At 46.4% G+C, this 121,495-nt stretch overlaps 1 protein-coding gene across 1 annotated transcript; it reads left to right on the forward strand.

The window, feature by feature from the left end:
* The first annotated feature begins 18,426 nt into the window (after nucleotides 1-18,426).
* EXOC3L4 (exocyst complex component 3 like 4) lies at nucleotides 18,427-76,723 on the forward strand. The gene is made up of 11 exons (XM_048484641.1): nucleotides 18,427-18,601; nucleotides 21,298-21,955; nucleotides 27,160-27,277; nucleotides 29,556-29,678; nucleotides 30,673-30,773; nucleotides 35,758-35,853; nucleotides 53,535-53,649; nucleotides 65,568-65,702; nucleotides 66,924-67,079; nucleotides 73,066-73,187; nucleotides 74,612-76,723. The coding sequence occupies exons 1-11, from the start codon at nucleotides 18,427-18,429 to the stop codon at nucleotides 74,781-74,783; spliced, it is 1,971 nt and encodes a 656-aa protein (XP_048340598.1). The 3' UTR covers nucleotides 74,784-76,723.
* The last annotated feature ends 44,772 nt before the right edge of the window (nucleotides 76,724-121,495 follow it).

Genomic DNA, 121,495 nt, shown 5'->3' on the forward strand with positions numbered 1-121,495 from the left:
AAGGTTCCTGTTATGGGGAGAGGAAGGGAAGGAGTTACAAGCTGCTTTGAGACTCCTTGTGGTAGAGAAAAGTAGGGTACAAATCCAACTTTTCTTCTCCGTGGGCTGTCCCAGGCAGAGGGAATTGCAGTACTCTAACCTAGATATTGTCAGGATGTGCACTACAGTGGCAAGATCGTGTTTAAATCAAAAAAACAAAAATACCAGAAACATACAGCAAGTATTCTCTCATCTCTGGTTGTTTATTGATTTTGTTTTTGAAAAAAAAATCCCTTGCGCTTATGGAATAATTTTATGTGCAGAGAATGTTTCTTGCCTTCTCAAAGGCTTTGTAAATCATTAAGCCCTGATAGACCTTTGTCCCTCTCCTCCAGCGCTCAGTTTTATTTTGCATTAGAAGAAAGCGAAAGTGAAATCAGCTCACACCTAGATCTCCTCATAACTCAAAAGGATCTTATTTTGGGCATTCGGGACACAGTGCCTTTCTTCGCAAAGGAAAGCCGAAGAAGATGACATCCCATCCGGCCTCTCTGGAGAAAACCTCTTGATGCCCATTTGTGGAAGGAGAGTGAGAGGGACAGCAGAATCCGTCCCGGTGAGTGCCTTTAAGAGTGACCGCTGCTGGGCCTTTCCCAGTCTTCGATGAGTTCCAACAAGACAAATTCAGGAAGTAGTGGGATCATCTGTTTCAGGCAAATTATCGTGTCTTTTGCGATACCTGAGTAGAGGAATAGAACCAAACAAGGGGAAATAAGCCTACAACCAAAACACTGAATCATAAATCAAGGGAAACTAGGATACAGTTGCCAGCCTCCAGGTGAGGCAACGAGATCTTCCCTAATTACAGCTGATTTCCAGATTACGGGGATCAGTTTTTCATGGCATTATATGCTACAGAGGTCCCTCCCCTCTCCAAACCTTCCCCTAACCTAGCTCCATGCCCAAAATCTCCAGGAATTTCCCAACTTGAAGTTGGTTACCCTGTGTTGAGGAAGCAGCAGTGGCGTAGTGGTTAAGAGCAGGGGCACTCTAATCTGGAGAACTGGGTTTGATTCCCTGCTCTGCCGCTTGCGCTGTGGAGGCTTATCTGGGGAACTAGATTAGCTTGTGCACTCCAACCCATGCCAGCTGGGTGACCTTGGGCTAGTCACAGTTCTTTGGAGTTCTCTCAGCCCCACCCACCTCACAGGGTGTTTGTTGTGGGGAGCGGAAGGTAAAGGAGCTTGTAAGTCACCCTAAGTCTCTTTACAGGAGAGAAAGGTGGGGTATAAATCCAAACTCTTCTCTCTTCTTCATATAAAATCTATAACAAAAATATATCTAATTTTTGTAAAAGAAACACAAGATGCGTGTGTGTAAACAGTAGTCTTTCAATAAATATATGATAGATATGTCAGAAATCATTCATTTTTTAAAAAAAGCATATGTGTTTATATGACGTATTATCTTAATGCTTCTTTATTTTAATGCTTTCTTACACACACATTCACATACATTTTATGGGGGATTTTTTAAAACAGAAATTAGATATGTTTTTGTAACAGATTTCATTTGTTCTGTAACCTTTCTTCTGGCTTGTTGCATCTTAGCAATGAACTATTTATGGTGGCTTTTATGTGACCTTTTGTTTACGTTTAATTGTCATTGGTGAGTATTACAGAGAGATTGGCTGATCCCCAGAATCAGGTGTCTCACAAAAGAACATGACCCCATCAACACAGCAAATAATCCATTCAGTTATTTATTTACTTTAAAAAAAACAGTAAACCATCTTTCTTCTGACAGATTAGGAACCAAAAGTAAAGGTAAAGTTTCCCCTTCAGTCGTGTTCAACCCTGGGGTACCACTGCAAGCAGTGATTTCATAGGCAAGCTGTTTTTGTGGGGTAGTTTGCCATTGCTTTCCCCAGCTATTCTTTACCCCCTAGCTATGTGCTAGGTACTCATTTACCAAACAAGGAATGGATGGATGGCTGAGTTGATCATGAGCCAGCTGCCAGGATATCTGACCCACAGGGGGCTCAAACTCCCGACCGTGTGAGTGGCAATGCAAGCACTTAACCACTACACCACACAGCTCCTAGGAACCAAAGTGGGTAACAACTAAATAACAGTAAAAATTAAATATATTTAAACCATATTCAAGTAACTAATATAAGGACAGCCTATTCATACTTCCCCCCCCCCTCAGACTCAAATTGCCCCCAAAGCTCTACAAAATAACTCAGCTTAGCAAGTTTGCCCCCCTTTCCACAAAAGTCTTGGAAGTAGCCACAAAGGTTTCGAAACTAGGGTGGTAAGAATTCTCCTGACTGTAAAAAAGAACAATTTCTTTTTGTAGGAATTTTGTTACAAAGCCGGTGTGGTATATTGGCTAAGAGCAGTGGACTCTAATCTAGAGAACTAGATTTGATTCTCCACTCCACATGAAGAAGAAGAAGAGTTTGGATTTATATCCCCCCCCCCCTTTGTCTCCTGTAGGAGACTCAAAAGGGCTTACAATCTCCTTGCCCTTCCCCCCTCACAACAAACACCCTGTGAGGTGGGTGGGGCTGAGAGAGCTCCGAAAAGCTGTGACTAGCCCAAGGTCACCCAGCTGGCATGTGAGGGAGTACGCAAGCTAATCTGGTTCACCAGATACGCCTCCACAACTCAAGCGGCAGAGCTGGGAATCAAACCCAGTTCCTCCAGATCAGAGTGCACCTGCTCTTAGCCACTATGCCACTACTGAGTGGTGGACTCTTATCTGGTGAAATGGTTCTTTTCCAGGGGTCTATCAAACAGATTGGCACCTCAATTGTATATAGTAAGCACAGACAACAGGGTGATGGAAACACCTTTGACTGTAGTTAGCAATAAACAGAACTGCACTGGTGACTGTGTGTCTTTCAGTTCTTGTTTGCATTGCATCCTGCAAGGTGGTCTACTCGCGAGTAAGCCGCTGCTTCAACAGATTTACAAATTATGCTTCCCTGGCAGAGATAGATAACAGGGCTGGGGAGTTTTACCTGTTTAAAATCTGCCTGTCAGACAGCTGTTAAGTGGAAGAAATGTGACAGAAAAGCCAAGTCGGGAAGCCAATTGTAACACACGGGGGGTTGGGAGGTGGGGCATAGGGACTGAAAAAGAATAAAGAACAGGGCTCCTGCAATGGAAATTTCTGTAGGTTCTTCTGTATTTCTCACCAATGAGTGAATTAAGAAAACTGCGTCTACTATACAATTATTAAGGATCTGGGAGGCCCGTTTCCTGCTGCATCTGGGCCAGTCTTGTAAGTGGTGTTTTTTATGGAGAACTTGTGGCAATGTAGTACATTTAGTATCTTCAGAATGGTTACCATGGCAATCCGAGCATTTTCTGATTTTCAGCAATTTCAGCAATTGAGCGACCCCGGTGGACCTCCTGTAGCCAAGGCAGCGCATACAAACAATGGGTTCACGTTGTGGGTCAGGCATCAGGAGCGACCCATTCTGGATATTAGGACAAAAAAAGCAGCGCAGAAAAAAAGAAATTAAGCCAGTACTCGCCTCGACCCTCTTGACACCCTTGAAGATGTTATCTTTTATAAACTTCACTCAACTCTGAGAAGGAGTTACCAGCCGCATCTCATAGTTCCAGGAGCGAATTTCTTCATTTTTTTTGTGGGTCGAAGAGATGCTTGGATATTGCAATGAATATATTTAACCCAGACTTGCCTCTATCCCATTGGAGCAGTGCTGAACAGGTCAGAAACACCATGAATTAACAGCAGGAGGGGGGAATTTCTTTATTCTCAGTGCCTCTCCATTCAAGGGCGGGGAGACCGAACAAATCGATGCATCAACTCTGAAACAGCACCAGCGAGTAGGAACTTGACAAATGTGTAGTTTTTATGCTCCCATGATATAATCTGGCTGTGTGGTACAATGGTTAGAGCAGCCATTCTCAACCAGGGTACCGTGGTACCCTGGGATGCCGTGAGCATGTCCCAGGGTACCGTGGCAACACTGCCGCCGCCCCCCCCCCCGATTTTTGTGGTGTTTCCCACCGGTGCCAGCAAGGACATGGATCTGGCCCATGGGGCAGAGCCTGCCACAAGGTCAGCTGCCACCACCACCCCCAGTGCTTCCCTTCACCCTGGGAGGGGAAGGTGGGGTGTGTGGCAAGCAGGGGCAATGGGAGGGGAAGGTGGAGGGTGGCGGCAGGGGTACCGTGAGATATGAAGAGTGAGGTCAAGGGTACCCTGACCTTGAAAAGGTTGGGAAACACTGGGTTAGAGCATCAGATCAGGATTTGGGAAACTCAAGGATCAGATACCCACTCTGGCATGGATCAATCAGTCACTCTCACACCTTGGGCCAATCAGTCACTCTCAGCCTAACTGACCAACGTCACAGGTCTGTTATGAGGATAAAATTGTAGCAAGTCATGCTGTAAGGTACTTGGGTCCCCATTGCTTACTATGCAGTTGGCATAATTGGTTAATTTCACAGGCCAAGTAGGAGCAAGCTTGTTTTCTGCTGCTCCAGAGAAGAGGACACCGAGTAGTGGATTCAAGGTGCAGGAAAAGAGATTCCACCTAAACATTAGGTAGAACTTTCTGACTGTGAGGGCTGTTCGGCTGCCTCGGAGAGTGGTGGAGTCTTCTTCTGTGGAGGTTTTTAAACACAGGCTGATGAACATACGTCAGGAGTGCTTTGTGTGTTCCTGCAAGACAGAGGGTTGGACTTGAAGCCCTTGTGGTCTCATCCAACTCTATGATTCCTGGATATCTGGGAGTAGAATACGGCAAGCATACCTACAGTGCCCTCACCTGGATGACCCAGGATAGCCTAATCACGTCAGATCTTGGAAGTTAAACAAGGTCAGCCCTGGTTAGTCACTTGAAAGGAGACAACCAAGGAAGTCTAGGGTTGTTTTGCAGACTTCCCTCTGTGATACACCTCTGAAGATGCCAGCCACAGATGCAGGAGAAACGTTAGGAACAAGATCCACCAGACCACGGCCACACAGCCCGGAAAACCCGCCACAACCAGTCTGCCACTGTAGTTAATAAACCAAATTCAAACCATGTTTTCAGGTCCAGTTTTCCAAAACCTTAATTCAGTTACCATCTCCAGGCTGGGAATTTATGTCCACAAAAGTTGCACGTCTCACATCTGAGGTGTTGATGCGAGACACACGGCTTTTGTGGACGTAAATTCTCACAGAGATCATGCAATTATGGCACGAAACTGGAGAAGACTCAGGTAAAGAGCCACAATGCGGAAGGCTTGTTAAGATTTAACAGAACACCCACAGGTGGATGGCGTGTCTTTCATGCGTCTTTAGACCTTCAGCAATATTTGCATCTTTCCATTGCATAACAGCTTCCCTCATGATCCTTTGCTCCTTCTAAATTGTCCGCACCAAGTTAATGCATAACCGCATTTTTTCCCAAGTCTTTCAAGAGTTTCTGCATTCTGCATTGTTCAGCACATTTAACAGATGAATGAGCAATGAAGGGAGAAAGGAAGTTTACTCTCCTTTTAACCACTCAATAAGAAAGGACATGTAAGATGGTGAGTTCGTTGGCACATTTGGAGATAACTTGGACAATCCCAACTAGAGTAGTGCCACTTTAATAGCACCTTGAATTTGTATGCTTGTTGACTTATTGGTTACTACGAGTATTTTCAATGTGGTTTGTACAAGGTTTTTGCATTAGAATGTTTGGTTGAGTGTTTATGCACATATCACTTTAAGATAAATGTTCACTCTTTGATATATTGCCTGGAGGTATTTTATTCATGTTTTCTGAGTTTATATTTTGTACTGTACCTCTCCCTGGTTTTTAGTTTCTAATTAATATATAATTATACAATTACCAACTGAATGAATCTCAACATGGATAGGAAAGAATAAAAATTATAGCCAATACAAGCAATTAAACACGTTTCAGTATCGCATTTCTTACTGAATCTCTTGATTTAATTTTGTTCCAGTGTGTAATGAAGGGAAGCCACAGCTGCGTGAACTGACTTCGACAGGAACTAGTTCCTTCCTAAAATCCTTTATATGCGGCTAGTTTCCCTATGAGCATTGTAAACCAAACTTTCTTAAGCCATTCTTCCATATCCAGTACTTTCTCTTGCTTTCATACCTGCGCAAAAATCTGTTCCTGTTGACAAATTTCCAATTTAGAAGAACTTTTTTCCCCTTAACACCATGTAGCACAGTGGTTCTCAACCTTCCTAATGCCGTGACCCTTTAGTACAGTTCCTCATGTTGTGGTGACCCCCAACACTAACATTTATCCATTTTACAGATGGAGAACACTGATGCAGAGAGTCTTAGGTGACCCCTGTGAAAGGGTCGTTCGACCCCCAAAAGGGTCACGACCCCCAGGTTGAGAACTGCTGAAGGCTAACTTATGGTCAGGTGGTAAACCTACTTGAAGAATCTTCTTTTCTGATATGGATGACCCAAACTGGCCTGATTTTGTCAGTTTTCTGTAGCTCTAAGCAGGGTCAGCCTGGGTTTGTAATTGGATGGGAGGCCACCAAGGAATGCCAGGATATTTGTGCAAAGGAAGGCAACAGCGAACCACCTCTCGAAGACGAAGAAGAAGAAGAAGAAGAAGAAGAAGAAGAAGAAGAAGAAGAAGAAGAAGAAGAAGAAGAAGAAGAAGAAGAAGAAGAAGAAGAAGAAGAAGAGGAGGAGGAGGAGGAGGAGGAGGAGGAGGAGGAGGAGGAGGAGTTTGGATTTATATCCCCCCTTTCTCTCCTGCAGGAGACTCAAAGGGGCTTACAATCTCCTTGCCCTTCTCCCCTCGCAACAAACACCCTGTGAGGTGGATGGGGCTGAGAGAGCTCCAAAAAGTTGTGACTAGCCCAAGGTCACCCAGCTGGCGTGTGTTGGAGTGCACAGGCTAATCTTCATTCCCCAGATAAGCCTCCACAACTCAAGCGGCAGAGCGGGGAATCAAACCCGGTTCCTCCAGATCAGAGTGCACCTGCTCTAGCCACTGCGCCACTGCTTAGAACCTTGTCTTGAAAACCCATGAGGTAGCTTGCCATAAGCTGGCTGCAACTTGACAACATTGTACACACACACCCACATTTTAAACATTAAAGCAGTGCTTAAAATCTATCGAGAGAGATTGAAGCAATTAAATAAACCATAGAACACATAAACACATATAAACATTTATAATAGTATCAGAAGCCCCCTTTATGATATACTATGTTAAGTGAGGTTGAGATGATGCCTCATCTGGTTGTGGCGGGTTTTCCGGGCTGTGTGGCTGTGGTCTGGTAGATCTTGTTCCCAACGTTTCACCTGCATCTGTGGCTGGCATCTTCAGAGGCGTATCACAGAGAGATGTGTGTTTCACACTGTGTCCAGTGAGAAGGGAATGTTTATATTCCCGAAGAACTGTGACTAGCCCAAGGTCACCCAGCAGGAATGTAGAAGTGTGGAGACACATTTGGTTTACCAGATAAGCCTCTGCCACTCAGGTGGAGGAGTGGGGAATCAAACCCGGTTCTCCAGATTAGAATCCACCTGCTCTTAACCATGACACCACGAGTTCCAGAGTTTCAATGCGATGACCAAGAAGGTTTTTTCTCAGTTTATTCCTCCAACCCCCCCGCCCCCAATCCCCCCGTCACTGTCTCGTCTCAGTTGGGCGAGGCTAATTTAGTTTTTATTTATTGGCAATCCTAACTGTGATTTTTGATATTTTAGGGTTTTAAAAACAATTCTAATGTATAGTTGTTGTTTTATTTACATTGTAAGCTGCCTTGAGTTCCACAATGTAAAAGGTGACTTAAAATGTTTTAAATATATAACTGTGGGAGCAGGCAAGCCTGCTTGGGTTAAGTTGCTGTCTCTCATTCCAACTCGTCGCTTATGTTTTCCAGTAATCAGTCACCACCTCAAACTTTCTCAGAGTCACTTTCTACAAAGCTGTCATGGATGACAGTAAAACAGGAATGCAGGAAACTGATACGGAAGTGGAGTCGCCATCAGAATCCGGGTCTCCAGAGAAATCCACGGAGAACGAAGAAAGCTGTGGCGTGGCCCAGTTAAATTCTCCCCCTTTGAATAATGAAGGGGAAAAGGAGACTAAAAGTCCCAAGAAGTCTCTTGGTAGAATGTTGAGCTTCCCCAGAAGGATCTCAAAATCTTTCAGAGAGGCATCAACAAAAGATCCTGGAATCCTCCGGTCCAGAGCACAGTCAGCAATGAGCCACTCTAAACAGACAGAAGATGGTGTGCAAGCTGGGAAAGGAAACAGCAGCGCTCCAGAGGAAAGCGGAGAGTCTGAAGATGGTAATATTAAAAAAGAACCAGCCTCTGGTAAGAATTTAAGATGCCACGACTGGGTCGCTGGCTGCTGATCTTCTAGGCTTTGCAAATCTGGGTACCTGGGTCTGGAAATGGGTAGGCAAATCATTCCATTTGTGGCCAGCTCACAGCAGGGTTAGGGTTGCCAGCTCCAGTCTGCAGTGGCGTACTGCCCATGGGGCAAAGTGGGCAGAACTTTTTCATCATGTGGCGGCGCCTGATTCCTCAGCCCCACCCACTCTGTGCAGTGGCCCACAAGCCACCAGAGGCAGAACAGGAGGATGGAGAGCTCCGCCTCTGGTGAACTTGGGCTGCTGGGGCCGTCCGGGAAGGGTGAGTGCTGCTCCGCCCATGGGGGGGGGCATCAAACTCAGGTTTTGCCCAGGGCGCCAGTTTGCCTAGGTACGCCACTGCCAGTCTGGGAAGTTCCCAGAGATTTGTGGAGCCTGGGGATGAGATCTCAACAAGGTAATCCTGCAAAGCAGCCATTTTCTAGAGGAAAACTGATCTCCGTAGTCTGGAGAGCTCTTGTAATTCTAGAGTTTGGCAACCATACTTTCTGCCCGGTATCAAGCTGCTCTACTTCAGCTCCTGAGTTTAAAACAATCACACTTGTGGGGGGGGGAGCATACCACATTCATGCCACATCCATCTCATGTTTTCAAGAGGCCAATTTGCTCATGTTTTGAAATCTTGTGTTATCTCCTAACAACAGCCCCATGCAGGGAGCTCACGATTAGCAACTATACAGTTATGCCTTGTCATAATCTGCAATTAGACGTTCTGCTTCACAACCGAAGTGTCCCGTTTTCGTTTGCGTTCAATTTTGTGTCACTCTCACTTTATCTGCCTGTTTCGGCTGTGTTTTGAAAAAAAGAATTGGGAGGTTAATTGAGGCCATCAAGTTTAGGGAGAAATTTAATATCTCCCCTTTTCCCCCTGAGAGAAAAAGCCAGAAAGATACAAAAAGGAGAACCACAAGCATACACAGCTGTCTCACGACGGGAAAGATGGGGTATAAATATTTTAACAAACCAACCAATTTGTGAACAGATGAGCCGTAGTGGAAATGCACTCAATGTGTACAGTTCAAACCAACAGTTCTTCCACAGTGAATGTGTGTAGTCGACCCACGTGGTCAGCGTAAGAACGAGACGAGACGCGGAGATAACATCTGGTGGAGATCGCCAGCAGCGGGAGCCCGGAGGTCCGTGTTCCTAGCGAGTCTCCCGCGTGCTGGTTCCTGGCACCTTTTATTGTTATTCTCTATCGGGGGCGTGTAGGAGGGAGGACCGGGGGGAGTTCCGGGAGAGCGGGAGGCGGGAGGTCGGGAGATCATCATGTGATGCATGGCCATCCTCACCTTGGCTACGTGCATGGAGAGGGAGCTGAAGCCGCCTGAGCCTAACTCTCTCACCTGGGGCAAGCACCCATTGTCCCATGCGCCCGTGACTAAGCCAGAGAGTTCATGACCCGTGACTCATAGGGGATGAGGGAGGGGGGCGCGGTGGCGACTCAGAAGGTCGTGAGGGTCCGCTAAGGCCCTAATCGTTTCTACTCACGGGTGCTGTTGGGTCAGCAGTGCATTACTACATCTCCTCCTTGCTACAATTTTTTAAAAAAGGGGACCAAAATGCTAAGGGTGATTTAAAGGGACGCTTTGTCTCCTCCGCTGTCTGGTCAAGCTTTGGACCGAGCTGCTTGTGTAACATTAGAACTTGGTTGCGGGGTAAGGGAAATTCGAGGGGCTTCTTACACACGCTACAAGGCAATATTAGACACACATTGAACGCAAAACAAGATCCGGATAATCCAGGCAACAATAATCAAACCAATGCAGAGCTGCAACAATAGCACTTCCAACCATCCTCCCGCAGCCAGCTCCAGAGTGGCTGACCACCAATGGGGCAAAAAACATCATATTTCAGATTAGATACAACTTCTTGCAGCTCACGCATGACTTCATATGAATCCAATTGGGAATTATCAGAAAGATTAAAAAACAACACATATTATGTACATTCTCACAACCTTTGGTGTGATGCCGTAATAACAATAAGTAATCAATAGCTGCACGCATTGTCTAGGGTCGCTTGATCGGAAAGTTCCTGCTGCTCGGAGGCACAGGAGCTGCTCCAGGAGCAAATGGAGGTAGAATTGATGGACTTCAAGCAGAGCGAAGGCACAGGCCAGCCGGCCAATAGTCTTAGTGACATTGTAAGAAGCTGAACCGGGGACTCCCACTAGGGAAGTTGCGAGGGAGACCGAACTCCGCTGGAGAGGGCTTAATTGCACCGCTGGCCGCTCCGACAGGAGGGGCTCGAAAAGGCAGAGCTGAGCCGCGGCGGCGGGCGGGCGCTCGGCTCCCGGGGTGGAGCCTGGGGTAGGACGACATTGGTGAGGCCACTCGAGGCAACAAAGAGTTCCAGCAGGGAGTCGGGCGGGAATGTATAATTAAACGCTCTCTCCCCGCGAGGTCCAGAACCAGCCCCTGGGGAGCAGGATGTTTCCCGAACACGGGGAATGTCCTCCATGTGTGTGTGCAGTTCCACCATTGGCCGAAAATGCCGATGAATGGGCCCGGTCGGTTCCCTTCAGCTTTACGGCTGCGCTTTCCGGTGATGCGGGCGCAGGTGTTAGGATTCTCGGTGGTTGGGGCCGCAAGCAGTCTTGGGTGACAAGGGAGAGAGCGCCAGCCGGGAGGGTTTGGACGACGTGGGTCCCCAGTCGGCCATAGAGTACCTGATGGATGAGGCATTCATGAAGGGCTTAGCCCAGACCTCGCTTAGGGAAGTCTCCTCGGCGCTTTGCAGACGGGGAGCAGGCAGGGAGCTTAGCAGGCTCCCCGACTCCTAGGTATCACCCTGGCCCAGGCAGAAAGATGAGATCGCTGGCAGCGGCAGCAAACTGCTCCCAGATGTTGGTCTGGTGGAAAGCTCGCCAGGGGGTGGCCGATCACGCTTTATCGGCAGTGAAAAGGCGCAGAGCAGGCAAAGGATGGTGGCCGCCGAAGTTGGCGGTGATGATCGCCAAAAGAGAGCTGCACAGAGGTTCTCGGGTGTCTGGGTGGTTCTTTGCATAGCGCAGCAGCTCTAGGGCTTGGCTGGTGGTCGCTTCTTGGATCGCCTCCCCAGGTCATTCGGTCTTTGGGCGCTACGACGGGCGTGCTCCTGTTGAGGACCGGGCTAAGGGATCCTTTAGAGAGATGTGTTCCATCTCCGGGATGGGGTTGTTGGTTTTCCTCCCATGGCGCCATCTCCATGGGTTGGCCTGTCATGGCTTAATTGGAGTCCACAGGGGACCTGTAGGAAGAGTGGACTGAAACACACCCCCTTTCCCCAGGTTATATGTGGGTCCCGCTTCAGGCTCAGTTCTAGAGCCCGGGATGGCGGAGATCGTGGACTCGGTTTCTTTGTTTGGAGCTGGGGTTTAGAGAGTTTAGAGTTTAATAAGTAAGAAGGCTTGTTTTGGCAGCCTGTGAAGGTTGCTTTTAATGCAATCCTCCTGGGGGCCGCCTACTCCTCTTCTTTAATTCGTTTGACAGGGAGGGCAGGAGGTGGTAGGCTTAATCCCTGGTGGGAGTTGGCTTCAGAGCCGCCATCAGGGTGCTGGCCAAGGCGAGGGTCCGAGCCTCGAGGGGGGAGGGAACAGGCTGGGTCCTGGGGATTGTGGGTATGCATGCTTAATCAGCAACACAAAAGCGGGGCTTTGGAAGCTGCCTTTGGGGGATGGGTGCATCCGAGAATGATGCAATCAGGGCCGCATTAGAGGCAGGATTCCTCGCACACAAACAAAAAAAGGGGGGGGGGTTTCTTGCAAGGGAGTTGCACTTACCGTGACCTTGGTGGCTGGGCTGAACGCGAGGAAGCTGGATGGTGCTAAAATTTTGTGATCGGAATCTGATCTTGGGAATTGCCGCCAAGGTCGGTGACCGTCAGCCTCCTATAAGGGGCGACAGTTTCTGCTAGGCGCCTGGCCTTTAACGTGGTATTGATAAAGTTGCTTGTAGGCGCTTTGGCAGCCATAACCCAAACGGGTTTGGGTATTAGGGGCATAATGGTGGCAGCCCTTTAAACTGGGGCCTGTCCTGACAGTGCTGGCGGTATCACAGGATCGGCCCAGATTTTTTAATCCAGGGAGGGCCAGTCAGCCAATTGGCCCTCCCGCCTCTACTGGTCGAAAAAACAGAAGGAGAGGAGGAGGGGAGAGGGAAACAGTTTTCACGGTAAATTGTAGAAAGTAATTTTCGGAAGGCACGTATTGGGATCAAATGGATTCTGTGACGGCTTTTATCCATCCCAGACCAAAGTTGTTTTGGACTCTTGACTCATGAGGTCCCTTCCCCAGAGATTGACATGGATAGTCTAAGACGACATGCGGGGCAAGGACCTGTGAGCCGTCCGCTACGGAAGTCCTGGGCTGTTGACCGTGAGCCGGGCTGGATGCTTCGCTCCTCGCCTGGGTTTGCCCCTCCCCCCCACACCCCCAGATGCGTGCTGCAGCCTCGGTCAACACTGGCTTCCGGGCCACTCGGCTGCTCTGATGACGGTAACATCAGCGCCGTGTCCACCTTCACTGGTGGCCCTTGAACATACATCCTTCTATGGCATGAAGCGCCCCAGGTATGGGCTGGAGCTCCCCGGATAGGCATGCCTCCACCGGGCTGGGCGACGGGTGGTGTAGGTGGCTGGGCGCCATGTTGGCTGCTGGGGCTTGTAGCCCTTTATTGGGTCGGGCAGCGGGCAGCTTATGGGGGGCAAGAGAATCAACTGAGCGCAGCTGGTCTCCGCAGGCAACTCCTGTGGGATGTTTGTCCAGACTTGGAGATGGATGGGTCCTTGCGTGCAAAGTGGGAGTCGATCACTCGGGACGGCATGAACAGTCCCTGTTCAGCGGCAGGAGGCTCTTTGGCAAACACCTAGCCCAATAGTCCCGGTAGGGATGGGCCTCGGCCATACTGGGTTGGGGCTTTTACAAGAACCTCGGTGGGGGAACTTAAAGCGAGATGGGCTGGGTGCATGCGAGCCGGCAGATGCCAACGAGGAGGGGGGTGGCTTTTGGCAGGGCCTTGGCGTTTGGGTCTGCTCCGGTAGTATTCTCCCCTCCTTGGTCCTGGGCTGGGGAGACACCCGGCGGGAGTTTCCCGACGGGCAGTTCGCTTTCTCCAGTGGAAGCCTTTCTGGCATCGTGGGCACCGGGTTTTAGGTGGCCTTCTCCTCCTGGGGAGTGACCCTCCTCCATCGGGTTGTAGGCCCCCCCCACCGGGCTGCCTACACTCTTCCAGAAGTGTCCGGATCTGCCGCAGTTAAAGCAGTCATCCTGGAGGGCTGCCTCCCCGGCCGGTGGAGAGTGCTGCGGGCGAGGGAGGCTAGCTTGGTGGGCTGGAGGGATCCGGCGTCCCGGCAAGCCTTTAAGCATGTCGTAAGCCAGTTCAGGATTTCTTTTTTGCCCAGTCTATAGGCCCGCGGATTGCCCTGCGGGTAACTCGCGCAGGGAGGCTGCTTCTCTTTTGCGTAGGCGCATGAGGAGCTCGCTGCTTAAATGGGCCTCTTCGCCATCTACCTGCCTCTCTTGAGCGCTCTCCTGAGCCTGTCTGGCACAACCTCGCATAGGGGCTCCTTTGGGGGGTTTTGGCCGGATGGTGGAGAAACTCTGGGTTGGCCGGGCCGGCATTGGGGACTTCTGGATAAATGCCTTAGTAGCGCGCACTCCAGAGGCTTAATCGTAAGGGGTGGCCTCTAGGCAGGACAATCTGATCGCTGGGGCTTGGCTGTAAAGCATCGAAACCAGTAAAGTTGAGCGTGGGTTGTGTAGGCGCCGCCGAGGCGGGTCTCCTGCTGGATGGCATTGCGTGGCGGAACTCGCTTTCCCAGATCACAAATTGCAGGGCCTCCAGGAGCATGCTAAAGGTGGTTTTCCAGTCAGTCCGGAACCATTAGGGTGATTCCTCATGATTGCCTCCAGCATGCCTCCTCACCAATGAAGGCTAGTGATTCCACCGCCTCCTGCGATCGCTTGCTATGGAGCCTCAGTGAGGATGTTATAGTTTAAAGGGCGGTGGACTCGACAACTCCGGCAATCGACGCCAATTCCTCCCTCGGTATCTGTGAAATGGACGGGGCATAACGCAAGAATATATCGGTATCGCTCTTCCGTCAGGGTTTCTTTCTTCTGGCAGATCGTGGCTAATACACGCCTTTGCATGAGTTTTTTTCTGAAACCCAAGGCCATTACGTTGGCTGCTGGACGGAGGTGCAGTGGCTTCGGAAAAAATGAAGGCGGAGCAGAGGGGGCGGCTGGAGCCGCGGGAGAGTTTGAAATGGGCTGGCGAGCAAGGGGGGCAGAAGGAGTGGACAGGGCGCCCAATTTAGTGGGATAGAGAAAATTCCGGGGCTGAAATTGAAGGTGAAAGATCGAAGGGAGGGCGGCTCTATAGCATAGGGTTTGCCATAGGTCTGCAGGCTGTGGATGGCTACATAACATTGGCGTTCCATCGCCAGTAGCAGTGACATCGGGCGCCGCGAGGCTTCCTGTGCGAAGAGTGCGCCCGATGTTTTCCCCAGTCCTTAAGATTCAACGTCCCCCTCTGGGTACCATGGACACTCGAACTTCAATCTCCTCAACCACACCTTTGGCGCAGCTCCCTTCTCTTTACGGGGACCCTGCCAAGCGATTTCGCTAATCCGCCAGTTCGCCAACGCGGCTTTGTCATAAGCCCTGCTTTTGCAAGCTCCCATAACTCACCGTGTCTGGCACCGGATTTGCGAGAGCGTCCTAGGGACGCTGCAGTCTCTGGATGCGCCGATCCAGGAGGGACAGGGCGCGATATACCGGGAACGGGTGGTCCCTGGATGCGCCGGGATCCAGCTGGACTTCCCGGTATCGCAAGGCCCTTCCCAGGCGTACGGTGAGCAGGGTGGAGGTTCGAGGATTCTCTCGGTTTCGCACCAGCTTGTAGTCCACCCACGTGGTCAGCGTAAGAACGCAGACGAGACGCCTGGAGATAACATCTGGTGCGGAGATCGCCAGCAGCTGGAGCCCGGAGGTCCGTGTTCCTGGGTAGCTTGAAGTCTCCCCGCCAAGCTGGTTCCCTGGCACCTTCATTGTTATCTCTATCGTGGGCGCAGTGGTGGAGGAGAGGACCGGGGAGTTCTGGAGAGCTGGGAGGCGGGAGGTCGGGAGATCATCATGTGATGCATGATCTCACCTGGCTGGGCTGCGGGCGGAGAGGAGCGTGAAGCCTGCTCTGAGCCTAATCCCTCACCTTGGGGCAAGACCATTGTCCCTGGCGCCCGGTGACTGAGCCAGACAGTTCATGACCTGCGTGACTCATAGGGGGATGAGGGGAGGGGGGGTGCGGTGCTGCACTTCAGAAGGGGTCAGAGGGTCCTCAAGCATGGCGCCCCAACGCTCTACTCACTTCACGGGTGCTGCTGGGTCAGCAGTGCATTACTACAAATGTGGAACTAACTCTGCAAAGTACGGAGTCTTTCTCCTGCTTCAAGAAATATCCTCCAAATTAAGTGGCTCACTTTCTGACAGAAGAGCTCCTCTAAGTTGGAAGTGAGGCTTTTTAGGTTGGAGGAAAACTTTAGAATTTTCTGAACAGAGTGATATGGCACAATACTAGAACCAGGGGGCATCCATTGAAAATGCTGGGGGGAAGAATTAGGACTAATAAAAGGAAACACTTCTTCACGCAACGTGTGATTGGTGTTTGGAATATGCTGCCACAGGAGGTGGTGATGGCCACTAACCTGGATAGTTTTAAAAAGGGCTTGGACAGATTTATGGAGGAGAAGTCGATTTATGGCTACCAATCTTGATCCTCCTTGATCTGAGATTGCAAATGCCTTAACAGTCCAGGTGCTCAGGAGCAGCAGCAGCAGCAGAAGGCCATTGCTTTCACATCCTGCAGGTGAGCTCCCAAAGGCACCTGGTGGGCCACTGCGAGTAGCAGAGAGCTGGACTAGATGGACTCTGGTCTGATTCAGCTGGCTTGTTCTTATGTTCTTATGTTCTTGTGGCAGTCCATCATCCCTAGCATCTGCTATTCAGTGAGACATTGGCACAGGCCAAATATAACGGGTACAGGGGTGTGAAAAAGGCTTTATGGGGGAGAAGTTCCCACAGAACTCACTTCCCAAATGCTTCTAACCCGTTATAGTTGGTTGAACCTAGGTTAAATGAAGGTCACTAAATTAGTGACTTTTCCCTTTTAACCTGTGTTTCAGACACATCCTGCTTACCTGTGTGAACTACGGCAAGCAGGAAGCGTTCTATTTTCTGCCCCTTCTCCAGGTGGCCGCCATTAGAGTGGATTCTCTAGGCCAGTGATAGCGAACCTTTTCGAGAGCGAGTGCCCAAACTGCAACCCAAAACCCACTTATTTATCGCAAAGGGCCAACACGGCAATTTAACCTGAATACTGAGGTTTTAGTTTAGAAAAAACGGTTGGCTCCGAGGCGTGCATTACTCGGGAGTAAGCTTGGTGGTAGTCGGTGGCTTTGCTTTGCTTTGAAGCAATCGCGCTTACCTACACTGCTTCACCAAAACGAGGTCTTAGGTTTAATGCTAATAATTGAGCCCAGTGGCCCAGGCCAGCCTAGATGTGTGGGGGGTGGGGGGCGATTCTGTTTGCGCATGCCCACAGAGAGGGTTCTGAGTGCCACCTCTGGCACCCATGCCATAGGTTTGCCACTGCTTTAGGCTATCAACATTTTCTGCTGGTAAGTAAGGATGGGTGATTCTTGAGTGAGGGGATTCTTTGGTGGGGGATTCTCGGATGTGAGGTTCTCATGAAAACACAGCATTTCCTGTGCCCCCCCCCCCTTAATTTCATTTTTCTGACCAGAAGTGCTCTGGTAAAGCTAATTTTTGTCCCTAGGGCAAACACACTGATCCCTCATTGCCCTGTTCCACATTCTTGAACTGAATGGGAGTCCCATACAGCTACTGTTTCCATCAAATACATTTAGGGAGTGCTATGCATGAACCTCTTGAGATGGCCCCAGCCTTGTGATGACACCACATTCAGTATCAGAGATAGGATTGCCAACATGGCTGGAGATCTCCCACTATTACAGCCGATCTCCAGGCTACAGAGATCAGTTCACCTGGAGAAAACAGTGGCTATGAAAGGTGGGCTCCATGGCTTTCTTTCCCATTGAAGCCCCTCCCTTTCCCAAGCCCCGCCCTCCTCAAGCTCCACCCCCCAAAATCTCCAGTTATTTCCCAACCTGGAGCTGTCAACCCTGATCAGAGAATTTCATAAGTGAATTGTGTATCTGAATTAATACGAACTTCTGTTCATTCCATATCTACCACCAGCAGATTATATTTCCCTGGGTGACCCGTTTGTTTGTTTGTTTGGCTGTCAAGTTTGTTTGTTTGTTTGGCTGTCAAGTCACAGCTGAGGTATGGTGACTCCATAGGGTTTTTAAAGCAAGAGACATTCAAAGGTGGCTTGCCATTGTATGCCTCTGCTTCATGCCCCTAGTATTCCTTGGAGGCCTCCCATCCAAAAACTTGCCAAGGTCAAGGCTGAGAGCGTGTGACTGGCCCAAGGTCACCTAGCAAGTTGCCATGGCAGAGTGGGGATTAGAACCTTTGTTTCCTGGATCCTGTTCTTAACCATTACACGATACTGGCTGTCCTTTTATTAGGAAGGGGAAAGATCTGTATCCATGGTCATTTCCCCACTTACCATCGACCACCCTTGCTGCGCTCTACTCTCAGCGCGTGTCATTTCTGGTGCGCTCCCGGGCTTCCCCACGACGCGGGGTCATCAAAAGGCACCGTTTTGAGGAGCGCCAGGAATGACGCGCGCTGAGGGGGTGCGAGAGCGGCAGCGTCGGGGTGGCTGCGTTGTCGCCACACCTGTAGTGGGGAGTGCCGCGGGACCCCATGCTACTTGGCAAGAGTAGCGCGCAGCAGATGGTAAGTGTGGAATCGACCCATATCTCTCATATAAACATTTGTGTCATAAGGCCCTTCCGGATCTCCAGAGAAATCCACAGAGAGCGAAGACAGCAATTGCACAGCCCAGCTAAATCCTCCACCTTCAAATGATGAAGGGGAAAAGGAGACTACAAGCCCCAGCAAACCTCTCGCTACGATGCTGAGCTTCAGAAGAAAGATCTCACAATCCTTTAAAGAGCCTGGGATCCTCAGATCCAGCAAACGGTTTGCAACCAAATGGATAGAAGGTCGTATCCAGGCACACAGAGAAAGCAAAAATCTTTCAGAGGAAAGTGAAACGCTTGAAGATGATAAAAAAGAACCACTATCTGGTAAGAAATGGAAGTTCTGTTTACACCTTTGCCGAGCTGCTGCTGATTTTATTGGCTGTGCAAAGCTGGGTCTCTGGGCCTGGGAATTGTTATGCAGTTCCTTCTGTGTGTGGCCAGCTCTCGACTAGGGTTGTCAGGCAAGGCCAGGCCACTGGTGGGAGAACTGGGGGCAGGGATTTGGGAGGACCACGATGCTGGCTGCTGCAACGCCTCGCTTCCAGTAAAAAATGGCAAGTGATACAGGCTAAGAATTGCCAGAAATGCTATGGCTTTACGAGCAATTTACCAGTGATTATATATTGTTTCCACCAATTCCTAGAGCTACCCTATGTCACTTGCATTTCTTTTTTTACCGGAAGTGATGTCCCACACAAACAGTGCTGCAAGGTTATTGTTGCTTTTAAATTCCCTGCTGCCATGCAGAGCAGTGGTGGTCAATGGAGTGGGCGGGGGGGGGGGCAGGGACCCCTGACCCCTATCTGGGGGTGGGGGTGGGACCATTAGTCCCAACACAGGCTATGTTTAACTAAGCCCCATCAAAGTTGTGAAACTGGGTGAAGGAATGATGGCTTAATTATAAAGTGAGCCAATAACAAATGTCTGCTTATTTCTAGAATGTTCCAAGAGGTCTAAATAGTCTTGGTAACAACCATGCCTGCCAGACAAATTATTTATTTGAGTTACTTCTAGGATTGCCAGCTCCAGGTTGGGAAATTTTGGGGGATTTAGGGGTACAGCCTGGGGAATCTGGGGGCCTTTCCCCACTTACCGTTAGCCCCGCGCTACTCTCCTCATGTAGCGTGAGGTCCTGGGGCACTCCCCACGACAGGGGCGGCAACGGCGCAGCCGCCCCAAAGCTGCTGCTGTTGCGCCCCCTCAGCGCGCGGCATCCCTGGGGCTGGAGAAAACGGCGCCTTTTGATGGGGACGCCCGTGGGGACGTTTGTGGGGACGCCCGGGCACGTGCTGAGAGCAGCGCGCGGCATAGGGGGGATCAGGGTGAGTGGGGAAACGCCCCCAGTGGGATATAATGCCATATGCAGTTATCCCTTCCACATCGTGATCTTCCCCATTGCGGTTTTGATATATCGTGGATTGTCATAAGAAATTAAATGGGAATTTGGGGCGAGTTTTGTGGAAGGGATACTTCCACTCTGTTTGCAATCAGGGCTGCATTACTCTCCCTTTACCTGTTTGTTTTAATTGCGTTTTGAAACAAAGGTAGGACAATTAATTGAGGGCACCCACTTTAGGGAAGAAATTGACTATTGTCCAACCTTTTAAGTGATGCAGAAACCAGTAGAATCACTGGCTTCTAAAGCTACACAGCCATTATTTGATGATGGGAAAGGTGGGGTATCAATAATCAAAGGTTATTGTTGTTGTTATTATTGTTATTAACATAAATTTATTATTTTATAGAAAATATTATCACTACCACTGTTGTTGCTGGCACTCCCATTAATAATAAATATAATAAACATGCTGAAGATTGGGGCCCCTCAGAAATATCATGGGAGTTGAACCCATAGTAGACATGGGAAACTTATGAGCATTACTTCCCTAACTGGGCGGGATGGTTGATATCCCTTTCCCCTTTCAGAAGGGGACGTTTGGATCCAACCACACAGTCTAATCTTCCACAAACTGTGCAGCTTGTAAGGTTCTGTTTTGATAGGAAAAACTTACAGTGTAGGTAGGCAACAAATTAAAAATAGTAGGTGAGGGAACCCTCACAGATTCTTTGATAGGAGGAAAACCTGAGGTGAAACTTGGAAGGTTCTGAGGTAAACTGAGATTTTAGACAATATTATGTCCTATGTCCAATGTGGAGCTTCAGCTTTTGAATGGTTCTCATAGAAGAATGTGGGGGGGAAATGTCAAAGTGAGAAATTTGAAACTTTTCATTCTTCTAGTGTAATGTTTGCTGCCTGTGCACCTCCAAAGAACTATTCCAAACCACCCCGTAGAGCAGGGGTCCCCAAACTTTTTAAACAGGGGGCCAGTTCACTGTCCCTCAGACTGTTGGAGGGCCGGACTAAAAAAAACTATGAACAAATTCCTATGCACAAATGATTGCAAAATGTTTGATTTCACCTTTCAGCCTTTCTGTTATGGTCTATTTTTAGAACAGTGACCAAAGTATGTCAAGTACAGGGTGGGCTCCAAATATTGTTGGGGAGGCTGTGGAATAGCTTCCCCTGTAAAAAAAAGCAGAACTTTCCCAATGAAGCATTCCATCTAACCCAGGATCAGGTATCTTCCTGGGTTCTTTCCTCCCTAGCAGCCAGCGAGTGATTCACCAGCCTAGCTTGATGCCAATGTGGGAGTGAGAGGCGGAACAGAAAGCCTGAGAGCAAACACACATGGAGTATCCCAGAGGGAAGGGCTGGAGCAGGGCGCTAAGCACGCTAATGTAAGGTTTCCAACTCTGGGTCAGAAAATGCATGGAGATTTGGGGGTACCATCATGTAACTGCAATCAACAGCCGTTGGGGCCGGTTCCTCCTCTCCCTCGAGCCCCCACTGCACATGAATGGAGCCATCGCCACCATGCCTGGCGGGCCGGATAAATGCCTTCAGGGGGCCACATTTGGCCCCCGGGCCGTAGTTTGGGGACCCCTGCCGTAGAGAGAGCGGAAACTTGTTACGAGCCTTTTTCATGCTCCATGTTTCTCTTCCACCTTCCCCCCTTCAGTGATGGAAATAAATACACTTATTCAGAGAAGGCAATTGTTGGAGGCCTTCGAAAACATAAAGGATTTGGAAATGGACCTTCTGGTTGAGAGAGATTCCAAGAAATATGAAGATAACCCCAAGGAATACACCGTGAAGGCTAAGGACATTGAGCTGTTGTATGATCACATTTCTAAGGTCATACGGCAAATTGTGCAAGAAATGCTGGATCTTTCCAGTCTGGATGAAAAGGCATTGACTTCTCTGGCGATTTTAATTGAAACAGAAGAGGAAATTCACTCTGAGACCTCAAAGGTCACCTCCTCCGATGGACCGGCAGCCCTGGGCTCAGCCAGAAACTGGAGAGACCTCTGGAAGGAAGCTGTCAATCAGAGCGTAAAGGGAAGGGTTTCCAATGTGCCAGTACCCTCAAAGGAAGATACTGAGTATTGGCTCTCTGTGCACTTAGAGTCTCTCAGAACTGCCATAAGAGACGATCTGTTAAAAGTCAAGTCTCACATACAAGAATACTACCCACAGGATTACAATGTATGTGATACGTACATGGAAGCTTTCCACAAAGCCCTCTCTGTGCATTTGCAAGGCATCCTGGAAGATAACACCCTGACGCTGAGTGAATTCTACGCATTACTCAATTGGATTCATAACGTGTATCTCAGGTAAGTTTCTTGTCATCAGAAAGGTGTATGTTTGCTAGACCTCCTGGTGGAAGGCCTTCTTCTGGCCTCTTTGCCCACTGCGATTCACAATGGCTATAGGAGAATTTTTTTTTAAAAAAAAAAAAGTGATGTCACCAATGTCACTAGGTAAACCCCCAAAGTGGTATAGGTTAGCTGTAGGAATCACCCAGGGGCGTAGCTAGAGAAAATGGAGCCTGGGGCAGACTCCGAGTTTTCCGCTCCCCCGCCCTATGGGCCCCCCGCGCCGCCCGCCCCTGCGCCCCACTTACCTTAGCTGGGGGCGTGGCCTGGTGGGGTAGTGCTGGGGAGGGGCCTCCACCAGGCCTGGCCAGACAAGCCTATCCCGTCAGCGGCCTCTGCCAGGCCTGGAGGGGCAGCGTGAGGGGGAAGGAGGAGGGGTGTGGGGGTGATTTTCCATCCCCCATGTGACCCCAATGGCGTCCACCTGGGGTGCCTGTCCTCACCCCACCCCGTGGTAGCTATGCCACTGGAATCAGCAGCAGGTATACGATTTGCCACAGAGTTTCTGGCAATTCCTAGAGCTATGATTTCTCACCACTGGGTTGTACTTAGAAGTGATATAGTGATGTCACAGATGTCCAACGAACCCCCTATGTTTCTGCCCCCAGCCCTCCCACCAAATGCCAAGCTTGGCCTGCCATCCCTAGTAAACAGCGGCCCAAAACACATCCGGCTGGGCTCTACTAGGTCCAGGGCTTTTACGGCCCTGGTCCCTTTCTGATGGAATAGGCTCCCTAGGGAGAACAAGACCCTGTGGGACCTGCAGAGCTTCCACAGGGCCTGTAAAATAGACCTGTTCCACCAGGCATTTGGCCAGCCGGGTTGACTGAGACCCCAGACCATCTAGGCCTCTGGTGGGCTCTGTTCAGAGGTGGGGGGGGGGGCTTTTATCGCTACCTGCTGTTATATAAAGTTCCTTTTAGTATTATTGTTGATAGTTTTTAAATGGAATTAAAGTTGTATAGATTTTATTGTTATAATTTTATTCTGTACACCAACCTGAGCCCTTTGGCGGAGGACAGTCTGAAAATCCAATAAATAAATAAATAAACAGGCAGGCAGGCAGGCAGGCAGGCAGAGAGAGAGAGAGAGAGAGAGAGAGAGAGAGAGAGAGAGAGAATGTTATTCTGTACAGCAATACTGGAGAATGTAGCACTAGTCACAAAATATAGCTTTCTGAGAAACCGTTCTTTTATTTTTTTTTCCCCACAAAAAAGCAAGTTTCTAACCCCTAAGATAGTACAGATATGCTTGGAAAAACATGCATATGAAATTCAGAAGTCAAGTCTTCATATTGCTCTATCTGGGTTGGTAACCCATCCTTACTGTGAAGGGCATCCAGAAAATAGTAAAACATTCCGAGGAAATTAGAGGAAGTGTCTAAAATCTGAGTTGCCCTGACGAAGGTTTAGTTGGGCTTATCCTTTCAAAGAACGGAATCATTTTCAAAGCATTATTTGTTATGGGTGAGCCCTTTGGTTTTGTTAGGATTTGACAAGTGCCTGCTTCATTCAGGTGGGAGTTCAAGTGACGGGCCAAAACAGCTTCCAGGGACAGTAAAATGTAACTCCTCGGGTGTTACAGTTCACACGGGTTGTCCGCGCCTCCAAAATGAGGCAGCTCCATGCTTCCCCCCCCCCCTCACACCGGGGCAGAAACACTGGCCCCTTCCGCACACGCAAAATAATGCGTTTGCAAACCACTTTCACAACTGTTTGCAAGTGGATTTTGCCATTCCGCACAGCTTCAAAGAGTACTGAAAGCAGTTTGAAAGTGCATTATTCTGCATGTGCGGAATGAGCCACTGTTTCCCACAGCGTTTCCCTGCCGGCGCTGTGGGAATGGCACAGTGGTGGGATCCAAAAATTTTAGTAACAGGTTCCCATGGTGGTGGGATTCAAACTGTGACGTAGCGCCAATGGGGCCGGGCGGGGCACGACGGGGCGTGGCTGGGCATTCCGGGGGCGGGGCATTCCGGGCGGGTATCCTCCAAGCGGGCTGTGGGCAAGGACACAGTCAAGCAAAGCCGGTCCTGGGCGGGAAACGTAATGCATCGCGAGGGCGCATAGGGCTGGCTGCTATGCACGCCGGGTGCACCTCCTGCTAGGCATTCCGGGGCTTCCAGTTCCAAGGGCGTGCTACTGCTGGAGGAGGTGAGGGGCGCATTACCTGTAGGGCAAAAACCACGTGGCAAAATCACCAATTAGTAACCCCCTCTCGGCACACACAAATAATTAGTAACCTACTCTTGGGAACCTGTGAGAACCCGCTGGATCCCACCTCTGGAATGGCACCAGGTTGGAGGTGCCGCTTTTCAGCACCTCCATTTTTGTTCCCCACACTTACCTTCTCTCCCTGCGGAGCTCCACAGGGGGAGAAGGTAAGTGTGGGGACCGAAAATGGAGGCACCTCCATGGGCTGCAGCCGCTTTGGGGCCACTAGCACCTCAGCATGTGAACCGCCCCAGGGCTCCACCAGCATCACATATACCAGTGGGAGCCGCTGATGGGCAGAGGCGTAGCAAGGGGGGAAAGCTCCCAGTGTACTGGTGCATCCTCCGCCCCCATCCTGCCCCACCCCAGAACGCCCCTGCCACGCCCTCACCATGCCCCCACAGAGGCGCGTGCCCGGTGCGTTGCGCACCACCCTGTCCCCTTGGAGCTGCGCCTCTGTGGAATCTGCCTCAGTCAAGCAAGAAGTCACATGCCTAGAATCACATGATTTCTGAAGTCACATGCCCAGAATCACATGAGCTTCTGGATAGATCTCTCTTTTCTTTTTCCAGCAAAAGAGGAGAAACAGACACACAGACACATGTAGACCGCACAGACACCAAGGCAGTGCACTTGCATATGTAGAGTTTGCTGTTCCTCAATTAAGTGTAACTTAATTTTGTTATTTAGTAAAGTTCCCCAGAAACAACACCCTACATCCCTCTATATTATTTACTCTGCTAATTCATGTGAAAACAGGCAAGCGATATTCTCCCTTTGCCAACAGGATGCATTCTTTTCAAAAAGGGCACGAGAAAGGGAACCCCTGCAGTTAAGAACGCCATTGATGGCACCACATGATTTGACTGCCAAGTCAATTCTCAGTTTTTCTCTTTTTAAAATCCCGTGCTGACATGCTGTTGAATACTTCACTGCCAACCAAGCTTTATTTCTTCCTTCCCTTCACACACACACACGCGCGCGCACACACACACACACACACACACACACCACAGACATTTTGCAAAGCATTGCATCTGCCAGGAGATATTGGCAGGCCAGATTAGAAGCAGGTGACGAAGCTGAATGTTTCACTCCAGTTTTATTAAGTTGCCGTCCCAGGCAGGTATCACTGAAGCAGTGTGGACTGGCAGTGAGCGAGAAACAGACATACTTGGAGAAACATTTCACACATTTTTGATGCATTTTATAAAGAAACAGCAGAGGACACATTTTCTTAAATAAACGAAACTTGTAGGCTTGGTTCACACACACACAAGGGACATCTCTGGACCATCCTGGTTCATGCTGTTGGCAGAGGTGGGATCCAGCAGGTTCTCACAGGTTCCCGAGAGTAGGTTACTAATTATTTGTGTGTGCCAAGAGGGGGTTACTAATTGGTGATTTTGCCACGTGATTTTTGCCTTAGTTACGCCCCTCCTCTCAGCAGTAGCGCGGAGAACTTGAAGCAGTCTAGCAGGAGGTGCACCGGCGTGCGTGGCTGCCTGCGCCTGCGTGCATTCGTTTCCCGCCCAAGGACCGGTGCAGCGGCTGCGTTCTTGCCACAGCCCCACCCAGGAACGCCCCGCCCCCAGAATGCCCGGCCATGCCCCCGTCATGCCCCACCCAGCCCCATTGGCGCTACGCCACAGTTTGAATCCCACCACCATGGGAACCTGTTACTAAAATTTTTGGATCCCACCACTGGCTGTTGGGAAGGGTAAACGAGAACATCGGCTGAAATGCTTCTCCATCTTGCACTTTGAAAGGAACCATTGTCTACATGAGGGGGCGGGGTTCAGGGAAACCTTATGACACCATACTTTTCTGTATGACTAATTCATACTCTGGCTCAGTTCAGACATCCCGTGAAACTTTGATTTAATTCAACTGTGTGATTAACTGGATGGAGGCCTCTCCACTAACAGTGGTTACTTAAACCGGGTCCTGAAGTTAAGTTCTGAAGTCCGTGTCTTAACCACAGGGAACCTTGACTATGATTTTGTGTAATGTATGGACATTAGGGTTGCCCCCTCCCCTCTAGGTAACAACTGGAGAGCTCCTGGAATTACACAGATCAATTCCCCTGGAAACAATAAATGCTTGAAAGTTTAGAGGGTGGACTGTATATGTCAGTGGAATATATCCTGGACCTAAGACATAATACGCTAAGGTTTAGAACATGGAGACAACTCATTTCCAGCCAACCGCCACGCAGGACTCAGTTCCAACCAAGCCATGTGTGGAAGTGAGTCCTGCGCGGCAATTGGCTCCACCGTGTTCCTCACAGCCCGGCCAATTCCTCGTTCACCCTTCCTCCCAAGAAGCAAGCGGGGGCGGGGAGAGCCTGATCCTGGGTCCTGCGCATGCAGGTTCATTTCTTCCACCTCCCTTTCCAAGACATGCAAGCCTAGGGAAGAGAGATGGTGGGAAAGGACAGAACGATCCTGGGTACTGGATGGAGTCTGCTAAGTCCAGCCCACAGGATCGTTCCCCCCAACCTCCCTTCCCAAGAGCTGTGGGCATTGGGAAGAGGGTGGGGGAAAGAAAGCCTGATCCTGGGTGCTGGACTGTGCGTGCTCAGATTCTCCTATCAAGCATGGGTTCTCGTATCGAGTCTAGTTCTCACCAGTAGTGAGAGGTTCATTCTGCCCACCCCCAACCCCCAACCCACTGGGAAAGAATGCAGCCACCATTTTATGAGAATGATGAAGGAAGAGATGTATTTTTCTCCAGTTGGGTCATGAAGTGAATGCGAAGGGAAGAAGAAAAAGAGAAAACTGGTATTAAACTGGGTGGAGAGCTATACCCCTTCTTCCACTGCTGTTACTGCTATGACCTGTTAAGGTGGCAGAGACACCTGGCTGGGTTCACCAGGTAGCTCAAGGGTTGCCAGTGGATGAATCCTAATGTGCGTACATCAGACATAACGTATTGATTTGTTTTCAGTGAAGAGTTCTTAGGACATCCGGATCTCAAACCAGACTTAAAAATTGAAGACCTGCCCAGCTTGTTAACTCCAGAAGCTATGGCTCAATTGAAAGATGATTATATTAATTCTGTAAAGGTAATGCTTCAGTTTTCAAATTTTCGGCCATATATCAAGAGTACCAGCATTCCAAATTCCAATATTTACCTCTACTGGTTTCTATTCCACAGCCTAATGATATGAGCTCAGGGGATGCCCTTAAATAAATCCCTTTAAAATTTAATTTTCCTACAGGAAATGCATTTAGAGTAGGGGATAGAATCTCTATGGGTTTCTCCAGATAGGAATCCACAATTCCCATCAGTTTGTGTCAGCATGGCCAATTGGCCATGCTGGTAGGGGCTGATGGGAATTGTAGTTCCTGAACATCTGGGGAGCCGCAGGTTCCCTACCCCTGGTATAGGATGAGATGTTCTCTACCTTGCACTTCTGTGGATCACCGATCCCTGATCTATTTCTAGACTGTACATCTCAACAAGGGCTCCAAAAGGAATTCTGAGTGAAGACCAGCGGCCTTCATACAAATGAGTTCAACCCCCCTGTTCTACATCTTGGTCATGATTCATCTGAATGTTTTGAGCTACATACATTCAGGGATAATTTTTGTCTTGTCAACAAAGCATGCCTAAATGTTTGCCATGGAATCTCTGCAGGATTCTGTAGAGAATTCTGGGTATTGTTGTAGAACAGTATTGTTTTGTATTGTATTGTTGTAGAACAGTGTCACAACCTTTTTCAGCTGGTGGACACCTTTGGAATTCTGTCACAGCATACCATGCATGAGCTAATAGCCACAAATGGCTTTTCCTCAGACCTCACTTTCAGTCACACAGTGAAAAGGTTGTCGGTTCTTGGTTGGGATACAACTGGAGATTTGGGGGAAGGCAGGATCTGGGGGTGGAGGAACCTCAGCAGAATATAATGGCATATAGTACACTGTCCAAAGCAGCTATTTTCTCTAGGGAGGTTGATCTCTGTCATCTAGAGACCAGTTGTGATTCCAGATCTCCAACTACCACCTGGCAGTTGACAATATTACACAGTGAAGGTCCTTATGCTGTGGTGGCAGTTTTAGAAACCTGCACAGTCAACTGTATCTCCAATGGCAAATCTAAATCTTGCTGAGCAAATTCCCCACATGACCCCACCTGGTGGACTCTGCAAAAGGTGTCGGTGTAGCCTCTATCTGTGGGTTCTGTGGGGCAGAACTTGGAATGAGTTTGCAACAACAAATTTTTAAAAACAAAATGGTTTACTTTCTTAACATATAACATCAACATTTAACATCACACTTCAAGGTCCTGTTCAGGTTGCATTTTCAAGTCCTTATATTTACAGTCTACTGATACTGCCAAGTCCATTTCTTCTTTGCAACTGAGTTGGCTCCTGAAGACTCCAAGGGCTTGATGAACAGGATTCAACATGATGAAGGTTTCCAGGAGAACTCTCACCCTATTCACAAACTACAGAAAGGCAAGCCCTGAAACAATAAACTCCAACATTTACAACATAGCAAAAAACAAAACAACTACTCCTTCCCACTCAGTTCCCAACAACATTGCAGTTGCCCTTAACAAGGTGTTAAGGGCTTATACAAATCAAGGTCCGAGTCTGGTAGCCTTGTCTCCTCCAAACTACATGAGCTCTGCAGCCTTCTGCTGCTTTGAGTCTCCACCCTTTTCTGGTCAACCCATTCTAAGCATGGGGGTTACATCGGCACATGCCAATGTGCCTGTGGAGACCCCTGTTCTAGGGGTGCATAATCTGTTGATGCATATGAATTAAGCTCGTTGGATCTCATTAGATCTGATTGTACATGATCTCCAGAATATGCCCAATAATCTCCTGGATTTCAGGGGAAGATTGATAGTGGTGGCCAAGATGCCTGCTGGTACTGACCACATTGAGAAAGCCTTGATAAAACTTTGTGTGGGTGGGAGAGAGGAAACGGAGGGTTCACTGGAACACAATTTTGAAAACTATTCTACTGGAACCAGAGGTGTATCTCGGAAAAATGTGGCCCGGTGCCAAATCTGAGTTTTCCAGGGGCCGCCAGTATGGAGGGGGATGGCCCTCGCTCACCACAACCAAACAACTTATTTTTGCATCAGGTCATCTCAAAGTCACCATCACATTATAGAACATGCCCCAACTCACAAATCTGAACACAGCAATGGGGGGGAAGGAGGAGGGGTGTGGAAGTGATTTTCCGCCCCCCTGTATGACTAAATGGACATTCGACCCCATATGTCCCCCTTGGTGGTATGCCCCTGACTAGAACACAATCAAGATGCGGAACAAGGAACTGGCTGATCTGCAGACAATGATGTTGAGTGGCTTCTTTGTCTATCTACAGGAGAAAACAAAGGTATACTTGGACAATATTCTGGTGCTGACTGAGAGAAAGTGGGATTCGAAAGAACGGCCGGAAGCTCCGCAAAGCCAATACTGCTCATCGCTCTCCCTTGATATTCAAATGGTATTTGCTTAGATTATGCCTAGTACATGCCTTTTCTTTGATTCCAAGGAAACTGGAACGTTACCTTCTGGTATGTAGGTGTTGCCTACTGTGCTAATTTATGTTAGTTATGTCCTCATTGAACATAGTAGCAAATGGAGCTTATTACAACTTTTAACACTGCTACCATAGCTGCGAATTAAACCTGCCGTCAGTTGTGTCACAGACATAATAGGCAACTGATTTTCAGAGTTCTTTTGAAATGGGGGAGGGGGAAAGAGCAGGTTTATTAGAAAAGCCACTTAATGGGGTAGGGTGGGGATTTGCTTACAGGCCTATGGCAAATCCAGAGAGAGAGAGAGGGAGGGAGGGAGGGAGGGAGGGAGAGGGGGAGGGAGGGAGGGAGGGAGAGAGAGGGGGGAGGGAGAGAGAGGGGGAGGGAGGGAGAGAGAGGGGGGAGAGGGAGAGGGAGGGAGAGAGGGAGGGAGGGAGGGAGGGAGAGAGAGGGGGGAGAGGGAGGGAGAGAGGGAGAGAGAGGGAGGGAGAGTGGGAGAGAGAGAGGGAGAGGGAGAGAGAGAGGCTTTGCAGCCAGAATGACGCCCACCCACCTTTAAACAGTAAGAAAGGCGGGGAGTTCTCACTAGTGTCAGGGAATGCAAAATAATGAAACCAGGTGAGTTTCATTCTCCCAGTTTTTTCTGGGCTGAGTCGTTTCAATTAGATAATACCTCAAAAGAAACTGGGGAGGGCGAGAAAAAAATAACATAGGATGTGTGGGTTTATTTGGCCCTCTCTCATGAGTAATCCCCTCCTGTAAGATTATTGTATATTTTCAACAACCAGGAAGTCAAATAGCAGATGCTGGAACAGCAGATGTGGTCATTCTGTAACAGCCACATCTAGGAAAGTAAGGTTTAACTTGCCCACAGTACTCAAGTCAATCAGTGTTATAGCAGCATGTTTAACAAAACTGTTGTTTCTGTTTTTTGATGAACTCCCTTCCTCTTTCATCTAGATGGTTGGACAACATGTGAAGACATCTGGCAACATCTGTGAAAGCTTGAAAGGGGCAACGCTCGAAATCAGTGTAAAAGAAGTGTTAGCATTCGTCCCCCGGTAACTTCTGCTTCTTTTCATGGGTCAGAACCGAGGCATGGAGTTCAGAGCCGTGTGGCTTCTGCACGAGCCAATTAACCCAGGGTAACAATAGGATAAAACCTGTTTTGGGGGGAACTTCGCATGGTTCCCACCCCTAACGCATTTTCCCCCCAACGGGTTATTCAAGAATCGCACTATCTGTGATTCTTTGGTTTTAATGTGGGTTGCAGCCGCTCATGAGCAAACGGCTGCCTCGGGAAGCGTGTTACTTGGCCGCACTTTCCTTTTTTCCCCACTCACCTTCCTCTGCTGCATAGCCATGCAGGGGCACAGCATGACTGTGGAGAGCCCGCATAACTACGCATCAGAGGAAGGTGAGTGGGAAAAAAATGTGTGAAGGTATGACAGCAACGCAGGTTGCTTCCGTTCAGCTGGAGAAAATGGCTGCTTTGGAAGGTGGATCCTATGGTACTTTGCCCCATTAAGGTCCCCGTGCTCCCCATACCCTGTCCTCTTCAGGTTCCACTCCCCAAATCTCTAGAAGCTGGTTACCCTAACCTGCACATGCAGGGGATTCCAATTCTAAACATTGGCTCCTTCCACACCTGCAGAATAATGCACATTCAATCCACTTTCACCATTGTTTGAAAGAGGATTTTGCTATTCCGCACAGTAAAATCCAGCTTCAAAGTGCATTGGAAGTGGATTGAAAGTGCGTTATTCTGCAGGTGCGGAAGGTGCCTTTGAAAGGCGTGGATGCAGTTTCACACTTCTACTAAGCCCAGACCAAAGAAGAACTGCAAGATTTCCAACCAGACCAATGGGAAGAGTCTTGAGCATTAATAGGTCAGAGCAAATCATGTGACAAGTTCTGATCTCTGTGAAAGCTTCCGGATCAAACGTGCTGTTTGCTACCCAGGCAAGCAGAGGGCTGCTCATCTGGGCTAACGACTTGCTCTTCTTCTTTACCTTCTCTGGTCCCGCCCATCTTCAACTTGGTCCTGTACGAATCAAGTCTCAACAAAACAACATTCATTCATTTCTTGCCTCTTCTCAAGGATATAGGGCGAAATTATTAAATTGGAATGTTAAAACAAGAATGCAAGAGTGCACGTTTAGAAATCTACAATGCTAACGGTGCAGTTTGGTGGGAGTGTAGCTGCATCGTGGACAGGGACGGCACAGCCGTGGTGCAGCCAATACACCTCCTAAGAGGCTTGCTGTGCGACAGCCATCAGCCCAACAGCAAAGCTCCATGAAAATGCTGCTCCCCAGCAGTGGGGTGTGTGCCCCTTACGCTGGTGCAAGCAGGACAGAGAGTATCACTTGTCCATGCTATCAGAAAGCCGTGATCTTCTCAGGATTAGCATCTCCCCCAAACAATGCACCTGTTTCAAGGGTTGTCATGAATTTCTTACTGGACATGTTCAGTGGTGAGGATCAGACCGACTGAAATTTCGTGCACATGCACGGCCTGTGGGAGTGTTGCTTCCTCCTGTTATTCAGAGTTGAAGCGACTTGATGAACAGTCTATCGGAATGTTGGCTCCCTTTTAATGACTGGCAAAGAAAAAGTGAGCTGAACAGTGATCTGAATGATTGTGGTATGGCCTGGAGGAAGAAGTGAGAATAGGTCAGGGGCGTACCGGTCTATGGACATAGGGACACCCATGTCCCTGGGTGCACACCTTTCCAGACGCCCCCATGTGACGAAACTGCCCCCCTCCTGATCTCCCTTAAGGCCAGCTTCTGCCTTCCCCAGAGCCTGGGGAGAGCAGCTGCCAGCCTCCAGGGACATGCTTTTAAAAACACGGGGGGCGGGGTCAGGGCCCTGGAGCATGTCCCTGGAGGCCAGCTCCTGCTCTTCCCCAGGCTCTGGGGAGAGCAGACGGCGGGATGCAGGGAGCCCAGAGAGGGTGAGGCTCGGGAGCAAGGCCACACCCCTGAGCCCCACCCCCGGCGTGTGGGGGGCACCGGAGGGGTGCCCAGAGAAGGAGTTGTCTCTGGGCACAATTTTCCCCCATATACCTCTGAAATTGATCACTAGGCAGCCAACACATAATCTTCTCTTAACTCTCCCCTTCCTGAATAGCAATATGAGAACGAGGCTGAGGGCGCAGAGAACGTGAGAAAAAAATGGCTGAAATTCTGATCCTCCTATTTGAGCTCTGAAGGCAGCATAGATCCTCCTCGGCAGAGGCCATCAGTAAGATTCCCATGGGCCTACCTGGTCATAGTTGGGAAGCAGAGAGCATCCCCTTATGCCATGGTGGATATTTACTTCTAACTCCACATTGTGGTGCTTTTCGAAATGGAACTAAGACTCACGCGCCGGTGCTCCCGGAAAGCTTAAAAGCAAAAAAAAGGATCTTTCCGTCTGAACCAGCTCCAAATGAGAAGACTAAAAATAATTTCACATTAACCTTTGAAATTTCACGCTGCAAGGAGCTGAGCCGAGTGGGTTGTTTTGCTATTAAATGCTCCAAGCAATCAAATATGGCAGAATGGGAAGAAAATGACTTGCTCTTGATTGTGAACTCGCAGCACGTATGAAACGTTACTGGAAGTGCAAGGGTGTAATTAACTTAACGGGTCAAATTGAGTTTATAGGTCTTGAATTTACTTTTCGTTTGGATTGTAGATCTGATTAAACCCCGTAATGCATTAAGTAATTGTAGATCTGATTAAACCCCGTAATGCATTAAGACTCAGAGAATCCACATTACTAGCCATATGTAGACGTATAATAAAAGATTGGGTTCTTGTGCAAAATATTTCATTCTGTAGTTTTGGAGTTGTATAATTTTTTATGCTCTGCAGTCAGATCCAATATCAGCGGTGAGAGGTTCACTTAAAAAAAAGAGAAAGCTGACAGTTCAGAGAACCTGATTCACAGTTTGCCATTGCTTAATTTTATTCAATTGGCAATTAAAAACAAACAAACAAAAAATCCCTGCGGCATGGAAGGCTACAAGTCATTGTTTGTGGAAATGCTGTTTAGGTATATTCACAAGGCTGGCAGGGAGAGATCCCATTGTTAGCATGGCCTTCATCCCCTGCCTTATGAAATATTGGATTTTCATATTATTCCTTACACTGTGTGCTATAAAATGCCAGTTTCCATGTTTGTATGTGTAGGTAGCAGAGTGTCCATCTAAAAACAGGCCAAAGGCAAAAGGTCTGTTTGCAAAACTAAATCAATGCATGAGTTACTCCAGGCAATAGAATCTGGAAGCCTCATTGACCATGGGCATATCTTGATTACCACACCCCGCTAAGCTGTTCTGATATAATGAATCCTGGAAAACTCCCTGATACTGGACGTTACCTTTGAAAAACCATTTCCTCAAACAATTGCTTCTTCCATGCATTTCCTCAACCTCTAGATATGATTCCCCTAACAACAAGATCCCTTCCTGATTCACTCAAGCCTCAACCAAATTTGAATACTCAAGGCAGAGACTTTAGGAAGCACCTCTGCATAAACCATTCAAGGTTTCACTGATATAATCTAGGACCAATTGGCCCTATTGTCCTGGGAAGTAGAGATAATGGATAGAGCTGTTAATTAGCTCAACCCCGCAAGCCCAGCAAGGAAACCCCAAGCAGTTGCAAAGAAACGAAACCTAAATTTGAATTTCCCGCCTTACCTGCGCAAAGGGGTATAAAAATACTGCACACCAGAGCCTCAGTGCTCAATACTAGCTTGAACCTCTCTTTGTCACGGTGGTTTAAGACACGATATATCGCCCTTCGCTTGGGTCCCTATGCTGGCTTAGAGATCCTTGCCTTCTTCTGGAACTTCTCTGCAGATTTTAGGTAACGTATAAGTCCCCTGCTTCCCCAACTCCCATTCTATCATCCAAAACTATCCTCTTCCTCCCTATCTATATATCTAGGAACTGTGTGTATGAGCCTTAACATCTAACTGTGTGATTGTTTGCAACCAAAACTTATATAAAAATATTTAAACTGCAATTTGGTCTCTTTTGCATTCTCTGTGGATACGTTTCAAGCTGTTTCTGGTATAGTTGTCCAAAAAGATCCCCTCCCAGCCTACCGCTCGCATTGCCAAGCCAAGTAATTCCCCATTTCTATATAAAAATAAATTCGTATACTGTTAAGCTGGGTAACACCATCTTTCAGTCACCCACCCCACTGATTCATAGCGGAGCCCCATTATATCCTCCCCTGCTTCCTTCTTACAACACCACTGCCAGTGTGGTTTAATGGTTAAGAGCAGGTGGATTCTAATCTGGAGAACTGGATGTGTTTCCGCACTCCTACATTCCTGCTGGGTGACCTTGGGCTACTCACAGTTCTCTCAGAACTCTCTCGGCCACACCTACCTCACAAGGTGTCTGCTGTGGGGAGAGGAAGGGCAAGGAGCTTGTAAGCCACCTGGAGTCTCCTTATGGGAGAGAAAGGGGGGATATAAATCCAAACTACTACTACTACTACTACTACTACTACTACTACTACTACTACTACTACTACTACTACTACTACTACTACTCTTCAACTGTTTGGCTTACATGTTGGCAGCAGCTTCCACTGCTCTCCCATCCTCCAACCTCCCTTAAAATAGTGGCTGAGGTCTTGTGACACAGCATCCCAAGATCACATTCCTCCCTTCCTGGAAACTTTTTTTTTTGGGGGGTGGGGGTATTTTCTCATTGTAGAAGAATGCAAATGTCCCTATTCTGTGGGTCAGAATGCCAATTTAGCAGCAATGCCAATGATAGATCTGTTCAGCGTTATTTGTCAAGTCCTTTTGTACACTGTAAAATAATCTTTTTAATAAGCTAACAATACACATCTATTCTGACCCTATAACTAATTGATGGCATCTTCCTTGTCCTTTGGCTCTTGGAATGGGTCACTGTATTTCCAAAGCAATGGACAATGATGCCTGAATTTTTTTGTGAACTTCCAATGTTGTTTATCCCTGGTTACCAGCTATTTTTTTTAAAAAAATGAAGTAATACATTATTATCTTACAGCTTTGAGAAAGCATTCCTGGCATGGGACAGGGAAAACAACCAACCCCAGTTTGTGGAACTTATGGTGACCAACATTAATGACCTCCATGACTTGATGTAAGTTTGTCTCCTTGTTTTAAGTATATCTGTAGTTGTTTCATGAACTGAACAATATTTTAGTTCCCTGTATAGATCAATAGTGCAGCCTCATTTGGAATACCATGTACAGTTCTGGTCACCATATCTGAAAATGGACATTTTAAAGCTGGGGAAAGAGCAGAAGAAATCAACTGAGATGGTTAGGGGTTACAGCACTGTCGCTATGTGGAAAGGCTGGAAAGTATGGGACTTTTCAGTTTAGAAAAGAGAAGACCACCTAAACATCAGGAAAAACTTCCTGACAGTCAGGGCTGTTTGACAGTGGACTGCACTACCTCAGAGTGTGGTGGAGTCTCCTTCTTTGGAGGTTTTTAAGAGAGGCTGGATGGCCATCTGCCAGGAGTGCTTTGATTGTGTGTTCCTGTGTTGCAGGGGGTTGGACTTGATGGCCCTTGTGGTCTCTTCCAACTCTATCATTCTATGCTTCTAAGCCTAAGGTCCCTTTCAATCCATTTTCACAATTGTTTGCAAATGGATTTTGCCATTTCACGCGGTAAAATCCAGCTGCAAAGTGCATTGAAAGTGCATTATTCTGCATGTGCGGAAGAGGCCCAAGAGGGACAAGATAGAGGTTTATACATTTCAGTCAGCTGTAACAGGGATTAGACAGATTCATGGAAGATAGGCCTATCAGTGGCTATTAGCCATGGTGACTAAAAAGGAATCTCCACACTCAGGCAGTCGGATTCTGAATCCCAGTGCCAGGAGGCAGTGTCAGAGGAAGGCTGCTGATGCAACAGAGCTCATCACATGTTCTTGATGGATATACTGAGACTGCAAGATATGAATATTCCAAATTAACTTTGCTTATTAAACCCTGTTCTTAAAGAGGAGATATGGGATAAATCTCAGAGTCTAGGTCAGGGGTCTGCAACCTGTGGCTCTCCAGATGTTCATGGACTACAAATCCCATCAGCCCCTGCCAGCATGGCCAATTTCTGGCAGGGGCTGATGGGAATTGTAGTCCATGAACATCTGGAGAGTCACAGGTTGCAGACCCCTGCTCTAGCCCAGTAACATGTTGGAAACCAACAAGAGTTCCAGGGTACCCGCTTTTAAGAGTCAAACATGCCTTTAGCCCCTTCTGCACATGCAGAATAATGCACTTTCAGTCTACTTTCACAATTGTTTGCAAGTGGATTTGGCTATTCTGCACAGCTGCAAAGTGCATTGAAAGTGGATTGAAAGTGCATTATTCGGCATGTGCGGAAGGGGCCTTTGTCAGACACAGTAGGAATGGAGATCTCTGAGATGTTTTATCTCAGAAGACAGGAGGGATGATGTAAATAATGCTTGTAAAGGATGCAAAAGAACAATGTATATTATAATCAATTTAATTAGAGCAGAGGGGAAATGTCTGGGGGATGAAAAATAGCACCCGTAGTCAGATAAGAACCCTGTTCACTCCTGGGGGGTCCATTTTTTCAAATTTATGAATTGTTTCAAGTTCAGCCTCTGGCATTGTAATTTCTCCTTGGATTGTTTTTTTGAGGATTGCCACTTAAAGGGCAGCAACAGAATTACCTTGAAGATTAAAATGTTCTCCCACAGGCTTTTGAATATTGTGGTTTTAATGTCAGATTTGTTTGTTTGTTTGTTTTGCCTTGTGGCAATTATTTTTTTGCCTTTTTGACCAATATAGGGAGTAGAGGGGCATTGCTGACATTTGATTGCATATGTGAGGTTGGTTGAGGAGCAAGTGAATGAATCCGAGATGGTGTGGCTGGTGTTGCTACCCTGTTTCCCCACATATAAGACATCCCCTGAAAATAAGACGTAGTAGAGGTGCAAAATATAAGGCATCCCCCAAAAGTAAGACGTAGCAAAGTTTTTGTTTGGAAGCATGCCCGACGAACAGAACACAGTAAAATAAGACATCCCCTGAAAATAAGACATAGCGCATCTTTGGGAGCAAAAATTAATATAAGACACTGTCTTATTTTCGGGGAAACACGGTAGTTCCAGCAACAAGTGGGCAGAGCTTGGGGTTTTTTCCTTGTTGTTTTCTTTTTAATCCAATAACCATCCCGGTACCTAAGAGGCTCTTATTGTTCAAGCAAACCACAGTCCAAAATTTCCCACCTATACTTGACGCTATATATAACATGAGTCAGGTTGGGGGTCAGTATTCATGTAGCTCCACAGTGCGGACAACGTCTTGGGAAGAAAGGCTGAAACAATTCCTTCAGCCCCACTTTGTACTTGTGAGCCAAATCCAGCCTGCAGTACTTGGGAACGTTAGTTCCCTGATGTCACATGTGATCTCCATTATGTCATGTCATCTAGTTGAGCCCACAGTATTTTTAGCATACCTGCCGAGCACACTTGTGCCATGGGCCCTGTTGGAGTTAATTCTCTTCTCTTAATAGCTCCAATCTCAAAAAGGATATTGAAGAGATAGAAAAAGTGCAGAGAAGGGCAACGAGGATGATTGAGGGATTGGAGCACCTTCCTTATGAGGAGAGGCTGCAGCGTTTGGGACTCTTTTAGTTTGGAGAGGAGACATCTGAGGGGGGATATGATTGAAGTCTATAAAATTATGCATGGGGTAGAAAATGTTGACGGAGAGAAATTTTTCTCTCTTTCTCACAATACTAGAACCAGGGGGCATTCATTGAAAATGCTGGGGGGAAGAATTAGGACTAATAAAAGGAAACACTTCTTCATACAACGTGTGATTGGTGTTTGGAATCTGCTGCCACAGGGGGTGGTGATGGCCACTAACCTGGATAGCTTTAAAAAGGGCTTGGACAGATTTATGGAGGAGAAGTCGATTTATGGCTACCAATCTTGATCCTCCTTGATCTCAGATTGCAAATGTCTTAGCAGACCAGGTGCTCAGGAGCAGCAGCAGCAGCAGGCCATTGCTTTCACATCCTGCACGTGAGCTCCCAAAGGCACCTGGTGGGCCACTGCGAGTAGCAGAGTGCTGGACTAGATGGACTCTGGTCTGATCCAGCAGGCTCGTTCTTATGTTCTTATGTTCTTATGTAGCTGTGCTTTTCTGCAGTGTTTTTTAGGATCCTGACTAACACTAACATCATACCGCCCCTAGATGGCATAATACCTCTAGTAAAGAGCAAGATGGTAAAACCAGGGAAATCCAGCTCCCTTGCTAGCACATTAATCCCAAGAAGTAAGGCCAAGAAGTCAACTCTTTTAGTATTGCTAATTATTTTGCAGTTATCTTTAAATATCTTTGGCCATTGGCAGTCATTTGTAAGGCAGGCTTCTATGATCTATGTTATGGCTGTAGCAAATGTTTTCCTAATTTGATTTTCACTTTGAAAATAATCCTTTGGGGTTATTTCCACATGGTCAAAATATCCTGGGTTGAGCAAGAAAAATATCCCTGTGCAGCCAAGAATTCCGCATGATTTCTGGTCCTAAAACGGGTTTGCCCCACGATATTTCTCTCATCACGATATTCAAAAACAGCCAAATTGGAGGTTCCTTTTAAAAAAAAACTGGGGTGAGCCTGCTGGAGCCTGCTACCATGCGAAAACCAACTGGGAGCAGGACTGGTTTATTTTTCCCGCCTAGCCACCTAATCTCCCCACCTGACATTCATTCAGGCTGCCACTCAAAAACAATAGCCAATTAGAACTCAGGACACCAGACATGTTCAGATATACTTCCAAAATAAATACAGAAGTCCCAGGCTCATGCAAAACAAGCTGGAGTATTTCCTCACGGTCTTCACTGGATTCCTTCAAAAAACGGCCACCACTGCAAACAGACACCCCGGGATAAAATAGACTCAGATTTTTAAAAAACGGTGGTACACAGGTATAATTTTGCCATGCGGAAATGAGCTGGGATGGCAGGAAACTTATTTTTGGAAAGGGTACAATACCGACATAACTGCAATAATAGCAATATTGATATAACAGTAATTTAAAGACTTTTACAAAACCAGCGATCTTGAGACTATTGGGTATGATGAGATCTGTCCCTTTAAGAGTGAGTTGACGGGCAGACTTAAGAGAACCAGGAAAAGCAGACCCAGGAGACGTCAGCAGACAAGCTGCACAGCAAGGAGTGAGTGCCTCCTCTTGTGTAAACAGAGAAACATGAGGAGACCCCATGGCACAGTGAAGAGCCCCGAGGTAAACATTCCATGCAAAATGGTCCTCAGAAGGTATGCATCCTCGTGCAGGATTCTTGCAGTTCTGCTGGGCCTTGTTTGAATCAATTGTTTGACCAAGAACACATCCTAAAGCCCTCTGCATCTTCATATTACAGAGAAGATGTTCAGCAGTCAGAAAGGTACATTTGGGGGAAGTTGGTTCTTCATTACTTACTGTCACGCTGAGGAACACTGATGGGCTTTCAGCAGTTTTTCAGAAAATTGTTTAGATGAGGAATTGGACAATGGCCTCTAACTGCGGTCCATTATGCACGGAATGCATTGGGTTTCAGAATGACTATTTCACACTGATGCTATTGTGAAATAACGGGAAGCTTAGCTAGAACTTCTTTAATCTGAGATTTGGATGGTTGACCTCAGGAGAAATTCTACCTCTGTTTCCTCAAACTTGTTCCCTTTTCTCTTCCTTAAGTGAGAAATGTAGATCAAATCCCCCCCAAGTTTACCATTTAGACAAGATTCACACCATAAATCACATTCTCCATTATATTTCCGTGTTGTGGTCAAATTGGTTCTTTACTTCTCTTGATTGCTTTATAGCTTTGTTTAAAATCATGGGGTTTTCAAGACCATTAGAACATAACTAGCAAGGCAAAGCATTGCAAATCTAATTTTATTTAAAAATCAGGTTGTATTAGTCTTACAAAACTAGGAAATGCTAACTATAGCCAAACAATGACTCATTCCGCACATGCAGAATAATGCACTTTCAAACTGCTTTCAGTGCCCTTTGAAGCTGTGGCAAAATCCACTTGCAAACAGTTGTGAAAGTGGTTTGAAAACGCATTATTTTGTGTGTGCGGAAGGGGCCAATGTGAGGCAGCAGGCACAGAAAATTGTATCTAGGTAAAATACCTACACACACACACACACACACACACACACACACTCACACACACACACACACACACACAATTAAAACAATCCCCCCTTGAAATATATGAACGAGTGGGAAGTAAGTTGAAATCCCAGAACTTAGCCAATTGAAGGGCATTGCAGATGGTTCTGATAAAAATGTATGCAATACATAATGAATTTATGGAATTCAGCACTACACAATGTAGCGATAGCCATTAGGTTACAGAATATTTAGAAATGTTATTCTCAGGCAATGGATCTGCCAGCAGATATTAGCCATGGTACCTAAGGATCAAATTAGATTGAAACGTTGTGGGTTTTCTGGGTTGTATGGCCGTGTTCCAGTAGTATTTTCTCCTGGCGTTTTGCCTATATCTGTGGCTGGCATCTTCAGAGGATCCTGCTGCTGAGCCCCACCCCCTGCCTCCCTGCGGGGGGGACAGGGCTCGGTTGGCGTGTGGGGGGGTGCCTAGTGCTCCCCAGCATGCACCCAGGGGCATGGGTGACCCCATGTCCCTATGGGCCATTTGCCTCAGCATCGGAGCCCCAGCTGTGCTGGCAAATACTTCTCTCCTCAGAAACAGCTAGTGAAGAGTTGGGGATCGCACATTGCCTCTTCCTGCACATCGGCTGGTGCCTGAGTCCAAACAGAGCAGCGCCTGTGTGTGGCATGTTGTACTTGGGTCAGCCCTGGCCAGTGGTGCTTTGGGCCTAACCTGATGCCTCATCTTGGGGTACTGGCAGCCAAGTTGAAGACATCTGTGAGGTCATTAGGGCTAAAGGGCCTCATAACGTGGCTTACACCTTGGCTGGTTCAATTCCCCTATCTGTCCCAGCATAGCGTGTGACATTACATCATCATGATGCGTATTGTCCTGCCCTCCGACGCACACCATTGGCTGTTAGTGACAAGGCACAACACAGTAACTCCATGTTCGATATAGTGCCAAACTACCCATTAGACAGGAAAAGGAGGAAGAGAGAGCCGGAAACCATTGTTTCTCAAACCAGACAGTCCTACCATTAGCTTCAGTCAAGAATGAAAAGGAGGGGCCAAATTAAGTAGAAAATGTTGACAGAGATAAATTTTTCTCTCTTTCTCACAATACTAGAACCAGGGGCCATACACTGAAAATGCTGGGGGGAAGAATTAGGACTAATAAAAGGAAACACTTCTTCACGCAACGTGTGACTGGTGTTTGGAATATGCTGCCACAGGAGGTGGTGATGGCCACTAACCTGGATAGCTTTAAAAAGGGCTTGGACAGATTTATGGAGGAGAAGTCGATCTATGGCTCCCAATCTTGATCCTCCTTGATCTGAGATTGCAAATGCCTTAGCAGACCAGGTGCTCGGGAGCAGCAGCAGCAGAAGGCCATTGCTTTCACATCCTGCACGTGAGCTCCCAAAGGCACCTGGTGGGCCACTGCGAGTAGCAGAGTGCTGGACTAGATGGACTCTGGTCTGATCCAGCAGTCTAGTTCTTATGTTCTTGTGTTAAGTGATTTTCTCCCCTTCCAATGTGTTACATAAGAACATAAGAACAAGCCAGCTGGATCAGACCAAAGTCCATCTAGTCCAGCTTTGGGAGCTCACATGTAGGATGTGAACGCTTGTGGCTCTCTGGCATTTGTTGCTCCCGTCACCTGGTCTGTTAAGGCATTTGCAATCAAAGAGGATCAAGATTGATAAATCGACTTCTCCTCCATAAATCTGTCCAAGCCTTTTTTAAAGCTCCAGGTTATAGTGGCCATCACCACCTCCTGTGGCAGCATATTCCAAACAATCTGCGTTATGAAGAAGTGTTCAGTCCTAATTCTTCCCCAGCATTTTCAATGAATGCCCCTGGTTCTAGTATTATGAGAAAGAGAGAAAAATTCTATCAACATTTTCTACCCCATGCATAATTTTATAGACTTCAATCATATCCCCTTAGCGCCTCCTCTCCAAACTAAAGAGTCCCAAACGCTGCAGCCTCTCCTCATAGGGAAGGTGCTCCAGTCGCCAATCATCCTCGTTGCCCTTCTCTGCACTTTTTTCCTATCTCCTCAATATCCTTTTGAGATGCGACCAGAACTGGACACGAGTACTCAAGTCTTGGCTCCACCACTGCTTTATATAAGGGTATGACAATCTTTGCAGTTTTATTATCAATTCCTTTCCTAATGATCCCCAGCATAGAGTTTGCCTTTTTCACAGCTGCCATGCATTGAGTTGACATTCCCATGGAACTATCAACTAAGACGCCTAAATCCCTTTCCTCGTCTGTGACTGATAGCACTGACCCCTGTAGCGTGTATGTGAAGTTTGGATTTTTTGCCCCTATGTGCATCACTTTACATTTTGCTACATTGAACTGCATTTGCCATTTCTGAGCCCACTCACCTAATTTATCAAGGTCCGCTTGGAGCTCTTACATAATCCTTTGTGGTTCTAAGCACCCTAAATAATTTAGTATCATCTGCAAACTTGGCCACCACGCTACCCACCCCTACTTCCAGGTCATTTTATGAATAGGTTAAAGAGCACTGGTCCCAAAACGGATCCTTGGGGACACTCACCTCCGACATCTCTCCATTGTGAGAACTTCCCATTTACACCCACTCTTGTTTCCTGTTTCTCCAACCAGTTTTTAATCATAGAGGACTTCCCTCTTATTCCTTCATTGCTGAGTTTTCTCAACAGTCTCTGGTGAGGAACTTTGTCAAAAGCCTTTGAAAATCAAGAAGACAATGTCCACTGGTTCACCCCTGTCCACATGCCTGTTTACACCCTCAAAGAACTCTAGTAAGTTTGTAAGACAGGATTTGCCTCTGCAAAAGCCATGCTGACTCTTTCTCAGCAGGTCTTGCTTTTCTACATGTTTTATAATTTTATCTTTAATGATAGATTCTACTAATTTACCAGGAACAGATGTCAAACTGACTGGCTCTGTAATTTCCGGGTCCCCTAGATCCTTTCTTAAAGATTGGTGTGACATTGGCCATCTTCCAGTCTTACAGGGATGGAGCCTGATTCCAGGGATAAGTTGCATATTAAAGTGAGAAGATCAGCAATTTCATGCTTGAGCTCTTTAAGAACTCTTGGGTGAATGCAATCTGGGCCAGGGGATTTGGTAACATTTAGTTTATCAATGGCTGCCAGAACTTCTTCCTTGTCTACTACTATCTTCGCTAGTTCTCGGTTCGGCCTCCTAAGAAGCTTGGTTCAGGTGCAGGAATGTTCCTCACCTCCTCTTGGGTGAAGACAGATGCAAAGAATTCATTCAGCTTCTCTGCAATCTCCCTGCCATCTTTTAGCACACCCTTTGTTCCTTTGTCATCTAACGGGCCTACCGCTTCCCTTGCTGGTGTAAAGGATTCAATGGTGTTGATGGTGAAGTAACCTTGAGTGCATTCCACAGCCCGAGGCTGATGGTGATTCATGTGGAGGCACTTTATCTTCTTGTGAGATGAAGACTCCGTTCCCATGGGAAGCAGGAAGGGGGGATGGGGTGAATGGTGTTATAACCTGTGCTTCTGGCGGGAAGTGCCATTCCTGCCACTACGTGTATGTGAGCTTTCTAAGATGTCTTAATAAACGGACTTTTACACCCAAAAAGCCTTTTATTTCTGCTTCTATGGAATTCCTTACATTGTGGCAGGAATCCTAATTCATCTATATTCCTGTGCAGTGGACCTCTGTTATCTTGCGATGGAGAGGTTGAATGTTACTGCGGAAGGTGCGGTAGCCCCCAAAGAGGGCTCCAACCTTTCCCTTCTGGATCTGGAGGAACGGCAGGAGAAAAGCGGGCCTCGCTGGTGGCTCTTTCCGATCCCTCGTATCAACCACGCAGTCTTCCTTCTCGTTGGAGCGAGGGGCGTGGCAGCGACCATGGGGACTTCCATGAGTCGCTTGGGGCTGGTAATCTATGGATCGGCTGTGGATCGGATCTCTACCCGTTTTCGTGTGGATTACGGAAGCCTCAGATGCAACCTGTCATGGAGGAGACGGGCTTGACCACCTTTCATCTCGGCAACCCAGGAATCCATTGAGCGCATTCCTGGACTGCGTGTACAGTGATGCTCCCAAAAGAACCACCGTGGCTGTACTGGGGCCCGTCGAGAAGGATACTGGGACTAAACCTGGATTGGGAGGGTATCCGTGCAGAATCTTCAATCGGACCCCTGATCCCAGACCCAGCGACGCACCTGAGGTGCCCCGGGAGCCACTGGTGGCTACGGTGTCTCCGATGTCTCGCTTCCAGGCGAAGGTCGAAGAAAGCCTGCACTCCCAGCCGGATCTGTTCCTCTCCCATCAAGGAGACCTGGGATGAGGGAAGTGGGGCGACTCGCGAGATGCCCAAGAAGCATGGACCCGTGAGAACGTCAGCTATGGGAGGAGGAACGAACACAGTTGCAGCAAGAGCTGTAACCTGCAGAGGGACCGGGAGCGGCAACGCAGAAGTCCAGCTCGAAAGTTGGACCCGTGCCAAAGAGGCGGCTCCAGCGACAATATGCCCAGAATCTGTCAGTCCATGATGATAAAGTCCTGGAACACTCCAGACTGGATTTACAAAGGCAGCGAAAGCGTTCAGGCCCTCTTGCGCCAAAGTGAGCTCACTGAAGCTCTTAAAGCGGAATGACGAACTGGCCAAATTGGAGCGAGAAAAGCTGCTCTGCATGCGCACCAGGGATGCATTGACCGCCCAAGGAGAGGGAGCTGGCTCGTTGGAGAGGGAGCTAAGGGAGGCAGCAGACCAGGAAGCTAGGTTGGAGTCTATGCTGTTACTGATCACTTGAACCAGGGGGGCCCGCGTACTGGGTCCTGCCACCCAGCGCCAGCCAGTACCGCCAGCCCGATTCACGGCTACATTACCGCCGGTCGTATACCCAACCTGCTCAACCCGGCAACCACGCCCCAGCAGGCGCCAAAAGAGCCGTGGAACGGGGAATACTATCGACCCCGATACCAGCCCGTTTTGATGGGACCGGCTTCCAAACTTCCCTACTTCATTTTGCAACTCAATGCCCGCGGGAAGACTATGATGATTTATATCGGTCTGGTAGCGAAAAATACGAGGACATCGGCTCAGTCCTGGATGGGGCAGCAACCCGACTGGTTCATTGACTCTTTGGATTTGTAGATGAAGGCTTCTGCAGTGCCATAGCATTCCTCCAAGCCTTAAAATGGCGGCACCAAGATCCAGGCCGAGAATGAAGCTATCCGCACCATCAAAATATCCAGCAAGGCAACGCCCGTTTGCAGAATTTGCCCGTGAATTTATTGCGGCTGCTGGGGCACTTCCTCCTGAGTGGCTCTGAACGCATGAAATGCTAAGATACCGGATGCTGTGGACGGCAAGCTCGCGTGAAACGGTGTTTTAATTAGGGTTCCTCGTGCTATTGCAGATTGGATCCAGTTACCGGGGTCCCCAGGTAGGCGTCGTTGGAATCGCTCATGCGGAGCATGCGCCGAAACCCACCACTGTGCCCACCAAGCCAAGCCCAGCCGCCCTACGGAAACCACCTCTGAACGCCGTGCTTAGGCTGGGATTGATAATGCTTTACTGCGGGAGGGCCAGGTCATCTAGCGCCAACTGTCCCAGAAACAAAACCAACCACTCCAGCTACGGCGACTCCATCTGCCAAGCCACCTGCGCAGATCGGGCGCCTCCGGCGGGCTTTCGTCTAAGCGGTCATCGAAGGCGACCCAGAGGGGGAAGCAGCTGTTTGCCTTTCTTCAGCCCCCCATGGACATGGGCTGACTCTAATAGCGGTGAGTGAAGGCAGCGCTCCATTACTGTCCAAAGTTTCACAGCCAACCGCTAAACACACTCGCATTATAGCCTGCGGCCCTTGTGGATTCTGGCTGCTCCACTGCTTATCACGGCCCCAGGTGGCAGAAGGAGCTGGAGTCTGGACCAAATTCCCCTGGCTAAGCCCATACCATTCACCCAAATGGACGGCAGCCCCTGGGAGCGAAGGACCCGGCCAGTTCAAAACACAGCCGGGTCTCCTCCGTTCGCCAGAGCCATTGGGAGAAAATTAGTTTATTTTGGCCAGTGGCCAAACACTCCATAGTTTTGGGCATGCCATGGTTATTGTTACATGAACCAAAGTTCATTTGGAAAGAACGGGATCTTAGAATTCACTGACCCTCCCTGCGGTGAACACATGAATTGGGGGGAAAACCCAACTTCTCCTGACACACCCCCCCCCCCCTGGCTTCTTCAGCGATTGCTCCCGATTCTATTGGCATCCCACCTGCATTATCATGATCTAGCCAAGAGTTTTTTCAAAGAGCAAGAATGCGATCAGTTGCCACCCCACAGAGACACTGACTGCAAAATCGTTATACAACCAGGGGCATGGCCCAAAGGTAGAATCTACCGCATGAGTCCCAATGAGGAGAAGGAACTTCGTGCCTTCTTGGACAAGAACCTGCATTTCGGCCAAGGGTTCATCACGGCCGAGCTTCCACCAAACACCACACGCTGCTCCCGTTTTGTTTTGTAAAAAGAAAGATGGGTCTTCACGGCTTTGCACAGATTATCGAGGTCTCAATCGTCTCCCTGTCCAATAAATATCCTTTGCCTTTGATCAAGGACCTTTTAGATGCACTCGGCAAGGCGCATTTTTACTAAATTGGACTTGAGAGAAGCTTACCTACAGGGTCAAGAATTGCTGAAGGCTATGAACACTTGACTGCGTTTAACACAAAGTTTGGACAGTTTGAATACTTGATAATGCCATTGGGTTAAGTCAGGGCCCGGGCTTTATGGCTCTTATCAATGAAGTTCTCCATGATTTATTGTACAAAGGGAGTTGTGGTATACTTAGATGGCGTTTTGGTTACTCACAAACCATAGAAGAGCATGAAACATTGGTTGAGGTATTGAAGCGGCTTTTCGACAATTCTCTCTTTGCCAAACTCTCCAAATGCTGTTTTTCGCAGACCTCCATTGACTATTTGGGTTACGGATCTAAGCCGAGGGCTTAAAATGGATCCTGCTAAGATTGGCCTTGATCCTCCAATGGCCTGCCCCACCAACCCATAAGAGCTCCAATCTTTTCTTGGTTTTGCTAATTTCTATCGTGACTTTATACCCCAATTCGCTAAACTGGCTCTCCTCTCACAGACCTCTTACGCACTAAGGGTAAAGATCCACTGTCCGCCAAGCCAGGGGCCCCCTTTCCTGGTCTGAGGAGTGTCAAACAGCCTTTCAACTCTTAAAGTCTGCGTTTACCACGAACCCTCCTAAAGCACTTTGACCCAGATCTCCCGTTTGTGGTTCACGTGGATGCCTCGGACAAAGCACTTGGGGCAGCCCTGTTGCAGAAAAATAAAGATGGTAGGCTGGTTCGTGTGCTTATTTGTCTAAGAAATTCTCTGGTGCTGAACTCAACTGGACTGTAGGGGATAAAGAGACTGCGGCCATCAAAGTAGCACTCTCCCTTGGCCACTGGCTAGAGGTGGCTAAGCACCCCTTTCCGGTTTGGTCGGATCACCAAAACCTGGCAGCTCTTTTCCACCCCTCAAGATGTCCGGCAAAACAACTTCGTTGGGCGATTTCTTTTCTCGTTTCTCTTTACAGTCCATTTTTTCCCGGGAAAACCAATAAACTGGCTGGCTCTGGCGCCCTACCGGGGAGGGGGGTGGAGCTGCCTTCTGAGACATTCCGCGCTGCTATTTCTCTCCTCCCAGTTGGGGCTGGCTGTCACCCGATCTCAAGCGTCCACTCCTCCCTCCAGCCCCCCCCATTCCTAGTCTCGTCTCTCCTTTCCTGCGAGACTTCGAGGCCCGGCGGGCTGCACGAGCCCTCAGCGGAAGAAAGTGACTCCCCAATTCGCGTTTGGAGAGAATGGAGTTTGGCGGAGGGGGAATGTTGGCACGTGCCCCCCCCCCTCCGCCAAGCAGGTTCTTGAAGCTTGCCCACGATGCCCTTTCGGCTGGACATTTTGGCTTTCTGAAAACTCTGCATTTGGCCGCCCGGCAGTTCTGGTGGTAGCGCAATGCGCATAAGGACATTGAGGCATATATTAGGGCTGCTGCGGTTTGTGCAGAAGCCAAAACCATCCGGGAAAGCCCCATGGACTATTGAAACCTCTCCGGTGGCCTCCAGCCCTTGGGAAGTCATCTCCATGGATTTTTATTACAGATTTGCCCGAAAGTCATGGCAACACGGTTTTGTATGGGTGAGTGGTAGACTTATTTTCCAAACAAGCCCATTTTATTCCATGTGCTTCTCCCATCCCTCCGGCTCATTCTAAGTTGGCACGGCTGTTTACATTCAACATGTTTACGTCTCCATTCACTACAGCCCCGTTAGGTGGTCTCGACCCTTTGCCCCCAATTCATCCTTCAAAGTTCTGGAAGGCGCTTTTTTGGGGTTGTTTGGGGGCACTTGACCGTCGCTTCGCTACCACGCGTTCAAAGTGGCCGGAGAGCCGGAGAGAACAGACAAGAACCCTAGGAGCAGTATTTACACAAGCATTATATCGCCAACTACCACCAAGACAATTGAGTGCGAGCTTATTCCATTTATGCGGAGTAATGCTCTATAACAATGTCGGTCCATAGCAGTACAAAGAAAAACTCCCTTTGAAATTCAGTGTCTGGTCGCTCCTTCCCCAAATACTCCTTGCCACAACTACCCAGCGACAGCTTTTTGGGACCCTCCAGAGTTTCAACAATGGGATTTCTATCCCTAGCCGAGGGATGGAGAGAGCGGTCAGGACCGCCTTTACAAACAAGCTTAAGGACTCCCAAAACTGCAAGCTGGATAAACACCGCTCGGATTTTCCCTCTCTCATGTGGGCTCTTGGAATTGTATTTATCTCCACAAAAAAAATCTCTCTAGAGACGCAAGTGCATAAATTTTCCAAACTTGGCCAAAAGATTTGGCTGGGACCTTTTCTTAGATTACTAAAGTGGGGATTAATGATGTCACTGCCCGCTTTAGATTTGGCCTAACTCTCTTTTAGTAGTAACATTCATCCTGTCTCTCTTCCATCTCCAGCTTGCTCCAAAGAGGCTCCCGCTTCCGATGCCTGTACGGCATTCCACGCCAATGGAGAGGCCCCTACCGGACTATTATTGATGGTCACAAACACTACTGAGAGTGACGCTTATCCTGGACTCTGGCTTAATGTCATACGCTTAGCACGTATTTAGTCTCTTGGGTGGGATATTCCTCTGGGTATAATCAATGGGTTTATTCGAAAATATTGAAGCTCCCACCCTTATTTTTTTCTGCTTTCCAATCACGGCCTCTTCCGCTGGAAACCTGGGGGGGGAGGGTCTTCTTTAAGGGAGAGGCAGAGTGTAAAGGGGATCTCAATGGTGTTGATGGTGAAGTAACCTTGGAGTAGCATTCCCACAGCCCGGGCTGATGGAGAAGGCCCAGATTCATCGTGAGGAGACTTTATCTTTCGCTGGAGATGAAGACTCCGTTCCTCATGGGAAGCAGGAAGGGGGGATGGGGTGAATGGTGTTATAACCTGTGCTTCTGGCGGGAAGTGCCATTCCTGCCACTACGTGTATGTGAGCTTTCTAAGATGTCTTAATAAACGGATCTCTTTACACCCAAAAAAGCCTTTTATTTCAAGGCTTCTATGGAATTCCTTTACAGCTGGCTTCCCTTGCTTCTTTGATGTAACTTTGAAGAACTGTTTGTTGTTGGTCTTGATGTTCGCAGCCGTCGCGCTTCCTCATAATCCTTTTTGCCTTCCTTACAGCTAACTTGCTTCTCTTTTGCACACCATTTGTGTTCCCTCTCATGTATTCTTCATCAGCCAAACTGGACTTCCATTTTCTAAAAAAGACATTTTCTTTTTTCTGATACATTTCTCTCAACCTCTCTTGTTAACCATGGTGGCTTTCTTTTGGACTGGGTGCTGCCTTTTCTAACCTGTAGGAACACATTCCAGCTGAGCTTTTCTTATTACTGTGTTTTAAATGAACGCCTCCAAGCATCCTGGACAGTTTTTGACTTCCTCTTTGATTTTCCCTTTTTTAGCTTCCTGCGCACTCATCCCCCCCCCCCTCATCTTTGAGAAATTTCCCTTTCTGAAGGCGAAGATGTAACTACATTAGTAGTTGCCACTCTGTTAGCATGCTGAGATACTGAATCTGACAGGCATTGTGGTGGCTGTCTCCCTGTCGGCTCAACAACAACACTGACTTCCTCCGCTTTTCCAAGTCCTGGGTCCCACATAGAATTAGATCTAGGGATCACTCCTCTCCCCTGGTTGGTTCCCACAACCATCTGCTCTAAGTTTTTCCACAGTCATTTTAGCATATAATCCAGGGAATGCTTTCTCTCATACTATGACCTGAACATGCATTTCTATCCAGTTTATATGGGGATAGTTAAAATCACCCATTACCACTACATTTTTGTTTCTTTTCTTGTTAGCCTCTCTAATTTTCTTTTTCCATCTCAAGAATCCTCTCGCCAGTACTTTGGTCAGGGGGGATCTATAATATATTCCTAATATTAAAACTGTCCTTCACACCTGGTATTGATATCCAATAGTGATTCTGTAGGGGAACTCAGCTCCCCTTGCATTGTCTTATTCTTACATGTGATAACTTCATGCTCTCTTTGATGTAAAGGGCAACTCCACCCTCCCAATGGCTTCCTATCCTCTATCCCTTTCCTATAGAGCCTGTAGCCTGGTATAACAGCATCCCACTGGTTCTCCTCATTCCACCATGTCTCTGTAATGCCCACTATATCAAAGTCCTCCTTCAAAACTCTGTACTCTAGTTCCCCCATTTTAGGTCGAATGCTTCTACTATTACTTTTGATTATGAAATTATAAGTCCCTCCACGATCTTAAAACATTTTCTCCTAAATTGACATTTGGGGAATGTGTAGATTTGTTCATAATAAATTAATCGGTTGATCAAATTGCAAACCAGATGATTAATGAAGCAGAAACGTCTGTGATTACTGTGCTGTTAATGTACCTCCTGTTCCCTCACTGAAAGGTCAAAAACATATTTGCGTCCTTTACATGGGGCTAGTTGTTAACTGACATGCAGTAATCAGTCCGATAGGCTTCCAGAGACCCCGAGAGTGCAACTTAACTTAAAGTTTTTAATTGTACTCGGGCTTCTGTTTCTAACAACTACTCATCAGGGCTGCTAACTAGAAGGAGGTGGCCGGATCCGTTCAGATGTTTGGGGGATGCCGCACATTTAGAAGGTCTCGCTAAAACTGGGGAGCATCAGGCCAGAAGAAAGTACAATAACTAGTGAAAACATGACTTGCAGGCACCTAGCCTATAAGAAAACCTAAATGTGTTCTTTACATTGGCCGATTACCCACTGCACCCGGTTCCCCTCTCTTGTCATGCGCTTCCAGTCCCGCCGCGCACCGCAGCACTGGTGGATAATCAGACATTGTGAGTTTTTATTATAGATCAGGAAGTAGCAGAGGTGGGATCCAGCAGGTTCTCACAGGTTCCCGAGAGTAGGTTACTAATTATTTGTGTGTGCCGCAGAGGGGGGTTACCCCTGTCATTGATTTTGCTAATGCACTGTGATTTTTGCTCTTGAATTACGCCTCCCTCTCAGCAGTAGCGCCAAGTGGGACTTGGAAGCAGTCTAGAAGCAGGGAGGTGCACCGGCGCAAGCGTGGGCATCCCAAGCGCCTGCGTGCATTTGTTTCCCGCCCAAGGACTGGCGCAGTGGCTGCGTCCTTGCTAGCCAGTCTCCGGCCCAGGAGGCCATGCCCCACCCTCCGGAATGCCTGGTCAAGTCACGACCCGTGGCCAAAAGTGCCCGTCAGCCTCCTAACCAGCTCCACTATGCCACGCCATTGAAGTTTGAGTCCCACTCCCATGGGAACCTGTTACTAAAATTTTCGGATCCCACCACTGGGAAGTAGAATGTTTTTTAAAAAAAAAATACCAAAGGAGCAACTCGGTGCTAGTCACTCTCAACCAGAGCGTGAAGGGCAGTGTGAAGCTGCTTGGAGTCTCACTGGAGAGAGAAATGGGGTATAAATATCAAAGTAATAAAAATTATTCCATTGGCTTCCTAGACCAAGGCCCCTTCTGTACATGCAAAACAATGTACTTTCAATCCACTTTCAATGCACTTTGCAGCTGGATTTCACTGTGCAGAATAGCCAAATCCGCTTGCAAACCATTGTGAAAGTGCATTGAAAGTGCATTATTCTGCATGTGCGGAAGGGGCCTAAGTGATGACTTCAGTATTAAATAACAATCCTTTATAATGGATAAAAGCTCGGGAAATGGGTGGGTTTTTTTTAATGTAGGGTTGTATCCAGAGGTTGGATTCAGCAGGTTCACACCACTTTGGTAGAACCAGTTGTTAAAATGGTGCTTGTAAACAACCAGTTGTTAAATTATTTGAATCCCACCACCGGAACCGGTTGTTAAATTATTTGAATCCCACCACTGGTTGTATCCTACTACTCTACTCAGCATTTATCAGACTTCCCTCCAACACAAGATGACTTCCCCCAATTTAGACGAAGTTACATCACTCCCAAGAAATGTACCACTACGAGCCGGACAGAATAGCAGAATAAAGCCCAGAAGATTCCATGGAGATGTTTGTTCTCTGAATGTATTCATTACCATTTCAATTGAATCAGTATTCTTCTTCACTGCAGGACAGGCTTAAGGGAAAATTTTAGTGACACCCGCCAAGAACTGGAAAAAACCCTGAATGATGTGATGCTGAGTTACCAGAAACACTTTTTACACAAGCTGAGACCGAAGACCCAGGTAAGAGGAGCATTTGCAAGTTTGGAGCTGAAGTCAGTGGCCAAGATTCAACAGCAGCGGTTTATACTTTTATGTTCTCAGTCATGCTAGTATCATTATGAGAGGGTGGGAGAGTCTTTCTCTGTTGACCTGTGTTTACACTGTGCCGTTTCTGTTGTTTTGCCCCTGCACAAACTCACCAAACAACCACAAGTACAAACAAGCTCAGGATGACTGAGGGAATCCAGTACATTTCTACACTAGATCTGCAGCAGATGTGAGTCCATATAGTAACTTGAAACTCTGGATCAGTTCCTTCTTGTAGCCAATTACCTGAGGCTTCCAACCAAACAGGTTAAAAATTGGAGTACAGTGAAAATTGGAATTAGAACAATTGGAGGCGTGCAAAACTTGTGGAGGAGGGAGGGAGGAGGAGGGAGGCCGTCACGTTTCGGTGGTCTATGCTTGGGGACTCGGTGCCACGCAAAGCCCAATCAATCCTCACGGGGAGGGAATCCCTGGGCTGGGCCGGCTGGGCTGTGGCAGGGACAACTGCCACCATAGACAGCTGGACCTGACCATCCCTAGAGAGTCTCAAGGCATCCATCATGGTGACAGCACAGCAGCCTAGACACCAGGCCTAGATCCCTGCAGTAGTGGCAGCCATCTCTGGAGTGACTTGACGCATCTGTGAAAGCAGTGGTGCAACTGTAACCTCTATCTGTGGGTTCTGTGGGGCAGAACTTGGAATGAGTTTGCAACAACAAATTTTTAAAAAACAAAATGGTTTACTTTCTTAACATATAACATCAACATTTAACATCACACTTCAAGGTCCTGTTCAGGTTGCATTTTCAAGTCCTTATATCTACTGATACTGCCAAGTCCAATTCTTCTTTGCAAGTGGGTTGGCTCCTGAAGACTCCAAGGGCTTGATGAACAGGATTCAACATGATGAAGGTTTCCGGGAGAACTCTCACCCATTACAAACATAAAAAAACCCTGAAACAATAAACTCCAACATTTACTACATAGCAAAAAGAAACAACTTCCTTCCCATGAGTTCCAACAACATTGTAGCAGTTACCTTAACAAGGTGGGAGCTTATACCAGGGGTAGGGACCTGCGGCTCTCAGATAAATTCAGGAACTACAATTCCCATCAGCCCCTACCAGCATGGCCAATTGGCCATGCTGACAGAGGCTGATGGGAATTGTAGTTCCTGAACATCTGGAGAGCCGCAGGTTCCCTACCCCTGGCTTATACAAATCAAGGTCCGAGTCTGGTAGCCTTGTCTCCTCCAAACTCCATGAGCTCTGCAGCCTCCTGCTGCTTTGAGTCTCCACCCCTTTCTGGGTCAACCCATTCTGAGCATGGGGGTTACACAACCTGGGAGCCACACCCAGGGTCTTCCATGACCTGACCTGGCAGCCGATGCCTAATCTCTTTTTTAAAAAAAATGGGATGATTTAAACCCCCGTTTGTTTGTTTTTTTTAATTTCAGATTTTTCTGCAGGACTAGGAGGGTCCCTTAATTCTGCAGAAAAACCTGTTGGGGTGAGTGTGTCCTCTATCTGTGGATTGAAATATCCGCAAGCAGGGGGGCACGCTTTGGACTTAGATTTATTTTACAGACTTAACAGTTGGTTCTCACTTATATTAAGGCGAAAATCCTATCTGTCAGTATCCGGCTAACAAAAAAAATCAAAGAAAGGGGATAATGGGTTTGAACAAGTAAATGGTCTTGAAAAATTTTAAATAGTCTGAACCTTAATTAACAATTCTATGGTTAAAATATCACATTTAGTGTTGCACTTTCAATTAGCAAATAACAGTTAACTTACAGGACATATCTAACAGAATGAAAAGATTGTCAAAGCCGTCTCTGGAATGGACCAGAATTATCCTTAGTTTCCAGGTTACAGATGTTTGAGTTTATCCCAAAGTTACCAGTTGTGTCAGGGTGAGGGGTAGGAGGAGAAAAAGCGGTGTAGTGGTTAGTGTGTTCGGAGACTCACGCCCCTTCCGCACATGCAGAATAATGCACATTCAATCCACTTTCACAATTGTTTGGAAATGGAATTTGCTGTTCCGCACAGTAAAATGCAGCTTCAAAGTGCATTGAAAGTGAATTGAAAGTGCATTATTCTGCATGTGTGGAACGGGCCTTAGTCTCAAACCCCCATAAAGCTACGTTTAAACTAGTGTGACCAGACATCCCGCTTTCGGCGGGACAGTCCCGCTTTTAAGTAATTTGTCCCGCGTCCTGCAGGGTTTTAAAAATCTCCCGATTTTTGGAAGGCTGCCGCACTGCCTTCTGGGGCGCTCCCCTTTTCCCGCCCTGTCACAGGGCGGGAAACAGGGGAGCGCTCCAGAATGCAGTGTGGCAGCTTCCCGCGCACGCGGCCACAGGAGCGCGCTGCCTTTTGGGGCGCTCCGCAGTTTCCTGCCTGGTCACAGGTGAAAAAGGTGAAAATCTGGTCACCTTAGTTTAAACTTATTGTCTGCCTTTGGGCTTGTACCTTTCTCTCATCCTAAGCTACCTCTCAGGGTTGTTGTGAGGATAACATCAGAGCAGAAGAAGAGCCCTGAGGAATCAGGCCAGTGGTCCATCTAGTCCAGCATCCTTGTTTCACACAGTGACCAACCCATTTCCTCTGCAGATCCAACAACAGGGCTAGAGGCTGATCTCCCCTTCACCATGTCTAGTAGTTCCCATGGCTAGTAGCCACTGATAGACCTGACATCCTCCATGAATCTGTCTAGCCCCTTTTTAATCCATCTCTGACTGTAGCCATCAGTTCATCCTCTGGCAGCAAATTCCACATTGTAATCACTTATTGAGAAAAGAAGCATTTCCTTTGGATCATCTTGAATCTACTGCCCATCATTGGTTGCTTTTGAGATTGGGTTGTTGGGAGAGAAGAGTTTGGATTTATATCCCCCCTTTCTCTCCTGCAGGAGACTCAAAGGGGCTTACAATCTCCTTGCCCTTCCCCCCTCACAACAAACACCCTGTGAGGTTGGCGGGGCTGAGAGAGCTCCGAGAAGCTGTGACTAGCCCAAGGTCACCCAACTGGCGTGTGTGGGAGTGTACAGGCTAATCTGAATTCCCCAGATAAGCCTCCACAGCTCAGGCGGCAGAGCGGGGAATCAAACCCGGTTCCTCCAGATTAGATACACGAGCTCTTAACCTCCTACGCCACTGCTGCTCTTCTGTGGAGGAGAAGAAACCATGTAGGTTTCTTTGAGCTGTTCAGAGGAAGAGTGGAATAAAATGTGATTGATGGATACTTCAAAAGAAAATCCCAATCATCGTTTTATAGGCCAATTTAAGTGCTCGGAATTCACATGGTGACGCTGACTCTTGACTGTGCAAACTAAGCACAATTACTAGGGTGTTGTGGGTTTTCCAGGTTGTATGGCCGTGTTCCAGTAGCATTTTCTCCTGACGTTTCGCCTGCATCTGAGGCGGACATCTTCAGGGGATCATGCATACTCAGATCTTCAGATCCTCTGAAGATGCCTGTCACAGATGCAGACGAAACGTCAGGAGAAAATGCTATTGGAACACAGCCATACAGCCTGGGAAACCCACAACACCCTAGTGATTCCGGCCGTGAAACCTTCAACAATAAATAAGCACAATTCCTTTGGACTGTGAAACTATAGCTGCATCAACAGGTTTAAACTCCAGAAAGTAATGGGTTTTTACATCAGCCAGGCCACTCAAAATCTTCCTCCATTCATGCCTGTGTTTTTTTGCTCATGAGTTTGCGACTAGGCCCTTCTGTGAACGGATACGAACTCTTACTTTCAACCACAGTTCGACCCACTTGTTTGCGGAAGCTGCCGCGAGAGCTTGGGTGGAGGAATAACAGTCAAACCCACAAGGTCTTCTTGTGACATGTTGACTTACAAGCGCTGCCTTAGCATTCATTTCTGAGTCTGCGTGACCTCATTTCTGGCTCTGATTTTCAGCAAAGACAAGATGAGAATAGTGAAACTTTACTGTTGTAAAGACTATTAAAGTATGAAAATGCCTCCTGTAGACAACATGACATCGTCCACAAGACGCAGCTGCTAAAGGGGACATCATGCTTAATACCAGAGGTGAGATCCAGCAGGTTCTCACAGGTTCCCGAGAGTAGGTTACTAATTATTTGTGTGTGCCAAGAGGGGGTTACTAATCGGTGATTTTGCCACGTGATTTTTGCCTTAGTTACGCCCCTCCTCTCAGCAGTAGCGCGCAGAACTTGAAGCAGTCTAGCAGGAGGTGCACCGGCGTGTGTGTGGCAGCCCGCGCCTGCGTACATTTGTTTCCCGCCCAAGGACCGGCGCAGCAGCTGTGTCCTTGCCACAACCCCGCCCAGGAATGCCCCGCCCCCAGAATGCCCGGCCACGCCCCCATCGTGCCCCACCCAGCCCCATTGGCGCTACGCCACAGTTTGAATCCCACCACCCTGGGAACCTGTTACTAAAATTTTTGGATCCCACCACTGAATACAGCACATGATGCCCTGCAGCAGCTGCCCAAGCTGAGGACAGCAACAGACCAGACTCATCCATTTCAGGGAAGGCCAGGATGGCAGAGGCTAAGAGGCGGTTCTAAATAGCCAGGGGAAGGAGCAGGCAAGGAGAAGAATAAGAGTTTGGATTTATACCCTACTTTTCTCTCCTGTAAAGAGTCTCAAGGCAAGTTACAAACTCCTTTCCCTTCCTTCGCCCACAGCAGACACCATGGGAGGCAGGACTTCCTGCTCCCCAAGCCCCACCCCCGGCCTCAGTGCTTATAAAAGAAGGACTCCGAGGCTGGGACTGCAGTCTCTTCTGGCCTACCGGGAGGGGAGGTCAAAAGAAACTACAGGCTGCTAGCTGGAAGCCCAGTCGGCAGGGGGAGTCCGGGGGGTGGGGAGGTGGGCACCCTAGACCTTGCCCATGTCCATAGTGACATGGGTGGAGTCAAGGGCAGTGGGGGGCAGAGCCTGGGGGGCGTCCTGGAGACAATTTGTCTCCAGGCGCCATTTATCCCTGGTACGCCTCTGTCTCCCACCCTTACATTTTCACATCCGCGAAGGTGGGAAAGCAGGGCACTTGAACAAGATCTCTATGAAATGTGTCGTTACCAGAAGAGGCAATCTGGAAACCTAACAAGTTTCAGATCAGGAGATAAATGACTAAAATTGCAGGTCCTTACTTCTACAGTGTGGTTTCTCCAGATAGAGATGTTTACCGCCCAGCCTGTTATCGGTGTGTTGAGCTTAACCGAGGCCTGCAAAGGAGGGAAATGATGAGGCTCGCATAAGCCGTGACCCCACACACACCTCCTTTTTTTTACTGGAAATATAAACAGTGGTATACCGCTTTGAAGCAAAGACAGATCCTGTCACGCCAGGATCTTCTAATCTACCATGGGAGGATGGCTCATCATCGAGATTGTACTTCTTCAGTAAGAAAGCATTCGCACTGTACAGTGTTGTACAAACATTCCTTCCAGTTCTCCATAAAATTTGCATATTTTTTTTGCCATGTGCGTCGTTTGGGTTAGCCGCACCTCTGTGACATACTTTTCCACACGAGTTTCCGAACTATAGATCTAACGATGCACAATCAGAGTCAATTACCATCTCCGCATCGCTCCCATGTGCACTTCTGCTAATGTGCAGAACGTGATCTTGGACCAAGCATCGAGAATGCTTGGCGTCTCCACAGGATTGGCCGCGGTTCATCGACCTGCTCTCCTATTCCACTTGGTTCTCTCCCCCCCCCCCCAATTTACATTTTAATTGGTTTCTTCCTCCTTAATGCCTTTGCCAGATACTGCCAGGGGTTTATATTTATCTAGGGAAACACGGTTCAGGGATTAGAGGAAGCCAGAATACTGGAAGACAACCTGCCCGTGCATAAGCCCTTCATTAAGTGAAGCATATGCTGGAAATCTGTGCACGTCACCATTGACAATTAACAGAGATATTTGCGGCACTCCCCTTTGAAGCCTTTCTCCTCCAGCACCCCAGATCTGTATCCATGGTTGTGCATTCCTTGTATGACTTCCACAAATAACACAAACCTGCAAGCTTATTTCACAACAGAAACTCAATTTTAAAGAAACACTACTTCAGAAGATGATAATTTGGAGTGGGAAAGGGATGGGGATAAAGGGATGGTTGACCATTTCCCAACTGACCTTTTGTCCGCTCTCAATAGTGCAGAACTATGCCCTTCCAACTCTAGTCTGGAGTCAGCGTGGTGTAGTGGTTAAGAGCAGGTGGATTCTAATCTGGAGAACCGGGTTTGATCCCCCACTCCTCCATCTGAGTGGTGGAGGCTTATCTGGTGAACTGGATTTGTTTCCGCACTCCTACATTCCTGCTGGGTGACCTTGGGCTAGTCACAGTTCTTTGGAACTCTCTCAGCCCCACCTACCTCACAAAGTGTCTGTTGTGAGGAGAGGAAAGGAAAGGAGTTTGTAAGCCCCGTTGAGTCTCCTTACAGGAGAGAAAGGTGGGGTATAAATTCAAAACACTAACTCGCTAACTCTAGTCAGTAGGCTTAGAAAGCTGTGGCTCTACCTTGAACTGCACTGTAAAGCTCACCGCCCAAATAAACCCACTTCTATTTCCTGCAGAGTTCTGAACCAGAGGCTTTCTACGCTTAAACCCAGAGTGGAAGGTGCCCTGATTTGGAATGGAAGACTACATGTAACTTCAGGACCTCAGTGCTGGATGTAGCATTGTCTAATGTGCAAAGCAACTAAGAAAAATACTCAGCAGGGGGCAGGCAAGTGGTCAGCTAGAGAGGGATGTAAAGTTAGGGACCCCTCCATTCTGTTGTGTCACCTCTCCTCAGACCGATATTCTCAGGTCTAATATCCTCCTCCTTCTCAGAAGTTAAAGAAAAGGCCCCTTCCACACACGCAAAATAATGCGTTTTCAAACCACTTTCACAATTGTTTGCAAGTGGATTTTGCCATTTTGCACAGCTTCAAAGAGCACTGAAAGCAGTTTGAAAGTGCATTATTCTGCATGTGCGGAATGAGCCAAAGAGACGCTTCCTAGCTAGCAAGATAGCAGCATGCTATTTCTCCCTCTTTCCTTTCCTAAATGACCTTCCTAATAAACATTTACCTTTTGCCCTTTTAACGAGTTAGCCGCTTCACTGTGCTTTAAACTCCAAACACACCAAAAACTCCAGCATGGTGCAGTGGTTAAGAGCACGTGGATTCTAATCCGGAGAACCGGGTTTGACTCCCCACTCCTCCACCTGAGTGGCAGAGCCTTATCTGGTGAACCAGATGTGTTTCCGCACTCCTACATTCCTGCTGGGTGACCTTGGGCCAGTCACAGTTCTTCGGAACTCTCTCAGCCCCACCTACCTCACCAAGTGTCTGTTGTGGGGAGAGGAAGGGAAAGGAGCTTGTTAGCCACCTTGAGTCTCCTTACAGGAGAGAAAGGTGGGATATAAATCCATAATGTTCTTCTTCTGTTCTGCAATATATGGTTTTTTCAAATCATAAGATCATTTGTAGGTTCTCAGTGGGGCTGTCAAGCAAAAAAAATAAAAAAACCTTCACTAGTGTGGCAAGCATGATGACAAGACATCACTTCAGCGAAAAATCTGGAAGTCATGGCAGCAGCTCCAAATTTCCCACTGATTCTTAGCACTAGCACCATCATTCTAGATTCTTCCAGAAGTGACACCATCACACTCACAATGGGGGCCCCTGCCATGTCCCCGCCCCCAATCTATCCTGCCAGCTACCATACTTGGCTTGGCACCCCTAGCTATGAACTGGATTGATGTTTCTTAAATGACGTGCTTAAGCTTGTGTTGCAAAATTGACCCCCTTTGTGGGTTGTATGCCATTTGAAGCACTGCATATTAATGTGCATATTAAAGTGCATATTAATGATGCCCCTCATTTGGAAGATTGAGAACAGGGCACATCTGGTGAACAAGATGTGTTTCCGCACTCCTACATTCCTGCTGGGTGATCTTGGGCCAGTCACAGTTCTTCGGAACTCTCTCAGCCCCACCTACCTCACCAGGTGTCTTGGGGGGAGTGGAAGGGAGAGGAGTTTGTAAGCCACCTTGAGTCCAGGGGAGTTTGTAAGCCACCTTGAGTCCGGGGGAAGGCGGTATACAAGTATAATAAATAATAGTAACAACAACAACAACAACAACAACAACAACAACAACAACAACAACAAGGTCCTCTAAAAATATAGCATTTGAAAACAAAACAAAATGAGTCCGCATCCCAGAAAATGGATGTTTCCATCTGTGGTCTTCTTTTGGCAGACCTGATCGCCTGATTTTTTTAAAAAAAACTCTAAACACCACTGCAGTGCCAGACCTGTGCGTTCTGCAGTCGGGACTTCCCATGCCTACTGTTCCTGTTTAAATTTTCTGTCTTCCCTCCCCCTCTCTCCACTTGATTCACCATTATCCCTTCCCCTACTTGGTTCTCTTGGCATTCTTGCTTGTAAATGATCAGCTGGTGTTCCTCCGCAGAAGGCACGGAAGCGTACATATTGTCTTACAGTTCATCAAAACCACTTCTCGTTTTCTCACTGAACCTCGGGCCGGTCACAATTCTCTCAGAACCCTTTCAGCCTACACAGAGGTAGACAATGGAAACCACCTCTGAACAGACTCTTGCCTTGAAAACCCCATGGGGTCACCATCAGTCTGTCCTGACTTGCTGGCCCTTTCCATCACCACTAGCGTGGAGTCGTGGTTAAGATTGGTGGACTCCGATCTGGCTTTGATTCCCCACTCCTCCACATGAGCAGCTGATTCTGGTCTGGTGAACTGAATTTGTTTCCCTGCTCCTACCCATGAAGCCTGTTGGGTGTCCTTGGGCTAGTCACAGTTCTCTCCGAACTCTCTCAGTCCCACCTGTTTCACAAGGCATGGAGAGAGGAAGAGAAGGAGTTTGTAAGCCACTTGCAGGAGAGAAAGGTGGGATATAAATCCAAACTCTTCTGCTTCTTCTCTTCTATTACATTCACGAGCAATGAAAACAATCTGCGCAGTGACATTCATTAGATTTAGAAGAAGAAGAAGAAGAAGAAGAAGAAGAAGAAGAAGAAGAAGAAGAAGAAGAAGAAGAAGAAGAAGAAGAAGAAGGAGTTTGGATTTCTATCCCCCCTTTCTCTCCTGTTGGAGGCTCAAAGGGGCTTACAATCTCCTTGCCCTTCCCCCCTCACAACAAACACCCTGTGAGGTAGGTGGGGCTGAGAGAGCTCCGAGAAGCTGTGACTAGCCCAAGGTCACCCAGCTGGCGTGTGTGGGAGCGTACAGGCTAATCTGAATTCCCCAGATAAGCCTCCACAGCTCAGATGGCAGAGTGGGGAATCAAACCCGGTTCCTCCAGATTAGATACACGAGCTCTTAACCTCCTACGCCACTGCCGCTTTAAAGGAGAAACCACACTACATTTAATTCCCAACGCTTCTTTAGAAGAACAAACCGATGATTTATATTTGGTTTATGAATTCCTAGAGCAAAGCCACCGTCCCAGCAAACAGGAAATAATTAATTAGCTTTCAAACAAAAGGAAAGTCCTGTTTTAATTCCTGTTGTTGAGCGCCACAAAAAAGGTTGCAGCATAGAATTCTCAATCCAAGATCACTTTGGTCTTCCGCTTGAAACTGCATCCTCAGCAGTTGCTTCATTTTTGTTTGTTTGTTTTAATAAGGAAAACTAATCCCACCCACCCAGAGGTACTGACAAAACTATGACAGAAGTGGCAGTTTTGCAAACAAAATTAATCTGTCATTAGATGGCAAGCCAGTGGTGGGTATAGTGCAGTGGTGGCGAACCTATGGCACGGGTGCCAGAGGTGGCACAGAGCCCTCTCTGTGGGCACGCATGCACAGAGTTCGTCATGTGGGGGGGGGCGATAGGTAACCCTATTAAGTGCTGTTAAACCCCACTGTCTGCAACTGCTCCTCCACTATCAGCCTGGGGCTGACTCCGTCCTCCTCTTCCTCATCTGAGGGTGTGTCAGCAGACATGGAAGTGGCATAGTGGATGCTCCATAATTTATTAAAACTCTATGGTAAAACCAGATTTTTTTTGTAAATCCCCAAGCCTCTAACGATGTCACTTCCAATGAAAACTGATGTTATTGCACTGACACAATGCACTGGGGGTTTCTTCTGAGGATTTCTCCTTAGGATTGCCAGCTGGAGCCTATCAGCCAGTGGTGGGATTCAGCCTGTTCGCACCAGTTCTGTAGAACCGGTAGCTAATTTTTTGTCTAGTTCGGAGAACTGATAGTAATCCTCCACTGAGTCCTTTCGGAACCGGTTGTTAAATTATTTGAATCCTACCACTGCTATCAGCCCTATGAACTCAAATACCTCTTGCTTACTCAGTCTAACTTATGTCACAGGATGGTGAGGAGAAAATGGGATGGGACCATATACAACGTCCTGAGCAAATTGTGGGAGAGGGACTCAAACCCTTATCTGCAGAACTTCCTGGAGTACTCTTTAGCTCCTCGTCACACCACCAAGCTTCTTCCAGTGGACAGTGCTATAATCTCTATGTTCTCTCCCTTGGTGTGTTTTGTGCATGACTTCAGCATGTGCCAGTTGCTTGTTTACATCTCTCTGTCATGGGGAGGGTAGTGGCTACAGCATACCACTTCATGACTGGTGAACTGCAGCATAGTTGCTATTGGTCCAGGTGCAATTGCTGTGCTCTCTGCACTATGGCTACCAATCTTGATCCTCCTTGATCTGAGTATTGCAAATGCCTTAGCAGACCAGGTGCTCAGGAGCAGCAGCAGAAGCAGAAGGCCACTGCTTTCACATCCTGCACATGAGCTCCCAAAGGCACCTGGTGGGGCCACTGCGAGTAGCAGAGTGCTGGACTAGATGGACTCTGGTCTGATCCACCAAGGCTAGTTCTTATGTTCTTATGTGCTTCTGTCATGTGTTGCCCATCTGCAGAGCGGGCACAAGGGACTAGTTGATTGCATCACGCCATTGTTGGTAATGAGCTGGAGTCATACTGTGGCGTTCCCCCTGCCCCGCCTGCAGCCCGGGCTGGCAAACCGTCCCTCCGTCCCTAACCGAGGTGATGGGCCCCTCGTCAGTGGCCCCGGTCTTTGGGGTCTTCACTGCCAGCTGCCGAAACCACAGGGTGGCTGCCAAGGGAGGAGGAAGAAGGGTCCTCCTCCCGCTCTCCTGCGCCCCGCCTACACCCGGTTGGGGCCGGCTGCCCTGCGAGTGCAGAGCCCACTCTCCCCTGGAGCAGCCTCCCTTCCCTCCTTCACTCCCTTTCGCGCCTCTCTCCCTCCTCCGCTCTCACTCTCCCTTCTCTCCCTGACGTCTCTGTTCCCTCGCCTCCTTTCCACCTCTCCCTCTCTCTGTCTCTGTCCCACGTCTGTCTCCCCTTCTCCCAGCCTCCGCAACTCCCTCCCTCGACCCGTTGCGATCAGCCGCGCCCTTCCCACTCCTCCTCTCTTAAATAGGTTCCCCCTCTGATTGGGGCTGTTCCCGGCCTCGTCTTCGGCCCGTCCGTCGTCTCCCGTCCGCCTCTCCAGCCACAGCTGCGCTGCGGTCTCGCCGGTCGTTGCCGGCTCAACCAGCCGCAGCTGCGGCGTGCTGCCTCCCGTCCGGCTGGCCTCCTGGCCCGCGCTCTCCTCGGCGGGCCGGCCGCTGCCGGGTCCCGCTGCCGGCCTCCCGCTGGCCCCGCCTCCCGGCCGGGCGAGTCCGGGGCGAGCCGACGCGGCAGTCGCGGCGACCCCCGGACACATACTTTTACACTGGGCTACAAATCTGTTAAATTGCGGATTATTATCAAAATTAGTAATGCAATTGTGTATTTGTTTCTGTGGTTTTTTCAGCCAATGTTTCTGTGGTTTTTTCAGCCAATGTATCTGTGGTTTTTTCAGTCAGTGTTTCTGTGATTTTTTTTTTCAGCCAATGTTTAAGAAAATCCTAAGCAGAGAGTGGATTTTACATAGTCGATCTGAGGACTCGTTCATCCAAAAAGCCTTGTCAGTCACTGAAGAATTTTCTAAACCCCTCATTCATCTGAAGGAGTCCAGTCACAAGGTAACATTAATTATAATAATAGATAAACAGTAACAGTAATATATTAGCCTGAATAGCCCCAAAGAGTCTGATCTTGCCAGAGCTTGAAAGCTAAGCAGGGTTGGCCACGGTTAGTATTTGGATGGGAGTTCGCCAAGGAAGATGGGTTGCTATGCAGAGGAAGACAATGGCAAACCACCTCTGCTTATCTCTTGCATTGAAAACCCTGTGCATAGAGTCTTCACGAGTTGGCTACAACTTGGTAGCCTGCAATGATGACTATTTAACAATAATACTATTGGTCTATCACAGTCACTACTCTCTACTATGTTCGGTAGCAGCTCTCCAGGGCATTCACATCTCCTACTGCCTGGTCCTTTTAACAGCAGAGGAGCAGCAGTGGCGTAGTGGTTAAGAGCAGGTGTACTCTAATCTGGAGGAACCAGGTTTGATTCCCTGTTCTGCCGCTTGAGCTGTGGAGGCTTATCTGAGGAATGCAGATTAGCCTGGGGGGTGACCTTGGGCTAGTCACAGTTCTTCTGAGCTCTCTCAGCCCCACCACCTCACAGGGTGTTTGTTGTGAGTGGGGAAAGGAAAGGAGTTTGTAAGCCCCTTTGAGTCTCCTATAGGAGAGAAAGGGGGGAATATAAATCCAAACTCTTCTTCTTCTTCTGGTCCTTGTAACTGGCGATGCCAGAAATTGAACATGGAACCTTCTGCATGTAAAACTGTGCTGTATCACTGGTGGTGGAAAGTGTGGTCAAGTTTCAGGCAACTTACAGCGATCCCTTCGGTTTTTCAAGGTTTTTCAAGATGAACAGAGATGGTTTGCCTGAGTTCCTTCATGGCAGGGGGTTGGACTTGATGGCCCTTGTGGTCTCTTCCAACTCTATGATTCTATATGTAGAAATCATCAACATGAAGTTTTTCCAGATACTAGTCAACTTTATCAACGGCTGAAAGCCACATTGCCCCAGCCATTGCCTGCCTCTGCAAAGCAGCCCTGGCCTTCCTTGGTGGTCTCCCATTCAAGTCCTACCCAGGGCCAATCCTACTTAGATTCCAAGATCTGACAAGATCAGGCCAACCTAGGCTATCCAGGTCAGGGTATTCTAAGCCGCCCCACAAATGCAAGATGTCCAAGTATTTTTTTCCAGCACCTCCAAATTCTCCAGGAGCTCTTTCAACCTTCTGCATCTCGAGTGGCAATTAACACGCTATTCTGCCCTTGTGTCTTTTTAGGAGAATTTTCTCCAGGAAATTCACAAGGACGTGGTTAAAGAATATGTCACACAAACCCTGAAGTCAAAGCGCAAAATGAAAAGAAGAAAATGGGAAGAGGTCAGGAAGCTGATGAAACAAGATGCCACAACGATAGACGATTGCATGAAACATCTGGTGGGTAAATGTTGTTTATATAAGATGTAAACTGATATGAAACTGTCCAAACCTTTTTCAGTATAAGAGAAAACATTTCCAGGATTTCTTCCCATTAAGCTTGTTCACCTCTCACATAGTGAGCCCCGTGAGGCAGAGTGGTAAGCCACAGTACTGCAGTCAAAGCTCTGCTCGGGATCTGAGTTCGATCCTAACAGAAGTCAGTTTCTGATAGCTGGTTTAAGGTTGAGTCACCCTTCCATCCTTCCAACGTTGGTAAAAAGAGTATCCAGCTTGCTGGGGTTAAAGCGGAGACAACTGGGGACATTTTTGCATGGCAAATTGCACCAGTGTGAGCATGGGAAATATACCTGTGTAGTTGAGAATTCTGCATGGCTCCCGGAGCTGCAGCGGGTCTGCCCCAGTGTGGCCCCAGAATCGCCCAGCGATATTGCCTTTGCTCCACGAATTTCAAAAATCGCTTGCAAGGAGGTACTTTTGAAATACCCTTGTGTGACCCCACTGCCATGCAAAAACCTCAGGAGCAGAACTGGGGCAGAAACATTGTATTTTTCCTGCCTCACCGTTCTGGCCCACCCAACGCTTTCTGCGCCGATAGTGTGAGCCGGAAATGCCAAAGATGGGTGTGTGTGTGTGTGCTTTCATCACATTAAGCAAAAGCTGGTGTCCAGCCCAAAGAGGAGGGAGGGGGCGAGGAACAGTAGCAGCCACTACTACCACAGGAAGGAAGAAAACTCTGAGGTTTGAGAAGTGAACGAGAATATTCAGCCTCCATGTTGGTACTGCAGGAACGTGGCGAGGGGGAATCTGCAGGACTTTGTTGCTCTTCGTTCCCCCTTTTGTCCCCCCCTTTTTTCTTTCTAAATCCACGTTTTGTCCCTCTGTGAAAGTCAGTGGAGTAATGGGGGAGAATGACGCCATTTGTGTGACACAACCAGCAGCCAATCAGCATGCGGGAAACGGAAGTTGTCCGCGCATGCGCAGAATAGGTCGCAGGGCAAATAAAAAAGCCCTGTGCCCATGCAGAAACAGCTGGAGTATTGCAGAGGCAGAACCGGGGATCCATGCTGATGTACAAATTAGGGCAAAATTGACCAGGTACGTAAGGTCCCGGGTCCCCCCAGGTGCAATTTTGCTCTACAGAAACGGCCTGGGAAAGGCAATAGCAAACCACCCCCTAAACAAAGTCTGCCTAGTGAACAGTGTGATGCGACGTCATCCCGGGCTTGCACAGGGACTGCTTTTACCTCTTATGTTCTCATTTTTAAAAAGTCCTGCCTCTCCCTCAAGGAATTAAGGGAGGCCTACTTTGTTCTCCTCTCCTCCTCTGTATCCTCCGTGAGATAAGTGAGGCTAAAAGAATTAGAGTGGCTGCTCCAAAGTGAAATTTAATGGTGGCCCAATTATGGTTTCTGGCAAAAGGGAGCTTTGACGCTTGAAAGTTCAAACCCCAAGAATCTTGTTGGTCTCTCAGGTGCTGCGGGACTCTAATCTACCAGGTCTCCCAACTTATCCTTCACAAACATACCGCTTTGTGGGATTCCCTGGGGCCCGTTCTGAAACGTCCTTTGAAGTTTGTACTAGAGCCATGGTGGCGAACCTTTGGCACTCCAGATGTTATGGACTACAATTCCCATCAGTCCCTGCCAACATGGCCAATTGTAGGAGCTGATGGGAATTGTAGTCCATAACATCTGGAGTGCCAAAGGTTCGCCACCACTGTACTAGAGGGGCTTGTACCTATGATAGGGTGACCATTGGTCGATATTTTCGCTGAGGACACTTCCAAGCATTAAGGTGAGTGTCCAGCGTCTCCGCTGAGCTTATGCCATTGTCCCGGATTACGGACAATGGCCCGCAGTAACAACACACTGCCTTTTCGGGCGTGGCTCCCCCAGTCCAGGGAAACAAGCGCCCCAGAAGGCACTGCGGCTACCGCGAGTGTCTTCTGGGCGCTTCCCTCTGTTTCTGACCGGTGCCATGGGGCAAAACTGCCTTTTAGCGCAGCGCTTCCCAGTCAGAAACGGGAAGCCCAGGCTACTGTGGCGGCCACAGTGCCTTCTGAAGCGCTTCCCTGACCGAGGGGCGCCAGCATAAACTTTACCTCTTAACTCCTCCGGCCTTTTGCTCCCTGCGGCGGCGTGAGCTTCAGAACTTGCAGTTTGCCGCTTACTCGTGACAGGGAAGCGACAAGCGGTAAGCCTCCTAAGTCTGGGTGGCGATAATCGCGACTCTTGGCACAAGCATACCCCGTCTTGTGACAGCGTCTTAGCGGCCGCTTCGATCCCGGTCGGAAGGTGACCATCTGGTCACCTTAACCTATGAGTCAATGCAAAGGTCACTTATTTCCTCACTTAGGAAATAAGCAAACATTTACCTCCCAGATCAAGCTTGGTAGTAAACTGCCATAACCACTTCAGTAGGGGTTCTGTTCCTGGAAAGCTTTAAATTCCTTCTGACCTTCTGGCTTCAAAAGCAGAGTTGAGATAAATAAATTACCTACTTTTGTCTGCCTTGAATTTATTGTTGCTCAGCTTCACTGGGAGTCCCAAGTTTATACACTATCAATAGACCTTCTCCACATCGTGACTGATTCTATAAACCTCTGTGGTGTTCCCACTTAACCATCTTTTTTTTCAACACTGAAAAGAACTAAACTCTTTGGGCCTTCCTCATATAGAAGATCTTTCCAGCAGCGTGGTCATTTTAGTTGGCCATTTCCCATGCTCTTTTTTCTAGCTCTACAGTTTTTCCCTGGATGAAAAAGCCCTGTTTGTTGCATGCCAGCTTTTCAACCAGGAATGCTGTTTCCATAAATTATACCTCCAGGGTGAAGGCTTGCAAACTGGGTGGAACAGCCAGTTCCCATGTCTTTCTGGGCCATTTTTCTCTCTAGCAATAAGTATTGTATTGCACTTTTGGCCGGCAAGTCCCCGATCCCAATAAATTTCAGCAAATAAATTAACTTTCCACCTTGGCGATCGGAATTACGAGAGTTTTCATTTGACCAGATTGTGGAGGCTGATAAGAAAGGCGGCGATGTTGGGATGTCACCAGGGCTGGAAATATTTTTGAGAAAGAGGCTGTGAATTCGCAAGGCCAGAATTGTGAAGATTTAATAGCTCAGTTCAAATCTGATGCAAACGCAGGGCTTAATTCAATTAAACAGAAGCCCACTGACACTTTAGGACTACCAAAATTTATTCCATGTGTCCTTTCAAAGCTTGCTTCATCAACTGCACCTATAGCCGACTTATTTTGGACTTTAAAGATGCAAGCAACAGTAAGGCAGGAATGTGCCTCTATTCCTAGTATCTCCCCACTCCTTTTTTGTTGCTTGTCTCTTTAAAGCATAAATATACCACTGTAACTATATGTATCATGCAGTTGATGAAATGAGTGTTGGAATGTATTGTCGAAGGCTTTCATGGCCAGATTCAACTGGTTCTGGTGGGTTTTCCGGGCTGCGTGGCCGTGGTCCGGTGGATCTTGTTCCTAATGTTTTGCCTGCATCTGTGGCTGGCATCTTCAGAGGTGTTATCCCAGAGGGAAGTCAGCCATCTGGCATCTTCCAGAAGAGGAAGCAGAGGAATTCATAAATTACTGTTCTGGAAGATGCCGGATGGCTGGCTCTCTAATGATAACACCTCCTCGAAGATGGCAACCACAGATGCTGGCTCTGCATTGTCGAATGAGATCCACCGACCACGGGTCACGCGACTCCGGAAAACCCACCAGAACAAGCTGAGTGTTGGAAGTTTGTGTCAGAAGAAATCTTGGTGGTATTTAATGGACTTAAGTTGCTCCAATAGATTTGAAGTTGTTCCGTTAACCAGTTAATCTTAACGATGGTTCCATGCAATGTGTGATTGTAGAAATCAGGGCTTGATCCTAGCAAAGGTAATGAGTGGCATTTATGGATGCAAAGCCGGATTTGAGCGGTCATTTGCTCATTGAGCTCTAGTTTTGCAAACTGTATATATATATAATAATAATTATTATTATTATTTATTTGACTTGTATATCGCCCATAGTTTCACATTACAGTAACAGCTTTGTTATCTGGCACTCATGAGTGGCCGTTTAATCAAATCTGCCAGATGTTCAAGCTTATTGCTCTGCCCTGCTCCCTACCTGGAAGAATCCACACTGACCGAAATACTGTAACAGCCACCAGACCCGACAGAACTTTCCCTCCCTTGCCCTAGAGCCACCTTATGCAGTAGGCAGACTAGTGGGCCAGCTGTCCAGAACACCTCCAGCAGCAGAAGAGCTGGTTTTTATACCCCAGTTTTCTCTCCTATAAGGAGTCTCAAAGTGGCATGCAATCACCTTCCCTTCTCCCCTCCAACAGGCACCTTGTAAAGTAGAATCGTAGAGTTGGAAGAGACCCCAAAAACCATCAAGTCCAACCCTCTGCCATGCAGGAACACACAATCAAAGCACTCCTGACATATGATCATCCAGCCTCTGTTTAAAAACCTCCAAAGAAGGAGACTCCACTGCTCTCTGAGGCAGTGCATTCCACTGTCGAACAGCCCTGATGGTCAGAAAGTTCTTCATTGTTACTCACATGCTAATGGGTGGATCCTACTCAACACATGTAGATCTGGCTTGCTAATTGCACCCTTTACTTGTTAACAGACAATGGTTCTTTCCCCCACCCTGGACACTACCAACAGGTATATATACTCCACTTGCTTTCCTACTATCAGATCCTCTGAAGATGCAATACAGATGCAAGGCGTCAGGAGAGAATGCTGCTGAGGTCTGACCATACAGCCCGGAAACCACACAGCACCCCAGCGATTCCGGCCGTGAAAGCCTCGACAATGCATTTTTCCTAATGTTTAGCTGGAATTTCTTTTCCTGCACCTTGAATCCATGACTCCGTGTCCTAGTCTCTCCTGAGGCCAGCAAGAAACAAGCTTTGCTCCCTCTTCAACATGGCATCCCCTTCAAATATTTAAACCTTAGCTATCATGTCCCTCCCCGCCAACTCTTGGCGTCTCAGACTCAAACATCCCCATCTCCCCGAGTCTCTCTTTGTAGGGCATGGACTCCAGATCTTTTACCATTTTGGTTGCCCTCCTCTGGACACATTCCAGTTCATCAATATCAATAATAAGTAGGTGGGGCTGAGGGAGTTCTGAGAGAACTGTGACTGGCCGAAGGACACCGGGGAATCGAACTTAGTTCTCCAGATTAGAGTCTACCATTCTTAACCACAACACCATGGTGTCTCACAGAGTTAACTCCTAACAGCTCAAGCCAGGCTAAGGAACAAGAAGGTATGTGCGGGGTGATGCCAGCTGCCGGTGCCAACGATTAGATCAGCCAGAGCCAGAAGCATCCACCCAGCTGAAGAGATGGGGGCATGGAGGTAAAGAAGAGAAGAAGAAGAAGAAGAGTTTGGATTTATATCCCCCACTGCTCGTTCTCCTGTAAAGGAGACTCAAGGGGCCTGAAGCTCACTCCCCTTCCCCCTCACAACAAACACCCTGTGTGGTGGGTGGGAGCTGAGAGAGCTCTGAAAAAGCTGTGGCCCAGCCCAAGGTCACCCAGCTGGCGTGTGTGGGAGTGCACAGGCTAATCTGAATTCCCCCCAGATAAGCCTCCACGGCTCAGATAGCAGAGCAGGAGAATCAAACCCGGTTTCTCCAGATTAGATACACGAGCTCTTAACCTCCTACGCCACTGCTGCTGAAGGTGCAGGCGAATGGTGAATGTGGTGGAAAAGCTTCTCCGATCTGTGCCGGTTAACTGAGTGTTCCATGTATTCACAGCCTGGGATAAAGGTTTTGCTATACATCTGACCCCAGGCCAAGGGAATTTGGAAAAAATATTGAGAGCATCTTTATATGACCTTGGTATTGGCCAAGAACAGTGGGTTTTTTTTAATTTACACAGCTGGATTTCTGAGGTTAGCTAAAATCAACAGTAATTATTTCGAAACCTTTACATCTGCATTCCAACATGTCTCTAGGGCTCCACGTCCGATTGGCTCTCCTCTGCCATCCCACGCATCGCAGACATCATTGGTGAGAAGAAAAAACCAAAAGTCAATGAGCACCTTAAGAATTTGTCTCAGGACTATCCAGATATTAGGTATGCTGTATTCACCTGTAATAAATCGCAGTCATTGGCATAATGACCTTCCCTCTTTGTTTATTTTCTGGGGTATTTGTAACAGGTTACAACTGCCGGCCTGCACCTCGCTTGCTCATACAGAGGGGCCCCAAGCAACTCCTTAGGGCCCTATTTGTCCTTTCCCAGTCAGCTGTTTTGGTACCTAGTTCCTGTTTTCATTCTCTAAGCTCTTCAGCATAGACAAGCTATTCATATCCAATTAACCACAACCACAGTCATCTTCAGGAATTCCAGTGTGTGCCATTCACCAGTTCCCTGACCTGGCAAGATATTCCCAGCAGAACCAGCAGGCATTTGATGTATGAAGCTAAAGCACAAGAGATCCTGGCTGGACGTGAAGACGTTTACTAAGCTGCAGTGAGCTCAGATTCCCTTCCAGGAGGCATCAAACTCCGTTCTCTTCCCGAGGGCTTTTGAATGGAGCTGAATTCCAGCAGCTCGTTTAAACTCTAGGCCAGAGGTGTCCAACAATAACTAACACAGGGCAAAGGTAGGGCTGACCAGATTAAAACTTTGGCGGGACAGTCCCGCTCTTTAACAATTTGTCCAGCGTCCACGGTTTTTTTTCAAGTGTCCCGGTTTTTTGGAAGGCTGCGACTGCCTTCTGAAACAAGGCAGTCGCGAGTAGCAGCCTCAGCATAAGGCCGCGGGGCGCCACGGCCTTCTGGGAAAGCTCCCGCTTCCCCAGCCCTGTGACGGAAAGCGGAGCATGAGAACGAATATCAACTCTTGTGGCTGCGCCAAGACAGCACTATGTCTACTCGTCGACCGACCCGTATCCCAGTTCACAAAGGTGACCATCTGGTCACCTTAGGCAAAGGCCTAGAGCAGGGGTATCCAACTCTGGCGCTTCAGATGTTCATGGACTACAATTCCCATCCGCCCCTGCTGGCTCTGCAGAAGAGTGGGAATGGATCCAATCCTATGCATTCCTATCTCCTCAAAAAGGCCAAGGGCTGTGTTCTGCATCAGTTTCCTAATACTTCCCATGTAGGACATACCATCATCCCTCAAAATTAAAGCACAATTGACTAAGAATGTTAGATCTCTATAATGTAAGAAGGGCTGAAGATATAGGGAAGACAGGGAGAGGTGGATTCTGACCAGACAGAACAAAAACATTACAGATCTTGCCGTCGCATTGTTGTTTATATACAGCTGCCCACATTACAGACTATTGGCATACAGTCTTCCCTGCTCTCCAAATTTCCAGTTCTGCTTATTTTTGGCCCATAACAATTTGGCGAGGGATGTTTACCAAGGCCTGTTGGCAGTACGTTTTTTGTTATCCTTGTGGTGGGTGGGTTGTTTTCCATTTGCTTTGCATATGTACTCGTTTCATCGTGTTCATGAAAAATCCGCTGTCATTTTAACTTTTACAGAAGGGAGCACGTTCTGGCTCTTCTTGCCCTTCGAGGGTGGTGGCGAAACACGAGACGATCGATGGCCGACCAGATCGATGGGCTATCAGAAGGGTTGGAAACTGCACCCAACAAGACGCTCTTTGCTGAAATTGAACTTCCCAACACCATCCGATGCTTCTGGAGATCCTAAAAAAAGGAAATGTAGTGCTTGATGTTTGATGTTTTCATGGATTCTTGAATATTAGAAGAAGCTTCCTTTTTCAGCCCGTTTATCACCTAGCCAAGTTCTACCTTTTTCTAATAATTTATAACCCCTTAACCTTTAACCATTGCCTGGGGGCCAAGCTGGACTATATGGGGGTATCCTCCTATACTCACCCATTCACAAGCTTAAGTGGGCGGGTCTATTTCTAACAGCGTTCAAACAGACCAGTATAGAGAGCTAAAGTTTGTTCTCTCCAACCAAAATTGCCTTTTGAACTGTGTTGCTTTCATCATTTCTCTCCCAGTCTGATAGGAAAACACAGAAGGCATTGGAGGACAGTGAGATAAAGTAAAAAATCCTTTAAAAGCTTTTTCTATTTATTGCAATGCTAATTGGCTTGCTTGTCCTAAGTGATAATTGTGAGAAATATGTTTATATGCCTGGCTGTGATTATAAGTGTATTTTTATTGCGTCTGGTTTAGCCCTCTGATCTTTTTAGCAGGAGATATCTGGGATACCTCTGAGTTATTGTGTGTCTAATCATTAAGAAAGCTTTCTTAGTTCGTCACATGATATGTGTGTGTGTCCTGTATCTAAGAACAAGTTATGATACATATGAACATATTAAGGGCTGCTAGGCGAAGGGACCTGAGGGCATAAAGTTCCCCAGGCCTTGGTTGCTTTGTAGGGTCACAAGGATTCCACCGGCCTCAGTCTGCTATCCAACATAATGCCTATAATATCAGGGCTTTGGAAAAAGCAAGAAAGTTCTCTAGAAATCTACAGTTACACATTTTAAACCTTTGCAGAAACCAAACACTCAGGTTTTTCAGTTGAGCAAACAGCTGAAGTGAGTTATCCCATTATACATAGAGCATTTCCCGTGATGCTCCTCGCCCTGCACTGCCTTTGAGTGGGGTCTCCTCCTGTTTCCTTGTTTACACACGAGGAAGTCCCCACTGCCTGCTGTGTGACTTGAATGGCTTGCCTGCCTCCTGGGTTGCTCCCCCTTCCAATGCAAGACAGAAGATTGCTGGCTTTTTTTTAACCCTTATTCCTTATGTCAATATTGTGAGGACCGCTATAATAGTTTTTTTTTGTTTTTTTAGGGAAATACCGGCCATTGATTGCTGTGATAATTTGGGAGGGGGGGGGGCACTACTTGCAAGGATTGATGGGTGTCTTTTCCATAAAAAAATAAAAACAATATCAATATAAGAAATATGGATATTACATTTAAAGGTCTAAAAGCCGGCCATCTTCAATCTTGTTTTGGATGGGGGAGTGACCTGGAAGGAGTGTAAACCCTAAGCAAGGGGAAATCATCAGGGTTTCCCCACTCTCACTAACCATGGGGCTTTCAGGACCTTCAGCACCACAAGTAGGTTCGAGTTAGTACAGAAATTTCTGCCTCGGAGGAAATTTACCCTCGCTGTGGGGCAGAACACTAGTGAATAATCAGTCATGGATTCTTTTTGTTCCATTGTTTTCTTCCCCTCAGAAAGGGTGCATTCCTTTCTGCTGTAATCCTCTCTCTCTCTTTTTTTTAATTTTAAAAGAAGTTTATTTCAAAAAAGTATTTAAAAAGAATACAGATACGTAGCAAAATAACGTAGCTTTAGTATATTGACATTTGTCAATATACTCCCTTGATGGGACTATCCAAAACATATGTTAAGTTATTTCAATGGTTGACTACACCATCCATTCAGCATAACATCACATTACGTTAATTAACAGAGAAAGAGAAAAAAATAACAAATAATATGCTTAGTCTTAAAAGTGAGTTATCTTGAATTATCATTAATTGTACTAATATTAACTATTATAAGAGTAACTAAATATTATATATATTACAAATTACATTCCAACATTGCAGTTAATGCAGTTAATGGTATATTATCTTTGTACAATTTAATTCTAGAACGACGAGATATTAAATTTGTCAAAAAAAACTATATATTCAACAGTTCCCGGTTGTTTTCTTTCTTCTTTTCTTTTTCTGTCTGTAAAGGTAAGGTTCTTTTTAAGAAGCAAAGAGGATTGGAGCACGGGGATTTCTTTCAGTGGAGCATGACTTCCTCACTTGACCATCTCCTACTACAACCTCAAATGCCCCCCCCCCATGCCACTTCTGGGGGACAGGAGCCCCCCCCCCGCCCAAATAGGGCAGCATGAATTGGAATCAGAGATTTAAAGGTGGAAGGGAATCCACAAAAGTCACCTTCTGTTCCATCCATGGTGGATCTAAGCCTTGTTCTCTGTTGCTCTAGAAAGCAAGGATAGATATATTAGGCTTAAGTCTGAGGATAGTAGATTTTGGCTGAAGATTAGGAGAAACTTCCTAATATTAAGAGCGGTTTGACAATTGAGTTGGTTTCTGGGGAAGGTCAAGTGGAGGCCTCAGAGATATATGTGTTTCTTAATCTTAAATAACAAACTTGATCTTGGAATTTCATTTGGTATTGCCAACGAGAAGGCTACTTCCGGCGAGGAATCCTTGGGTGCTGTATTGGTTTCGAGGGCTGTATGGCGATGTTCTATGCAACATTCTCTCCTGGCCCGTTTCGCCTTGCCATCTGTGGCTGGCATCTTCAGAGGATCTGATGTTGGGAAAGCAAGTGGAGTATATATCTGTTGGAGTGTCCAGCGTGGGTGGGGAAACCTTGTCTATGAGTAACAAAGAAGGCAACCAGGTCAATAACCAGGTCAGATGCCCTCAACTATTGACCTGGTTGCCTTCTTCCATTCCTCACTGAACAGAGTTTCCGCCACCCACCCTGAACACTCCAATAGGCTCTGCCTCCTCCTGCTTTCCAACTGTCAGATCCTTCTGAAAGATGCCTGTCCCAGATGGTATGAAACGCCAGGAGAAAATGTTACAGAAATCACCATTCTTCCCGTTTCCTTCTGTCAGGCTCACCTTTGCCTACTAGTCATTCATATTTTAGTCAAAATATTTTTATTTGATTGATCAGAATGTAAATATCCTCTCTAGAGTGTCTCTAGGCAGGTGACCCAATGAGATGTAGTAGTGAGAGACCATGACTTGGGGTGACCTTGGAGGCCGTCCACTTCCTCCTAGATGTGCCTGCTTCACAGGGATGTTGTAATGATAAAGTGATAAAGAAAGTGACAATGTTCATGGATCTCTTGGAGAAAAAGTACGATAATTTTTTTACAAAAGATGAAGGAAAAAGCAGTATGGGTGAACAGACTGTTCACTGCAAGAATAATTCTCTGCTTACTGACTGATTAATCAGGTAAGTCTCTTTGAGATGCTTGACCTGTTTTAAAGGCAAAAGGCTTCCTAGGTTGGCTCCTTCCAGATCTTTCACTAAGATAGGATGATTGTTTTATTTCACTGAAACAAAGAAAATCATGTATTAGCCATGTCAGTTCAAAGAGCCCCATTTGCCTCAAATCCTATTCAGATTTCCAAAGACGCCCAATGAAAACAGTGTAAACAGCGCCTGCAAGACAGAGCTGTTCCATGGCCGTGCTCCAGGGGAGGCGGTAGCCGCTGATAATTCCCCTTTCTTTTTTTTCTATGTCATCTATGGACCATGCCGTCCCTTCCCCTTTCTTCTTCCTTCAAGGGGATTTAGTAGATGGACGCCATTGATATATTTTGTTGTCAGAATGCTGCATTTTAATGGGGTTGGTTTTAATAACATAGAGCCATTATTTAATGTTTATTTGAATCTGGTTTTACCGAATTTAATATGCTCTACCTATTTATCTGTACACACCGCCTCTGAGATTCTCACATGAGGAGGGAGGAAGGTTTATAAAAAAATAAATAAATAAATAAATAAATAAATAAATAAATAAATAAATAAATAAATAAATAAATAAATAAATAAATAAATAAATAAATAAATAAAAAAGCAGATCTGAAAAGAGGCCAATACATGTAAAAGAATACATGAATGAAATCTGACAACCACATGGAATTTATAGGCAATTTTTGAAAACAAAAACTTCTGCCTTGTTCACAGTCTTGAAGAGTTGACACTGATAAATTCCATAGTGGGAATTCAATATGGTGTTTCATATGAACTGGCAAAACCTCAGGAATAATTGGAGGGGGGTGGTGGAGTTCTGCAGAGAGCTGCCAGAAACTGCTCAGATAGTAAGAGTTCAACTACTGGGGCACCGATAACAGTATTTTGTTTAGTTTTGCCTTTTTTAACCCCAATTTTTTTAAAAAAAATCTTGTTTTGGAATACCCATCTCTTACCATTATTCTGCTTACAAAAACAGCTGCTAAAGTAATCCATAAACAGCAAGCTATCCAGTGAAATCGGAAAAGTGTTTTCTTCATGTTTCCCTTTCCTTACAATTTCCATAGACCGAGTGTGGGACAACAAAACCACCACCCCAAAAAAGGTTAGGCATGTGTAACTCAGGCTCAAAATAGATAAGATCGCAAAAGATCAGAGGTCCAATTAACTACTTATTGTTAAACAGCAGCTATGGGGAAGGGGGGGTTGAGTCAGAGTGGGGCAGTAGCATAGTGCCTAGGGGGCGGGGGGCGTCTTGCCCTGGATGCGTGCTGGGGCGGGGGCGTGACGGGGTGCAGGGCACACACATGCCCCAAGGGCAGTTCCCCCTTGCTACAGCTCTGGAGTGGGGCCTTGGAAGAGATGGAATTAACTCTTTCAGCCATGTTATTTCCAGATGCCAAGGTTCAATTTGAACCAGCTCTGCTCCACACAACATATTCTACTTGATTCTATTCAGTTCTACACCTATGATATCACATCCTGCCCAAGATGCAAATCAGAGTCTTTAATCGTGTGGTCTGAAATCTATTGTTTCTCTCCCCCTCCCCACCTCTTTTTTTTTTAACATTCTGCTTGACAAGGAGTCAACTTGAAAGCCTGCACGTTGTTTTGTGATATTTTAGCAGGTTCTAATATATGGCATTGGGAGGGAAGATAGCAGGATTCAGCCCAATCCAGTCAGGTTTCAGAAGCTAAGCAGGGTCAGTACTTGGAAGAATCTGCCAAGGAAAGCAATGGCAAACACCTCTGATTTCACTTGCCTTGGAAACCCCATACTGGGGTCATCATAAGTTGGTTGCGACTTGACAGCACTTTCACACACACACACAATAAAAAGTATTAAATCATTTCTGGTTTTGATCTTTTTTTTAAAAACCTCCAGAAAGAACCTCTGTTCCTTTAGAGCTCTGAGGAAAGTACATGATTCATAGCATAGCAGACAATATCGTTTGTGGTCTGTCCATTTCATATTTCAGGTGAGTCAGTCATATAACATAATTTTCCCCACAGAAATCTTAAAACTTTGTATACGGTAAATTTTCCCACAGAGAACCTAAATCTTTGCATAAGGTAAATGAAACAAAGTGAGAACTCATGCTGGTTTAATATCTGCAGGTAGTTTTTGTCGCAATCTTGCACCTGCATTCTAAAGTGCTGCAACTCAGAAACATCTTGATCATGTTTTCCACAGGAGTTAGGGAAAAGTTGCATCATGAAAAAAGTAGGATCTAAAGCCCACTGAAACGTTACCAAATTTTCCATGTTACAAAACATCCAGTATACAAGACTATAAACAGTAACCATATTATATTGTGGCTTTAAAAGCATAAACAATCTTAATTTTCATTGACCCTAAAGCCTGTCTTAAATTGCCAAGGAAGTTTCATTTAGACAATCTACTTCAGGATTCCCCAACATGGTGCCCAGGATACTGTGGAATCGTTGACACTTTGTCTGGGCTCTGCCGGATGTTTCAGACCATAGGTGAGGATGAGGTGAAACTCTGGCCAGCGGAGGTTCTGATTGGCTGTTGGAGATCCGATTGGCTGTGCAGATTCAAAAAAACATTGCAAGAATTTTCACTGCAAAAAAACACATAATTTTACATAAGTTCATTTTAAAATGTATCCTATTAAGTAGTGCTTCTGCCTGAAACGCTGAAGAGGTACACACGTTCACATGTACATCTGGTTTTGAGATTGCATGAGCCAAACCTGGAAAGCATGTATATGTGATTTACAGCTCAATCCAGAGTGCTCAGTAGTCAGGGACAGCACTGCTGCCATGCCACCTCAGTGCCTCCCAAAAGCTTTCGGGTGGCAGAAAAAGGCAAAAAACAAGAAGCATAAGCATAAGCATAAGCATTTTATTGTCATTGTGCACGCACAACGAAATTTACAGCAGCATTCCTCGATGCACACAATTTCAGACTCATACATCATCCTCACTTTCCCCTTCTTCCACCCATCCCTACACAGCCCCAAATACATCAATATGAAGCCACGGAGTTCAGCATCGCCACAGCTCTAGAGTAGAAGCTGTCTCTAAGCCTCTTTGTCCTAGTTTTGATAGACCTGTATCGTCTGCCAGATGGTAACAGTTTAAAAAGAGAGTGTGCTGGATGAGACGGGTCCCTCAGAATATTTTGGGCTTTATTTAGGCTTCGGGAATTATAGATTTCTTCCAAGGAGGGAAGAGGGCAGCCGATAATCCTTTGTGCAGTATTGATCACTGTTATGTCTCAAAGAATCAGGAGTCGGAGGAACAAAACATGGTGCTTTATTTCAAAGCTGCTACTCACACATAGCCTAAAATCACTCTGCAGCTGTGCTCAATATAACACACCTACTGATTACCAATTCCAGTGCAACAGCTGCAGACTCTTAAAACAATACAGTACCTCACAATCAATACAATACATTACACCCCTTCCCCCTAACTCCTGTAATAATCTGGTGGGATTCTCTTTCGCTGAGATCGTCTCAGCTCCCGCTCTGGCTCCTGAGTCTGTGTTTGTTCCTGGTTCTGCAAAACAATTGGACCCTTTGCTGTTTCCTTATCCTGCATCTCCATCTGTGCCCTTAACGCCCCAGGTTCCTCTGGGACAATTGGACTATTTACTGCTTCCTCATCCTGCAGCTCCATCTGCCCCCTTAACGCCCTAGATTCGAGGACCTGGGGTTCCTGATCTACTGTTGGACCTGGCACTCTCTTCCTTACTTGGTCAACATGTCTGCGGATCACCCGCCCCTCTTCAGTTTCCACCCTATAAGACAAGGGCCCTGTCGGCTGCCTCACAACTGCTGGGACCCAACATGGACCTGCTCCATAATTTCGGACATACACCGTATCATCCCTATCAAATGTCCAGGTGTTTTCAACACTTGATCTTCTTTCCGTGGGCGATCATCAACTGAATCGGGATGCATTCGGTCCAGCAGCGTTGTAAGTTTCCGATTCATTAGCAACTCCATAGGACTCCTCGGTGGCTGTGCACGGTGTTATGTGCTGTGTTAACAAAAAAATTAAGCCAACCGGCGGTGCCAATCCCCTCTACTATTGGCTGCAATGCATCGCCGTTTATGCGCGCCATCCTTTCTGCCTGCCCATTAGGTAGCGGATGAAAAGGGGCGAGGTAACCTGGCGAATAACACCATTGGCCAGGAATACTCTAAACTCCTTGGATACAAACGCTGTCCCATTATCCGATACCACCGTATCCGGGAGGCCATGGGTTGCAAATAACTTACGCAGTGCCCTAATAACTGTTTGTGATGTCATTGACATTACTGGCACTACTTCTAGCCATTTGGAATATGAGTCCACTACGATGAGAAACACCTGGCCTTGGAAGGCCCTGCAAAATCAATATGTACCCTTGACCACGGTCTTTTGTGGACTCCCATTGATAGGTAGGGGCCTGAGGTGGGGCAGGTCACGTTATCTGACACTCCCTGCACCTGGCCACCCATTCTTCTATTTCACTATCCATCTTTGGCCACCACACATAACTACGGGCCAATGCCTTCATTCTCACTATCCGGGGTGCCCTACATGTAAGGCCTCCAGCACCCTAATCCTTAAAGCTGCTGGGATCACTACTCTATTTCCCCACAGTAAGCACCCCTTGTGGACAGATATCTCGTGCTGCCTCATTCCAAATGGTCTGAATTTTTCCTCTAACTTGCAATGGCCAACCCTTCCATGCCCAATTCAAAACTCGGGCAAGCACTGGGTCCTTAGCTGACCTTTCTGCTATTTCTGCCGCTTGCACTGGAGGCTCTGATAACGATTCCAACATCAAAACCTCCAAAAGTGGGGAATGATCTTCCTCCTCCCTTTGTACTGGCAAGCGACTCAACACATCTACATGACCAATTTTCTTTCCCGACTGGTGCTGCAAGACATAATCATATGCATTCAGGAACATTGCCCACCGCAGCATTCTAGGGGACAATATCTGTGGTGTCTGGCGCTCTGAGGAAAATAATCCCAACAGCAGCTTATGGTCTGTAACAATCATAAATGGTCGCCCATACACGTAATCATGAAACTTCTTAACCCCAGCCACTATTGCTAATGCCTCCTTATCAATTTGCGCGTAATTTCGCTCCATTGTAGACAACGTCCTAGAATAATACGCCAATAGGGCTTCCCGCATATCCTCAATTGATGGCTCAACACTGCTCCAACTCCATACGGGGAGGCATCGCCCGTCAAAATTAATGGCTTCCTCTCATCAAAATGAACCAATACACTTTCTGATGACAACAATCGTTTGACATCTCGGAATGCCTTCTCATGATGACTTGTCCACTGCCACACTGCCCGTTTATCTAATAAACGGTGCAGTGGCTCACTCCATTGTGGCCTTATGCTTTAAGAATGAATGGTAAAATTTAGCAATCCCAAAATGCCTGTAACTCTTGCTTTGACTGTGGTGCTGGGGCATCCTGGATGGCCCTCACCTTTGCTGATGTCGGGTGGATTCCCCTTGCATCAACCATGTATCCCAAAAACTCTACTTGCGCTACTCCAAACACACATTTTTCATGCTTGACGCGCAACCCTACATCTGAGAAGCACTGCAGTACTTTTCGTACCCGTGTCATCAGTTCCTCCTCAGCTGCACCCACTATCAAGACATCATCAAAATATGGTATGACTCCCAGCAAGTTTCTTAATATTTCTTCCATCAAACTCTGGAAAATCCCAGGAGCTCACGCTCACTCAAATTGCAGCCGCTTTACTCTGAATGCCCCCCTGTGAGTCACTTCTCGTCTGGGCTTCTGCAGTGGCATCATCCACTTCCAGCTGTTGGTATGCCTGCGGCTAGATCTAATTTTGCAAAAAACCTTTTCCCCTGCCAATGTTGCTAACAACTGACTGACAACTGGCACTGGAGTACGGATGTTTCTGCAATGCCTTGTTAATTGTGCACTTATAATCAGCACACATGCGCACATCCCCATTGGCCTTCAGGGGGGTCACAATTGGAGTTTCCCATTTTGCATTTACCACTGGCTCCAATATTCCCTGTTCCAATAACGATCTAGTTCTGCATCCACTTTAGAGCGCAAAGCAAATGGAATCGCCAGAAGTGATTTTAGGCGTATTGGGGGTACTAAAGGGATCAAGATGCAATGATATAGGTGGACCACTATATGCTGCCCCAGTCCCTCAGCAAACACCTGACTCTTCAAATTCTCCCACTAGCATCTCCCACATGTCAACTTGCTAACCTCCACTTGAATTTCCAGTAATTACAATTCCCAACTACTCCCAAACCAGTCCAACCCCAATGGAAGCTCGTCCAGCCTTCAGCTTCCCACTATTAACAATTTCAAACCATCCATCAAACATATGATATTTCACATGGACATTACACATGCCAACCACAGATTTACTCTATGTCCTTGATAATCTGTAAAGTGGTAAGTCACAAGATTGAATGTCCAAATCATCCTGTGGGCAAAATGTTTTATAAGTGTCCACATGAAGCTTGATGGAGAATGCTGACCCAGAATCCACTTCCATCACACAAAGGGGACATCCTGGATCTTCACAGTCACCGACCAATAACTTACGGCTGGATCTTTCGGGTTGCTTACGTGGTTAATTACATCCAACTCGCGTAAACACCATCCACACTGCTCATGTGGGGGGTTGGCCAGTCAAACCAGCTACATGGGGACAGCAAGGTGCATCCACAGAGTGTGCTTAAGCAGATGAGCCGGGAACATGTGGCTTCTTGGTCCCCTGATGCCTTTTTTCTCACTGCACACTCTCCCAAGCCATGCTTTTCTGCGTTTACAACAGAAACATTGTGCCTCTTTAGAATTTACACCTTCTCTCTCTCATGGGGCCCACCACCAACTCATACATTTCTCTGTTAACATCCTCTCCCCTCTCTGTTGTGGTGGTCTTCCCATCTTCATTGCACCAATGCTGCAGTCTCTGAATTTCCACCATTACCGGGTCACTACGAAGTCCCACTGCCAGCTGTTTGCAATCTCTGTGGGCTCCCTGGCTTGTCGCACCTCGAGTAGAGGCTGCAGCAAGTTTCAAAATTCAAAGGCTTCTTGGTATGCCGTTTGAAGAAGTCAAGTCTGTCTTTGCCAGCAGCAACTTTTGCAATGGTGCCTCTCTCAGGCCACAGACCAGAGCGATCGCCTTAACATTTCTTCCAAATTGGAGAAATTACATTTGTTGTGCCAACCATGCCCGGTAGGAACTGCAAGCATAATCTGCAATGTTTTCAGTCCCCTCTGATCCACGTTTATAAAAAACACTCCGATCTAGCTATTTCCTGGCGGTTGGGGAATGAAATGGTTCCTTAATGCCAGTCAATTAGTATCTCTACAAAGCGGTGATTGTTGCTGATAAGTCTCTTGGCTATCAATGCTGAAGCTGAGGTCAAACACCCCTTCACCACAGAGGAGGCTCCAAAAACCGCGGCTCTTTTCCTTTCTGGGTCTGTTATGCCATTTGCCAGAAGATAAGAATTCCAATCGAGACCTCCCTTAACTCTGCCACTTCAAAGGAAACTCCAAATTAAACTGTTCCAGCTGCCCTTGAAAAGCCATGAATTTACTCCCACAGTCCCTTTGCTTCACAAGAAACTTGCTAGACTTCGTCATAAGTTTCATCCTAAAATTAATGCCAATATGTTCATGTGTCTCAAAGAATCAGGAGTCGGAGGAACAAAACATGGTGCTTTATTTCAAAGCTGCTACTCACACATAGCCTAAAATCACTCTGCAGCTGTGCTCAATATAACACACCTACTGATTACCAATTCCAGTGCAACAGCTGCAGACTCTTAAAACAATACAGTACCTCACAATCAATACAATACATTACAATCACCCTTTGGAGCGCCTTCCTATTCGCCACTGTGCAACTGGAGAACCATATACAGATGCAGTAGGTTAGGACACTCTCTACAGCACATCGGTAAAAACCTCCAACCGCCTGAATATTGTCCAATGGACAAAAAGGAATTACAAGTAGCCAAAGGAAGGGGGAGGGATCCAAACCCAATCTGAAAAACAAGCTATTTTCTTAACAATAAAAAACTATACATGATTGTCTCAATAGAAAATATACATTCATATTTAAAAGCATGTCAAATATCACAATATAACAAAATACATGGTTGTTTGTGATATATTTTGCAATTAAGAATATAGCACAAAACAATTATATATATACATTATATACAAATATGCAGTAAACCTCTGAATATCAGGCTATTTCCGCACGGCAGCAGAAACGCAGCTCCACCGGCATGAATTGTGCCGGTGGAGGCTCGGAGGCCATTTGCGAGTGGCCCCGACTTTCTCCCCAGCCAGAGAGGCGGTTCTGCATGGAGCTGCCTTTGGGTCGGCCCCCTTCACTGACCTTCCTGTCCAGCATTGCTCTGGAGGGCTGCAGAGACCCACCCACGCTGCCCTCCAACCCCTGGACAGGAAGTTCAATGGAGGCGATGGGAAAAGCGTTGTCGTCCCGGTGGTGCAGTTCGCACCACGCCGGCAGGAAGACACTGCTTTGCAAAAACCTTGCTTGTTGAGCAAGGTTTAAAGCGGTGCCTTCGTGCTGCTCCAGGGTGGCTAGGATGGCGCTGCTGCAATGCAGCAGCACCTCCTGTGCGAACAGCACCCTAGGGACGGCATTTTTCCATCACTAGGGTGCTTTAATTTGGCCATGTGGAAAAGGCCTCAGTGCCAGGAGGCAACGTCAGGGTATAGTGCCTTGGTCTCTTTACTCTTTTGTTAGCCTTGAAGTTACTAGTTGACCACTGTGTGAGATGCTTGGCCAGAGGGACCACTGCTCTGATCCAGCAGGCTCTTCTTTATGTTCCATAAACAGCTTTCCATGATTTTACGCAGAGGTCATCTTCAGCATCTATCTCCTGAGATTGAACCTGGGAATTTCAGCAAACCAAAGTGTACTATAACACTGAGTCACAACCCCACCCTTGCAGCAGCAAAAAGTGTTACTGTTTTCTTGCTAAAATTGCTGCCCCTGCCCCCTGTAGTTTGTAATTTTGGGGTGTGGGTGGAGGAAGATAAGTATTTCTTCTTGGCATGGGGATTAACAAATACATGTCCAAGCGTTTGCTGATTCACACACCAGGGAATTTCCTCCAGTCTGTCGCAATGAATGGAACTACCTTTTTCTGCACAGCCAAAATAAATAGAGAGATCCACTGTGGGATTAGAAACATTTACTTAAAGGGAAGGATTTCCTAGCATTTCAGGAAGAAAATGTGAGGTCGCTGTGGTTACCAGATGTAAAGAAGGTGGTTTGCCATTGCCTGCCTCCACGTCAGAACCAAAAATCCTCCAGAAAATTCAAACAGTTAAAACCAAGTTCAAGCACACATACAATACAGTAAAATACAAATGTATGGTAATAGTAAAATAATAAACATTTATTAGCCAAGGGCCATATATGCATACATAATCATCCAACAATAACCCAAAGAAACATTTAGCCTAAAATGTTTAAGATACTTAATGCAGAAACAAAGAATAAAATCTAAATCTGATTGCACTGTGCTTTAAAATAAATGGTTCAGTTAACTAATGCTAATTTTAACAACATATGACTCAGTAAAAACATTAAGCTTGAAAAATAATAATAAATATTATTATTTAATAATAAATATTATTATAATAATAAATATTAATATTATGAATAATAATAAATATATAAACATGACATAATATCTGATTATTCATAACAAACTGGGTCTTTAAAAAAACAGCCTTATCACACTTAGCTTTTATAACAGAAGATACAATTTTTAGTTACTAAAATTAATAACTTTTGACCCATTAAAAACATTTAGGCCAAAAAAAAATGTTTTTAATTACCAGAGCCTAGCATAGAATCCTGTGGTGCATTCCAAAAATGGGTACAGATAAACCAGCCATGTTACAGCTTAACTTTTAACATAGGAACTTCAGTTAAATTTTTCTAACTTTCGCTGCTAGAAACATAAAGGTCGCTACTTTGGTCGTAACCCCAGCAAACACGTCAGCCATAAGGAAGCTAACTTTCTCCACCACACCACCTGTCAGGCCCATCAAGATGTCATTGAGATATATTGGTCTGCAACCTGCGGCTCTCCAGATGTTCATGGACTACAATTCCCATCAGCCCCTGCCAGCATGCCCCATGCTGGCAGGGGGCTGATGGGATTTGTAGTCCATGAACATCTGGAGAACCGCAGGTTGCTGCGTATGTAAAGTCCCATCAAGTTTACCCTTGTGAATGCAAAGCAGCAATTATTGGATCTCACTCAACGTCCCAGAGCAAAGGGAGGGGCTATGGCTCTGGGTCAGTGGAAGAGTCTTGCTTGGCATGCCGAAGACCCCAGGTTCAATCCTCAACATCTCCAATTAAATGTATTGGGTTTCCAGGGTCCCTCTGGGCACAGGGAATTGGGGGCGGGGAGGGGAGGTAGTACTGTCAGATGCAGGTTGGGAAACTCCTAGAGATTCAAGGATAGAGCCTGAGGAGAACATGGATCTCAGTGGGGTGCAACGCAATAGGTTCCACCCTCCAAAGCAGCCATTTTCTCCAGAGGTTCTGAACTCTGTAATCTGGAGATGGGCTGTAATTCCAGGGAATCCCCAGGGCCCGCCTGGAGGCTGGCATCCATAAGTTGAAAGGATCAGGCAGGAGGTGATAAGAACATAAGAAACAGCCTGCTGGATCAGACCAGAGTCCATCTAGTGCAGCACTCTGCTACTCGCAGTGGCCCACCAGGTGCCTTTGGGAGCTCACGTGCAGGATGTGAAAGCAATGGCCTTCTGTGGCTGCTGCTGCTCCCGAGCACCTGGTCTGCTAAGGCATTTGCAATCTGAGATCAAGGAGTATCAATGTGAAAGATCTCTGCTTTAGTCCCTGGAGAGTTATTGCCAGTCAGAATAGAGCCTGAGGGGTCTGCAACCTGCGGCTCTCCAGATGTCCGTGGACTACAGTTCCCATCAGCCCCTGCCAGCATGGCTGATGGGAATTGTAGCCCATGAACATCTGGAGAGCCACCGACTGCAGACTCCTCTTAGACAATACTGACTTTGAAAGATTTGTGATCTGACTCAGTATAGACCGGCTTCGAGCATTCATGTTTAATCCTCCTGTTGGAAATGCGCTTAACGCCACCTCTTGCGAAATCCCTCCAGTGCACTTTCAGTAAACGCGGATGAAGCTGATTAGATGCATTCGAAACATAAAATAGGTTAAACGGTTGGTCATCCTGTTCTTAGAAGCAGACGGCTTTGTTCTTCCGTTGGGTACGTCATGATGCAGAGCAAAAAGCTAATTTTATTGGTTGTGCAATTATTGTTCATATGAGAGAAACAAGGCAAACCATTAGACCCTTGGCACTACTGCAAGAACAGAGGTTGAGCACGGATCACCCTTCTATCTCACACTCGGTTCTTGTACTCGGTGGATAAAGACTGACTTCCTCTTGCCATTGTCACCAATGTTTTCTTTTTGTCAGTGCTGAAAATGATTTGATTTAAAATAATGTTACTCTTTCCAGTAGGCCAATTTGTCAAGTGTTTGTTATGCAAGTGGAGAACAATTATACCATTTTTTTTAAAAAAAAAATCTTCAGTTAAAGGGTTTGCTAAATATATTTGGAGGTTGTAGGTAGCTGGGCTGGTTCAAAGTCAAAATGGGGGAAACCACCCTGGCGCAGCCTGGTGGACACAGTGATAGAACATGATCCCGGGTTTGAATCCTCACTTCTACCAGGAATGCTCTTCAGGTGATCTGGGGACTATTGGAAAATTGCACCCTGGCTTACCTCAAAGGGTTGTTGTGAGAGAACAGAGGAGAGAACAATGTCCTAAGCCGCTTTGAATCCCAACTGGAGAGAAAATCGTGATCACATCCAACCTGTGCTGCGCAACCTACACTGGCTCCCAGTTGAGTTCCGAATCATCTTCAAGGGTGTTAACCTTTAAGGCCTTACGCGGCCTGGGACCCTCGTATCTTCAGGACCGCATTACCCCATATGTCCCTACTCGGCCTCTGCGTTCAGCAGAGGCCAATTTACTGGTGGTTCCTGGCCCCTCAATGATGCAGCTGGCCTCCACTCGGGCCAGGGCCTTTTCAGCCTTGGCCCCTGCCTGGTAGAACACTCTCCCTCCAGCTGTCCGGGCCCTGCAGGATCTTGGTGAATTCCGCAGGGCCTGTAAGACTGAGTTGTTCCACTGGGCTTTTGGAGTGCCCAGCCGCTGATTAGGTGCCCCTTCTACTCTATTCCTCCGGTTTTCGGAGTTCCCCTGTCATCTAGGGGACCCACTTTTGTTACTGTCTTGTTCCCCCTTTTGGGGAGGGTTTAATCTGGGGTATTGCTGACGCCATTTTACTGAATTACTGCTGCGTTTTAAATATTTAAACTTTTAAACTTACATTTTAATTTAATGGGGTTTTGTTTATATACTGTATGTGGAATCCATGTTGTACACCGCCCAGAGCCCTTTGGGGATTGGGTGGTATAGAAATCCCATAAATAAATAAATAAAATAAAAGTGGGATACAAATAAGTGAATGAAAATGAATCATTGGAAAAGATAATGCTAGGAAAAGTTGAAGGTAGCAGGAAAAGAGGAAGGCCCAACATGAGATGGGTTGGTTCAATAAAGGGAGCCACGGCCCTCAGTTTGCAAGACCTAAGCAAGACTGTTAATATTCGGACATTTGGGAGGGCATTGATTCATAGGGTCAGAAGTGACTTGACGGCACTTAACACTCACAATGCAATGAAATGCAAATGTATGCAATATCCTTTATGAGGCTCAACCAAAATAACCATAAAACAGTATGCAATCCTGAGAAGGGAAGAGGTATCCCCATCAGTGGTGGGATCCAAAAATTTTAGTAACAGGTTCCCATGGAGGTGGGATTCAAACTGTGGCGTAGCGCCAACGGGGCTGGGCGGGGGACGACGGGGGCTTGGCCGGGCATTCCGGGGGCAGGGCATTCCGGGGGCGGGGCTGTGGCAAGAACGCAGCCGCTGCGCTGGTCCTTGGGCGGGAAACGAATGCACGCAGGCGCAGGCTGCCACGCACGCCGGTGCACCTCCTGCTAGACTGCTTCAAGTTCAGCGCGCTACTGCTGAGAGGAGTAATTACTCACTTTAATATGCAACTTATCCGTGAAATCGGGCTCCATCCCTGAAGACTGGAAGATGGCCAATGTCACACCAATCTTTAAGAAAGGATCTAGGGGGGACCCGGGAAATTACAGGCCAGTCAGTTTGACATCTGTTCCTGGTAAATTAGTAGAATCTATCATTAAAGATAAAATTATTAAACATGTAGAAAAGCAAGACCTGCTGAGGAAGAGTCAGCATGGCTTTTGCAGAGGCAAATCCTGTCTTACAAACTTACTAGAGTTCTTTGAGGGTGTAAACAGGCATGTGGATAAGGGGGAACCAGTGGACATTGTCTACTTGGATTTCCAAAAGGCTTTTGACAAAGTTCCTCACCAGAGACTATTGAGAAAACTCAGCAATCAAGGGAATAAAGGGAAGTCCCCTATGGATTAAAAACTGGTTGAGAAACAGGAAGCAAAGAGTGGGTGTGAATGGGACATTCTCACAATGGAGAGATGTCGGGAGTGGGTGTCCCCAAGGATCCGTTTGGGACCAGTGCTCTTTAACCTATTCATAAATGACCTGGAAGTAGGGGTTGGGTAGCGTGGTAGGCCAAGTTTGCAGATGATACCAAATTATGTAGGGTGGGTGAGAACCTCAAAGGGATTGCGAGCTCCAAAGCGGACCTTGATAAATTAGGTGAGTGGGCTCAGAAATGGCAAATGCAGTTCAATGTAGCAAAATGTAAAGTGATGCACATAGGGGCAAAAATCCAAACTTCACATACACGCTACAAGGGTCAGTGCTATCAGTCACAGACCAGGAAAGGGATTTGGGCGTCTTGATTGATAGTTCCATGGGAATGTCAACTCAATGCATGGCAGCTGTGAAAAAGGCAAACTCTATGCTGGGGATCATTAGAAAAGGAATTGAGAATAAAACTGCAAAGATTGTCATACCCTTATATAAATCAGTGGTGCGACCGCACTTGGAGTACTGTGTTCAGTTCTCAAAAAGGATATCGAATAGATAGAAAAAGTGCAGAGAAGGGCAACGAGGATGATTGAGGGACTGGAGCACCTTCCTTATGAGGAGAGGCTACAGCATTTGGGACTCTTTAGTTTGGAGAGGAGATGGCTGAGGGGAAATATGATTAAAGTCTATAAAATTATGCTTGGGATAGAAAATGTTGACAGAAAGAATTTTTTCTCTCTTTCTCACAATACTAGAACCAGGGGGCATCCATTGAAAATGCTGGGGGGAAGAATTAGGACTAATAAAAGGAAACACTTCTTCACGCAACGTGTGATTGGTGTTTGGAATATGCTGCCACAGGAGGTGGTGATGGCCACTAACCTGGATAGCTTTAAAAGGGGCTTGGACAGATTGGAGGAGAAGTCGATTTATGGCTACCAATCTTGATCCTCTTTGATCTGAGATTGCAAATGCCTTAACAGACCAGGTGCTCGGGAGCAACAGCCGCAGAAGGCTATTGCTTTCACATCCTGCATGTGTGCTCCCAAAGGCACCTGGTGGGCCACTGCGAGTAGCAGAGAGCTGGACTAGATGGACTCTGGTCTGATCCAGCAGGCTAGTTCTTATGTTCTTATGAGGGGCATAACTAAGGCAAAAATCACGTGGCAAAATCACCAATTAGTAAACCCCTCTTGGCACACACAAATAATTAGTAACCTACTCTCGGCAACCTGTGAGATCCTGCTGGATCCCTCCTCTGATCCCCATCATGTTTTCTGTGGCTACCAGCTGCTGGATGCACAGTTCAGCTTTAGTTCATTCAGCAGTTCTGGTCCAATAGTGCAATCCAACAAATGCCAGCTTACAACATTTTCCTTGCATCATCATGACCTCCCATTGTGGGAAACTCCGTTTCAGTCCCTTCCGCGTTCACAATCCGAAGTGAACTTTAGTTTAGTTGACAATAAGGGCCAGCTATACTTTACATACAAATGCTCCTAACACATCATGGGAGCCGTTGTGGCATCCCTTTTGTCACTGTGCCCACCATGCCATGTCAGAATGTGAAATGTCCCTTCAGGGTCAAAAAGATTGGGGAGCCCTGGCTTAGTGGAAAGAGTCTATACAACATTTCAGTACATCCTATTATATAAAAGGCTAGCTGTGGTGGCGACGATGCACTTTCAGCTAATCGCCACACGTGACTCACTTCCAGCCAATCGCCACACATACATGGTTTGGGGGCGTACACAGAATGGGCAAGAAACAGCACAAACAAAGATACTCATTCTCTTGCGCTCCCGCCCTTCTCCCTCATTGCTAAATAATTACAGTCACTGTTCCATCTGCAGCTGCTCGAGAAGGAGCAGGCGCAGGCATCAGCCGCTCGAGGAGGAGCAGCAGTGGCGTAGGAGGTTAAGAGCTCGTGTATCTAATCTGGAGGAACCCGGTTTGATTCCCAGCTCTGCCGCCTGAGCTGTGGAGGCTTATCTGGGGAATTCAGATTAGCCTGTACACTCCCACACGCACCAGCTGCGTGACCTTGGGCTAGTCACAGCTTCTCGGCGCTCTCTCAGCCCCACCCACCTCACAGGGTGTTTGTTGTGAGGGGGGAAGGGCAAGGAGATTGTAAGCCCCTTTGAGTCTCCTACAGGAGAGAAAGGGGGGATATAAATCCAAACTCTTCTTCTTCTTCTTCCCTGTGGGAGGGTTGCAATTGCTGGTGGCCGCAATTGTGCCATTAACTGTTGCATGGAGATTCAGGTGTCTGAGAACAGGAAGAGAAGGAGGAGGGAGCTAGTGACATGGGGTCAAGGGCGGGGAGGAAGGCAGGAAGTGGGGGGTTGCCTTTAACACTTTGTGATGTTGCAGGCATCAGGGAAGAGGAGTGTGAGAAGGGAGCTGGAGACACAGGGCAAAGAGGGGAGGAAAGGCAGGAGGGGTTGGCCACCTCAGTGGGCACCGTTAACCTACCAGTAGTTTTCTAGAGCCCGTTGTATTTGTTCATACAATAGGCTTTACTGCTAGTTATATATATAGGCTTTACTGCTAGTTATATATACTATATATATAATTTACTTCATTCATACTCTGCCTTTCTCCCAGTGGGGAGCTGGACTGACTTACATCATTCTCTTCTCCTCCGTTCTATCCACAGAACAACCCTGTGAGGTAGGCTAGCTGCACAGGCTTTGTTGACTTCACTAGCTGCGCTTTTGCGGCAGAATCAGGATTCAAACAGTCTCTCAGATGCTAGTCGGCATACCGGCCACTGAATGTTACTGACAGGCGTTACAACTTTGCACCAAGGGCAACAGATATTCACGTAATATGTATTAATATCCAAAACAGTAAAGCACTAAGCAATCAAAACCATTGGCGGAGAGTTCACTGTGGGGTCATGTATTGCTTCCTGCTCTGTGGGGGGGGAGATGCTTTCTCTTTGATCCTTTGCTAGAGCCCATTGCATCTCCCCACAATGGGCTTTGCTGCTAGTACTCTATATAATACTCATGTATATAATACACAATATATAATACACAATATACATTGCGGTGATTTCTGGGCCTCTGAGGATGCATTTCACTGCTCTCTGTGCAGATCCAGTCATGTTAAGTTTATCCAAAGTTATTTCCTTTTGCATTTCCTGGGAAATTTCTCTGACAAATAAATTAACAGCCAAATTCTTCTGGTACATTATTATGCAAGAATCCAATAACGCAATTTATTACCCACTGTCTGACCGCAGAAATTTATGAACTGAAGAACGATTTCTGCTTCTAAATGCCCTTTTGCCTCTTTAGCTCAGGGCCAAGTTGCTGGATTTTGTTTCACAATAAATAGGAATCTTCCTTTGCCAAATTATTTGTACAATCACTGACTTATAAAAACATTCTGAATGGGTGAAGCAGAAGGCATGAACTGAATTAACTGGAAAGTGTAACCCTTTCAGAAATAATGCCCAGAATGTGATTGATGTAACTTAATTGCTTGTTGGTTGGTTCATTAGTTATGATGTTTGGGAAGAGGAAGAGTTGGATTTACACCCGTACATAATGAGTAGTAAGCGGAAACACAACTTCCCTCTCCACAACAGACACTTTGTGAGGTAGGTGGGACTGAGAGAGTTCTGAAGAACTGTGACTGGACCAAGATCACCCATCAGACTTCATGTGTAGGAATAGAGAAACAAACCCAGTTCACCAGATAAGAGTACGCCGCTTATGTGGAGAAGTGGGGAATCAAACCTGGTTCTTCAGATTCAGGTCCACCGCTCTTAACTACTGCACCACAAACAAATCAGAATCCACGCAACACCTTTTATTAAGACCAGCTACGATGACACAAAACTGTGCGCCAGCCTTTAAGTTCACCAGAGCTCTTCCACAAGCTGGACACTACAAAATCATCCAAAGGAGGTAGGTGGAGAAATTGCTATTTCAGACCATGGTTTTAAAGGCCTTCTACTGACATCAGCAGATATCATTTCCCAAGTTAGGACAGAAAAAAATAGGAATGGGGAAAAAACCCAGCAGTGTCTTGGTGATGTCACTTCCAGTCTTGGTGATGTCACTTCCAGGAAAAAACCCAAAGTGACAGCGGATAATAAATCAAACAAGTAAATAAATAGGCAGAGTCTCAAGGTGAGGAATAACCACAGTGATAAATAAAAACTGCCCACTGTGTCAGACAATGGGTGATGCGTTCTAATTGACAGTGCTCTTGCAAGAAGGTATAGTACGTGCTCAGCTCAGAGTCCCATAGCATCCTTCTTCTAAGGTCCCAAAATTTAAGAATTCATTAAAAGATGTCAATCCCCCTCCACTCCCGTGCAAAATAAATATATAAGCCCTCCTGCATATATTGCATGATGAAATAAAGAGAAAAACTTGGTTCTGGGTGGTTTGCCCTGTTCGTGCTTTATTCAAAGCGCTGCGCATTCTTCTCGGCGGGTTAAATATCTGCCCACAAGGCAATGCCCGGCTTAACAAGACGGCTGCCGGATGATTAAGTGTAAATGATTCTGGAGCATGTTACAGTCTTCCAGAATGACTCAAAGGCTATTCTGGCTGACTACAGTTGCTTCCGCAGCTGGTTAAATCATCTACCAACCTTGAAGAGCATTGAGGAGTAGTGTTAACAACAGCAATTTCCTTTCTTGATTGGATTGGCCAATGTAATTCAAGAGACACTTTTAGGGTTGCCAACACCAGGTTAGGAATTTCCTGGAGATTTGGATGTGGAGTCGGTGACAGGTGAAATTTGGGGAGTAGAGGGGCAACAGTGAGTCATAGAATCATAGAGTTGGATGAGGTAATACAGGCCATCTAGTCCAACGCTCTAGAGCACCCCAGACAAGGGTTTGTTTCACCACTGCTTAAAGACTGCCAGTGAGGGAGAGCTCAGGACATCCTTAGGTGGCTGATTTCATGGTTAAGAACATAAGAACATAAGAACTAGCCTGCTGGATCAGACCAGAGTCCATCTACTCCAGCATTCTGCTACTTGCAGTGGCCCACCAAGGTTGCCTTTGGGAGCTCACATGCGGGAGGTGAAAAGCAATGGCCTTCTGCTGCTGCTGCTAACTCCTGAGCACCTAGGATATAGCTAAGGCATTTGGTAAATCTGCAACTTGCATCAAAGGGAGGGATCAAGATTGGTAGCCATAGATCGACTTCTCCTCCATAAATCTGTCCAAGCCCCATTTTAAAGCTATCCAAGTTAGTGGCCATCACCACCTCCTGTGGCAGCATATTCCAAACACCAATCACACGTTGCGTGAAGAAGTGTTTCCTTTTATTAGTCCTAATTCCACCTTCCCCCCAGCGATTTTCAATGAATGCCCCACGGTTTCTACAGTATTGTGAGAAAGAAAGAAAATTACTCTGTCAACATTTTCTACCCCATGCATAATTTTCCATAGGACTTGAAATCATATCCCCCCTCAGACGTCTCACTCTCCAAACTAAAGAGTCCCAAACGCTGCAGCTCTCTCCTCATAAGTGAAGGTGCTCCAATCCCTTCGAATCATCACTCGTTGCCCTTCTCTGCACTTTTTTCTAATCTCTTCGATATCCTTTTGAGATGTGGCGGGCCAGAACTGAACACAATTGCTCCCAGAATGCTGATTAAGCACCACTGCTTTATAGTATAAGGGCATGACAATCCTTTGCAGCTCTTATTATCAACTCCTTTCCTAATTATCCCCAGCATAGAGTTTGCCTTTTTCACAGCTGCCATGCATTGAGTTGACATTCCCATGGAACTATCAACTTAAGGCAGCCAAAATCCCTTTCCTGGTCTGTGACTGATAGCACTGACCCCTGTGGCGTCTTATGTGAAGTTTGGATTTTTTTGCCCTATGTGCATCACTTTACATTTGTAGCTACATTTGAACTGCATTTGCCATTTCTTAGCCCACTCACCTAATTTATCAAGGTCCGCTTGAAAACTGGAATCAGCATTGGTTCTTACCACCCTACATGGTGACATCATCTGCAAACTTGGCCACCACACTACACCCTACTTCCAGGTCATTTATGAATAAGTTAAAGAGCACTGGTCCCAAAACGGATCCTTGGGGGACACCACTCCCTACATCTCTCCATTGTGAGAACTTCCCATTTATACCCACCCTTTGTTTCCTGTTCCTCAACTAGTTTTTAATCCATAGGAGGACTTCCCCTTTTATTCCTTGATTGCTGAGTTTTCTCAACAGTCTCTGGTGAGGAACTTTGTCAAAAGCCTTTTGGAAATCCAAGTAGACAATGTCCACTGGTTCCCCCTTATCCACATGTCTGTTTACACCCTCAAAGAACTCTAGTAAGTTTGTAAGACAGGACTTGCCTCTACAAAAGCCATGTTGACTCTTCCTCAGCAGGTCTTGCTTTTCTACATGTTTAATAATTTTATCTTTAATGATAGATTCTACTAATTTACCTGGAACAGATGTCAAACTGACTGGCCTGTAATTTCCCGGGTCCCCCCTAGACCCTTTCTTAAGATTGGTTTCTTAAAGATTGGATGGTTGCAAAACTCTTACTGTAATTTTTTCTCTTAATATCCAGTCAGAACCTTTTTCCTCATAATTTATACCCATTATTGCGAGTCCTATCCTCTGCTGCCAACAGGAACAGCTCTCTGTCCTTCTCTACGTGACAGCCCTTCAAATAACATCCCCCCCCCTCAATCTCCTCTTCTCCAGACTAAACATCCCCCAGTTCCTCTGCCTTTCTTCACAGAGTTTGGTCTTCATGGCTCTGATCATCATTGTCGCTCAGATGATGCTATAGAGGTTGCCATTTTCTCTAGGGGAACTGACCTCTGTAGTCTGGAAATCAGTTGTCATTCTGGGAGAATCCATTGTCGAAGGCTTTCACGGCCGGACTCAATTGATTTTAGTAACAGGTTCCCATGGTGGTGGGATTCAAACTGTGGCATAGTGCCAATGGGGCTGGGCGGGGCACGATGAGGGCATGGCCAGTCATTCCGGGGGTGGTGCATTCCTGGGCGGGGCTGTGGCAAGGACGCAGCCGCTGCGCTGGTCCTTGGGCGGGAAATGAATGCACGCAGGCGCAGGCTGCCACGCACGCCGGTGCACCTCCTGCTAGACTGCTTCAAGTTCTGCGCGCTACTGCTGAGAGGAGGGGCGTAACTAAGGCAAAAATCACGTGGCAAAATCACCAATTAGTAACCCCCTCTCGGCACACACAAATAATTAGTAACCTACTCTCGGGAACCTGTGAGAACCTGCTGGATCCCACCTCTGCTTAGAAGTCTCTTATGTCTGGTAGAACCATCAGACCACAGCCACACAGCCCAAAAAGCCCACAACAACCAATTCCAGTAGAACTTCAACCCCTTACCTGGAGGTTGGCAACCCGAACCCCTCTTGACCCCAAGGAAATCTGCACGTGAGCACAGTCAGGGCCAGGCACAACTTTAGGAATTTCCCAGCTGAGTTTTTCAGAGCTCTCGAAGCTTTCATGAGCGGAAATGGATGATGCTGGTTTTTAAAGATGCACAGATATGTTTTAGAAGTCTCCGGTTTTGTTTATGCATACTGAGTTGAGCAGGCCCCAAGTGATGCAAACGTTTTCCTGGTATTCAGAAGAAATAATTTGCCTTCAAATAACTGACCCTCAGGAATCTGCCACGTTCAAAGATCTAAACAGATGGATTATCTCTTTCCCAGCATTCTCACCATGCATTGCGGCTCCATAACATTTTAAAGCCCTTCGTGGCCTAGCACCACGTAGCAAAAGGACAGTCTTTCCTATTGTTTCCGTGTGCCAGCGATGGCCTTCAGATAGCCATCTTCTGTCAGAGTTCTCACTGTGTGGAACAGACTCCCCAAGGAGGTGAAAGCTTTTGGACAGCATTATAAGGACATCCTCGCATTTTAAAGTCTTCATTTTTGTTAGGGAACAACACCAGGATGCTGGCCCTTTCCGCACAAACCTTTTGAAACATTTTGAGGCAGGAAATAAAATGTTTCCTCCATATGGGATTCTGCACTATTTTTACCCCCTTTGGTTCCCTGAACATTTTATTTGCAGCCTCAAGACATTTTAAATGAATGCCCCTTTTTAAAAGATTCTTTAGTTGAAACATTTTGAAAACAGCTTTATTTGTCTATACGATCTCTTTAAGATGTTCCCCACGCCTCTCTGCAGTTCTCCGACTTCGTCCTCGGTGCCATTTTCCTCGCTCGCTCTCTTGTCTATTTTTGAAGCATTTGAGCAGAGTTTCTTCAGTTTTGGGGGGCTAATCTTCAAAGAATGGAGAGTAGAAGGCACAGAGAATCACAGCACCCTGCTGTGAAGCAGAAAAGCAATGATCCTACAAAAAAACTTAAAAGGGGGGATTACAAAATAGCAGCTAAGAAGTGTTTCGGGGTGGTGAGTGCGGACATATACATGTAAGCCGTTTGCGCAAAATCTTCACTGCTTGGTATGCCTCAGTGCATCATTCCTCCAATACTTGAATGGTCAAACGAGATTTTCTAAAGACAATTCAAGTGTTGGAGGAATGATGCACCAAGTTAGGGCTTTGAAAAGGCAAAACGAACGCGTATTGCTTCTGCTATGTTTAATTCCCAGAAATGAGGTTGATCTCTCCTTAACTGATGAGACCAATTATTGATGATGAGGCGTACCAAACAGTGAAGATTTTGTGCAAACAGCTTAGAAGAAGAGAAGAAGAAGAGTTTGGATTTATATCCCCCTTTTCTCTCCTGCAGGAGACTCAAAGGGGCTTACAATCTCCTTGCCCTTCCCCCCTCACAACAAACACCCTGTGAGGTAGGTGGGGCTGAGAGAGCTCCGAGAAGCTGTGACTAGCCCAAGGTCACCCAGCTGTCATGTGTGGGAGTGCACAAGCTAATCTGAATTCCCCAGATAAGCCTCCACAGCTCAGGCGGCAGAGCTGGGAATCAAACCCGGTTCCTCCAGATTAGATACACGAGCTCTTAACCTCCTACGCCACTGCTGCTCCTCTTCCAAGCTTACATTATTATTATTATTATTATTATTATTATTATTATTATTATTATTATTATTATTATTATTATTATTATTATTTATTCCACTTTTATACCGCCCTCCCCCAAAGGGCTCAGGGCGGTTCACAACACAAAATACATATAAGTGGCTAAACATAACATCAAAGAGTCGATGGGACTCATATATGAATGATTTGAAAAACAACTTCCAAGTGGATATAAGCACATTGGATAGTGACAAGCACGGTATTATACAAGCACTACAAAGTCATGCATTGGTCATCCAGGAGGAATCTGCAAAACAAAACAGACTAATGACCATACTGACAGCAACCCATTGTTGAAAGACTGGACAATCTATTTTAAATTATTTATATTTAATAGCACTATAGTGATGAATGCACTTTCTTTAGGATGATAATATGTACACTGATATGTTAGTTTGATCATTCTTAATATAATTGAGCCACTGTGCTGCATTAGTATGTAACGTTTGGTTCTCTGATTGCATAACACACAGGCCCTGTCTCAAATCCCATGAAGAACTGGGAAGCAGTGAAGAGTCAAAAAATAAGCCTATGATCAGTGGTGGGATCCAAAAATTTTAGTAACAGGTTCCCATGGTGGTGGGATTCAAACAGTGGTGTAGCGCCAATGGGGCTGGGCGGGCATGACGGGGGCATGGCTGGGCATTCCAGGGGCGGGGCATTGCTGGGCGGGGCTGTGGCAAGGACGCAGCGGCTGCGCAGGTCCTTGGGCGGGAAACGAATGCAGCCAGGCGCAGGCTACCACGGACGCCGGTGCACCTCCTGCTAGACTGCTTCAAGTTCTGTGCGCTACTGCTGAGAGGAGGGGCGTAACTAAGGCAAAAATCGCGTGGCAAAATCACCAATTAGTAACCCCCTCTCGGCACACACAAATCATTAGTAACCTACTCTCGGGAACCTGTGAGAACCTGCTGGATCCCACCTCTGCCTATGATATATAGGGAGCAGCATCTTTAGCCCCACTCCCGCTGTTTGCGCTTCGTCAAACTATCTCAGGGAGCAGCGACTGGTTCCATTATAAGTAAGTAATGCAGTTTTTACAAAGGAAACTTAGAAGGAACAGACTTGCAAGCCTTTCCCTGTTTCTTCTGATTGCATCCCCAGGAGGTCTGGTGATATCTCCAGAATTACAGTGATGACAGAGATCCATTCCTCTGGAAAAGCTGTTCCTCTGGAAGGTGGACTCTATGGAACTATTCTCTGCTGAGTTCCTTCCTTCCATCCCCAAACTCAACCCTCTCCAGTATGGTTAGCAATCTCCAGCAGGAATGCTCTTAAGATTTCAACTGATCTCCAGGTGACAGATATCAATTCACCAGGGGAAAAAAATGCTGCTTTCTCGAGGGTTTTACTCAAAACTCTGCCCAACCAGGATCTACCCTCAAATGTCTGAGAATTTCCCAACTCAGAGTTGGCGACCCTTCAAGGCCAGCCATAAAATGTAAGTATTCATTGCATTCCACTAGACTAGCATACTTCACTTCCCCATCAACTCAATGCATGGCAGCTGTGAAAAAGGCAAACTCTATGCTGGGGATCATTAGGAAAGGAATTGATAATAAAACTGCAAAGATTGACATGCCCGTATATAAAGCCGTGGTGCGACCGCACTTGGAGTACTGTGTCCAGTTCTGGTCGCCGCATCTCAAAAAGGATATTGAGGAGATAGAAAAAGTGCAGAGAAGGGCAAAAAGGATGATTGAGGGACTGGAGCACCTTCCTTATGAGGAGAGGCTGCAGCGTTTGGGACTCTTTAGTTTGGAGAGGAGATGGCTGAGGGGGGATATGATTGAAGTCTATAAAATTATGCATGGGGTAGAAAATGTTGACAGAGAGAAAATTTTCTCTCTTTCTCACAATACTAGAATCAGGGGGCATACATTGAAAATGCTGGGGGGAAGAATTAGGACTAATAAAAAGAAACACTTCTTCACGCAACGCGCGATTGGTGTTTAGAATATGCTGCCACATGAGGTGGTGATGGCCACTAACCTGGATAGCTTTAAAAGGGGCTTGGACAGATTTATGGAGGAGAAGTCGATTTATGGCTACCAATCTTGATCCTCTTGATCTGAGATTGCAAATGCCTTAACAGACCAGGTGCTCGGGAGCAACAACCGCAGAAGGCCATTGCTTTCACATCCTGCATGTGAGCTCCCAAAGGCACCTGGTGGGCCACTGCGAGTAGCAGAGAGCTGGACTAGATGGACTCTGGTCTGATCCAGCTGGCTTGTTCTTATGTTCTTATGTTCTTATCTCTGGAAGTACATTTTCCTGAATTGTCCTCTCCCATTGCTAAGAAAAATTCTCTCACTTTTTCCAACTATGTTTCAACACCTTTCACTGCCTTTATATCCGTTTCCACCGTGACCCTCAAAACTCCAGCGAGGATAGTCACCTCAGTGCCAGGAATCTGGGTGGAATTCCCCTCCCCCCCCCCAGCTGTAGCCCAAACAAGATTGGAGGTTTAATGACCTTCACACTTTACTTTGCTCTAAATATAGTTCTGCCCCTCCACCCGTCGCCCCATACTGCCCAGAAAAAGCAAGCCAGGATGTACTGTTTAAGTGTCAAATAATGTTTTATTCCAGAAAGGAAGTTCAAGGAAGCTGTGGAAATTAAAAAGGGAGGGGAAAGACACCATATTAAAATTAGCATGTAATCTTTACATTACTCAACAGCCCAGGGGAAAGTCACCTTTGAATATGCCACCGCTCGCTGAGAGAAATGGCCCATGTTACAAAAGTAATTTCAGCAATGTTTCGGGTATCATAGCTGCCTTAGCCAGAGTTAATCAGTGCAGACAGGGTAAATGTTTTCTTAAAGGTTCTTAAAGGTGGTAAAAGGACTATGTGAATCAAAAGTGCAATAATCCTTAGGAAATGCTTTGGAGAGCTTGCTATTTCTCACAGGTAATCTTAGTAATCCAGATAACGACCCTATAAAATAGGCCAATATTGCTATTTACTTATATATCTAGTTGCCACTCTGGGTTGAAATATTTCTGGAGATTTCTGGGAGGAACCTAAGGGGAGGGGGAGGGGAGGGGGGCACCAAGTGTTGTGGAGTGCAAAGAGGCTGTTCCCCACCTTATTTTGTGTCTCACAATCTTGAAAACTCTACCTGCAGACTATAATTTTTTAACTGTGCCCAATATCAAATATTATTTTCAAAGGCAAGATGGGCAGCCCCATCCAAATGGAAGGTGGCGGACCACAGCACCCATGAAAGCAGGGGGGCTGCACCACCCCGCCGCCCCCGTAGAGGCTTCTTGTTGGTGTGAGGAGGCTTGCAAAGTGCAAAAGTTTCCCCACCGCCAAGAAGTCTCAGTGGGTTGCTTAAGTCCAAACTGCTGCCAGCTGGCATAATGCTGGCAAAGCCCAGGAGGGAGCCAACTAAGGACTGCTCTTCCCCTGGCCACGCCTCCGGCCCATCTCCGCTACGCTGCCAGTGTCAGGGGCACTGAGATGCTGACATGGCATCCAGTGCCACATTCCAGCACCAGGGGTGGCGGTGGCTGAACACTGGCAGGATCGCCCCTCTGCCCCGGTAAGTGCCCCGGGGGGAGGGGGTGTGAATCTGCTAGAAGCACCTTTGGATGGGGCTCTAAATGTCCTGCCTCTAGGGCACAGGTGTCAAACTTGCGGCCCTCCAGATGTTATGGACTACAGTTCCCATCATCCCTTGGCAGGGGATGCTGGGAACTGTAGTCCATAACATCTGGAGGGCCGCGAGTTTGATGCCTATGCTCTAAGACAGTGTTTTCCAACCTTTTTGATGTCACGGTACCCTTGACTTCACTCTTCATATCTCACGGTACCCTTGCCATCTTCCCCCCGCCTTCCCCTCCCAGTTCCCCTGCTTGCCATCCCCCACCTTCCCCTCCCAGGGTGAAGGGTAACACGGGGGGTGGGAAGTGGCTGCTGACCTTGGGGCAGGCCCTGCCCCCTGAGCCAGCTCTATATCCTTGCTGGTGCTGGTGGGAGACACCGCAAAAGTGAGGGGGGCCGGTAGCATTGCTGCGGTACCCCTGGGACATACACACGGCACTCTAGGGTACCACAGAACCCTGGTTGGGAATCGCTGCTCTAAGGGCACTAACAGGCAGATTCCAAGGTATCCCTCTCTCTAAGCAGTTTTGCAACTGAAAGTCAGGGGATGTAGATTTTTTTATTGACTGTAAGAAATATATGGCCCGAGGAAAATGGATTATTGGATATATCAAAACACGGAGCACTGCTGTAAAACAGGAACGTGGACCCGAGTTAGTAGCAGATACTGATCCAAATGTGACTTTGAAAGTCACATTTTTCCCTATGGCATTTAGTGGCATTACCTCCTACATCCTAGTGCTACAGTTTTGTATATTAGTAATTTTAGATAAGATTTATATATTAAAAAATTAATTCTGTATATATGAATTTTAGATATTATGTTGTTTATAAATGCACTCTTTTCTTTTGTCCATGACTTGTCGGTCGATGAGCATTAAATTTACTTATTTAGTGATAATTTCATTTTTTTTAACTAGCCTGCTGGCTCAGACCAGAGTCCATCTAGTCCAGCACTCTGCTACTCGCAGTGGCCCACCAGGTGCCTTTGGGAGCTCACATGCAGGATGTGAAAGCAATGACCTTCTGCTGCTGCTGCTCCTGAGCACCTGGTCTGCTAAGGCATTTGCATCCTCCGATCAAGGAGGATCAAGATTGGTAGCCATAGATCGATTTTTCCTCCATAAATCTATCCAAGCCCCTTTTAAAGCTATCCAGGTTAGTGGCCAACACCACCTCCTGTGGCAGCATATTCCAAACACCAATCACACGTTGCGTGAAGAAGTGTTTCCTTTTATTAGTCCTAATTCTCCCCCACCCCCCCTGCCCCAGCATTTTCAATGAATGCCCCCTGGTTCTAGTATTGTGAGAATTGATAGGCTGCACTTTCCCTGGTTGGCTCAGGGTGGCTTGCAGCAGAAATTCACCATAACATCGACAGTCCAATCCAGTGGTGCCATAAACTATTCTAATTCAGGGGAATGAGTTGTGTAGCGAGAAGAAGAGGACCAAAAGGGAAGTAAAAGAGGAAAGGGGAAGGAAAAGGAAAGGGGAACTGCAAAGGTGAAAGGATAAAGGAGAGTGAAGAGAGGTCAGCTCTGTTGGAATGGATGGGGCAGGGGGGGGATCTCAGTAGGGACGTGATGTCACAGAATCCACCCTCGAGTCTGGAGTGACTGGCCAGTGCCGTCGTGGGGTGAGGGGGGCAGGTGCCCTGCAGCTGGGGATTGTGCAGCCACAGCGCAGCTGCAACACCGCCCAAGAGGTCCACTGGGAAGAAGAGGATGAAGCCTCCCTGTATGCTGCATTGCGGGAAACTGAGGGGCTGCATATAACTGAGGGGGTACAGTAGGGTTACTGTACCTTGTCAGGGGATGGGGGAGTAGGGTTGCCAGATCCTGGAGATTTGAGGGTGGAGCCTGGAGAGGACAGGGGCTCAGTGGTGACTGTTCTGCCCCCCCAAGTGAATCTGTGTTTGGTGCCCTGTACTTGGCTAGGACAGATTGGGGGAGACACAAGCCAGGTTCAACAGTTCAACAATAGGTTTATTACTTGAGAAAATCAAAACCCTAATTCCTCCCTTGGGTCTATCTAAATCAGAGTACTTGCTTGTCTTGAGCAGATTTGAAGCTGTAGACTGTGTCTTCTCTTGGCTGCTTTCAAGAAAGTCCACTGTGTCTTGCTTCCTTTTAGTGCTTTCAGTCTTTGTCTGGTTCTAATTGCTGTAAACCTTAACTTGTGCTCTATGGACCACTATATACTACTATGTACGTCACGAATATTCCGGTCTCCAACTACCCTTAGCACCTCACTCTGACTGACTGGATGGAGCTAAAACAGGGGATAGCTGGGTAAAAAAAAGGAAACTGCCTATTGGGAAATGTCTTAAAGGGACAGGGGCTAACTAAAATATCCTCCCTTAGAAGACTTAACAATGAACTAAAACCATGCTAACTATGGGGAAAGTGAAGCTTAATGGGGAAATAACAAAAGCCTCTGTGGGGGCATGACAGTGACCCTCCAAAGCATTCATTTTCTCCAGGGGGATTGGTTTCTCTAGTCTGGATATGAGCGGTAATTCCAGGGTCACACCTGGAAGCTGGCATCCTTACTAGGCAAATAGCAGCCCCCCAGGGTAATTTTACTTTCCACTGAGAAAGTGGCCTGTGCAACTTAATGGACTGTGCCACTGATTTTTCCAACTAAAGCTAGCCCTGCCCCCCAGGAATGCCCCCTTTGATCCCTGTAGTCTGGAGAGCCGCTGGAAATCTGGGAGAACACCAGACCGCATGCGGCAACCCTAACTGACAGTTGTCCATTCACGTGTATTCTCAGAGGTTTCTCAGAGGTGGAACAGTCTGCCTGAGAAGGTCAGGAAAGATCCTACATGTCTGTCGTTCTGTAGAATGTGTACAAACATGATGTCCAATAGTGCATTTTTAAATATATACATATATAAAAAGCTAACAGTGTTTTTGTTGATGACAGTATACCTCAGTAACTGCTGGGCCAATTCCTCTGAAAATTCCCAGCCACTATAGTCAGCCAGGCGAGAGTGTTTGCATCGCACAGTATCAGGCTGCTTGTTTGCATGAGCACGTACTGCTGGCCTCTGCAATTGATTTGCTGCTACTATTCCTTTCCCATTTCACCACAATAAGCCACAGCAACGCGTGGCTGGGCCCCGCTAGTATATATATATATTAGAACTGTAGTACAATGAACAGCCCAGGAGGACATCTATATAATGGATCAGTGCACTACACTGGTTTTTATAGGCATAGCCTGCTTTTACTGCGTTGTAATCTTCTTTCTACATGCTAATATACCTGACTTAGGGCCAAACTGAACGTGATCGGCATGCAGAAAGTCTCGACATTTCCCAGCATTTCCAGTTCAATCAATTCCTGACATTTCCAGTTCAAAGAACCAGTATAGTGGGGTGCTGGGAAAGACCTCTGTGAGAGGTCCTGGAGAGCCAGTCTGAGCAGGAAATACTGACTTGGAGGGAGCCAGCGTCTGATTCAGTATGAGGCAGTTTCCATGTGACAAATATAAACCGTTTTTAAAAATGGTGCGGGCACAGAGTCAGAGGCATATTTCCATCCTTCGAGTTCCTTGGCAGTGGTTTCCACGTCACTGACCAATAGCTGTTTGTAACACATGGAAATTCTATGGCACATTCTTTACAGGGATGGGTAGAAGAAAGTGGTTCCACTCTGAAATGTTTCCGCGGCAACTGGAATGTTTCCACAAAAATTCTCCAGGCGTGCCCAAATGCCTGAAGGCCTTTCACGGAGTAAAACGGTAGCCCTGCCTTCTTAACACTCTAGAGGCATTTCAAGCATGTGAGGATGCCTAGCTTGAATTTTGGTTCACGTGCTCACTGACTTCTAACCTCAGACTTCTAACCATGCCCATCCACACACACAAACATACATGTATAAACCCAAGGTTTTATCATACAACCAAAGGCCACAAGAACTGTTTATATTGTATTGTCGAAGGCTTTCATGGCCGGAATCACTTGGGTGCTGTGTGGTTTCCGGGCTGTATGGCCGTGTTCTAGCAGCATTCTCTCCTGACGTTTCGCCTGCATCTGTGGCTGGCATCTTCAGAGTGTCTGATGTTGGGAAAGCAAGTGGAGTATATATACCTGTTGGAGTGTCCAAGGTGGGTGAAGAAACATTGTATTTCTCAGCCCACGATGCGGATGCAAACCAGAAAACGAAACCTTCCGTAGCTTATTTAGCGCGCCCTCCCACATCCGGTTTAGAAACCCGAAGTCTCCTCTTCGAGGGAGACACACAGCTCCGCCCCTTCACCCACCCTGGACACTCCAACAGGTATATATACACCACTTGCTTTCCCAACATCAGATCCTCTGAAGATGCCAGCCACAGATGCAGGCGAAACGTCAGGAGAGAATGCTGCTAGAACACGGCCATACAGCCCAGAAACCACACAGCACCCAAACTGTTTATATTAATTTATTGGTGAAAAAATTCTTCCTCAGGCAGCTTACAAAATAAAACATAATGAAAGCACTAAATGTTAAAAGTTATTGATCGAAATCCAGAATTATTTTTTTAAAAACCAGCCACAATTTAAAAACAGGGATTACTGAGCTTCTTAAAACAACCATTTTCAGACTCGAAGCACAATATAAAATGGGGTTAAAAGATCAGCTCCTTAACCACAAGGCTAGGTGAACAGAAACGTTTTGGGCCTGACACCTAAAAATAGAGCATTGTAGACACCAGGCAAGTCTCAAGGGGAAGAGCATTTCCACAAGCAAGGTGCCACTACTGGAAAAAAAGCCCCATCTCTGTCTGCAAAGACAGTGACAGATAAAGCCCAAGGCAGGATGTTGTAAGACTCTAAAATCCTAGCTTCTATTGTGGTCATTTCCTTGTGCATTACTGTTTGGTAGTCTTTGCTCCGCTCATAAAAACAGTTTCTTCCTGTCAAATCATCATCAGTCCCACTGAGGAGGAAGACATTCAATCCCACCCTTTGGTCCGTAGAAGTCTAAATGCCCAAGTTACCGAAGCCACCCCAGTCACTTCCAGTCAGCCAACAGCTTTTTGTCAGACAGAAAACAACATTTCCCGTTCCAAATGATGTATCTTTGTGTGAGGCTTTCCCATTGGCTACACCCAAACGTTATTAAGAAAGCCAGCCATAACACTCAGAGGCAGAACAAATGGCCACAGAGCTTTGTGCTTTGACTAGTTTCTTCATTGCAGATTGTTTGTTTGTTTACCCAATTTATACTCCATCACTCCCTCAACAAGCTCAGGGTAAAATAGTAAAAGACAATGTAAAAGACAATCTTAAAAGCAATAGTAATAGATGTATAGTAACTACATAACACATTTTAAAACCAACTATAAAAAAAACTTCTGTTGAAACGTAGCCACGGGCAACAACCCAAAAGTAAAATGGTCTGGAGAAAACAATACGAGAATTGGAAGACATACGCGATGACTTATTAAAATCCTGTTGGAAGAGCTCTGTCTTGCAAGCCTTGCAAGCAGCAAACAATGGTCCTTTCCACACAACCAAAATAAAATTTTTGAAGCAGAAAACAAAATGCTTCCTCTGAGTTCCACATGGTTTTTTGCCCAAACCATTTTATTTTAAGCCCCAAATTGGTTTATATGCATCGTGGATTCTAGCAATTATTTTTGTAAACACGTTTTTGCATACGTCTTTAAAACGTTTCCCCTGCCTCTCTGCATTCCTGGCCTTCCTCAGCACCATTTTCTGAGCTCACTCTGTCATATCACCTGTTTATTTTTCTCAGGGTTGGTGTTTGTTGTTTTTGGAGGGGTTGATATCTTTGAAGGCTCAAGTGTACGACCTATGAAGAATCTCAGCATGAGAATTTGAAGCATTGAAGCATCGGATCCATGGAGAAGTAAAAGAAAATTTACTTCGGGGATCGGGCGGTATATAAATCTAAGAAATAAATAAATAAATAAATAAATAAAATGGAACAAGCACAAAATGGCGCCCAGGAATTGTTTTGAGGGGGTCAATGTGAACAAACGAGTGGCTGGGGGGGGGGGGTGTTGAAAATGTTTTACAAATGTTTTGCAAACATTTTCAGTGACTTCTGTGGACATGGCCAGCATTAGATAGGGCACTTGTGCCCTCTGATAAAACATTCCACCTGGATGGACGGGCTACCACAAAGAAGGCCCTCTTGGAGGAGCCACCCATGGGCTGGACACCACCAGAAAACTGTGTGATGAAGAACATAGGCAATATGGCAGTGATGGCGAACCTTTTCGAGACCGAGTGCCCAAATTGCAACCCAAAACCCACTTATTTATCGCAAAGTGCCAACACAGCAATTTAACCTGAATACTGAGGTTTTAGTATTAGAAAAAATGGTTGGCTCCGAGGCATGCGTTACTCAGGAGTAAGCTTGGTGAAGCAACTGTGCAATGCTTCAAATGGGTGAATCACGAGGGTTTACTCAGAAGCAAGTCCCATTGCCAGCAACCGAGCTTACTCCCAGGTAAAGGATCATGCCCAGGCCAGCCTAGATGTGTGTGTGTGGAGGGTGATTTTCCACCCCCCTGCCACATGATGAACTCTGTGCGCGAGTGCCCACAAAGAGGGCTCTGAGTGCCATCTCTGGCACCTGTGCCATAGGTTCGCCACCACTGCAATATGGGGATTGTAATGGGAAAGGCAATCCGTCAGGTACGATGGTCTCTGTAAGAACCATGCTGTTAGTACAAAATTTTGCATGGGCTACTAGAATGCTACTAGAAGACCATGATTGGCAACAGTTGGTTCTCACTTTTTAGTTTTCTATTGATAAGAATTAGCAAAACAGAAAAAAAGAAAATGGAATCAAATTATAGATACAGTCAGTTCTCAGGGAACAAAATTATACATTTAATATTACATTTTTAAAAATTTAAATTACCAACAATGGCTGTTTTTGATGTAAAATAATCCAAAATAGGTTAGAAAAGCACTGCTGAGTGGTTACTGTTATTCATTTCTTGAATTTTTCCCATAAAAAAGTTATATTGGCATATTATTATCATCTTTCATAATGAGTGTCATTAATTGTTTATTTCTTTTTACTCCCCTTTTCAATAGAATATATAGTATATCAGGAATGTTATTGGTAATTTATGTACATCATTTCAGTGATATCCTTCACATTTCACCATTATTCTTTTTTTTGATGAATAATATGAATAATATTCTTTCCATTTATCTTGACATTCTTTGATTGGTCGCTCATTCACAAAGCCTGTTAATTTTGACCTTGCTGAATATTCTACTAGTTTATTTTCCCAAGTCTCTCAGCTGAGACATTCTTCCTCCTTCCATTTGTTGCAAGTACTACTCTAGCTGCGGTTATCAAATATCAAAACCATTCTTCTAAGATGTTTGGAATATTTTTGGCAATATGTCTAATAACATAATCTTGGCATAGATAGTAAATCCGATTTTTAAAATTTTCCTAATTTCTGCAGAATTTCTTTCCAAATTTTTTAAACTTCCCACCACATAGGATAAAATGAACCATCAATTTCTTTACATTTCCACCCTTTCTCTTTATAATTCTTATCCATCTTCTCAATATCCTTTGGAGTCACGTACCGCCAATACAACATCTTGTACCAGTAATCTCTGAATTTTTGGTTGGCTTTTGTCCATAATGCGGAAGGATAGTTCTTGAAAGGATATTTCTTCCTCAAAGTTTTGCATCCGCCCATCTAACCGGTTCTGTTGATTTTGCAATTTAACTACAAGCATCCTGTGCTACAGAAGGAAGCCAAGAGCGTTTGTTTGCTTGTTCATTCATTCATTTAGGGAACCAAAGTGGCTCGCAGTAAATCTCCCAAAGTGTACCAAGTCGTTTTATACAATGTCAGTTAAATTTTAAAAAACCAACAAAATGCACAAAAATCCTGGGTTATTCCTGCTCTTGTGCCTCAGACTATAGCCAAGGGCCAATAGTTCTTTGGCTCTTGCCCATTTGCCTTCACCAAAGGGATCGCATCTCTCTGGTCATATCCAGGCTAAACATCTGGTAGCAGATGAGAAACAAACTCAGCCCTGATGGAATTCTGCTACTGCAAGCCATCAGGATTTTCCTGTTACCATTGAGAAGGAAAGGCTGCAACAGATCCTATTTTCCTCATGGAGTTGCTGTTTGAATTACAGCATATGGATAGAAAGCGCCATCTTGTTGGATCAGACTTCAGGTATCTCTAATATAGTGGTGGTGAACCTATGGCATGGGTGCCAGAGGTGGCACTCAGAGCCCTCTCTGTGGGCACGTGCAAACAGAGCAGCCCCCCCTCTCCCACATCTTGGCTGGCCTGGGCCACTGGGCTCGGTTATTAACATTAAACCTAAGACCTAGTTTTGGGGAAGCAGTGTAGATAATCCTGTTAAGCGCTGTTAAACCCCACGGATTTTCATGAGAAGAACTAAAGTGCAATCCTTTACCTGAGAGTAAGCTCGGTTGCTGGCAATGGGGCTTGCTTCTGAGTAAACCCTCCTAGGGTCATGATTCACCCGTTGGAAGAGTTGCACGGTCGCTTCAAAGCAAAGCCACTGACTACCACCAAGCTTACTCCCGAGTAATGCACGCCTCGGAGCCAACCGTTTTCCAAACAAAAACCTCAATATTCAGGTTAAATTGCCGTATTGGCACTTTGCGATAAATAAGTGTGTTTTGGCTTGCATTTGGGCACTCGGTCTCGAAAAGGTTCACCATCACTGCTCTAATAGCAGGGTGTCTCTTATAGGCTCATTCCGCACATGCAGAATAATGCACTTTCAAACTGCTTTCAGTGCTCTTTGAAGCTGTGCGGAATGGCAAAATCCACTTGCAAACAATTGTGAAAGTGTTTTGAAAACGCATTATTTTGCGTGTGCGGAAGGGGCCATAGCGTCCAGGAAAATACACCTTTGCTTCCAGCATCTGTGAGTTCCATTTCTCACACTTGGATAATTAATTGCAGACATCCTGTTTATGAATGTGTTTGACCATTTTAAAAACCGCCTATGCCAGTGGCCGTCTGATCAAAGAGGTCCATAATTTAATGACTTAACCCATAAAACTCAGCCTTTGTTTTATCCTTAAACATATTAGCAATGTCTTTGGAAGACCCTGAATTTTAGTGTGTTGCCAGAGAATAATGTCACTATACTGTTCGCTGTTTCATAAACACCGGTTGTGTATTCCCACAGTGGTTTTTAAAGGTGAAAGGACACACCTCCTAAAACTTGCCTTCTAAAGGAAGTTACACCATCCTGTTGATCATTTTAGGCATCCTTTTGTAAACCTTTTTTTCTGTTTTATGGATATCCTTTTGGAAGCGTTGGACTTCAAACTAGAGATCCCACTATAACTCTACTTGTTTTCTGAAGGAAGTTACACCATCCTGTTGATCATTTTAGGTATCCTTTTGTAAACTTTTTTTCTGTATTGTCGAAGGCTTTCACGGCCGGATTCAACTGGTTGCTGTGGGTTTTCTGGGCTGTGTGGGTTTTCCAGGCTGTTACCAGACCACGGTCACATAGCCCGGAAAACCCACAACAACCACTTTTTTCCTGTTTTATGGAGATCCTTTTGGAAGCATTGGGCTCCAAACTAGAGATCCCACTATGGCTCTACTGTGCAGCGAAGACCCCAGAGGAAATCATTCCATGCAAAATGGGCCATTGTTTCCTCCCTGAAACTGATGAGCCAAATATTTTACTTCTGTTCCAAGGATTCCATCTTGATCATTCCAAACTCTTGAGCAGTATTTGTGAATTTCAGGAATGGGAAACTCTGAAAACCACACAGCTGGGAACCAAATATGACTTCACAACTCTAAAACTGGAGCTGAAAGGGAGTCACTGTTTTCCAAGCTGGGAAAACACATGTCCTACTAAGCCTTCTTTCTTCACTGGTCAAAATGCTCCCAATCCAGATCAGGCCTCCTATCAGGCTTAGCAGCTGTCTGCCTATGATGGGAAAGTTTTCTCCCCTAATCTCCATCTTGACCACTGGACCACTGCAGCGGCAGCAGAAAAGTGGTGGTGACATCACTAAATCTGTGACACTCTAGGAATGGGTCCAGAGGAGGGTGACCAAAATGGTAAAAGGTCTGGATTCCATGCCCTATGAGGAGCAGCTTAGGGAGCTAGTAATGTTTAGACATGAGAAGGGAAGGTTAAGCTTACATGATAGCCATATTTAAATATCTGAAGGGATGCCATGTTGAAGATGAAGCAAGCTTGTTTTCTGCTGCTTCAGAGACTAGGGCAAGGAGTAATGGGTTTAAGGTACAGGAAAAAGAGATTCTGCCTAAAGAATCCCTTGCATTTGCCAGTGTCACCTATAAGGGCAGCCAGATCGTCTGGAATTCCCCTAGCCCATACCACAAATGCAAAAGACCTTACTGCACCTGCTCTTGAACGGTTTCTTTTGTCCCTTTCCTGGAACAGCTAACCTTGCCCTTTGTCTCTGAACCGCGGTCCCATTAGCATAGCCCCAGGAGCCATTTACAGGTATATCTAGTCCATTCGCCCGTCACTCAGCGTTTAGTATTATTTGGACACCACTCTGTCTGATAACACCATCCCCAACATGTTGTCTTCTTCCTCAGAGGTCAGTGCTTGTCAGTAACATACGAATCTGCTTCTCAGATCCAAACCACTTCAAGATCAGGGAATGCGTCTCCCTTGTAAATCCCCACAATTCCCTAAATCTACTTCCAGATTTTCCCCCTCAACACTATATATACCAGTGGTGGCAAACCTATGGCACGGGTGCCAGAGGTGGCACTCAGAGCTCTCTTTGTGGGGAGCGCTTGAGCTGTAAAGCCCCAGTTTGGAGCACTTTCGGCACCTGTGGCATATAGCGCCAAGAGTGAGGGGGGTGCTTTCGGCAGCACTAGCACACGCCCCTGTGCGGGCGTGGCAAGGGTGTTCCGGGGGCAGGGCGAGGGTGTTTTGGGACATTCCGGGGACACTCCAGGGCAGATCAGGGGCGTGGCAGGGGCATGACCCAGGTGCAGTTTTCCCTTGCTCCGCCCCTGGCACTCAGTCTCTAAAAGGTTCACCTTCACTGATATATACCTTAGGCCTGTGTGAGTTCTCTGCTTTGTTTTGTGTGCTTGTGTTCCCACAATTATCCTTAAATAAATTTTGTTAACCTTTATTTATATTTATATTTATTTATTTATTTATTTATATGTCCCAAATCGGCCTCTGCGTTCGGCAGAGGCCAACTTACTGGTGATCCCTGGCCCCTCAATGATACGGCTGGCCTCCACCCGGGCCAGAGCCTTTACTGCTCTGGCCCCTGCCTGGTGGAACGCTCTCCCACCAGCTGTTCGGGCCCTGCGGGATCTTGTTGAATTCCGTAGGGCCTGCAAGACAGAGTTGTTCCACCGGGCCTTTGGGGAGTCTAGCCGTTGATAGGGGGCCCCTACCCCCCCCTCCTCTTATGATCTTATAACATCAAGCGGATCTTACCGCCCGTCCCCTTTGAAGTTTGGGAGTACGGAAGTTGGTGCCATCTTGTTTTAATGTTACACTATTGTACTGTATTTTAATGGGGTTGGGCTTATTTTTATTAGAGCCGTATTTAATTTATATTTACTGAATTTTAACTTATTATTGTGCTCTATTATATATTGTTCACCGCCCTGAGCCCTTCGGGGGAGGGCGGTTTATAAGCCTAATAAATAATAATAATAATAATAATAATATTTGCTCCCCTGCAGATTTCTTAAGGGAACAGATTCTGATGTACATGGTTGGGAAAGATCCTCAGCTTACCCAGCTCTCGCTAAGGCAAAATGGCTGCTCCTCCTAAATTGGGGACCATGTCTCTTGAGCTCTTCCTACAAGGACACCAAATCTGAATCACTGAGCTGGTTGGCAGAGGTCACGTTGCATTTTTTCCTGATGAAACAGTAGAGAATTGTACTCGAGCACCTGATCAACTTCTTTCAAACACTGGCACCCCAGAAGAAATATATTTCTTACTTCTCTGTTAAAAGCTTATTTTCTCCTCCATATATTTGACCTTAACCTCCTCGAGAACATAGATCAATGTCAGCAAAATATAAATGCATTTCACTTACTTAAGGAAAACCCCAGATGCGGCAAAGAATTAATCCTTCATTGAAGACTTCCTATTAACCTTGCTTAAAAAAATGAAACATTAATCTGGAGACAAGACAAGCATTGTGAATAAATGAATGCATATGAGGAAACCCATGGTTCAAAAGAAGAAAACTAAATTGCTCACTCAAATCTTGTAAAGCGGAACTCTACAACAAACACAGTAATAGTCATTGGTTATACATGCAGTGATTGAATGCATCTTCTTAAATAGGTTACAGGAATTCACAACAAGACTACCATTTTCATCATCTTTTTATTTTTTCGTAAAAACACAATAATAGCAATACAAAAGCAGATTAAGAACCAAAAAAAAAACCAGAATGAAACTCAACTTGATTGCAGTTCTAAGTGAAATGAGAGAGCCGATAGAGTTATACAAGCAATATTCTATGAGGGCATGTAATGATCAGCAAGAGAAATGATTATTATTGTTATTGTTGTTATTACAGCATTTATGCTATATACATTTCCTTTCCTTTTCTTTTTACATTTAAAAATAATATGAGAAGTACTTTTTCCATTTATCTTAAAATTCTTGATTAGGTCTTTTATTAACCAAGCTCATTAATTTTGCCATTGTTGTGTACGCCTTTGATTTGTTTCCCTGATTGTCTAAATTAGGGCATTTTTCCATCTTCCAATTTGTTGCCAATGCCTCTCTAGTTGCAGTTGTCAAATACCCAAATATCAGCATGGAAATTTTTTTTAAAGCCCTTCTGATCCTTCCAAATGGTGGCCCAAAGAGTGGGACAAACTGTTGTGGTATGGCCAGGGAAAGGTGGAAGCAGCAAGAAAATATTAAGAAAGCTAAATGCATGCTGATCTCCTTCAGTTTCCCTGTAAAGGGCGATGAAAAGTCACACTTTCAGAGTTTTTGGAAACCATGGGGATTCTCTGATCTGAAGGCAGGGTGACTGCTGAGGAGGAGAAAATATGTGCCTATCCAAGAACCAAACCTGAAGGGAATGTATGCTCATTGCAAAGGAAACCACAAGTGCATCAATGGCCACAGTTTCATATGGTTATCTAGAGAGCTTGATTTACAGAGAGCTTGATTCAAACGGATGATTGATATGCAGAGACCAGGTTCAGCATGGAGTGTTAGTGGATCAAGACAAATGTGTCTTGGATAGGTCTCCTCTCATAGGAGATACTGAGCAAGGAAAATGGTACCCAGTGTAGGTTTTCAGAACTGTATGCAACCTTCTGAGAGGGACAGGACTCTTCATGGGGCAGATATTTAACTAAGCATCCAAGTATTTAACTAAGCTCCAAGCCATGGCATGACTAATAAAGACTTTCAATAATTCTGCCAACACACATACCACCAGGCCCGACCCTCAGCCCCAGCCCCAGAGTAAGAATAGAAAAGCAGAAGTGGTTGAGAGGAAACAAAATTCTGGCTGTTGATCCAGGCCACTGGAGGCATGAAGAAGCAGGATGCCCCACCTAGCAGAAAACTGGAAGCAGATATCAATCCAGGAGAATGTATTGTAATGTTTACACCTGCTCCAATTGCACAGGCCTCACGCTAGGGCTTGACTTGAGAGTCATCATGGTGTGGTGTTGGTCTACTAGGCTCTGGGAGGCTAGCGTTCAAATCCCTATCCTAGAGACTCACAAACAAAGGGAAACACAAACCCAACCTCTCAAATAAGCCAGGAACCAAAGGGCTGAGTAAAGCTAAGGGAATATTAAAACCTTAAGTATATACGGAAAGTTTTCATTACATTGTACTCACCAAAAAGATATGAAAACCTTTACAGCCATTTAAAAATTGTGGAAATTCGACGGAAATATAAATTCAGGAGTTGCATCTTCAACAATATCCCCTCAAAAAACAATACAATGATTCCTCTGAAGATGCCAGCCACAGATGCAGGCGAAACGTCAGGAGAGAATGCTGCTAGAACACGGCCATACAGCCCGGAAACCACACAGCTCCCAAGTGATTCCGGCCGTGAAAGCCTTCGACAATACAATACAATGATAGCACATAAACTGTTACAAAGACTGATCTGGTAGCATATAAGCGGTTGCCGAGATTGACCTGACCCATTTCGTCCCAAAGGTCTTCTTCAGAGGTCCAATTTGTATATACACACAAAATTACAAATCATATATTACAATAGTGCAAAAATAACCAAACCAGTAGGGAGAGTTTCCAATCAAACGTAGGTCTTATAATTACTGCAAATGCCAGTCTCCACTCATTTAAGAGTTCATATTCTAAGTAGTATCATAGTACCACCAGCCTGTCCATATCGGATCAACTTTCACACAGTGTATGTATGTGTCAGTAGTCAGTCAAATAGGGAATGGACACCTGGATTTATATTGCCACTGAATTTTTGCAATTCTAAATTTTTGTTAGCTTTTTAAAATATAATTCTTGTGAGAACAGTGTAATAAAAACATTTTGTATATAAGGTTTTAATATTCCCTCAACCCTTTGCCTCCTGGCAAATTCCTACCCTGCCATGGAAGGTTGCTGGGTAACTGTAGGCCAGTTACACACTGTCTGCCTAACTTACCTTGCAGGGTTGTTGTTAGGATAAAATGCAGAAGCAGAGAATGTTGTAAGCCACTTTGGGTCTCCACAGGGGAGAAAAGTGGGGCGCAAGTGAAATTAACTTAAGAGTTTCTGTTTCAGCAAAAACCCACCATTTAGCTCTTCAGAGGTTTAAGACTCCATTGAAATCTAGTCTCTTGCTTTTTTGGTTCATTTTTCTCATCATGTTGGAAGAAATGTGAATTTCAGGGGAGGGCGGGAGGGCGGTATACAAGCGTAGTAGTAGTAGTAGTAGTAGTAGCAGCAGCAGCAGCAGCAACAACAACAACAACAACAACAACAACAACAATAATAATAATACCATCTGCCTGTGACAAAGAACTGGTGGAATCACAAACCTGAAAAGGTCACTGAAAATGAACACGTAAAACTACTCTGGGACTTCCGAATTCAGACTGACAAAGTTTTGGCACACAATACTCCTGACCTCACAATTGTGGAAAAAAAGAAAGTGTGGATAGTTGATGTTGCAATTCCTGGTGACAGCAGGATTGATGAGAAGCAACTGGAAAAACTTACACGATACGAGGATTTAAGGATTGAACTACAAAGACTCTGGCACAAACCGAAAGTACAGGTGGTCCCAGTGGTGATCGGCACACTGGGTGCAGTGCCTAAAGACCTTGGACGGCACTTACAAACAATCAGCGCTGACAAAATCACCATATGTCAGCTGCAAAAGGCCACCCTACTCGGCTCTGCGCATTGATAGATGGAGTACATCCACACAGTCCTAGATGCTTGGGAAGTGTCCGACGTGTGATGTAATACAAAATCCAGCATATTGATCTTGTTTGCTGTGTATAACTGTTTTGTATCAATAATAATAATAATAATAATAATAATAATAATAATAATAATAATAATAATAATAATAATAATAATAATAATAATAATAATAGCACCTGATAACTGAACTTGCTCAACCAAAGCCCTTTACAAGACAGATGGGTTCCATTCCAAGCCTGGCAGAATATAAACTGTGAGTTAATAAGCCTCAGTTCTTACTAATTGAGATAAACTTTAGCCAGCCACAGATACCTGCTGACAAATGTTTCATTCCTAATTCCCTATTCAGGCTATTTACTTAAAACATTTATATGCTACTTTTCTCTCATTCAAAAACTTTGCATCCGATTAACAACATATACAATCTCAAGTCTGAAAAATGCAAGTAAAAAGAAACAGGAAAAAAAGAATGGGTTTTTATATCCTGCTCTTTCTCCACCTTAAGCAGTCTCGAAGAAGTTTACAATTGCCTTCACTTCCCCCACTCCCCAAACGGGCACCTTGTGAAGTAGGTGGGCCGAGAGAGTTCTGAGAGAACTGCGACTAGCCCAAAGTCACCCAGCGGGCTTCATGTATTCTCCAGATCAGAGCCCGCTGCTCAAGTGGAAGAGTGGGAAGTCAAATCCAGTTCTCCAGATTAGAGTCCACTGCTCACATAGAGGAGCGGGAATCAAACGTGGTTCTCCAGATTAGAGTCCACAGCTCTTAACCACTACACCATGCTTGCTGTCACAGCATGGGGAGTTTCCTTACAGAGGGGGAAATATCAGCCCCATTCCAGAGACCACTAGAGGAGCAGCAGTGGCATAGTGGTTAAAAGCAGGTGCACTCTAATCTGGAGAACTGGGTTTGATTCCCTGCTCTGCCACTTGAGCTGCAGAGGCATATCTGGGGAACTAGATTAGCCTGTACACTCCAACACATGCCAGCTGGGTGACCTTGAGCTAGTCACAGCTTTTCAGAGCTCTCTCAGCCTCACCCATCTCACAGGGTGTTTGTTGTGGGGCGGGGGGGGGGAGGAGCTTGTAAGCCCCTTTGAGTCTCCTTACAGGAGAGAAAGGGGGGATATAAATCCAAACTCTTCTTATTGCTCTAAAAGGGAGGCTCATCACAGCCAATTAACAATGTGCAGTGTGTGTGTAACCCCCATGCTCAGAATAGGTTGACCCAGAAAGGGGTGGAGACTCAAAGCAGCAGAAGGCTGCAGAGCTCATGTAGTTTGGAGGAGACAAGGCTACCAGACTCGGACCTTGATTTCTATAAGCCCTTAACACCTTGTTAAGGGTTTTTTGTGTTTGTAATGGGTGAGAGTTCTCCTGGAAACCTTCATCATGTTGAATCCTGTTCACCAAGCCCTTGGAGTCTTCAGGAGCCAACCCACTTGCAAGAAGAAATGGACTTGGCATTACAAGACTGTAACTAGAAGGACTTGAAAATGCAACCTGAATAGGACCTTGAAATTTGATGTTAAATGTTGATGTTATATGTTATATGTTAAGAAAGTAAACCATTTTGTTTTTAAAATTTGTTGTTGCAAACTCATTCCAAGTTCTGCCCCACAGAACCCACAGATAGAGGTTACATGTGCAGATCTTGTTTATGAGAGTGGAGGTCAGACCTGATTATTTTAAGCTACATTTGGTTACCAGGGAGGGGGCGATTTTAATTAGTGGAGC

Source organism: Sphaerodactylus townsendi, linkage group LG02 (genome assembly GCF_021028975.2).
Source record: "Sphaerodactylus townsendi isolate TG3544 linkage group LG02, MPM_Stown_v2.3, whole genome shotgun sequence".
Classification (NCBI taxonomy): Eukaryota; Metazoa; Chordata; class Lepidosauria; order Squamata; family Sphaerodactylidae; genus Sphaerodactylus; species Sphaerodactylus townsendi.

Coding starts and splice junctions, on each gene's coding strand:
- EXOC3L4 (XM_048484641.1), top strand. CDS start 18,427: ATGCTGAGCTTCAGAAGAAAGATCTCACAATCCTTTAAAGAGCCTGGG. Junction 53,650..65,567: donor AGCTGAGACCGAAGACCCAG/GTAAGAGGAGCA, acceptor TTTTTTTTTCAG/CCAATGTTTAAGAAAATCCT. Junction 67,080..73,065: donor ACGATTGCATGAAACATCTG/GTGGGTAAATGT, acceptor ACATGTCTCTAG/GGCTCCACGTCCGATTGGCT.